This window comes from Drosophila pseudoobscura, chromosome X (genome assembly GCF_009870125.1).
Source record: "Drosophila pseudoobscura strain MV-25-SWS-2005 chromosome X, UCI_Dpse_MV25, whole genome shotgun sequence".
Classification (NCBI taxonomy): domain Eukaryota; kingdom Metazoa; phylum Arthropoda; class Insecta; order Diptera; family Drosophilidae; genus Drosophila; species Drosophila pseudoobscura.
This window is the reverse complement of record NC_046683.1, coordinates 63957773-64099406: the sequence shown is the minus strand read 5'-3', so window position 1 is coordinate 64099406 and position 141634 is coordinate 63957773. Positions and strand designations below refer to the sequence as shown.

Here is a 141634-nt window from a genome sequence, read left to right as displayed (position 1 = left end):
CTTTGATTTATGGCTACCGCGTTGCCAAAGGTTGGTTTTTTTTTTAGTTTTTTATTTCAGTTTTCAGTTCTCTTCGGCTCCAACGATTTCTTTTGCAAATATTTAAACATTTAATATTTTTTTTGTTTTTTTTTTGCCTCTGTTTGTATTGATTTTCTGGTGGTGTTGGTGCTGGCTGAGTGGCTTTTTGTTGAATACTTTTTCGGTAGTCAAATTGCTTCGAAAGCCAACAAAAACCATCTATAGATCCATTCGAATGCGTTTACAAAACATCAGATACTTCTTCGACCTCTCAAAAGTTACAGCTGAATCAATGGATATTTTTGGACCCATGATCCATCTGTCAGCTCATGTCTTATTGTTTTTTTTTTTGAACGTCTAGACAACCTGACGACAATAGTGATCAACGCTGGGAGGTCTATTCGGTTTTTATTTGGTTGCTTTTTTTTTGGCAAAAGATTTGCATCTAATCAAAGTATAACGACGTCTGGGCTGCAGCATAGAGATGCAAAGTAGGAGGAAAGGGAGGGGAGCACTCTCTTCTGGATCCAATAGCTATAGCTTTTCCACAAAATGTATGGAAATCAAGTACTTGAAGGGGAAATTCTATCCACAATTGAACACCAAACCGAAAGGCATACTTATCTCTTCTTTGCCGTGCGACACTCGCAAGTCCCATCCATTTAGGTCACATTATAAGTCTCCAATCCTAAAAAAACCACTTATTTTCCTTGGGAATACCTTCATTTATTCACTTAAAATTCTGCAACATTTTTCTCCTTCTCTTTTCTCTGAACAGCTGTGGAGGTCAGGCAGCAGCAGTGCATGGGGCAGCAGATGTAAACACTAGGAAACGTTCAAGCGGCGCCTACAAGCCCCACCTACCGCCCACCGCCCTAAGCAGCCACTGCGGCGGCGTCATCGTCATTCGCGTTGCATTGCAAATGCAAAAAATGCAGGGAAGCAGAAGGAAGGAGAAAAAAAATTAGAAATGCAAATGTATCTGGAGGTAGTATCGATGCAGCCATAGCCACAGCTTTGATGAGTCGGAGTCGGAGTCGGCGTCGCGGTCGGCGTCGGAGTTGGAGTCGGAGTCGTCGCCGTTGTTTGTCTTTTGATGATGCGCATGCGCAGCGCGAGTGGAAAAACGTGCGGCCACGGAAAACGCGAAGACTGAAGCGGAGACAGCGCCGCCGTGGCATCGGCATCAGCATCGACATCCACATCGACGTCGACATCGACATCTCTCCTCCTGCGTTTGCGCGCATTAAGGCAGCAAGCACGTGCGCGCATGCGCAGCAAATAACTCGGAACGGAGACTCGTACTCCTCCTGGGCCTGGGCCTGGACCTGGACCTGGATCTGGACTTGAACTTAGACTCGAGGCAGGAGAGCAGGAGCCTGGACTCCATGCCGACATGCCCCACAACTTTGTTTATTAATTCTTTTGCGCATTTTTTCGCGCTTCACTTGCGGGTATATTCTGTACGGTTTTTGTCCGTCGGCAAAAAGATTATTGCCGGTTTTCATTAAGAGATTTATGGCAGCAACGGCAGCATCAGCTGCTGCTGGTAGAAGCACTGGCAGTGGCAGTGGCGGCTCTCCATGCACTTGACCGTTGCATGCCGCTGGCATTCGTTCACGGCCTTTTTTTTTTTGCAGCGTACTCGTATAAAATTCAAATTTTGAAATTGTATGCTGCACCTGAGCCACACTGAGAGGAATGCATGGGTATTTGTGGTTCACCGAAAAGAGAGTCTGCACAAAAAAACCATAGTTTAGGAATCTTTTGGACAAGTAAATTTTGTATCTTTTAAGTGCATAGAAAGGCTTGGCAAACCCTCTCCAAGTGATGCCAGTCGAACAGGCATTTGCGGGCACTTTTTCGCAGGTTTTGAGTGCAGCCTTTGAGAATCCCATTCCCTATTAATTTCTCTCAGTGCATTTTGCCCACTATTTGCTTTGAGATAGCTATCTTGAGCGCTGGGCGACCTTGTTGTCGCTTTTTGGTCGGACAGACGTTTGCCAAAATGTCAAGCGACGACGACGACGACAACGACAACGTCGACGATGCCTGCGACTGTCTGCACAAAAATTGTGTGTGAGAAAAACACAATTTTTTGTTGTTGCTGGTATCGAAACCTGGGGCCAGGGTGGCCCACAGTTCTCCACACTAACTATTTCTCAGTGCCCCAGCCCCAGCCGCAGCCCCACCCCACACCCATAGCTGACTGCCTGCCCGCCTGCCTGCCTGCCTGCCTTTTTATTTATACGTTAAAAATGTGTGCAAACAACAGCGAAAAAAAAAGAGGCAGCGCAAAGTGGTTGGCTTTGACACTGCGCCGCTTGATCGCGGCGGTGGCGGTGGCGGCGGCGGTCTCGGACTCCGACTCCGACTTGGAATCGAACTCGGGCTTGGACCTGTCTCTCTTTCTCCCACTGTGGGCCGCCTTTTGGTTGCCAATTTGCTTGCCAAAGAGCCTCCCTAGCAGCAGTGGCAGCACCAGCTTATAAAGCCATTAATAATTCGCGCATTTTCAACAGCTAAAACCCGAGACTGCACACGAGACGTAAATGGAGAGCCACCCGGAGAGGAGACAATGTCATGGTTCAGACATCAATTGCGTTTGCTTATTAGAGGAGATGTTTGTTTGTTGCCTGTTCGTTTCAGAGCCGATTCTGTGTCTGTCGCTGTGCCTTGGGGTCTATGGATGGGTTATTGCCAGCGAGGGTATACGATGAAGTATTGGAAAGCAGGTGAATGATTTGGATTCAAAAATCACTGGAAAACCAAAGCTCTGAAATTAAGAAAGATCTAGTAGAACCATCTATGGTATAAGTCATTAATTTTCATAGAAAATGTCTCTGGAAAACCAAGGTAGATCCTAAAGATATCAATTTGGGCACTACTCTTCTACTTTCCATTGAAATTTCACTGTAAAATAGTTGGTAATCTTTCAAGCAAGCATAGTCCCATTAATATAGGAAAATTCCTAGACTTTTGCTCATACAATTTTTATGTTCTAGCGCTACGAAAGGGCAACAAATATGAATTTAGTTTGTTCTTCTTCAACAATCTATAAATTTCATAATATTTAATCATGTCATTATCGAACGAAAGGTGTTAATTAATTCGTTTTCCAAGAATAATATCTCTACTTGCTTGTCTCCCAATAATAATGGTATGGAATGGATAGGAAAACCATTCCACCAATTTCTAGGACTACAACATTCTTAAGGCTCTATTTTTGTAGTCAAGCCTTAATGTAATCCTTTCTTTACCTTCAAAACTCTTGACTCCCCTCTCTATCTCTCTCTCAATCCGCAGCAGAACGATGATCTGCCATATATGATCTACCATATATGGAATGCCCGCATTATTTGTGTCTAGGTGTCGTATCTGCTGATCAGCTCTCGGTAAGTGCCTGTGCAACAGTCGAAGGTGTCGTAGCCGGCAACCCCCGCACCACGAGACACTTTGCACCACCCGCAACCACTCTCACTCCCTCCCTCCCTCGCCCGTGTCTCTTCCCATTGCATTTTCCACACATCGCTTGTGGGAGGAGGCATACAGATACAGATACTGCGAACACTCGTACATTCGATCACTTTTTTTGTGGGTTGTTAAAAAAGATTTCCAACGCTTTTGACTTCGAGAGGCTGGCTACGTCAAAAGGTCATAAATTTTGTAATTAGTGCAGGGTTTTATAATGATTTTGCTCTCGGAACGAAATACACAACTTAAAGATACAAATATACTTATACGGGAGAATCGTAAGTATATAAATTTGTATACTTCCTATCGGGTGGGGGCGGAGGCGTTGTCGGGGTCTATCTTTTGTTTTTTTCTCCTTTCGGAACTGTCGCACACGAACGCACACGGTCGCCAGAACAGAAAAGAACAGAACAGAAAACAGAACAGAAATAAGAGCAGCAGCGAGCGGCGGTAAAAAGAAAATGAAAATTCCCAAAGGAAGCATAGATAATGAGCACAGGGTCCGGATCCCCGTCCCCCTCCCCATCCCCATGCCCATGCCCGACACTCCACTCCGAATGAATGGCAGTGAAAAAGTCGCCCAGCCGAAGCCAAACGCCCAAGCAAAGGCCTCCTCCAGCTGAAGAGACAGGTGCGGATTTGTACGCTTTAGGTTTGATTTGATTATGGGGCTCGGAAAATATCACTCGGCGAAGATTGTATTCCTTGCAGTAGAAAGATAGTATAAATACCCATGGATGCATCGATCTTTTTCTACCTAAGATAAGAAGAATATATAGCTTTAGAAGTGACTTTTTTCACAGTTTGCAACTCCCGAAGAGGCAAACGCCTCCCTTTTGCTACTACTCTCCTGCTTAATGATCAATCCTTACATAAAGAATCCTTATACACCCTGATAAGGCTAACATCCCTGTCTCGTATTCCTCTCCGAATTTAAATCAGAGAACACCTTCACTTGCCACAGTCCGCTCCTGATGGATGGCTGGCTGGTCAGCGGCGAGTCAGTCACCCAGTTCTCGTCAGGGGCCAGAGTTTTGGGTGACGTTCGTCTACTCGTAGTGTCAGCCATTTTGCCAGAGAGCCAGAGAAGTGGCTCAGAGGCACCGGCACCACAATGGCCATATGCCCCGACCCGCCCCCGTCCTCCGTCCCCCGTCCCCCGTCCCGGCCATTGTGCCACCGCCGACTGCGTCTCCGACTCCGTTACCATTACTCTGTCGCTGTCGCTGTGTCGCCGTGTCTCTGCCTCGGATTCAGCTTCTGCCTTCTGCTTTCAGCTTCTGCCTCCAGCTTTTGTTTTTAGCCATTGTTGCCACTGCTGCTGCTGCTGTTGCTGCTGCTGATGCCACCGCTGCTGTTGCTGCTGCTGTTGCTGCTTTTGCAACATTTGAATGATTCTCGTTGGTCGTGTCAGTCCCACGGGTAATTATTGACACGGTTGTATGCACGCAGCCCAAAAAGCACACCCGAGCAACAACAAAAGCAGGCGGCACGGTGGCAAGGCGGCAGTGCGGCGGTGCGACGGCGTGTTGCTTTGCCACGCGAAAAACAAAAAATACAACTCCACTCGAAAATAATAATGAAAATGTCGGTATTTTATGCCTCGAGGAGGGGTTTCTCTCTACAGAGTTAATAGACGATATAGGAGGGTGGGTAGGGGAGGGCATCGGAGGGTGTGCTGCGGTATAGGGGGTGTTTCCACTGTCGCACTTGGCACGCACACGGGGCCACGATTAAAACCAATGAAAACTACAATTTGCCCTCGTATATTAGTGGTAATATTATATGTGGAATGTGCTTTTTTAACAGCAAAGGTAGGTGCTCTATCTATAATGTGCGGTAAACTTTCGAGGAAAATAAAGACCAGGCCTATGGGGATGTAAACGGGAAATGTGTAGGTTAATCATTGGCATGCTATGGAGAAAGTTATTCCCTTAAATTCTCCCGAAAATATAAATATTTAAGTTGATATTTTAATCAAACCTAAAGCCCCACTAAAACATCGATTCAGAAAATTATATGAAAGCCAGAACGTTCTTTAGTAGAGCACTCTTTTTAAATGGGACTTCTCAGGTCAATTAAAGCCCTTAGACCCCCTTAAAGCGATGATTCATCCTCAGTAAGGTGTTTCTCTGATTTCCTATAGACAATCCCTGAGGCATTCAACCAAAAATTAGCCCTAGAGAATGCAAGGCATATGGAACTTTTCTAATGGAACATCTAGCACCCATTAAATACCCAAAAAATAACATTTAAATACTTATATTTCAGTTAGCATTAGCCCAAAATTAATCAGTGACTAATTAACCCCCAAATACTGGACAATCCCCTCAAACATTCCCCATAAATTCTCATAAAATTAAAGAGTATTTCCAGCGTGGAAATAAAAAACCTTTTCTTTCGCGCGTTTTCTATCTATAAACAAAAAAAAAAAACTTTATATAGCCCGAGGGGCAGGTTTTATCTATTGTAGGTGGGTGTGTGCATATGCGTTTCATGAGTGTATGCCCCATATGTGTGTGCGAGTGTTTCAACAACCCCAAAAATGGCAGGTGGCAATAGATAAACGTATGGAATAGTAGGAGGCTCTTGTGGGCAGGCAGCCATGTTGTTTCCCCATTAAATTTCCCATTTCGCTGTCTTTTTTTTTTTTTTGTTGTTTTTGTCTGTCTTTTTTCGTTTGTTAGAAAATAATTAAGAGAGCAAAGAGAGGGGGAGGAGAGAGAATATAATTATATACACGATATTTAATGGATATATAGGGGCAGGTATATCTTCCATAGATATTGTTCAAGTGCATGCAGCCGCATCGCGTGGGCGTTTGATATACACATATTTATGTACATATGTACATATGTATGTATGTATGTAATTTTCATTTATTTTTTCATGTAATTTCATTTCGTTTGTTGTTTATTTTAAACATTATAAACCACGCGCCAAGGGTTCAGACATTCGGAAAACATTCCTTGCCGTCGCATAAATAAAAATCATTGCACCTTGCGCTTCTGTATAAAATATGTGTATTATACATATTATTATTGGTATTATTTGTTGTTTCGGTTTTGTTCGATTGTTGTTTATATACTTAAGCCTAAAACTGGCTTTCAATTACGCGAATTTATTTCGAATTGTCAAGGGGGAAAGAGCAGGCAGGAGGATATATGTACATATATATTTACAGAGGCTGATGCAATTTTTATGCAGAATTACTAACCAATATTATTGCGAGCGCCTGGATGTACGAAATTGTTAATCAACATCAAAATGAAATATGCATTTAAATTATGAATTAAATGTTAAAAGCGTGCGGCACATTAGAAGCCAATGATGGAGACAATGCGACGCCTCTCGCATGCCACGGGGGCAATGTGCAGACGACAAAATGTGCGACCGTTTTAATGGTACTTTATGATTTTGTTTTCAGCTGATAGCATTACGAGAAGGAGAAGATATGATTATCGAAATATACAAGTAAATACTAAGAACTTTGAAGACATCAAATGATCGTTAAAAGTGCTTAATTCTTGGAAATGATACAATCGAAACCCCAATCCCAATACCCAATAAAATATATACTAAAATACCTGTCATCCAGAAGGAAAAAAGTATCTTTAAAGGTAACTTTAAAGTCCATCCTTGCTGATGGATAATCTCTATCCAAGTTATCAGTAAAGTCTACTAAATCTCAGAATCATTCAAATTGAACCCCGAAATTCAGTGCCCATTGATAATTACCAAAAAAATTAAAGCACCAGTGACCGTGTAAATCACTGGAATTGTCACATTTTACGAGTACTTATGGCCACACCAATTGACGTCAATCTTTTGTGATGATCCGTCACAGAGCTGATCCTACAGACCGGAGTCGCATCAGTTAAGGCCTTATAAAAATGTAATTTCCCCCAACTGGCACGCTTTTTATTGGCCCAACGATCTCTGAACAAAAGCGATTCCCAATTCCGATTTCCGATGTCCGTGAGGAGGGGCGTTCCTTTAGTTAATTGCCAATTGCATTCGCACTGACGGTAGGGGGGCAATCTCACATTATAATATCCGCCACTTAATTGTTTAATGGCTTTTCGAACACTTTAAGCAAACAAAAGGAAATTAATAATACGAGCAATTAACGCATATTCCATTGATACTATATAAACGCCCTATCGCGGAATCCTGAATCGCGAATCGTAAACGTAATATCTGCAAATGGAGGTGACTGTTAAGGTCCCTGTTAAGCGACTCGTAAACTGTTAACCAAATGTCAAAACTCAATTGCTAATTAAATCATAATAAAAGGATGTGGTTGTTTGTTTTTTTTCGAATAATATTCTTTTTTATTTTTAAGAGTTTTTTTTGTTGTGGTTTCTTTTTTCATTTTTTCTTCTTGGTTTTCTTGGTTTTTGTGGGGGGTGGAATGTGCACCGCTTTTTCTTTTTTTGTTTTTGTTGACTTGGTGCTTCTTCCGTTCGGTATAGCATATATATCTATCTGTACGATATATAATTTATAATTTAATATACAATTGAGGGCATGGCTTAAATCTTAGATATTCGGTTTTCTCTTCACAAAAATAGTTTTCAACATACCATTAAAAAAAAAAAAAACAGACAAATTAAGTTTCTAAAAAAAAGTTACACCCAAAAGAAGTAAAGGAAATTTTGCTTAAAGTTAAGAACAAAATTATGCATTAATTTTGTGGCATATATGTGTGTTTATGTTCTATAAAAAAAAATTGTAGTTTTTATTTTTATTTTTTTACACATTTATTCGTTTATTTTGTTGCTGCTCTTGAAATATTTTCCATGTGTGTTTATTTTCATTCGTTTAGCATTTAGGTTTCTTTTGTTTTTCTTTTTGGAATGTACATCAATTTATTATATATTACAATTTATATATTTAGCATTGTTTCATAGTCGATTATTCGATTATTCGATTATTTAGTTTTTAAGATTTAGCTATATTTCTGGGGGTTTCTTGCTTATAGAGAGAGAGTACTGTACTAAGTAACTAAAATTCACGTTAAAAATTACCGCCTAGAAATTACTCGTACAATTTGTATATTTTATAAATGTTTGTTGTATTTATTTCATATGGTTTTTCAAAGTTTTTTTTTGTTTATTAAAAAAAAAAATTCTACAATTGCATTTAAAGCTAAGAAATATGACTTAACTTTAAGTTGTTTTCCATTTTATTTACAGATGGTTGTTTTTTTAATTTTTTGGGGGATTCTTCGATTCGATTCGATTCATCGTTCGTTCTGTTTCGCCGCGCGTTAAATTCTACGTTTTTTATTCGATTATAAAGATGGTTGTTGTGGTTTTTGTTTTTGTTTTTAGAGTACAATCTACTGGCTATATATATATAATATATATAAACACGGGGCTTGCTTTTAAGAACCTTAAACCCTAGCTAGAACATTCGATCGTGTTTCGTGTTGTGTGGTGTTTCTTGTATCTTTAAACCGCGCCACAGTATATAGTAAAAAAAAAAAGTATCTGTGGACTGTGTTTGGATTTACCTTTTGTTGCTTTTGGAGAGCAGCTGAGGAATTTGATTTTTTCTTTTTTGGTTTTTTAACACTCGAGTCGCACTTTTAACTAGTTTTGTTTTTTTTCCTTCCATTCCGTTCTTCCGTCATTTAGTTTTTAATTTTTAGTTTTTAGTTTATTTAAATTTTAAAACAACATCACTTGGTTTCACGTTTGATTTGAATTGCGTGTAGTTTCATTACATATATGTACATATGTATGAAAAAATTTAGTTAATTTGATTTAATTCAAGTTTTTTAAACTTTAAAAAAAAAATTGTTTGTGGATGGCAGCTCCTTCTCTCCTCAAAAATGAATCCCTGCTTCCTGCTTTCTGCTTTCTGCTCCTCCTTTTAGCTGAAGTTTTAACACAGATTAATGCACTGGTAAAAAAAAAATATTGAGAATTTTTCCCCTAGATCCGTCTTCCTTCCTTCTACTAGATGTATTCTATATATATTTCCCGATTTCTATAGCTGATTCCTACGGCTGCGGCTCACGCTTGAAATGCGGCCACCCGTTCGACACCGAATCCTAGGAGGACTCGTAGCCAAACCAGGCGGCCGACGAATGCTATTCCCCACCGGCGCCGCCCGCACCGCCAAAGCTATTGAAGTGACGCACTGCACCGGGCGCTGCGGCGGCCCCAAACTGGAGGCTCAGCTCGAAGAGGCGGCGTGCGTGCAGCTGCTGCTGCTGCTGCTGGTGGTGGTGGTGCTGCTGGTGATGGTGGTGCTGGTAGTGGTGGTGCTGATGCAACGCCGCCGCCGAATGGGCATTCAGATTGAGATGCCCCCCTAGGACACTCGAGGCGGAGCCCGGCGATGCCGCACTCGGCGGCTGCAGCGGCAGGCCACTGTTGCTGCCGGCTCCGGGCGAGAGCTGGGAACTGCTGCCCCCCGAGGAGGCGACGCCTGCGGCCGCCTGTTGCAAGTGCTGGGCATGGGTATGCTGCAGCTGGTCGCTCGTATGGAACAGATGCGGATGGTGGGCGGGATTCAGGTGCGGATGCTGGTGCGGATGGGGATGATGCGGATGCTGGTAGCGCATGGGATCCATGTACATGGCGGCTGCTGCAGCGGCTGCTATGCTGGAGGCCTGTTGTTGCTGTTGCTGCTGCTGCTGTTGCTGCTGCTGCTGTTGTTGGTGGTGTTTCACCTGCTCCTCCGTGTTGTTGTTGTTGTTATTATTATTATTGTTGTTGGTGGTGCTGTTGTTGTTATTGTTGCTAGTCTGATTGCCAGCGGAGGAGCTGCCCAGCGGACTCTGCGGCGACATTACCTGGCTGGTCATCGTTGCCGATGATCCCACACTCGACGACGGTGTGTTCGGTGTATGCTGCTGCTGATGTTGCAACACTTGCTGCTGCTGCTGCTGTTGTTGCTGCTGCTGCTGTTGCTGCTGCTGTTGCTGCTGTTGCTGTTGTTGTTGCTGTTGGCTAAGACTATTGAGGGATGCAGGAGTGGACGCAGCTGCAGCTGAGTTCGACTCCTGGATTTCTGATTGCTAGTGAGCCGCCAACTGGTGAGCGGCTACCGACGCCGATTGCATATTCTGGGGACTGAGCATCGGGGGGCTGTGCGAGTGCGAATGGGTGCCCATGGGGCTGCCGTGCATATCGTGGTGTGGGTGGTAGCCCCCATGGTGCATGTGCCCCGGCGGCATTCCGTCCATCATATCCCCACCGAGGGTATTGGGCGGCGTCATCCGCTTCTCCTTTTGCCGGCGATTGCAGAACCACACGCGGACCACCTCCTTCTCCAGCTGCAGCGAGTCCGCCAGCGAGGAGATCTCCTGTGCCGATGGCTTCGGCTGCTTGTGGAAATGCTGCTCGAGGGCACCCTTCACGCTCACCTCGATGCTGGTGCGTTTCTTGCGCTTCCGCCCCTGGGCGGCGATCTTGTCAATGGATGTGGGCGATCCCGTTGTGGAGTCTGCCTCCTCCAGCCACTTCTGCAGCAGCGGCTTCAGCTTGCACATGTTCTTGAAGCTCAGCTGCAGCGCCTCGAAGCGGCAGATGGTCGTCTGGGAGAAGACGTTCCCGTAGAGGGTGCCCAGTGCCAGGCCCACGTCCGCCTGTGTGAACCCGAGCTTGATCCTTCGCTGCTTGAACTGCTTTGCGAATGCCTCCAAATCGTCGGATGTGGGGGTGTCCTCCTCGCCACCGCTGATGGCGTCCCGGTCGCCGCCGCCCATGTGATGTGCATGGATATGCAGCTGGGGGGACTCCCCCCTCAGTGCATGATGCAGTGGCGCCACACTCTGGTGGTGCGCGGCCGCCGCCGCATGTGCCGGATGGTGCAACATCCCATTCATTGCGTGGTGGTACTGCAACGGGGAGCCGCCAGTCGGGGCGTAGTGGCCGGCGTGTGGGGCATGCCAGGCGGCATGGGGCGAGGGCGAGGCCATGCCCTGCTGGATGCGTGTCTGCTGCGACAGATGCTGGGACATCTCCTGCTTGACGGTGTCCGCTGCCGAGGCCACAGCTGCGGCGGCGGGATGGTGGTGCGTGTGGTGTGTGGGCAGCGACCACGGATCGGGATGCAAGGCGCTCCACGAGCCCAGACCGGAACCGGGACCCAATCCGCCCAGGCCTCCGCCGCCGCCGTTTCCCTGGCCATTGGGCGACGGGGAGGAGGGCAACTGGTGATGGGCACTGGCTGCCGCTGCGGCTGCTGCATGATGATGATGATGGTGTTGCATGTACTTCATCTCGCCGGCATCGGCGGCCGAGCGGGGCGAAGATGTGTGATAGCCACCGCCTCCGCCGCCGCCACCGAGGGCCATGTCAAGATCACCGCTGGGCGGCGTCATATACGATGTTGCGGCCATCCCCACCGCTCTGGGGCTGTTCAGGCCCTCCACGCTGGCGGGGTAGGGCTCCAAGTTGGGGCTCAGTTTAACGACTTTGTACACCGATCGATCGAAAGGAAGACCAGTGTCCCTATGCTCATTCCACTCGAACCGTGAGGCAACCGTCTTGAAGTCTTTTACGGGGTACGTGGCAGGCGCAAAAATATTCCAATTGGCGACGAGGGGCGACGATGGCACCGACGGCGACGGCGACACTGGGCGATGGTGTGGCACCTCCAGTGGCAGTGGCAGCGGCGGCGACAGCGGCGACTCCTCTCCTCTCCAGCAGCGTCTGGCGCTCAACAAGTCTTCAATTTTCGCGGCCCTCGAAAATTCCGACGGCAACGTCAGCGGCAACGTCAACGCGGCGAATGGATCGATGATGGATCGTAAATCTTTGAATATTTTTTAATTCAAAATTTATCTACTCGATAGGATCTCTGGGATCTTTTTATTATTTATTTTATGTTTTGTTGTTGTTGTTGTTGTGGTTGTTGTGGTTGTGGTTGTAATATATTTTAATAGCACTTTTTAAACACTTGGCACTTTTCGTGGGCCAATAAAAAATAGTATTCGGTTTGCGGGGAAATTCGCTTTTTTTTCAGATCATAGCAAGGCTCTGGGACGATGTTGCTAATGAGTGCTGAATGCTATTGCTATTGCTGGTTGCTGGTTACTGGTTACTGGTTGCTGGTTGGTCTCAAGTCACAGATAAAAAAGTACTCTGATTGTCAGATTCCGATGATGTTCCCGTTTCCGATTCCGATTTGAGATTCTTTTGCTTTTGCTTTTGGCTGAGAGATTTGATTGAGAAATTTCAAAACACAGACATGACACACAGAATCGGACAAGAGAGACCAGGGAAAATTCACGTGCAGACTCGTAGAGCTATCGAAGTGAACTAACCGTCATGTCTCGCGCGGCAGCGCTACGTTGAGCGCGGCTCTCGACAAGATACAAAGATACACGCACACTCTCGCATCCGCACGGACACAGACACAGTCACAGACACAGTCACGGACACACGGGGGAACATTTGTGAGATACAGCGCTACGTTGAGCAGTTCGGCTCTCGACAAGACGTTGCCACACCGATACACACAGACACACCGACGACACATATATACTCACTCTCTCACACACAGGGAAACACTCCCCGTACGAGCGTACGAGCTACGAGCGTACGAGCGTACGAACCAGTTTTCAACCCAGCCTGGTCGAGGCATTCAGTGTGCGCGGGTTAGAGGAGCACAGCTAACAGAGCAGCCAAGGCACTAGAGAGAGATGGCCTGCACACGACTGGAAGAGCAACTCTGGCGCTCTATTGGATTCCACATATTCCAGTTTCCAGCGTTACGCCCACAAACGAAACGAGAGACGAAACGTAGCGAAACGAAACGAAACGAACGACAGAGCGGACGAGCGAGCGAGCGTTCTCTCGTGTGTGGTGTGTGTGGTGTGTGTGCATTCCCATGCAAAAGTGACATTTTTAATTGCCAAAGCGGCAAAAGGTGGCTGCCAGAGCGAGAGGACACGAAACGAACATCGGACATCGAACACAAACAACATCGCTCGCAGGGCTCCCGCGCCCCACACGGGCAGGGCGCGCAGCACAGAGCTCTCGATAGTCCGATAGGAGAGCTTTTTTGTGGGGAGCACGGAAGGATACGCGACGACGCCTCCTTTCCACAAGGAGAAGGAGCTTTGTTCAGTTCCCGGCTGCTGTTCTTTGGATAAAGAGACAACTTTTGGTTTCGTTTGTGCCTCTTTTTTTGCTGTGTGGTCGAAAGAACAGCACTGGCTGTCTGTAAAATAGTTTTTTGGAAATTCTAAGCAAAAGATCTAACCTTTTGCCATTCGAAATCACTCAAAGAATTCACATTTTGCATGGAAATCTCATTCAGAAATAACAGAAATGGAAATTTAATGCCAAAGCCAGACATCTTCATCATCAGAGCTGGACTTCTTTTCTATTGTTTTCTCCATAGAAAGCCCACATTGTCTGGCAAACAAAATACACAAATAGTATCTGTATCTTTCTCTGGCTCCTTTTGTGTATCTGTGTGTGTGCGTGAGTGTGTGTGTGTGTGTGTGTGTGTGTCTGAGTGTCGAGTGTTTTGATTGTTGCATTAGTTTACAGTTAAATTATAACCGATGGTTATTGATTTGCTTTATCTGTTGAAGTTTCTTCTGCCAAATTGATGCAGAAATTAACATAGCAAAAGGGTGTATCGGGTGTATCGGAACACTCTCTTAGTAACAGATACAGATACATTGTCTCCAGTCTTCAGTGTGCAGTTTTGTTGTTTTTTTTCTTCTTTTTTTTTGATTTAGTGGAGCGTTACGCCAACAAAAGAGAAGCAGAATCAAACGGAAAACATATCAAAAAGTTTATAGCAGGTTCCAAAAGGGAACAATGAATGAATGAAGGCGGAGAACAAAAAAAATGGTTTAAATAGACTAAGAAAAGATAGTTGGATAAATTAAACTGCGCCAAGAACTGATAGAAACATAGATACATATTAGATACAGACGCATAAAGATATAATGTAAGGGATAGAAATATGTACATATATTGATAAATCGATGCCAAAACTATTAAGAAAAAAAAGTCCACTCTCTTTCATTTGCTGACTAAGAATGTCTTTTTCTTTTACAGATATACCCAAGATATAGATCAGATATTATTAAGCAAACTTTTCCTCAATTTAGGAAAGGTAAATGCCATTTATATCCTTCAAGCCCACACCAAAGTTGAGGTTTTTAAGTCTCTGTGAAAACTGCTATCGATTTCACACCCTTTCTCTAAATGTACACCCTCTGCACCACCCCATTCATGCCACACTCATAGACAACACTCATTTTTGGGGCAGGTCAAGAGCTCAATCAAAAATAATTATGCAAACTAAGGTCATTCCGAACGAGACAGACAGAACGCCAGAGGGCGACAGGGAGACGGGGAGACACAAGTTCAACATTATATTTAGCATGAAATTTGTTCAGGCATTTTTTTTTGTTCCACATCTGCATATCCTTTCGGCCATGCCACACACAACACTTGGGCATAATTAATAAGCCAACACAGCACAAACCAGCGCATCGCATCGCATATATTTTCAGCCTCATTCCCATTCCCTCCCAATTCACAGACAGACAGACAGACAGCCAGCCAAAGAGTCACTGGGCATCATCATTGTTCATCAGTTTGTTGTCCTTAGACACTACAAAATTTACATGATAATTAGGTGGCGCGGCGGCGCTAACCAACAGAGGAAAAAAAACGCATTTAAATTTCAAATGTCGAAGGAGAAAAAATCCTGTTTTTCCCGCACTCCGATGAAGAGTAGAATGCGGCGGTGTGGTGTGGCATATGCTAAATGCGCACGCGCCGCGTTTTTTTTTTTTCTCTCTCTCTTTCAGGAAAGGACTTGTTGCATAATTATGCGCCGCATGCGAGTAAAAAAAAAAAAACAAAAAACAAAAAAATGGATAAAAAACCTAAGCGCTGCGTTTATGAATGGATTGGAAGAGGAGATCTCTTGCGGCCACGGCCACGGGCAACGGCAACGCCGCTGTTGATTTTTGGATGATAATGAGGCTCTCCGATTAGCATTTTGCCTGCATTTTTATACAGTCTTCTTTTTCGTTCACACTCCAGCACGGTGCTCTCGGTCCTCTCTCGCACTTCATTCAATGCCCCGCCGCACTTGTTTATAATTATTAGCATAATTTTCTTCTTATTTGCGCATTAATTTGTTGAGGAAACTTTTTTGGGGCGTCTGTTTTCGGTAATTAAAGTGCCATAATTTGCCCGAAAAAAGACATATAAACGGGGTCTGGTTTTGATCGCTTTGTTTATCGCACAATACAATTAATTCACAAGTGCTATACACATACATATATTTGTATCTGCGTATCTGTATCTGTATCTCTATATATGTAGCTGTCTGGGCTGGAATGAGGGTATTCCGGCGACTAATTTGTGGCAAATGCAAAGCAATTTCATTTGTTTAAGTGAATTTTAATGCACCTCAACACAAATTTTATTGAAAAAACACTTTATTTTATTTAAATTACTGAAAGGTTTCATATTTTCATCAATTGGCAGCAAACGAAGCCTTATATGCAACGACAACCTACCGTAACTTGGTGTTGACTTAACAGATTTTAATGAAACTGGTTATTTTTGGAGATCTGTATGAGATAATTGAAATTATTCATGTTTGCTTCATCAATTTTTAAAAAATATTCTATATTTCGTTTGGTCACTGATTATATTTATAAATAAAGTCATTTAGTAAAGATTTCTCTTCATTTTACAGCAAATAGAAGCAAAAGAAGCCTTAAATGAATTGGAAACCTATCGTAACTTGGGTTTGGATCAGCAGTTTTTGTTGAAACTGGTTGTATGGGTAGATCCTACAGGGATATGGATAAATACTCAAGTTCGAGATTTATTGGTTTCATAATTTCCTTTAAATACTAGTATATATTTCGTTCGGAGAGAGATTTGACTGCGATAATTTCCTCAACAAATATTTTCTACATACAGAATATATTTCAAAAAAGTAACGTCGAAAATAGGACAAGAAATGTCCATTACGCCAAAAGGTTATCCTAAGAAGTAACCCAAGCTAAATCGATTTAGCATTTCACATGCAATTAATCCCTTCTTCGGGGTCTTCTCTGTGTGTCTTACCTACATCATCTGCCTGGCAAAAGTTCATGCAAATAATCCTTACATCATCTTCATTTGTGCCCCTTCCCCGAGGTCCTGGCTGCCGCTGCCCCTGCCCAACAGACCCGCTGCCGCCACCCTACTCGCTCGTATCTCTGGCTCATTTGCAAACAAACGTTTCATTAAAAAGACACACACATCATCCTGCCATCATGCTCAGTTCTCATCCTGCAATCCATTTGCCTACCGAACTTCTTCGTCGGTCAACTCTTTTTACCATATGCCCAAAAACCAAATCCCAAATCAGTTTTTTGCGCGCCAAAAAGAAAAAAAGGAAGAAGCCCCGAAGAAGACAACCCCTTGAGGCGCAACCCTTTATCCTTTATCCTTTGGTTCTTTCTTCTGTTTGCGGCAAGGTCAACTATCATCAAAATATCTGGATGCTCACGTAGGCAAATTGCATATAGGCAAATGGAATGGAATCCCTCGAATCTCACGGAGAGATGCATGCAATCCATTTATCATTTTTGCAATTTCAATTTTTGCAATTTTGCATGCAACGGCCGTTAAAAAACCCAAAGCAGAGTGCGCTCTCTGTCTGTCTCTCTCTCTCGGTTGGTTATCCTTTGAATCCTTTCACTTTCGCTACCTACAGGGAGAGGAACCCATCATTGAGTTTTGCCAAATTCCAGCACACATCCTGCCACATCCTTTGCCGCTTCCTTTCTGTCATATGCAAATTAGTTTGAGGCCCAAAAAAATAGAAATAGAATTTCGGTGTCCCGCCAAAAATAAATTTGTAGAACGGTGCACAAAATGGCAATTGTTGTCGATACCGAAGGAGGAGGAGGGTTAACCGTTAACAGGAACGGGAACGGGTGTCGTGTCCCGCTTTTCGGTTTAAATGCATTTTCTGGTGCGCCTCATTGGCTTTCGGCGTTCGACGTTCGACGTTCGCCTTTCGCCTTTCGGGCGGCCTGTCAATGAGACCCCGCGTGTGCAAAGGGCAAATATGCAAATTAGTTGGCATTTTTTTGTCCCCCCCCCTTTTTTATTTTTTATTTATTAACTAATTTATCTCTGCGGCGCTGTGACACGTCCCATAGGCAGAGAGCCACAGAGCCAGAGAGCAGCAGACCATCAGCCCATCGGCCCCGTCAGGGTCGTGAATTATTGGCGAATGCCAGCCATAGAGGAGGTTTCGACAACAACAACAACAACAACAACAAAATAAAAGCATTGCAACACCTGGACACAATTTTTTTGTAGCATGTACATATGTATGTGTGTATGGATGTTTTTTGCTGACTTGTGGGGTAAGCGAGCGGCTCTTTCGACGGCCTCCATTAAGCAGTTAAGTAGGTGACGGCAGGAGGGGGGGTTTCCGAAGGGATTTTCACATTTAAAAGAGACCTAAAGTGATAACAAGGTAGGACATGTTGCGAACCACTTGAGAAGGGATTGTAGTAAAAGTCTTCCCGGAAGAATCATATTTTTCTAGGACTTTTGCATACCAGTATAGCTCTGAAAAAAGAGTCTTAAAAATCAAAAAAATTACTCCGTTGAAGCCCATTTTTAACATAAAACATTACACTGAAAGATTCACTTGAAACCTTTAAAGATAAGATGCATAATAAATAATATATTAACAAAGATGGAAAGCAATAGGTTCCAAGGGATCATTTATCAAAAGCCCTTCATGAGCTTATCTTTGAAAAATTTTCCCCTGAAAGCACTATAAGTTCCCTACCAATCCCTGAAAGAAGTATTATTTCGCAGAGAGATCATTCAATTAAGTATTTTCATCCCAACAAATAAAATCTTTCTTCTCAAAACTTCTTCCTTTGAAGAACTTGATAGCATATATAGATTTCCATACACTAAACCAGAATGATTCCTTTGAAAAAACCTTCCCTTTGAGCACTTTACAGCATATTTAGCTCTAAATCTTTAATAAACCTTCCAGAGTACATTTTATTGATCAAAAGTTGAGTAAAATCACTTTTTTTCTAAACATTCGAAAGCCCCCTCTCCAAATCATTCCAAAGATGATCCAATAACCGATAAAAATTCGCTTTTAAAGACACACCAATGATACATTTAATTATAGCCTGTCCCAATCATAAAACCCAAATCCGAACCACAAAATATACCATTTACCATCTGCATTTGCTTAACTCACTTTCATCAGATCTCAGAGTTTTCCTGCTTGTTTTTTTGAGGGGAAATAGAAAAATAAATAATTCATTAAGGCATTAAATCTCCATAAACTTCACTTTTTTACGGGTGTGGCTCTGGCGTGGCTCTCACTTTCAATCGCATTTCAAATGCATCCCAAAAACCAAATCCGATTCCAAAATCAGAGGGAAATATCGCCTGAAAAATTATAAACTCTGTTCACACCCACTAAAGTGGCGACAGGAAACCCAAACGAGAACTCCAGAGCTCCCGAACAAAAGGGGAAGTAAGAAACATACATATGTCAATAAAAATCTCTCAATGTTTTTCAAAGTCCATTTGCATAATGCAGTCAAAAGGGCAACGCGTTCGCGTTTGCGTTGGGATTCGGTCTCAGGCCCGGGCCCGGGACCGGGACCGGGCATGGGCTCTTCCTGTGCACCAGAGCCGGAGGCCCAGGTGAGGCCTTGGCGACCCAAGGAAAACTTCAAACAGTACAGAACTTTGCAAACTATGGCACTATATAGTACTCCTATCCCTCACTCGTACACGCATGTTGTTTGTTGTTTCCTTTGAAAACAAAAAAAAATATAAAATAAAAAGTAAAGGAAAAAACGTATGCGTCAAACGATATCCATCGCGGGTCGTGGCCTTTCGCCGGCGTCCGAGGGGTGCATATCATTAGCGACACACAAAATACACTCACACACACACACACACACACACACAAAAAACAGTGGCACACATTTTCCCCGACGACTGACACTTTTTTTTCCAGCTCTCCACTCTTCCGCTCTCCTGTGACATCCGACACATCAAAGGCCAATCAACTCTTCTTCCAATTGTGTTTTCCGTCGTGTGCCGCTCCGTTCCTCTCCGGCGTTTCAATGGGAGTTTGAGTCTCGATTTTCGTATAGGAAGCGGAAGTGGAAGCCCGCTTAACCCTTGCCTTAGCCTCGACACAAACCATCCTAGTGGAGGTCGCTTGGGGTGGATTTCTGCTCGGCACAAGCGTCGTGGTGGGTTTCCTTGACCTTGCCATAAAAAAGTGTTGCTTTCAAAGGTGAAAAACTAGGTAAAAAATATTGCAAAAAGGTGAAAATACACAAATTTTGCAAAGGGTGAAAAACTACCAGCAGAAAAGACGAATTTTCGCCTTCGGAACGTATTTTTTTCTCTCACGAACAAACTTTTCTTCTTAAAAAAAACATTTCTCTCAACAGTATTGGCCTTCTATGCCTGCACAAATTTGTATCCTTTCTTATTTATCAATATCTCCACAGATCTTTCTATATCCCAAGTTTCGCCATAATTTTCCGCACCATCTTCTACCGCAAATCGTATTTTTTTTGCCTTAAATTTCCTTAAAACTACATAAATTCCCTGCATAAATTCGTATTACTCGTATGTATTTTTGAGCAAATTTTAATTGAAACATAAACGCCATTTTGATGATTGCATAAGACGCACGCGCCAAGCGATTCGGATATTTATTTACCGTAAAAAAAAAAACACAACAAAGCAGCAACGAAAATTGTTGGCCGAAATTGCAAAGAAATTGCAAATGGCCCATAAGGCATAAATGAAATTTTTATAATCGAATCGAAACGGCGAAAAGCTGCGCATGCGCCGAATATTATTTTCTGCTGCTGTTATGGTTATTGTTATTAACTTTTGGACGAACAGAAGAAGATGTGACTGCAGGAGGAGCAGCAAGAGGAAAATCAGTGACTGAAGGAAGAGCACTGCAGGAGGGACCAGCAGAAGATGTGACTGGAGAGGCAGAGGATGTGACTGGAGAGGCAGAAGATGTGACTGGAGGGGCAGAAGATGTGACTGGAGGGGCAGGAGATGTGACTGGAGGGGCAGATGGACAGAAGAGCAGCAGAAGATGTGACTACGGAAGGAACCACAGGAGAAGTCCCCCCAAAAACGGCTTCATCCAAAGAACTTTTGCCGCATTTTAAAGAGGGTATTCCAGAGTGCAGTTTTCTTGTTTGATCTTGCAACCGTCCGCATCCTTGACTTTTGATGGGGGTGGTGTGTGTGTGGCACGTGTGTGATGTGCATCTGGCAGCACCGAACACCCCCCGCCCTGAGCTACCCTGCGCACGAAAGACTGAAGCAACAAACGCGTTTTGATTCGGGGAAACCGCTTTGAAAGTGCGCGATGCTTTACACCTGATAACCAGACGACCGACCGAAAACCATCCATCCGCCCGTCCAGCCATCCATTGAGGGACTGCTGCCGCCACAGGACTGTGATGTAATCAGACTCCTATATACACCCCGATCTGCCCCGATCTACACCGCGGACACCCCTCTCCGACGATTTGTTGTACGTGATATTGTTAAAAGCTTTTAATTGAAGTCATCTTCTTCTGTTGCTGTTGCTGTTGCTGCTGTTGCTGTTGCAAAAACAGGTAGCTGCTGGAGTTGTGTCTTCTGCTGCTTCGATGTCGAGCATTTTTATGATTAAACTAATTTTTCTTTTACCGCATAGCAGGTGATGGGGGTAACTCCCCCCCCTACCGCCCTCTCTCGGCTCTACCGCACTCCCTGCCACCCTCCCTCCCGTTCATTCCTGTGCGTCGTCCCTCTAGCCAAAGTTATTTTAATAAACTGCGCGACGTGATGGGAATTCTGAAATGCGATCAGTTTCAATTTTATTATTGCCCGTCGCTCGGTTGGCTGTGGCTTCTGTTGCTGTGTTGCTTTTGCTTTTGCTTCTGCTTTTTAGATTATGTGTATTGCCAGGCAGTCGGGCAGGCAGGCAGGCAGGCAGGCAGCACTTGTAAGTGTTGTTAGAAGGCAGCCCCCAAAAGAGGAGTGCCCCGGACACGGTGCTGCTGACCAGAGACAGATCCCCCCGGAGCCCGGACCCCCACCTCAACCTCAACAACGTGTAGGCTCATTTAACAGTAGCCCGCAAACGTTTGTCGCTCTTTGTATAATAATTTAAGAAATGCGGCATTAAAGAATATATTTTTATGATAAGATATAATGACGCAGGCGCTTGTTTCTTGGGTTTAACCGAAGAACACACTCGGAATATATTTGGAAAATTTCAAAAAAATATTCGGTGATAATAAAATAATGGGATTTTAACCATGATGGGATAATATGGGGTCTAATAAGCCCCCCCTTTAGAGTATTTATGGATAGATATGGATAGATAGATGTTGCTAATAATAGTACAAATATTTTCAAATATTTTTCAAAAATATGTTGCTCAAATTTGCTCCTTTTTTTGGGAATACAGGCCTAAAATATGAAAATAAATACCTGAATAAATCTTGTATCAAATTCTTCCTCTAATAAGCTCAAGACTGGACCTATTGACGAATGAAATCCGATTCCAAGATTTATGGAATGTTCAATTGTCAATTTTCGAGCTTCAATGAGTACTTTTTTTCCACCAAAAATCAGTAAATGCAAGTCCAAGATCCATTTTCCCCAGAAGCTACAAGGTTCCATGGCAGTCCCCGAACAATCCCTGCCACAAATATCAATGAAAAATGCAGTGAGACCTTCATTTATTCCACTTGCTTATCGCATGCATCGCTGCAACCCATTTTGGAGGCCAGTCCTCGTCCGTCTTTCGGTGGGGGGTTGGGGGGTTGGGGGGGGTGGCTTCCTCCACTTATAAGTTAATTTACAAAAGGCAGTAGGAGGAGTACCAGGTAGTACTCGTACCTACCAGATGCGTATGCGTAATGCATATAATTTGCAAAGGAAAATAAAACCAAAACCGAAACAAAAACCAAAAGAGACCCGAGAAACCGAGGGCTTCGAGGCATTCAAATAAAATAAAGTTGTGAAGTAGCGCATGGGAGATAAATAACAGACACTTGACTGAACTTGGGGGCACATGGGGGCATGTGGCATTCATTGGTGGTTCTATTGATTAAAATCAACAAAAACCACGAGCAAAAAATGCTGCAATTTATACATCTCCATGTGGCATGCAACGTACATGTATGCGCGAGTGCCACAAGGTAGAGAGATGCTGATACAGAGGACATAACTATGTGCCAGGCCATTTCATTTTTCAACAATTGGCCAAAACTACGCCTCAATACAACCCCGAAACGAAGCAAAACGAAGCGAAACGAAAGCGGAGGGGCGTGTGCTGCCACAAAAGTAATGAGCAGTTGGCCACGCGCGGCTCCAAGGGGGCAGATGGGGGAGGGGGGGCCAAGAGGACCTCTACCCCGAGGGCCAACAGCAGAGTTTCTGCCTCTACCAAGAAGTTCTCCTCCAGAGTTGGTCTGGGCCTGGGCCTGAGCCTGGGCCTGCACTCGAGCCTATAATTATAATTGAAATAAATTGATTTATTTGCTCGAATACTCTCGTACTCGACTCTCCCGACTCTCGGCTCCAACTCTATGCCAAAACGCATAAAACCATAAAGAAAAATGGCAACAATACAATTCCATGGCTCTCGTTCGTTCTCCTCTCCTCTCCCCTCCTCTCTTTAGTTGTTGTTGTTCTTGTTGCATGCTTAATTGTTGTTATTGCCTTTTGGTTGTGTGTGTGTGTATGCCTCTGGCCAAAAGTTGGCTCGGTTTTGGTCCCGTCCCAGGCCCCTACGATGACGATGACGACGTCGATAAGGTCATGAGCAAGTGTCATTGCAGCGCATAAATTATGGGGCGGCGCGTCGGGGGTAAGGATTGCACGATAAATAAATCGTTCGTGTACAGGTTGTCTATAATGAAAAATACTGACAAAATATTAGAGGGCGGGCAATGCCCAAGAGAGCGAGACTAAGGATCGAGTTAATAGCACAATTAATCTATGAATACTCTATGAATAATTTGCTAGAAATAAAATCAAATTCAAGTTCTAAATTCTTTAAAAAATAAATACAAATTCCAGTGGCTATTTTCAAATGTAAAAAATGCATCCCAAGCACAGAAAACTATCTGCTTTTTGTAGCCATCAACCCAAGCTCCCCCCATGCCCCTTAACCTTCCGCTGACATTCTGCCGCCCTTCGAAACAAATCTCGAAAAGACTGTACTGCACCTGCTATCCAGCCGCTGCCGTGTTGTGCCCACAAAAAACCAAACACACACACACACTTGTTTTTGTCAACGACAGTAGCTGTAGCAGCCCCCGCCCGAGTTTAGAAATAGTTGTTCCCAATGCCTGACAGAGGGTACGGGCAGATACAGATACAAAGATACAGATATAAAGATACTGTACTACCTGCTACGACGCTGCCTGGTGTCCGCCTGTCCGCTTGTCCGCGCGAACCTGTCTCACATTTCAAAATACATAATTAAGTATGCACAGCGAGTTTTGTTAGATAAAAATCTTAAAAACCCTTAAAAAGCTTTAAGCGCCTAAGACACACAGAGGAAAAAGACTCTACAGGGAGAGAGGGAGAGGAAGGTGGATAGGTACAATACTTGATGGATAACTTGATGAGTATCTGAGGAGAGGGCCCCCCTCCCCCTCTATAAAGCACAGACCAGAGCACAGATACATAAAAAAAAAAACAGAAACAGAAACAGAAAATAGTCAAAGAACAGCAACAAAAACAATCTCACGTATTGGATGTATGATACGAAAACACTTTGGCGACAATCATGGGAACACAGTTTTTTTTTTTTTGATTTTTTTTTGTCGATTGTGGATTGGTTTTCTGTGGGGGGGAGACCATTAAAATGACCAAACCCCAAAAGAAGAGGTCACAAACGAGCGATGATAACGAGCGAAAGCTAAAAAGGCAGTTAAGACGTCGGACAACGGACGACGGACGACGGGCACCTGATCGGTGGGATATTTAGACGATTTTTGTAACAGAAAACAGAGCTTTCACATGTCTGTGTGTCGCCAAAGAAAACCAAGAAACCCAAGAGCCAAAAAAAGCCAAAAAAAAAACAAAGCAAAACTGAAACTGAATCGAAAAAGTGTTTGACCAATCAAGCGACAGAAATCGATAAAGTTTCCCAATGCCAGAGCCAGAGCCAGAGCCAAAGCCAAAGCCAGCGCCAGGCAGACAGAAAAGACAGAAGAAACTTAATTAAAAGGTCTCTCCTCTGTTAATGTTGTTAATTTGAAAATATTGTCCAAGGAAACGGGCCGAAGCATAGAGAGGGAGAGATACAGATACACTCTATAAACAAGACAAAAGACTGTCCCGTAGAAGAAACGTAGACTATAAAAAACAGGCAGCCTCCGCCAACATCGACTAATTTTTATGGCCCCCGCATTTTGTGCGTCGTCTGCGTTGACAGACATCTCGGCGGGATCGGAATGGAGCTCCGAATGGGGTATCCAAAGAGGAGTGCGGGATGCGGAGTGCTGCTGGTGCTGTTGTGGATCCCCGCCAGGTGCTGGCGGTGCTGGTGGTGCTGGTGGAGTGGCCGCTAATCAAGACCCACAAAATGCAGTTGAACAAGTTCGTTGCTCAATTCACTTTTTTCGAGGGGGGAGGGGGGGCTCCGCTGCTCAGCTCAGCTGCTCCAAATATTTTTGTGTGTGCCACTAAATATTTGTATTTGTTGGTGTTTTTTTATCGACAAAACCTTTATTCGATAACAAGTTCGTTGCCTAAGTCTTTTGTTTTATTTCATGAAAAAGAATTCATTAAACATTCAAATGGAGTTTATGAAGTTCAAAGGGTAGCCCAAAGACATAGACATTATCTGCAGCAGATCCACCAATAAATATCTTTGGCAATCAAAGAAATACCCACATCACAGGCAGAAGTTGGGGAAAATCACTTGCAAGGATATCATAAAGTGTCCATAAAAATGCCCTCCTTCTCCTCCTTCCTCTGCTCTTCCCACAGGTATTTTCCCCATCGCGGGGAAACTCCCTCCCTCGCATACAAATGAAACGAACGCCCATTGGCCTTTAACTTTTTTCTTCTCTTTTTGAAATTTCACTGAATTTTCAAACGATTTCCTCAATCAAAACGAAGGCATTGAAAATGTACCTCTGCGTACAGTCGAGTACATAATATTAATACCAATAATAATAATAATGAGGTGCACAGATCGGCGGGAGGGGCGGCCACAAGGCAGATGCAGCAGGTGCGGGTTTGGGGCTGCGTGGCCTCCGTTTCATTTATTTTTTTTTTGTTGTACACAATACACATACATACATATATATATATAATTTTAGTTGGTACGCCCGAATGGCGTTGCACGCACACACACATACTGCCACACATTGTGGCGCGCACACACACACGCACCGCCAATGTAGCAATGTAACTTCAACCTTCAATTGTTGTTGGCGATTGTCACGAAACGGTATTCGTGCGGCGGCCATCGGAGTTCACTGACAGCCGCCTCCCAAGAGTCCGGCGGGTGTGTGTGCGGGTGGCGGGGGGGGCGGAGGGGGGGGGGTCTCTACCAAGTGTGCGCATGTGTGTGTGTGTGCGCTTTTGGTGCTTTTCACATACAGCGAAGATTCGAAAGTGCGGTCAGAGCTGGAAAGATGGCTACTCTGGCCATAGAAAAGGCCTAAAGCCAGCGATTTGGCTTAGAATATCATTTTTTTGTACTAATAATGTTTAATGTTCAATATTTAAACTCAAATCAGACAATTGTTGGCAAAAAACAACCTTTAAAAGTCCACAGAAAATTCTTAAAATTCTATTAAGTCAGAAAAAAAAAGATAATCTAAAACGATTGGGCTCTGAAAAACAACTTAAGGAACGAATGGATAAGTAGATTTCGATTCATTTAGATTTTTATTATTATTATTATTTATTTATTTATTCTTACTTAAGGAAATGATGAATATTTCGATAATAATTCTTCATTTTTTCTATTAAAATATACCATGGAATGTCTAGAATTATTTATAATTTTTGTACATTTCTTTAGTCCTTCTTGATTGGTCTCCACTGTACAACCCATACACAATGTATTGTATAATAATGTTGCTATCCATTTCGCTTTGTTTTTGGTGCCGCTCTTTTGCCGCATTCGTGGCAGCCACAAGGCACAAGCACACAACCGCAACTGCCGCCAGAGAGCCACAATAATCAGAGCCAACTACTCCTCACCCATTGGCGGCCATCTGTACACACATACGAGCATTAACATGGCCAAGAGCCACAGTACAGTACGGTACAGTACGGTACAGTAGAGTACAGTACAGTAGGGTACAGTTTCACCTGCAGCTACGACAAAACATTCAACGAAATAACATTAAATGCTTTAAAAGTTTAACGACTGAAAGGGAGAGACAGAGAGAGAGTGAGAGATCCCAACCATTTGCACGTGATTCACAATCGAACATGAAAAAAAAATATGGCTTTTGCTTGGTCTTTGTTTTTTTTTTTTTGGTAGGGGGGGGGGAGGGAAGGGAATTAGAGAATTAGAAAATCGAATCACGATCGAAAGCCATCGAAAAGAGAAGAGAACCACAACAATCCACCAAAACAATCCCACCAACGATCCATAGACGAGAGAGAGAGATCGCCGGCGAGGGACCCGAAGAGGGTGGAATATGGAATATGGTAAAAATTTCCTAGCTTTCGGGACAGCGCTAATTGTTTGTGTCAATAACAATAATAGCAATAATAATACTTTATTTTTGTTTGGCAATTTTGTGGGCAACAGCCGCGATACACAAACATTTTGTGATCTCCAATCACTTTTGGCTTTGAAAATACTTTGGATTCTCCTTAATTTGTTGCACATTTCGCATAAAATCTTTCAAATATAGTAATCAAGCGGTGGAAAAGCCTAGGAAAATCTAGGAAAAATCTGAGACTTTAATTGGTTTAAATCATGCAAGCAAACATTGTGGGAAAACTCATCAGAGGAGGAGGAGGTGGCATCAGACATGCAATTATTAAGTATATATACGATACGATATAGGGTGTGTGTGTGTGTGTGTGTGGGGGTGGGGGAGGGGGAGGGGGGATCTAACCAACGCTCACACAATAAATTCATTAGTTATTGTTTAATTGCTGCATATAACGAAGGCAATTTCAAGTGCTGTGCCGCTCAATGGGCATAAGATATGGAATGATGTGATGCGAGAGGGGACTATGGATAGGGGAGGGGAATTATGGCATTAGTTGTAGAAAGAAATCAAGAAATATATGGGGAAGGAATGCCACAAGGTGCTGTTTGAACTAAAGAAAATATACAGAAGGCACTTTTCGAACCGCACACAAAAATAACTCAAATTTTAGGGATACTTTTCCTGGGACAAAAAGCCATTGGATATCGCCATATTTTGCTTTCATTTCGGGTGGCCAGGGCAGAATTATGGAATCAGTTGTATAAAGACATCATAGGTCGAAATAAAAGACAGTTTTTCCTGTTTTTCTTTAGCTGAAAGCCTCATTGCATCTGAAATTTCGAGTACTGTCGCGGGTATTCAAAAGTCTAGTTTTTAATGGATAAAACGAAGCCATATTCCGTTTAGTGGATGCGTATATAAAATGGAAATCATACAATCCAGATATGATCTTTTGGGTGTAGAATTTTAGATCTAAAGACTCTAATCTGTACAACTTTTGGGGATACTTGTTCTTCTAGTTTGTTCCCTCTTCCACTCGCCCCCTTGTATAATTGATTCATGACTTCCTTTCGATCTGTTCCCTATGATGTTTTTCCTTCATTCACCGCACCGCATCAGAGCACAGCACAGCACAGCCCAGCCATTCATTAAAGAACCGACCATGTTGCCATTTTACGATCATCATCAAAACAAAAGTCGAGAAGAGAAGAGTAGAGGAGAGTAGAGGGGAGGAGAGGAGAGGAGAGTCGTGTAGAGGCTACCTCTTAAAGGGGATCTTTAACGATCAGCCATCAAGCGCAACAACATTTGACGCTGATTTATTGATTAGGCAGCAGATGAAGAGATCTTAAAGGAAGATCTCAAAAGATAGCGAACCCCCTTCTCTGCATACACACAGAGATATAAAGTTGGTATAATTCCCGTCTCCTAAAAGTGCTAATTCCTTTGGTTAATGTGCGAAAAAGTGTGCAAACATTGTTGGCTGGCAAATTAAATGAATTTTATTTTCAATTTTTAGACCCACCTTCCGTTTAATATTCATGAGTGGCCCACGAATGAAGAATTCTTTCAAAATTCTCTCCTCTTTAATGGGGTTCTCTCTTTTCTTTATGTGTGTGTGTGTGTGTGTTGGAAAAGGGCGTCACTCCGCTTAGAAGTCAATTAAAAAGCGGAAGAGAGTTCGGTACCACTAGAAGGAAGGAGTACAAGGCCTGGTGTCCACGCCCTTGACAGACATTCCTCTGGCATAAATCAGAGCTCCACTCTGCTGCAGCTCCACTCAGCCGCCACTCTGTTGCTCCACTAATAACAGCAATTGTTGTCAATTTGCCACAAAAGCAGGCGCGAAAAATGCAGACATAATTCGGTGTCGTTGTCGTTGTTGTTGCTGTTGTTTGAATGTTCGCTCCAACGAACACACCCTGACAATTGACTGAATTTAAATTGTTTATAAAAATAGAATTTGTCCCAAAACACGCGCTGAAACACACACCAGCACACACTTGAATGCAGCTTTTTTCTCTTAGGAGAGCCGCCTGCCCTGCACTTTGGGGTTTGGTCTGCAAAAATATATACTCGTAATATTAACAATTTCGAGCACATACTCTGCAAGAAATCAAGGCGGCAAAAACTGTTCCACAACAACAAAAAAATACAACAAAATTATCTACAAGAGTTTTTGAATTTATTTATGTCGGCAATTATTTTATTTATATTGTCATGGCTTTCAGTGTCGCCGAGACGCGGAATCGCGCTTTTGCATTGTCCATTTCGTCTGATTTCGTAGTCAAAATATGTATTTGCAACGCGTTATGATGTGTGCTACTCGTTTTGCTGCCACTGCCACTGTCACTGCCTCTTCTGCTGCTGCTGCTGCTGCGGCTGCGGCTACTGGTTTTCGTGGTTACCAGACCAGAGGCGGATTCATGCCACTAAAGGTAGAAGGAGGCACGTAGATCTCCCCCTCTTTGCAGGAGAGAATCGGTTCGGTTGTAGGAGAACTACAGGGACTCTACAGAAAGCAAGTCTTAAGGCCAAAGTAAGCAGATTTTAGAGGAGACTTTCCTTAAGAGTTGATTGATTTTAGGGCCTTCTTGGGGGCTTGACATTGTTCCTTCTTCATTTACCAACCGGAAGATCCAAATACTGGCTACCAGGGAGTCCTTCCCTACACTCTGCTCCCATTTCTTCCTTCTTTCTAACTGTTTCCATGCCTACGAAGAATTTCTAGCCCTTTTTGATACCTTTTCCATCTATAACCCAGACATTCTGCTCTCTCTGCCCATCAGTAGCTCTTCTGCAATGAAATTACAGCGTCTTCGAGGCTTTGTATAGGCCCAACATCTCTTCTGGCACACTGACGCCTCCACAAGAAGCCTACAGACAGCAGACAACATCAGCAGCGACGCGACAGCCTCGTCGCAAACTGTCACCGAATAATGCGAGGCAACACCACACACCACCCGGAGGCCCAGGGCCCAGGGCCCAGGCACCGCCTCCGCTTTGACCAGCGTCTCGATTCCTTGGGTTCATAAACCACAAACCACAAGCCGCAAACACAGTAGCCCCCCCCCAATACCAATACCAATGCCAATACCAATACCACTAGCAATCCCAATCTGAAGCACGGAGACCCAGACCCAGACCCAGTCGGAGAGCCCAGCAGTCGCAATCGTCCGTCAATCCGTCAGCGCACAAAATAACATTTTTGAAACGCACCAGCACACAAAAATCGCATTTCAAATTCAAAACGCGATTTTTCTGCCGAGGTTAAACTATTTTATCATTGTCACAAACGGAATTTTTTCACCAAACGGATCGAAGCGGAGTGGAGCGGATCGTTTCGAACGCCTCCAAGAGACCTCCCCCTCCTCCCCCTACCGCTCTCTTTACCCTTCCGCCACGCCCAGCAACCTCTTCTTTGTCCAATCTGCAGTGTCCCCCCTTTTTTGGCAGTGCGTGCGAAAAGGCAGCAACAACAGCAGAAGGGGCAGCAGCTGCAGGAGGAGGAACGGTGGATCGTTGATTGTAGTACGTTTTAGGGCGTTTTCTGGCCACGGTTTTTCTTTCTTGCATAGGGATACCCTTTCAAGAGGAGTACCATGACTATGACGAGGAGAAATTGAATGGTTTTTAAGCTCACAGCAAGTCGAAGAACGAGTTCCAGCCAGGCGGAAACAAGGAATCGACCGATGGGCACTGCTGCATGACGTGAACGTCTTGTCATCTATGTAAAGGATTCCTTTGGACTCGAAAATATCTAAATGAAAACTATACCTTTTGCACTAGGCCATAGATTTCCTAAGAATCATATTTTTCCGGGAATACTTCTTTGTGTTTTACGATAATATATCAGATAAGTCCCGTCTTCAAGTGTATCTCAAACTCCGGCTATCTGTTGGCCTTTCTTCATGGTTTTGCGTATGCAGCGAAGACGAAGACGCACTCTGGGGGTGGGGAGGAGAGGGCTGACTGGGGGCTGGGAGTCATGGTTTATATCTCTTCATTTGCCCCAACCGTCCAGTTATTTATTGTATTTTATGTTGTTGCTGTTTAATTGAAGGCCAAGAGCTGCCGCATTGCTGCATGCATGGCAAACATGTCCTGGTTGCTGGTTGCTGGCTGTTGCCACTGCCACTGCCACTGCTGTTGTCGCCCGACGATGGCCACTGGCCACCAGACATGCCCTTATTTGAGCCGCTGCCAGCCAATACGTCCAGTGCATAAATTATACACAGGCATATATACATATATTTCATGTATATAGATCGTAAGAAAAGGCAAAATAAACAAATTTTGCACTAAATACTCGTGTTATTTTGGACACACTGAAACTTTGGGAAATTGAGACGATTTGGAGATCTAAAGGATCCATAAATGTAGAAATTATTCAGTTAACAAAAAAAAAGGAAAACCTTCCACTTTTGTAGATCATAAATAAAGATCTTCATAAATAAATAAAATATAAAAAATAAATTAATTAAAATTGCATTTTTTAAAGGCGATCTTTGGGATTATTCACACTATATTTCCAAGGATTTTTCTTTGAAAAAATACTACATTTTGTTCCATCAAAGGATGTTTTTCTTCAACAGAAACCCAAGTACATTCCACATTTTGTGGCTCATAAATAAACAAATCTCAAGATCGCAACGAATTTTGGAATATTTTTTCCACCATTTCCGCTACCCTTAACCTTCGGCTAACCAAATCGAATCTTGAGTTTTCCATAAAAACCGTTTTGTTAAATGCAAAAATCAATCCACCGAACAGCCAAGGGCAGGCCATACATACATACATGCATACATACATCCATCGCATCCCTTGGATAACTTGATTTTCATTTTGGTATTGGATATTGTTTTTGCTTTTGTTTACCTTACAGATTTAGCCACCCACCCAATTGGATCGGACAGATACAGATACAGATACAATCTTTATTCCTGCATATGCCACCAGCAGCTGCTTGCGAAACTCTTTTGGGTACTCAAAATCGGAATCGGATTCGGAATCGGAATCGATTAGAATATCTGTAGCAATTGTATTTGACATCCATTAAACATGCGATCGATTGGCCTCTTTAGGCCGCACGGATCTCCCCGCAGATGATGCAAATTTGTTGCTCTGTTCGGTTCGGTTCAGTTCGTAGATCAATTATAAATGCAACAGTCAGCGCTGATAAACATAACTCTCGAACCGAGAAAGCCAGGGGTCTGCTGCTGCCTGGCGGTGCCAAATACAGTAGAGATCCCCAAAGAGAGACACCCCGAAAGGTGTCTGGAGTAGGGGGAATATGATAACAATCTTGGGGTCTGGTGTGGTGTGGCAGCAGCAGCGGCAGTTTATATAAGCATTCAGCATCCGTAGAACGCAACGCAACGGAACGCAGCCAGCGATCGAGACAGTGACAGACATCGATCAATGCGAGAGGCGACCGGGCGACCAGGCGACATTAACGCTGCATAAATTGTCATAAATTACACGTCAGAGACGACTCCCAGAGACGCGACTCTCGCGGCAGATAGAAACCGAAAACTCCCCATCCCGTGCCATGGATACGGATTGTATTGTATTTCGTGTGGGTATCGATTGTAACAAAAAGATATGCGCACTGTTTTCTGTCTCTTGTATTGTAAAATCCCCGAAAACGAAAACGAACAAAAAAACAACAACAACAAAAAACCGTCAGCATTTAAACCAAAAATAGTTTCTTTCAGAGATCCCCAGTGCGTACATATCCCACAGATACACAGATACGCATCATCGTTTGGCTAAATGTTTACCCAACATGGCAGACAGATCCCCATGGCAGATCTTTATGCTAAAAATCGCGATTAAATGCGTGACGGAAAGCAGTCTTTGATTGACAAGAGCCTCACAGAACTGAAACATGGACTTGTGGGAGTTCTATTGTAAAGAAAAGAAAGAAGAAAAGAAAAGGTTCTTCGAAGACACCCCTGGGTTAGCCATAGTTTAATGAACTTCAAAGATACTTCCGTTGGTAAAACATATCTGTATTTTATTTACATTTCCTAAACATTTGAATGCCAATGCAAATGTTAAATAAAATCCAAATCAAAACTCAAACAAACACAAACAAAAGCATACAAAAAAAAAACAACGAAAAAATCTCCAGGCCCAAAAGTCGTGAGACAAACAAATTTCATTAATGTACAACAGGCGGCGGCAACAAGTTGCAGTCGCAGTCGCAGTCACAGCCACGTTGCAGAGAGTCCTCCATCCTCCATCCTCCATCCTCCATCCTGCATCTTCCATCCTCAGAGTCGCAGACGATTCCATTCATAAAACGAAGCGCACTCTCTTCAAGAAAAGACAGACAACAAAACACTAAGCGCATTGCATGATTTTGCATAATTTTATGCAAATTTTGCAACAGACGAGAGTGCGCAGGCGCAACCACCACCACCACCACCGCCACAACCACGAGATACAGAGATACATTTTGGGGCGTGGCCATGTCTGCTGTGCATCTACTATACGCCTCGAACGACATGATATATGCCACATGATGTGTGTGCAACCACGACAACGATTCGGATGCGATGCGGCAAACAGTAGCAATTGCTTTTGTTGTACAAGGACACGATCACATCATCGGCAGCAGCAGGATCCTAAAGTATCCAAAGGCTGTGGCGGATGTGTGTGCTATATGGATGTCCCTCCACACACACACACACACACACACAATTTATGCAAAGTGCAAAACGTGGCCCACAATTTCTTTTGTCTTCCTTCCTTTACTTTTTTTTTTATAAATAATTTAAGGCTGAAACAAAAAACAAAAAACAGAAATCGAACGAAAAATATAGATGACAATGAAAATGTTGAGGGGCGGGTGGAGAGAGGGAATTTATGTGGCATACAAAATATGGTTTAGGGGGCAAGAGTTCTTCGGAAAAGGAAGCCAGAATAAACCATCAAAGATCCTTAAAATATACAAAATACAAGTACAGTGGAAAGTAGTTTTACTACAGCTTTAAAAAGGAAGAAATATATCTGAAAAAGATGCAAATATATATTCAAGGAGAGAGAAATATATCTCTTAGAAAAAAGAGGTAAATACCTTCCCAAGAAATATCAGTATATCACAAATATCACACTTTTATATCTATTAAGGCGTTCGTTTACAAGTGCCACGCGTCATTCAGCAGCTCCCCTCGGTCGAAGCTGATTCCTTACATCGATTGCTATATGTTTAGGCAAGAAATTCCTCTACTAAAATGTCTCTTTCACTGCCATTGAACCCCACTGTAGCACAGTGGATCCTCTCTCTCTCCCTGAAAAGCAGATCCCTCGTTGTCTGTTGTTCCTGTGAAATGCAGTGGAGGTGCCTCTCCCTTCTGGTGCTGCTTGTTGCTTGTGTGGAGCCACTGCCCGTCAGCCCCGAACGTCAATGTTGAGGCAGTGGACGGACGAGGACGAGGACGAGCTGGAGCTGGAGCTGAAAGTTGAAGTTGAAGTTCTGGAGGCCTGGGCCTCTAATCAGATTCAGATGTCGTCGAAAAATGCGCGACGCGCTGGCCATTTTAGCCTCCGTTCGCGTAACACAGAAGTTGCGCTGAGATCTCAGTGTGGTGGCATGCCACAAGCAGTAGGAGGGGGCCACAAGAGCAGCTGAAGCTGAAGCTGAAACAGAAGAATGACGAAGTCATAGCCGAGATGCGTCAATTTTAGATTCAACAAAAATGATTGCAATGCATGTTGCAAGGTCCAGGAGGCAACCAGTTTCTCGGCGACAGACAGACAGACAGACAGGCAGAAAGTCGAGGAGGCAGCCAGCCCAGCCAGCCATCCAGTCGTCTGTCTGTCAGAAGGCAACTTGTGAAATGCCAATTTATTCGTTAGCAAATATTGCATCTGATAGAACAACAGAAACGGGAGGGAGGATCCCTCGAAGAGCCTCGGATTCTGATTTCGATTTCGAGTGGCAGCACCAGTGGCAGTGGCAGTGGCAGTGGCAACAACATATGCAACAGACATGACTCTCTGTTGCTGCTGCTGCTGCTGGGGCTGCTGCAAGGATCGGCGGGGTCTCCTGCTACTGAATCATGTGTAAAAATCTTAAGTGCAAACAATTGTACGCGTTTATCGTGTCTCTGGGGCGACGACCACCATTGAAGCTTCCATCCTCGGAATCTCAACGGAGGCGACTCTCCACCACAGAACCCCAAAAGATCAGAGAGAGAGAGGGAGAGAGGCAGAGACAGAGACAGACTCTGACTGCCCCAAGAGTTGCGGTCTGCCAGGAAGAGATTCCGTTTAATTAAGCTTCGATTTTTGTTCTTATTTTTTTTTTTTTTTTCTTGTTTTGTTTTGTTTTGTTGTTGTGGAAATTGGTTTAAGCGAATTTTTGGAAAGCCCTTAAGGTAGGCCCTCGCCTCGATTGCTGGCTGGCCAAAAATATCCATCAAATTGATCAATGCTCATAAATCATCCATATGATGTTATAAAAGTTTTTGGCTTTGACTTTTGGCTGGAAATTGGCGGCAGGGCCAGCAAGGGCCTGAACCTGAACCTGAACCTGGACCAGGGCCCAGGCCTCTGCTTGGGCTTGGACTTGGGCTCTTTGAAAATTAGTTTTGGTTTTGCCTTTTGCGTCCGTTATGCGCGACGCACGCTGGACGCTGACCCAATAATTATGCCCCATACCTTAAGAGATCACCAGCTCCCCCCCTCCCCTCCGTCTAACCATCGGAGATGGAGCATCCATCCTCCCAAGAAATTGAGAGTGAAAGACAGACATTCTATACAAAATACAAGAGGAAGAGACATTGGAACCCGCGGGCGAGTTAACAAACATTTTTGCTTATCAGTCTTACCAGAAAGATAGAGCCTACAGTTTTTCCATGCCATGAAGAATACCCTAAGAAATGGCAGAAGAGTGGTATGTGGACTATTTGAAGGGATTGCACACTCGATGGGCGGCTCAGGGATGAATGATGAAGGAGGGGTTACTGGGGGATAGATTCGTTTATCCTTTTTGGAGTCACTTCTTTAACTCGAAACATGTCCAATAATACTACCAGAACCAAGAGGTTTTCCAGCTCCATTTCTATTAGAAAAATTCGGAAATTAAAGATTATTTCATTAGAGAAACGTTATGAATAGATATCATAGATAGATTTCCTTTTACTGAAGATCGAAGAATCCAATTATCCTTTGCGGAATTTTTCCCACAACTTCCTCTAAATATTGTGTGGAATTAATGAATATTTGTTCATATACAACATCTTTAAGTAGGTGCTAATTTTGCTTTATTTTTGGGGTTAAATATTTTGAAATATGTCCCAAAACCCTATTATATATTGATTACAAAGAGTTTACCTTCAAGTATACCAAATTCTATTAAAAAACAACTAAGGAATACCCTACGAATACCCCACACAAACAGATATTTCCCTGCGTTGCCTGCATTTATAGAGTATCAGAACTCTTAAGTATCACCCCACTTAATATTTCTCTCTTTTAACTAATGTACAAAATGATTGGATGAATTATAATTTTGTGATTGTTATTTTGTGGCATAGCACGCGACACACCAGAGCGAGAGGGAGAGAGAGAGAGAGAGAGAGAGAGGCAGGGACTTGGGAGAGCCGATCGGCGGGCCGGCGGGCAAATGTCACACCAAAACCACCGCCAGTGAGGGAGAGAGGGGGCCAGAGATTCATGCGTTTCGTTTTCGTCTAGACATCTTCTAAAGGGGGGCTTTGGGGCTTGGGCCTGGGCCTGGGCCTGGTCTTTGGCTTTCGGATTGACCGGGCTCTAATCAATTTTAAATGTGTTTTTGCGTGTCAATCGCTTGTTTGCGTGTGCGACTTTTATTGATATGCTTTTTGGGGTCTCTGGGTCTCTTTGGTATTTGGTATTTGGTTTTTGGTTTTTGATGGTTGCCAAGGCATTTTGTTGGCTAATAATTATTCCCCAGACTATTGCCTTGAAGTCACTCTAATGTCTCCCCTCGCTGCCGTCCCTCTGATAGTTTCTCGATTGTTTCTCTTCGAGTGAAATTCATTTGATTTATTGCACAAATTATGGACACAGAAACAGAGACACAGCAGCAGCAGCAGCACCAGCAGCAGAGCCTTTACTATGGACTATTGGCCATTATGCAAGACGAACGAGCAGCCAGCGACAAATCAGCGACAAAACAGCAGCGACAGCAGCAGTCTCAATCGCAGCAACAGTCGCTGTCACACATGAAAGGAGCACCGAGGCATTAGATACCCTTTAGAGTGGAGGAAACCTATGGGAGCTCTATGATATAGGGATCGGCTTTGGCTGAACTTTTGCTGGATTAAGGGGAAATAGATTTTCTGTGCTATTACCCATGATTCAGTGGAATATCTTAAGAAACCAAGACATGATCTTCCATACATTTTTGCTCGGTTTTTAAAAAAAGTTATGTTTTCGTTAAGATTTCCTTGGAACTACTTGGTTTAGAAGTTCTGTTGGTTTATCTGCAGAAACAAAGAAGTTATAATCGAAAAACTTCGATCTTGATGGTTCCTTCCTATGGAAAACTTTATTCATTTTGTTTCTCTTAAATTTTGTGGCATTATCCTTGGAAATAAACAAGTTCTTCCCTCAGAAACCTCTTAAAACCAACTTAAAATAGATCCAATCTTGAAAGTAGCAAATTATCTGACAAATTTTCATGGAAACCAAAGAAGAAACCCCATCTATCATACAGGTATCGCTGCTACCCACATCCCCTATTTTGTGCATTCGAAGCCCGCTCCAACCAGCATGCCCGCCCTGTTGTAGGGTATCAAAAGTCTGTTTTACACTTGTCTCTGGCGCATTTTTACAAATTTGGCACGCTTCACCATAAAAATGGGTATTCGCATAAAAAAGTGTGAAACTGCAAATGGCGTCGCCTTCGATAGACGACGACAGCGACGAGCAGCGGCTCTCCATCTGCGGCTCTCCATCTTCGAGCGAGTTCTTGACTCGTTTTGGTATCACCATCGATTAGCATAGTTTCAGATACAAATACAAATAGATATCTATATCTATATCTATGACAACTGCATTAGGACACACACCATATAGCAGAGATACGACACCATGGCGAAGAGAAAGGCAGTGGCGCGCGGCAACAGAGACATTTAGGCTAGGGGATGGGATGCAGAGGCAGAGGCAGGGTCAGAGGCGAGAGGCAAGAAGGCGTGGCTGAGTCGCACGCGTTGCAACGGAAGTCCAACTCATTTGGCCAGAAAGCGCAGTGGCTAGCGGAAGGGATTTCTCTTTTTAAAAGCATCCTGGACACACGTCCGTGTGTGCGTCCCCAGGACGACCCAGGCAGCGGCAGCAGCAGCGACAGCGACAACTTCATTGATATATTGTTTTGCGTTTGTTTTCCTCGATTTTTTTTTATAGATTTCCTGTGCGCCTTTTGGCTGGCCTTTTGTTTGCCAGCCAACAAATCCCCACACACACAAAAAAACATCCCATAAAATGTAATAAATTTTCTTGAATATTACACGAGTGTTTTCCCCCTGGAAGGGGGCTACATTTTATGGACTACCATCTTTTATTCGGGGGCAGGGGGTTGGGGGGAATATAAGAAGCATTTTTTCCATAATTAAAAACTCGTTCGATCAATAAAAATAAACCATCTACGGAAATATTCCATGTTTTCCAAACACACAACAAATAAATAAAAACAAAAGGAATAAGAAAAAGAAAAAGAAAACCCCACGCAGCGCCATCTCAAATAAAAAACCATAAAAATCTATAAAAATCCATTGATTGTTTAATTTCGTTCATAGTTTTCTTTTGGGGATTTTATGGGGCCACAAAAACTCTTCTTCTTGGCCTTCAATGACAATAAACCATCGATGGAAACGGAGTAAAGTGGATGACTCGATGACTGTTGAAAGTTTGATGAAGTGAAGATCGTTTCGCCCGATACGATATGATTATTCCTTATAGAGAGACGCAAGAGGGAGAGCATAGGGGAGTGATTGGCTATTAAATACCAATTTGTAGGCAATCGTCAAGTCGTAATAGGATTTAATCCCAGAGAGCCCTCCCCTTGATATGATTCGTTCCATGAATATATTTTATTTTATTTGATGATGATTTTCATGGAGAAAACTTTCGTCGAGGGAAAAGATATAAAGATGGAGAAAGGCTCGTAATTGGTATGAATATTTTTAATTTATAGACCTTTTAGTTTAGTAAGCGTCATACAGCAGCGCCCATCGGCCGGTAGAGCATCGATTTGGTGCCTCAAAATTCCAAAAAAGGCAAACAGAGAGTGAGAAATTATATATTCCTTGGGGGTTTCCGCTGATCATCTTCAACGCCTAACTGTTTTCACACGTCTTTCGAAATCCCTGGGCTACGTGACTGGAACTCCTTCTTTCCAGTCACGCGCATCCTTAACACTTGTTCCTTCTCTCCAGCCCATAAAAACAGTTCCAGCAGGAACAGGCAATTTCCACACGCTTTCCAGGGAAAACGGAAGTCCACAACTGTGGCCACAACATGGTTAGTGGATAGTGGATAGTGGATAATGGACAATCGAATGGAATCCCTCCCGCTAATAAACATCTCCACACGTAGTCCAATGGCCAGAGAAACCAGGAAAATCTTCAGCCTAATTGAGTTATGAGCCAAAACAAGGCACTAGCCCACAGGACCATAAAGATCGATTACGATCGAGTGCCCAAAACTCAACAGCAACAACAATAATTGTTTACAAGGTTTTTTCCAGGGAAACTCTCTCGAGAGAGAGCCGTCAGGTAATTTCCATGGAAAACTGTCTGGCGAGGCGACGAGGAGTGAAAGTGTGACACCAGCAGGGAGATGCTTATCCTGCGACCCTATCGCTGTTGTCCTTGCAACGGGATTGATACTGAGGCACCTGTACAGGTGGCGCCTAACGGTGCTGCGAGTCATAATAATCGTTCTTTATGTGTGGGAATTTAAGGGAAGAAGAAAGACAAGTCGGAAATTATAAAAAAAATATTGCGAATATTGTGGATAAAACATGTATCGATTAATCGATTAAAACGATAATTGTTAAATAATAAATCGATGATATACAAATAAATAAATATAAATAATAATAAAATAATTATTTATCGGCTAAGAATCGATTGTTTATGTTGGGATTCGAATGAATAAGTACAAAGCGTCTTAATTCTAATAAATTAAAAATAATAAAATATATTTATCGATTAAGGATCTCGATAAATTCCTAGCATCATTTCAATGGAGATTACAATGGAATCCCCCTGAGAGTCACATTTATTCAACTATGTTTCAGATATCAGATATTCCACTCGACTATTGGTAATTTGTTGCTAGTTGTGAGTATTTCCGGGATGTATATCCCTCTCAATGGCATATTTATGTACATTTTGGCACCAGCACCATTGCTGATCTACATATTGAATAGCTCCAGGGGAAGCCCCTCCACGGAGCAATCCACAGAGCAACTTCTCCTCAATATGTAATTGAAAAGCTGCGGCTTTCCCAACTGCATTTCATTACACTCTCGCACTCGGAGGAAGGCTGCAGGAGAAAAAATCTCAGCTTCAGCAAATGAACTTTTCGGGTTTTTTTTTTCATGGGTTGCAAGAGGCAGGGGCAGTGCCAGGAGGGCCAGGAGGGCCAGTCGATGCTGCAGATAGAAATGCGAGTGCGAGTGCGACTCAATTATGAGGAATGGTTTTTGGGTTTTGGGATTCTCTAAGCCCGAAACACTGGCCGCAAACATTCGCATCAATTATGCATGCGACAATGGGGGTCGGGGGATGCAGCAGCACCAGCAGCAGCAGCAGCACCAGCAAGGACTCTGGATCCTTGGACCCTTGTCGCTCCAAGACCATGGCCCTGGCAGCACAGTTTACCGCATGGCAAATTCGACGAATTTCCTGCGGTTTTCACAAGCATTTCACTTGCCTGCAACTTTGATTGCAACGAGCAGAGGATTCCGGAGCCCGACAGAGACAGGAACAGGGGCAGGGTCAGAAGGGTCAGCAGGGCGGATGCTCTGTTAACCACAAAACAGCATTGGTCCTTGGTCAAATTCAATTTATTGTAAATGCTGTGCAAAAAGGATTTGTTTCTGGGAGTGCAGCTGCTGTAGCGACTGCCGTACCGACCCCAAACGTCTCGTTAAACATGGCACATCCGCATGTCAAAAATGTCGCACAAAAATCAAACAGAAACACAAGTCCACAAAATGGAGGAGGGTCAGACGGTCAGACGGTGGCAGGAACCCGTCAACGGCAGCGGCAACGGCAACGGCCCTCGGTTCCAGACCCCAAAGATCGCGAGGGGCAACAACAGAACAGAGCAGACAACAGAAAACCGAACCGAACCCCCAGTCGCAGTCCCAGTCGCAGACCCAGTCGCAGTCCCAGTCGCTGTCCCAGGTTCCAGTTCCATCCAAAACTCAGGAACGAAACCCCTGACAGAAACCCCGAACCGAACAAAAATCGAATAAGAAATTAGCAATTCCGATGCGATTTTATATATTGTTCATTCTCATTGTTGCTTTTGCTTTTGCTGCTGTGGCGGTGCGCTGTCGCTTTTGACGATCAGACGATCGCGTTTTTATTTTTATTTCATTTTCTATTTTCCCGCCGCCCGCCGCCCCCCGCCCCTGCCGTGCCCTACCGTGCCCTGCCGTGCCCCACCGTGTGTTTCCCCTTTCTTTAAGTTATTCCACAATTGTAGTTCTAGGAGGAAGGCAATCGATCGACAAACGGACACCGAACACCGAACACCCGGCATGCAAATGACAGCCGCCACAAAAACCATCGACAAGGAGAGTCCCCGGCAATGTCTAATGTCTGACTAACACTCAAACATACTTAACCAGGGGTTAACTCACAGTTAAAGACCCACTTATCCATCCGTCCGCCCTGAATGTTGGCCATCAATAATACTCCGCCCGTGCTTTCCCGGGGTAATATTTCAGTCAGGCAAAAGTTTGCGTGCCTGGCATTTCTTATAGGATACATGGATGGGGCTTGTCATTAAGAGACGGAAAAATTGTTATACTTATTTTAATTTGCGTTTTGTTTATCTCCTATAAAACATGGAGGAGAGTCAGGAGGGTCTTCATTATCTACAGATTTAAGGAATTCACTCATCAAATTTATTTTCAAAGAGGATATGTTTCAAGTAAATTCTATATTTACCAAAGTGCAGGGGAATATTAAAATTAATTTCAAGATATTTAAAAAACAAATTCATAAAAATAATTATAAATTTTAACAAAAACACCAGAAAAATGTATACAATTTGCTTAAATGTGTCCGATAAATCAGATAAAAGAATGATTGCATTTAATAAATTAAATCAATAAAATAAATCAGATAAAAGACCAATCTCATTAAATAAATTCAAATAAAAATGCATTCGATTTGCCATTAAAATAAATTCAAAATCACATAAAAACTAAAGGCTTTTGTTTTGCTGGTTGCTGATTTTTCGTACATTTTTCCAACATTCTGTGAGATTTTCCATCATTTTCCTGTTGGCGCCACATAAATAACTCATAAAAAAAAAACCAATGCCCGCACAATTACGATTTCCACAATTTCTGTCTTTAAAATATTTTTTACGATCCCTGGGGCACCGTTACCCAGCGACCTTCAACCGCCGACCCATCCGTATCACTTTTTCCATTCTCGCAAGTCAATAAATTAATCAATTTTCTTGGGAAAAACTGCATCGAGGGCTCACACCTACTGGAAAACCAGTAGAGATCTGTGTAAAATGATTTGTTTGACATCGAGTCGCAGTGGGACACACACTTTCCCTTTCCCTTTCCTTTCCGTTCCTCTCCTTCCCCCGAGAGCCTTCGCAGAAAAGGCAGGGCTCGGACGCGGACTCGGCCTCGGACTCGGACTCCGGGTCTGTGTATCTGTGCAAATGATCGGGAAATTGCTCGGACAAGATCCTCATCGTCTCCAAGGGACAGGGGTCTCGCAGCCTCGTGTCGCCTCTCCGAGGGCCAGGGTGTGGGCATCGCCTGTGTGGCCCTCTGTTTGCCTCTGCCCCTCGAGTGGTGGCATCATTAACCTTTTCCCAAAAGATTCAAATGTCAAACGTCATGGCCACTTATTGATTGTTGTTGAATGTTGACTCAATGCCTCTGCCGCCTCTGTGATCTTATTAGAACAGAAGGGGCCCAAGAAGGGGGTATGCCACACAGGACAGGGACAGGGACAAAAGGGGACACAATTATCACCCCCGCGCATCAAGCATCAGAGACAGAGGCCATGGCATAAAGCAAAACGTCATCGCACGACAGTCGCACAGTCATTGTCCACTCTACATTACGGACAGGGGAACAGTCCCCCCTGTTCCAGGGCTAGAGGGGCAGGGTACAGCAGACAGGGGGCACGGGTCCATGGATTGCGTTAATGAATAGGCAAAAACAAAATACAAAAGGATGCAGCATGTAATTTCCCTTCCGATTGGATCGTATCGTTTAGAGCGGGATTAATGATAAATATTGGAAATCGGATGGAAGCAAAAGGAAAACCATGGGGGAAATCCCTGGGGAAAATGTAATTAAATGACACGTTTCCTTGAAATTGGATACAGGCAAGGGGCTGGGCTGGGCAGGGCTTTGATGGAAATTTAAGATTTCGATTGACTAATGCTTGAATGCTGGAAATTCCAAGTCAGGCGCTTAATTTTTCCAAGGAATTCAAAGGATTTTATCAGGCAAATCATAAACGATTTAGATTCATTATTTACACAATTATAACATTTTCATAATTGTGACGGAAATTAATTTAACGAGAAGACAACAAAAAATTAAAATTTGAAAAGCGTAAAAGTATTCATTAATTGTGAAAGAACGAGGGGGGACGCTGTGAGCCGCGGCTCTACTTTTATGCCCGATACTCAGTCAATATATATGTATGTATGTATGTACATATGTTCGTATATATGTGAGCTTATGATTTATATAATTTATACAATATATTTTATACATTGCTTGGTATAGCTCTCCGCCAAAGGGAGATTCGATTTGATATGTTTTTCCTTTCTCTTTACATTTTTGTTTACATCTGTCTCTCTCTCTCTCTCATTCATTTCTTACACCCCGCCAGAGGACGCACACTGCACGACGAAGAGTGTGTGTGAAAGAGAAGGAATGAGCCACTGCAATTTAATTTGTTCTTTCTGGCTATAATATTCATATTTATCCCATCCACATCCAGATCGGAAATCTACTATAAATTGTCAGTTTCTATAATTCTGCGTTGGTGCGAGAGAATCTTCGAAATTGTGGATTTTCGTCCCTTGTGGGGGCGTGGCCAAATTTTGCAACAATTTTCAAATCTAATATTAGGGTTATAGGTTATTAGGGTTAGGGTTATACTCTGCAAGTATCGTACTGTAAGATGGTTTATTATTATATTTTAGCTGTAATCTAGCTGTAAATAAATGAATAAATAAAAATATACTGAATCGAGCCACTGCTTTGAATTGCCTGCTTTGTCGTTAGCTACAAACAACAGCTGCTTACAAGCAGTTGCCAGCAGCTTAGTTGAACAACTGCTTGATAGCAGTGTCACTGCTTGTTTTTTCATGCTGCCACTTCGTTGAAAAAGTAACATCCAAACAGGGCTGCCACATTACTGAATAAACATCGCTATTCAAAAGAGCACACATCAAGCTTTAAGCTTAAAACATAGACAAAAGAGTGCTGCCACATTACCAAATAAACTTCGCAATTCAAATTCAAAACTTCCAAGGAAAGGAGCCTAGAGTTCAAGCTTTAAGCTAAGAAAAAGCTGAGAATTCCATTCCTTTGCGCTGTCCATGGAGTCCTATTTGATTGAGGGAGATATATAAATAGAAATCTCACACTAAAAGACAGACAGTACACAATCAATCCTTGAATAATTTATACTACAGCCAATAAATCGGGAGTGGAAAAACCAAAAAAGAGAATCAACATTTGGTGTCCCAAAAAAAAAACCCCACCAATTATTCATTCGATAAACATATCAGAGACGCAAATCGCAGATATATCGCACAGACAAAAACCCCCCCGCTTAATGGCGCATTGCAACAGGACGCAGGGAGCCCATCTTTAACGACTCCACTGCCCTGACTCCTCCTCCTCCACACCGGCAACAGTTTTTTAACAATGCCGCATATCCATTTCCATAGCAACTGACGGGAAATTCCGCCGTTGTTGTTTATTTTGGATACAAATCCAGGCAAACGTCGGTCCCAAAACAATACAAATTTCAAAATAATCATAAAATTTCCAAACCGAAAGAAAAACAAAAACAGTAAGCCCGTGGAAAATGCGTCATTTTGGGGCCATAGTTTTGTACACTTCATTCCGGTAGATCTCTGACCCGAGTGAGAGAGATACTTTTCGTAAATTTATTAACACACAAAAAAACGCACAAAAAGCCGCGAAGTGATGCCAACGATTCCGAAACGCGACTACAAGCCAAACGGCGGTGGCAGTGGCTACCGGGCAGGCGGTGATCGCCTGCGCGGGGGCGGCGGCGGTGGCCCCGGCGGTGGCAAGAATTTGGGCATGGATTTGCTCATCCGCACCGAGGTCACAGAGATGCAGATCAAGTGGCAGGACAACCCCTGCCCGGCGCCGCCCTGCAAGCAAGCCTTCTGGTGGTCCAGTCAGCCGAAGCCCGTCAAAATCAAAGGTTGCCCCAAGTAAGTAGATGCCACAGCCACATCCACATCCATTTCGGGGACACATCGGAGAGGGATGCGATCCCCCCCTAGCTGTTGGGGTCAATGGAATCCAGAGAAAGACCAGAAACCGAAAGTCATAAACTGCGTAAATAAATTATTAAACGCTTTCGCGGGGTATGGGGCTGGCCAGCACAATGGACGGACGGACACGCAATGAATCGAGACATTCGTGTGCCACAAAAGGTGGTAACAATAGAAGTGGCACGAATGATGATTACCGGGCAGATTGCGGGGCGAGGGGCGAAGGGGGGCGCCTTTTTTACGAACTGTGCAGCTTTCGTTGGGTGCTTAAAAACTGACGCACAATCATAAAAATACACCAGAAATGGAAGGACAATGACAGAAGAACGGGTGTTGGGGGGGGGCAGGGGGGAGGGTCGCGTCGGTCTTGGGTCGGCTTAAGGTCAAGTTAAGGAATACGGCAGGATTATCTGAAGAAAGTTGATAAAAGTTGGAAGGTTTTACGGAGTATATTCTAAGGAAATCGATTACACCATATAAAACCCATAGAGAACAAAACCCATGAATAGAACCCATGCATATCATTCTAGAACCCTTAAAGAAGAATATATTTTGCTAGGTATTATTTAATCCAGGAAAATGACAGGAAAATCCCTAAGATATTGTATAGAATCCATAGGGATCCAAGTAAACCATTTTCAAACCCACAAATGACAGATAAATCCTTCAATTATTGACTAATATCAGTAGAGAAGAAAATATCCATCAAACCCTAAGAAAACACAGTTCTCAATATACCAGAGACATTGTCCCATTCCTAACCAAAAAAACAAATACAGGGAGGGAAAATCTATACCTTAAACCACGTAGACTCAAACCTCCAAAGAAAACGTTGAAGTCCTCAAGAAATCGATGGTATTTCCTATCGTAAGACCGCAAATAGTAGGGAAAACCCCCAAATATTTGTACAAGAGTGATTTCTATCGCCCAAAAATCGATCAAGGAAGCCGAAAGCAATGCCAGATGTTCCCCGATTCTAGAACCCACTTTAATTATAGATCCTCCATCTTTATTTGCCTTCTGGCCTTTTCCTGGTAGACCGCTTTCTTATCGAGGAACATCCTTGTGTATCTCGGAATTGCGCCTTCGATTGCCGCGAATTCCACTTAATTATGCTTCAAGTGACTCTTTAATTTCCCGCCTTGTCGTTTATCGCGATTGACCTTGCCCATTGACATTAGTGGCCTCCAAAAGGAGGAGGAAAGTGGGAGGATTTCCTGGTAAGAAAACCACCCGAACCGGCCACATGCTTAATTCAATGTCACATTCAATGGAAATGCGTGGAGTCATCTGCAGCTCAAAGGAGGTGCCACTGCCAGTGCCACTGCCACTGCCACCCATCGAGGTGCCACGGGAAATGGTGCGACACTTGCGGATAACGAAATTCAAGGTCCAATAATGGAGAAAAAGGAGACCCAAACACACGACGCGACGATTCCTATGCAAAAATTCTTGGGATTCGGTGGCCTGTTAACAGTTTTCGCATTATTATTGCAACACCATCAAAAAAAGGCCCCAACACCACACCAGACCACACCGCACCGCACTCTGGGGCAGAGTCCGCTGACCAGAGGGGCATTGGAATGGGATGGGCATGCCACACACGAAAGTTTATCGTGTCCCCAGGCCGAGGCGTCAGTCCCAAGGCTCGGACCATCGCGAGGTCCTTTGGTCCCTTGGTCATTTGGCTTTCGCCACTCGAATCGTGCGGTACAACGCGTGTGGCACTCTCCGCAGAGGCGGGCGGAATAAATACTAGAAAATAGAACGAAACAAAGGCAAAATATTGATTAACTTTTTCCGGCGTGTGGAAAGGTCTGCTGTGTGGTGTGTCGGGCCCCAAGGGCCATTAGCCATTGGCTATAAATGGACGTTGCGGTGACCGGTAGCGCCCGTTCCTAAGCGGGAGGGGAGCGCCAGGAGCAGCAGTGGAGCAGCGTAGCAGGCAAAACTACCGGTAAACACACACAATTGTTGAACGATGCCAGAGACAGAGACGACCAGCAGCAGCAGCCCCAAGAATCAGCACGAAGATCACTTTCCCAAGCCACAGCCACAGCCACAGCAGCAGCAGCAGCAGAACTTTTCCTTCTCCAGCAGCTATCCCTATGCACCAGGACGCACCTCCAACTCCAATTCCAACTCCAACTCCAACTTGAACAATTCCTACAACGTGCAACGCTATCAGAGTCCCTACAATTTCCAGCACGTGGTGACGAACGCCTTCTCCGTGCTGCAGCCTCATCCCTCGGAGGATCTTGCTCTCAATCCGCGACCACAGCAGGCCATAGTGCGTCCCACACGGCGACAGGAGGTGCCGCTCGAACCGGAACCATCCGTGGACCATGTAGATCCCCCTCGATCCTTCTTCTCGAGGAGCAACCAGGAGGTGCGCAGCTTTGCGGATGAGTTGAGCCACAAGCTGCGTTTCCTGGCGCCGGAGGAGAACTACGGTGGCGGCATCAGCAGCATCGGCGGCATCACCGGCGCCTGGATGGCCGCCCGTCACTCCGGCGACATGACACAGCGTCCGCGCTTCGAGACGACTGTGCCCACCGGCATCTTTCTGCCGCCGCCCCACGAAGTGCAGATGCTCCCAGCCTCGATGCTGCGGCGCCATGTGTATGCCTACTCCTCGTACCCCATGATCCTGCAGAGCTACTACTCGAAGGACCCTCTCAAATCGCCCAATCCCGGGGAAAAGGAGCCCAAGGCGGTGACTGCCACACGATTGAATGGGTTTCGTGCCACCGCTGCCGTTGCAGCAGCCACTGCGGCAGTGGCAGTGGCAGCAGCTCCAGTGGCAGCGGCCCCCAAGGCCCCCTCCACCGATCAAACGCAATCCCTGGCCGGTGGTCTTCACATAACGAAGGCCCAGTTCCAGCAGCAACTGCAGCAGCGTCGCGGCACCAGCGACAAGAGGTAATAAAAGCAGAGGCACACGGGCCGCGACGTCAGGATATTCGGTTTCCACCCCTCAGGCGCAGAGAGAAACCCCCAAAGGCGGGGGCTTCCTTGCTGTATTGGCATTGGCGGTCATCCAATGGCAGTAAAGTGGGCCGGCCATACGAATATTACCATAAATTCAAATGAGAAACGGACTCTGGGGGGCTCCCTCCCTCGACCTCCTTCCTCGGATTCCTTCAATCGATTTCGTGGGTTTTAGCATTTCAATTAGAAAATGTTTTTGTTTTTCAATTCATTTGGTCATGTTTTGATTAATTTATTAGGTTAGAGAATGAGGGAAAACTACTGGGGAAAATGAAGTGGAAACTAGCGGAAAACGGGACGAAACCCTTGCATAAAAGAAGGACAGGCAAAGAGAAGGACACTCGTATGTTTTTCGTGTCGTTTGGCAGTCCCTTAAATAATTTAAATCTAGATTTCGTAAACAACGACAAAAAAAGGGCAAAGCAACGACAAAAAATAGTGCCACAAATTGGTGGGGAAATTAAGTTCAATTGCCACACCAGCCCCAGCACCCAAATGTGTGGCAGGAAGGACATGGGACCGACCCGACCCGACCCAACCCAGACCCCAGACCCCTGTGTCCTGGCTCCTGGCGCCGGTTGTTGTGTGTCTCTGTGTCTCCGGTAAATGGCGCAGCCACAAAAATGGGTCTCCACTTTCGTATGATGGTAAATATGTGAAATATATCACTCAACAATGCACACGAGAAGGTTAGGCAGGAAGTTGATTAAGTAAATATCATTTTTCTGGCCACTTTAGAGGAGGAATACAATACGGAAGATAATGGGCGGAATAAAGGGGGTTTACTGTAAGCAAATTGTGTATAAAAAAGGGCATTTCGTTTATGGGACATTTGTGCAATGAGGAAAGTGGAACAAAAGTATAAATACCAGAGAGATTGTATAATAAAAAAGGGTTTACAGACAGCAAGCAATGGAAAAACTCAAGGTATCCTTTCGTTTATGGGAACCTAGTTAAACGATTATTTGTCATTTGCCAAAATACAGAATACAGATCCCAAGAACAGAGCTAATCCCTTAAGTAATCCCCTTAAGTATACCATATTTCTGTATCATTTTGTCCTCCAACAGCTGTGTAACTCTAGAGAAAAACCCTCCTGTTATTTAGAGCCAAAGTTTTAGGAACATGAGGCCAGGCCAGGCCACAGCCAGACCCGACCCGACCCGAACCGACCAGACCAGACATTCGCCCGCGACGTTCAATGTCTGACTTCCGGCCAAAAAGTGGCTACAAAAATTTGCATAGGTCACGAGTTCACGATCCAAGTTCTTCCACACGTCTGACACAAGGAATGTTTGGCAAAGGAATAGTACATAGAAATTAGCAAGTCATAAATTACTCACCAGGGCGGCGAAAAAGGAGTTTTAAAGCTTTAAAACTCGAGGGAACTCCATTAATGGTCTTTCGTTTGACCCAAAAGTGTAGTGAACTTCGGTTGTGGTGGGAGGGGGGTGGGCCTTCGAAATTGATTCGAATCGGAGATGACTTGACAAGCAGCCAGCTGGTGGGCGTTGGGGCGTTGGGAAATGCACAAATTTGATGATTATCGCACGCCCGCGTTGGAGGCGGTGCATCAGATTTGGGGGCTCTAGAATAAAGAGAGAGGAACGCAAGGGAGCGTTGAACTGGGTCGAGGTTCTCCTTTAATTGATGGAATACGAATACTCACCGCCTTTCTCTCGCCTCCTCCGCAGAGCCGTTGTGCCGCCGCCAGAGCCCTACAAGAACGTCATGTACGACCGTCGTGTCATAAAAGGCAGCAACTTTGGCAACGCCTCCATGGTGGTAAGTGGTGTGCTGCTGTCCATCGGGCGGGCAGTCCTCCGCCAGCCGTGACCCGGGATTGATCCACTTTCTTGTGTTGTGTGTGTTTTTCAGGCGGATGTGGATCCCTTCGACAAGGCCGCGGAAATTAAGCGACGCAATATGCTACGAAAGCGTTCGATCCAATGCAGAAACCAGAGGAATGTCCTGGGCACACCACCGCCGGTGAAGGGCCGCAAACACGAGACTATTCAGACAGAGAAGTATTTGGAGAAACTGGGACAGCGTCCACCCGAATTCACGGTGGACACGCAAACGGATCTGTTTTTGGAGAAGCCGCCAACACCGCCATTCATCGCCGCGAAGGTGGGCGTCGATGTGGGCACCGAAATCGGCGAGGGCGAGCTCTTCCACTTCGATGCCGAGGCACAGCCCATTATTGATGTCCTGGTGGATGCCTGCATCGAGCAGAGCATGCTGGAGGTCGCACACGAGATGGAATTGGACAGTTTGCGCCGCAAGCAGGAGGAGTACGCCAACCAGAGATCCATTCGGAGATCATTTTTATACAGTTATTTCGTTCTCTTGCAGATTCCTCGCCCAACGCGAGGTGGAGCTTGCCGAACTGCGGCGCCTGGAGGCTGAGGAGATGCGTCTGCGTGCCGAGAAGGAGCGCCGCCTGCGGCAGGATGCCATTGCTAAGGAACTCGACGCCGAGATGCAGAAGAGCGTGACGGCAGCCAAGCTCTTGCAGGGCCACATTGCCAGTCTGGTGCCCGAGGTCCTGGAGAACATCGAGCCGGCCAGCGATGCCGTGAAGAAGGAGCAGCTCATGAAGAGCATCTGTCCCTGGCTCTCGGCGGAGGTGGCCGAGGAGGTGGGCCACATTGTGGACTCACGCGAGATCCTCACGGCCATCATACAGGAGATCATCAAGCAGCGCGCGGAGGTGTATGCCGGCTATCGCGAAGACTTGTCCGAGGCCACCACACTCACGACGGATGTTTGCGAGGAAGAGGGTTGCATGGTCGACGAGATGGAGGCGTGTCCGTGCGAGACCGGAACCGAGGAAGAGTGTCCCACACCGCCGCCGGAGCCTCCGCATTTGTGAGCACTTCGCAAAATGCTGCAAAATGATTTTTTTTGTTTAGATTTAGTTAAGATTTTAAGTTGAACAAAAAGCGGCCCCTCCCAGACACACATACACACAAGACAAAAAGACACACATCCATACATATATACAATACCCAAAATAACCGCTATGATGGACATGATCGAACATGCACCGCCGTTTTGCGGTTGTGTCTGGCGGTTGTGCTGCCTCTGGTATCGCGGCAGCCGGCTGCCAAACACAATTGCAGTGCAGCGGTGAAATTTCAAATTGTAACAAATATTGTTAAAGGTTTTTATGTTATTGAAAATTCAACGAAATAAAGCTCAAGAAACCACAAAAAAACACTTTTACGCGCGAATCGAATTTACCGGAATTTATGGTTGGGAAGAAATCGATAGTGCTATCGATACTATTGGTGGTTGAAAAATGAGCCGCTCGAGTGGAAAAATTGAACCGTAATTACCATATGACTCGGAACATCGATGACAAAATACCATATCGATATATCGATGGTGAACTTTCGCCGAACTGCCAACTGTCTTGTGCAGCCACAGGTTGGCATGCCTGTGACGTCACTGACATTTGTTTTTCCCTAATTTATGAATCACCAAAAAACGTAGTTCACAGTTTTCATTAGTTAACGGCTGCCCAGAGCAAAGTACCTGCTCAAATCACAATGTTCTCCAGCGGACCCAACTACAACAAGCTGAAGACCAACCTGCGGTTGGCCCTCAATCGCTTGAAGCTCCTGGAGAAGAAGAAGGCGGAGCTGACGCAAAAGTCCAGGAAGGAGATAGCCGATTATCTGGCCACGGGGAAAACGGAGCGTGCCCGCATCCGGGTGGAACATATAATACGGTAGGACACGCGATAAATGGTCCTCCACCACTACAGACATCTACCCTCTGTCCCACAGTGAGGATTACCTGGTGGAGGCGATGGAAATGGTGGAAATGTACTGCGACCTGTTGCTCGCTCGCTTCGGTCTCATCACCCAAATGAAGGAGCTGGACTCGGGCATAGCCGAGCCGGTGGCCAGCCTTGTGTGGGTCTGCCCCCGCCTGCAGAGCGACATTGCGGAGCTCAAGATCATCTCGGACATCTTCATCACGAAGTACGGGCCGCAGTTTGCGGAGCACAACCGCACCGCTACCGGGGATCATTATGTGTCCGAGAAGCTGATGCACAAGCTCACCCTACAGGCGCCGCCCAAGCTGCTGGTGGAGAAGTATCTGCTTGCCATCGCCAAGAACTACAACATCGAGTACGAGCCGGATCCGCAGGTGATGCAGGAGGAACAGAAGCCGGAACAGCACCATCTTATCGATCTCTCCGATCGCAACAATCTCAGTGGTGGTGGCATGCCTCCGCCACAGATGGGTTTCATTGGGTATCCGGCCGTGCCGCCGCTTCCCAATATGCCGGTGCCACCCACAAGCAAACCGTTTAATTATCCGCCATTTGGCGGCGGCGGCGGCGGTGGCGGTGGCGGTGGAGGAGGCGCTGGTGCTTGTGCAGGAGGCCCACAGCCGCCTCCACCGTTTGCCTACAACATACCGCCCAATCAGCCACCGCCGTCGCAGCCATCGATGCCATCGGTGGTGCCTGGCAAATGCTCGGAGGAGAAGGATCTGAATACCAATTTCATAAATGTAACTAGATCTTTTTGTATATTTCCTCACACTTTTTCGCATGTCTTTGCATGATTTTATGGGTTATTGCAGCGGGAAACTAACAATACGGATGATTCGGGCAGCCCAGATGAGAATATTCTGGTAGGTTTTTCCTTTAGTTTGGCGTTGCCTCTTTAATCTACTAACATTGATCGTGCTTATCGTTCTTTCATCACTTAACTGGTTGTATCTTCTCCTCCGCCCTTGTATCTCTATCTCACTCTATATGACGTCAATGCGTGTAAGTCTTATCATCCCAGAAAATGATTCATACCCTGCCTGCTGCCTGCTATCACTCCCACCGTTTTTGTTGATTTTGATTTGCTTTTTGATTTCCCTTTTTTTTGCTTGACAGCGCCCCAAACCCAACAATGATCCGCCGCCACGTTATACCTCCATTAATCCCGTCAACCTGCAGGTCAGGCCCCGAAACTAGGGATACTCAATCCCCAGCTAAAAACCTCCCTTTGTTCCTTTCGTTCACAGAATGCCAACAAACCGAAACCACAACCGCGCTCAAAGCTTCCTCCTGGTGGACCTCCGGGGCCCACACTTCCGAGTGCCCCGCCTGCCTTGGACCTTCCATCGCTGCCCAATGTACCCTTGGATCTGCCAGACATTCCGCCGGGACCTTCAGGCGGCAAGAAGGAGGATGAAGATGAGATCGATTTCGATGAGTTGTCGCGTCGCTTCGAGAATCTCAAGAAGCGCAAATGAATTTGTTATATCGTATATTCTCGATCCTGTATTCTGTTTAACATAAATAATCACATATATATGTCCAATTTAGAAGACTTCTTCATTCTCTACGACCTCTTTGAGTTCGAGGAGTTCCAGCAGACCCTTGCCCTTGGTTTCGTTGCGCACCAGCTCGTCAATCACGCGATATTGTCCAGGATCGATCAGCAGCGTCAAATGGAGCGTTGATTCCTCCCATTCCTCGTGCTCCACGGCGTTGGCCAGCTTCACCACAGATTCCTTGAGCTTGCCGCCGCCTTCTTTGCCCGCAAAGCTGACACGCAGCTTCATGCGTGACCGCTCGATGGGCAGATGCTCGCGCAGCATTTTGATGGCCTCCAGGGTGTTCTGCTTGGTGTTTTTGTTCATCTTCACCGAAAAGTGGGCATCCTTGAGGGACTTTTCGATGATCGAGGCCGAGTAGGGGCGACGCGTCTCGGGATTTACGCAGAGAGCGGCCACACTGTTGACGATGCTGTTCAGCTGCGTGTCGAGCACGCTTTGGCGCTCCTTCTCCGATACCTGAAGCTCGCCTTTGCTCAGGATTTCCTTGCAGATTTCTGTTTCATCTGTCTTGTTGAAGGCCTTCTGCAGTTCATCCTTCTTGGCCGCCTGGCCCTTGGACACATTTGTGAAAACTGTGTGGGTTTGCAGGACCTCATCGATGTCTTTTTCGCTGCGATGTCAATTGGGAGAAAAGTTTTGTCAAGCAACACGGACGAAATTCAGCCACTACTCACCTGTTGCTACGCCAGGACAAGACCTTGTTCTTGTAGCAGGCAATCTCGAAACGCTTGCCGCCCTTTTTTAGCCTCACAATGGCCACATTTGTGAGACGAATTTGATTTGTGGGTGTGAAAATTTTGGACATGATGAAATTATAATAAAATGTTTGAGATTAGCGATGAGAGTTTGCTGAAATCCAAGATTAATGGATATTTTCGATACATTTGAGGGGTAGCTTTTCCTCATCTATTAACCTGAATAACCGATTTATCTTTGCAAGGATATAAAATCACCCAGAAAACGCAATTTCCATAGTGGAATTTCGGTTATTTATCTCTGAAACGCACATTTTTAGCTAACGATTTGTATCAGCCAAAGCTATCGGTTTGGTATATCGCTGGCTTCACATCTCCCCTGTATTCTGTTTTTGTTGGGCTCTCTTCCTCTTCCATCCAATCTGCAAGAGCGCGCTGTCCGTTAGCTACAAACGGCCCTTAAATCGCGATATCAATTACCAAAAAATCGCGTTCAACAAAGTGCAGCTTATCAAGCTGATAATGGCGAATAAAATGACATCAAACACTCAAACGCGGGCTTCAGTGCTTAAATCAGTGAATATTAGTGCAACTCCAATGTCTCAAATATTTAGTGGTCCCAATAAAATGGCTACATGCGAAAGAGTGGTACCACTAAACATTAGACGAAAACGGCGAAAAGACAGACATCGATAAACGAGTGTAGCAAAACGCAACACTGAAAAATGTTTGTAAACAGCTGCGAAACTCCGCCAAGCCGCCAGGGGGCGTGCCAGCTTCGAGTAGGCATTGCCAGAAACGTTCAATTGTAATGCTGCCCTGTGCAACGCCATATTTGATTCGGCTGCTTGCATTATAATACAAGAAATTAAAAAATTTTCAAAGGAAAACGCTGCGCAAGGCTTGCCAATCACTTGTCCCACTTGTGTGTGAAAACGTTTTGTGAAAATGATTTAACACAGATTAAGTGATTCGCGGTCCTAGAATCACCAGTGGATTCCAGCAAGGCAAAACGGACGTATTCTCATCAACGCAGCAGAAGGTGTGTGTTTGTGTTTGCTTGTGTATGTGTGTGAAACGCATGAAAATGGTCTGAAGAAATGTCCCAGAAATTGTATAATAAACGTGGAATAAACGTTCCGCTTGCTAACTGATCTATGCGGTCTATTATCCTGCACCATTGATGTGGGGAAAAAGAGTTTTTTTTTGTGTGCGCTTGCCATGTGTTTGTGTGTGTGTGGAAGGCCATCTTGTAGATGAGACCATCATTATAAAATTGTGTCTACTCTCCGCTCTTTGTACTCTCTCGCAGTACACCACCACAGACCCCACACAAAATGGAGCAGTATCTAGTGCCGATAGAGGAGCCCGTCTACTCGGATTTGCAGGTGGTGCAAGTGCCCCAAGAGGAGGTTGGGGTGAGTATTTCGAGTGCTGTCGGCAGCAAACTTCGTGCAACTATAAACTGGAATGCCATTTACATATATCGCAGTCTCTGGTGCTCCAGGATGACCAGCAATTGGTGTTCAACGACCAGCAGCAGGTGGTGTATCAAACCACGGCGCCGGCCCAATACCAGCAGCCCCAACAGGCCACAGCTCCGGCCCACTATATCATCGGCGGGGACGATCTCGCGGTGCAGCAGCAGCAACAACAGCAGCAGCACCAGCAGCAGCAAGTCGTGATGCACCATCAGCAGCACCAAGTGCAGCAAGTGCATTACCAACAGCAGGATGCACAACAGCAACAGCAACAGATCCATTTGGAGCAGCAACAGCCGCAGCAATATGTGCAACATCAGCAGCAACAGCCCGCCATTCAGCACACCCAGCAGATATATTACACCTCCGAGCAGGTCCTACAGCCCAATACTATTGTGCAGCATGCATCCATGCAGCAATTGCAACAGCAACAGAAGAAACAGCAACAGCAGGTCCTCCAGCAACAGCAGCAGCAGTACCACGCACCCACCTACCAACAGCAAACGGCACAATTGGTACAGACGAGTCCCCAGCAGCAGCAACAACTGCTGCAGAGTCCCCAGCAGCAGCAGCATCAGCAGACTCAACAGCAGGCCCAGACCTTGCATCTACAGACATCGCCCGCTCAGCAGCAGCAACAACAGCAGCCGCAGGTCGTCTACCGCATGACCACCACACAGCAGCAGCAACGGCCGCTTACGGTAAGAATCAAGACAACAAATGAATAGAAATTGCAGTTTAGCTAATGTTTTTGGGGGTGTGTGTGGTTTAGTATTCAATTTAACGATTCTTCTCATTTGATATTTGATCCAGAACAATATGCATGTGATTGTCCAGCAGCAGCCGGTGCTTATCCAGGCGCAACAGCACCAGGAGCTCATCATGCGCCAGGCCACGGCCATTCATCCGTACAACAATCGCGTGGTTTATGCCACATCTCCACAACAGCAGCATGTCCTCCAGCAGCACGTGCAACAGCAGCAGCAGCAACAACAGCAGCAGCAGCAGCAACAAATGCAGCTGCAGGCCACAGCACAGACGGCACACCTCGTCCAGACGCGTGTGGTGCCACAGCAGACACAAAACGTGGTCTACCAGCAGTTGCAAGTGCAGAAGGTGCCCCAGCAGCAACAGACGCAACAGCAGCAGCAGGTGGTGCACACACAGCAGCCACAACTGGTGGCCACAGCTCCCGGAGGAGGAACCCTCGTGCGAGCCGCATTTCGCGGCAAGTCCGCAAGGGGAGGAACTGTTGTCGCGCGAACAATGATTGCCACAAGCGGAGGGGTACGACCCACGCTCAGTCCCACAATTGTGCGTCACGTGCGTCCCAGAGGAGCCGCAGGCACAGTCCAAGGCGGGATTGTAAGGAATATGCGTCCGGCGGGAGTTCGTCCAACGCGAGCCCAGCTAGTGGTGCAAACTAGCTCCCCGGAGGGCAGCCAGACAATGCAGATCGTGACCCAGACACAGATGACGAAGCATATAACCATTAGCGCGAATCTCGGCCAGCCGACGATCCCAGGGCAGCAGGTCTCGCAGCGGCCATTGTATCCGCAGCAGCATCCACAGCAGCATCAGCAGCAGCACCAACAGATGCTGATGATGCGACAGTCGTCGGTGCGATATCGGGCGCCCGTCTCCCTCACCTCGGCTGTGTCGGCGCCCGTCCCCACCGCTGTGACAGCCACACCGGCTGCAGCAACCACAACCAGCATGGGGATAGATATGGAGGAGCGTATCCAAGCGGCTGTCTTGAAGAAGGAGCAGCAGAAGCCGCCCCCTAATCAGATGCCCATACAGCTGGCGCAGGGCACTAGCCTGACGACCTACTATCCAGGCAACACCGCTCCACAGGCCACCACGGAAGAGGAGCAGCAGCAGCAGCAGCAGCAGCAACAGCAACAGTTGCAACAACAGCAGCAGCAGCAGCATCAACAACAACAACAGCAACAGCATTTGCAACAGCAACAAATGCAACAGCAGCAGCAGCAGGTCCAGGCGGTGCGCACTGCGAGTGGAGCCAGCATGTCGCTGGCGGAGTTCAAGAAGCGCCAGACGATGACAGTATCGCCGGCACCCACATCCGTGCCGACTAGTGGAGGCCTGACGCCCTTGAGACCCGTGACACCGGGAACTATGGTGCGTGCCGCACCGAAACTGTTGGCCACACAGCCGCCCACTGGAGGAGTTGTGCCGATAGGGACACGCATTATGCAGCCGCAAAGAGCCATAGCGCCCCCTCTACAGGCGGCGTCAGCAGCCGCACCGGCACCCCCACCGCCGGCAGCAGCAGCAATAGCACCACCCTCTGCCTCCGTGGTGGACCCCGGCGATTCGCAATCATCCTCGCAGTCGGGATCATCCGTGCAGCAGACGTCGCACAACAACTACGAGATTCACTCGCAGCATGTGCTCAACAATCGAGCGGGTCAGGCGATACCCGAGAGGGATCGGAACAGTGCCAAGATGCTGGTGATACTCGCATCGGGAGAACAGCGACTGATCACCTTCACCCTGCCCCGGGAGTCGTGCACTGTGCAGGATCTGCTGGAGCAGGTCTCTGTGCCGTTTGACAACACTACAACAATCCAGTGTGTCGAGCATCGAGGTGCCAATGTGGATTTTGTAGTTACTGTTGGCTTTTCTGTCAACGAATCTGCCAGTGAACTGATATCCAGAGCAGAGGAAAGTCTACAAATGAATCGACAGCAGGAAAGTGCTGCCGCCAGTGGGGCACAATCGCAGCCTGCGCCCACATCTACGACACCGTCGCCGGCGTACACGCAGGCCAATGCAGCGGCGGAGCAGGCCAAGAGAGAGGCGGCCAGTGCAGCGGCACCGAACGGTGGAACAACCAACGGCACAGCCGCGGGAGCAGGTGTCGCGTCGGTGGCCAATGAAGGACGAAAGCTGATCGACGGCTACTATGCGGTGTGCAAACAGTGCGGCTTCACGGGCATGGACCATGCCAAATGCGAGCGCTGCAAGCGCGTCTTCCTGGAGCCCCCCAAGCGCCAGTCATACCTCACCAAGTCGAATGCCACATCCTCGCCGGCATCATCCACCTCCATCGAGCCAGCCACGCCCACGGAGAAGCGCGAGCTGGCAGCAGCCGCACGTTACGGCAAACAGCTGAGTGGTGTGACCTTTCCATCGGGAGCCAGAGGCCGCGGTGGCCTGGCTGCTATGCGGGGACGAGCCCGTGGAGGCAGGCGAGCGCCAGAGGCGGATCCTGTGGTGCTGCTGAGCAGCGAGGATGAGGCGGACGGCGATGATACCACAGTCGATGGCGGTGCTAGTGTAAGTGTCACTCGGTCTTGTCTCGCATTTCCCTCAAATAACGCTCCTCTTCCGTATTTTCTTTCCTCTTCTTGCAGCAGCCATCCCAACACTCGAGCAACTACAACAATTTATTGAATGGAAAAGCCCCTCTGGCCGCCGTGGCCTTTGCCTGCGAGACCATGCTGCCCGAGGTAGACGAAGAACCGCTGTACAGAGGTATGACCCTAATATACATATATAGTTTTATAAGCAAATATTTAGCATTGGCAGCGCATATTCAGCTGTCACGCATTTGTATGGGTACATGCAGAGCAATGTTTGTTGTTGTTTGTATGTAGTGTGTGTCGCGCGAGTGTGTCGAAATTTTCGTGCTGGCAATGCCTATCGCACTATTTTTAGTTGTAAGATGTACCGCTAGAGGGCGCTGGGTGGAGCGACACGCCATTTTATGTGTCGGGTGCGAGAAAAAGATTGGAAGAAGAAGAAGCGAATGCGTGAAAACACATCGTTTTCCACAATTCTATTGCATCTATTGTGAAATTGTTGGAAAAGTGTGGGTCATTTTAAATAGATAATACTAAAAATTAAGTCAGTTATTAAGAAGCTGCACTTTGCGCTATCCGTACAACCATGAATGACGAAGGTAATAACCGGATTTGGGCGAAAACGTGTGCGCAGTGAGAATAGAAGAGAAAAAAATGTGACCTCACGATGGATGTTGTACGTGTATCAGCAGCACATGTAAAAAAAAACAATAAATTAATTCTCAAATTACCATTTTTTTCTGCAGATTTTGTGCGCGGCGATGTCATGGACTTGTCGGATGTACCAAAAAGTGAACAATTCTCAACAGCGATCACCTGCAGCTGTGTGCGTCTGATCCCCTATCGTTTCGAAACAATTGAGCCGGTATGTGCCTTGAACCCCTCACCCTACCGCGATGCATGCAATGTGTGTTCATACTTTCGTTTCTTCCCAGGTCACCTTCACCTCGAAGGGCATTCGAATAAATGGCATATTGAAGGACATGGACGAGAAGTTCACCCTAAACATTTACAAGCATGAGGTGATCAAAGTCATTGCACATTTCGGTAGCTCTGACCAGCCCCAGACCCTGCTAACGCTCTATTTGCTCAAGACATGCGCACTGTACGTGAAAACGCAGCTCTGTCTGCCCGATGATCAACCAAGCGAACGTAAGTTTAGGACTCTGAGCCCATCCCTGACTGGAATTCGTTTCTTACAGATATTAACCGATTACTTCTCCCCGCAGAGACTGGCTTCAAATCGCAAACCTCTTTCCACACACGACGGCTCGTTTTGCTGTTCGATAGCATACCCGCCGCCACGCGAGAGACCATCAAGACGATGTTCAGCTGCGTGGACGAGATCTCAGCCATAGATGCGGCTGATATATTCGATCGCATTGCCGACTCCGATCGCAAGGCAACAAGAACACAGCCGTCGGTGCGGCAGCTGCGTGCCGATGAGCAGATGAATCTTCTCATGTATCCGCCCAAAGGAACGGGCAGTCTTTCCGTCAGCATGGAGGACTTTGTGTGCCTGAGGAAAGAGTCCTACGTAAACGACATAATTATTGACTTTTACCTGTTGTGGCTCCGAAACACACTGATACCGGAGGCAACACGCGAACGTACGCACATATTTAGTACGTTCTTTTATAAGCGACTGACGACGCTGACACGTCCCACCGACATGCGGCAGACAGCGGCCCAGAAGCGGCATGCCAGGGTCCAAAAGTGGACCAAAGTGGTGGACATATTCGACAAGGACTTTATAATTGTGCCGATCAACGAGCAGTCGCATTGGTTCCTCGCCATCATCTGTTTCCCGAACCTCAAGGGACCCGTCACCTACGACACCAATCAGCCCGTGGAGCCGCAGCACCTGAAGCGTGCGCGCGGCAAGAAGGTTTCTATGCAGATAGGCAACACCACCATCACACCGCTGACGAAGAGGGGCGAGGGTGGAGCCCTGCCAGCGGCACTCAACTCGGAAATTTGCCGCCTAGGCGACGACGGGGAGAGTGAGCGAGACGAGGCCGAAGGCGATGACAGCGACATGGCCTCCGAGGACAGTTACAACTCGAATTCTGCAAAGGAACCAACTGCCACCGGAAAGGAACAAGCGGCAGCCACACCCACATCCACATCCACACCCACGCCACAGGTTAGCAGCGGCCCAGCAAGGAGCAGCGGTGCGGAAGAGGTGCCGGCGGTAAAGCAGCCCCTGATCCTCATCTTTGACTCGTTGGCCGGGGCATCGCGCAGTCGCGTGGTGGCCACGCTGCGGGATTACCTCACCTGCGAATACAGAGTAAAGAAGCCGGATGCGCAGGCGCACGTCTTCAACAAGGATAACATGCCCGGACACTGCGTCAAAGTGCCGCAGCAGAACAACTTCACCGACTGCGGCCTCTACCTGCTGCAGTACGTGGAGCAGTTCTTTGCTGAACCCATCAGAGACTACAGACTGCCCATCAAGCAGCTGACGAACTGGTTCGACTTCATCACCGTCACCAAGAAGCGCGAGGACATTTCCAATCTCATCCAGAAGCTGATGGACGAGACCAACACCCAGCAGCGCCTGATCCTGCCGGTCATAGAGTTTCCCACCCTCAATGGGCAGCTGGTGGAGTATCCCGAGGAGGCTGAGAGTGCAGAGTTTGAGGAGGAGGAGGGTCACGAGGACGATGAGCTCAATAGCGAAAGTGTAAGTAACAGAAATGATCCTCAGATATGAGAAATCTAAATCTAATCTTTCATTATTCTGCCCCTCTATTAGTATGAGGAAAACAATGCTGTCGCTGAAATGGAAGTGGATCCCGTGGGCGATGATCTGCCTGTGGCCAAAACCCCAACAGCAGTGGTCGTTAGCACCACCGCAACGACCGTGAACAGTGGAGCGGCGACGGTGACTTCGAAGACCAAGCGGTTCGTGCTGAAGCGTTCGCTGCAGAACGGCCTGGGGACCACTATGACGAGCAATGGGTCTGTAATGCTGCCACAGCTGGTGAGCACAACGACGGCGAGCGGCGCGCTTGGCGGGGCAGGGACACATCTGGGGCAACGTGCCAATAGCGGCAGCCTCAAGATACGCAAGATCGAGCCTTAGCATCGGGAGGACGTAGAACAACGCATCGACATGCCGCCCGCCCCCCCGCGCATGCTGCGGCTGATGTTGCCACATCCACATCTGCAGCAGCAGCACCACCATCACCACCTGTAAATACATTTTAACATCGTAAAACTATTGTAATTCTCTTCATTTTTACCAGCATAATTTTTTTTTACACCAACATTACAGTCGCCACTGAGTGAAAGTAAAATTTCATAAATCGTTAAATAAATAAAAATTCGTATGTATAAAATACACCCAGAAACAGCTGTCTGTCGTTTGTCCGTTGATTTATTTATTTGCCAGAGGCAGCAGACAGCAGGAAGGGGAGGCTTTCTAATGCATCCACCGATACGCGTCGCACCCACCGCATACGCATCCGCATCTGCACCCACACCGCCCTTGCCCAAACCAGTTTCGCGGCGGCGGCATGCCATGTAGCCTAGAATCATCATGTAGTTTGTGGGGGGAGGGGAATATACATGACGGATACATGGTGAGACTCCCCGAGGCAGGGCGGTGGATCTGATTAAATGAGTGATAAATGTGGCCTAAAGCCGATCCTCGGCAATCGGTGGAGTTTTATCTACACTCCAACATCCATTGCTCATTCTTGTTGCTGGAGTTTTTTTGATTAATGTGTAATTGAGGGCCCTTCACCGCGCCCCGCGATACTTACCATGTAGCTACTCTAGAATACATGGCAGGCTACATGGCACGCATACACACACAAACGCATGCCGACACGAACGTGCATCCACACACATACAGGCATATAGATGATACATGATGCCATGTAGCTGAACAGGCTGAAAAGTAAGGTTATATTCACAGCTGGTTGCGATGGAGGAGGAATGGCAAGAGGGTGAAATTTGGGGTGAAGAGGAAGCGAAGAAGTGAGTGAGGGCGAACGGAATGGCAAACGAAAAGGAAATTGGAGATAAGCGTATCGATGTATCGATTAGAGATGATTGTATGGAATGGCGCGGACTGGATATTAATTATTTAAATTGTAAAAAACTAAAAAAAAAACAACACTTTCAACAAAATGTTGCTAAAATTACCCAAATGCATATATAATAATCGTGTATATTTCAGCTGGAATATCTTGATTTTGTCAATTGTCTTGTCAATTTAATGGTAATTCAAAATAATGTTATGTTTATAAAGGTTAAGCATGAGCAATAATACATTTTACTATATATATTGTAAAAATCATATTTATTTGTTTGATTTATTCCGTTCATAAACGCGTCGGCCATCTCTATGCAAACGATATATGACATGCTATCGATCGGCATTCGATAAGTTTACAACTCTACGCCGCGTTTGCTGCTTCGTAGTGTCCACGAAAATTGTAGCAGCGAAGGAAAGCGCAAAAGAGGAAAATAGAAAATATTTGCGCCGCCTTTGGCCTACTGCAAATCGAATCAACGGGATTGAAAAATGTTAGCAAAACTACTTTACTCTTCTAGTGCGTGTGTGTGTGCGATGTGTGTGCAGGTGCAGCTGTTGTTTGGCAAATAATTAATAATTTAATGCAGATGGAGCACCTCTCTTAGCCTGTGTGTGCCTGCGAGTGTGTGTGTTTGAAAAAAGAAATTGGTGGAATTCAGCAGAGGGAACAGAGTGAGAGAGAGAGGAGCGCCTGCGATTGGGCGTCTCTAAAGTTAAATGACATTTTCGCACGTAACCTGCAGCGTTTGTGAAAAATATATATACATGTATTAATAAAAATAAATACACACTGGCCAGCATGCAAAACGCAGAAAAAGGCGCACCAGGCGCCGTCGTCGTCAGCCCCCGCGCGCATGCTCCGGAAAACGAATCGAAGCTAGGAAATCCCTGCTCGTGGCAAAACCTCCGAGGGCTTCGTGAAATTAACGGGGTTTAAAAACTGCGTGCAGCCATGTAAATTACATATTAATTAAAATAAAAAGAGTGCAGGCGGCAGGAGGAACAGCAGGCGGAATAGTGACGATAGGAAGAGAGACGGCATACAAACGTGAAAAAGTGAGCGGCGCGGCTATTCGAGTGAAGCACATTCGCCATCCTACTCTGGCCTACGCAATCGTCGCTTGTTGGCTGTCTGTTTTGATTTTCTCTTCTTGAAAATAAGCGCGCGAAAGGGGTGCTCGTGTACTTTCTTTTGACCTACCACCCGCCCGCTCTCCCATATTTCGCGAGTGTGTGCGTGTAGGCGCGTGTGTGTGGGTGTATCGCAATGCATGATAAGTGATAAAGCCAGATGTTTGTGCATATATCTTGTAACTGTAACAGCCGCAGCAGCAGCAGCAGCAGGCGCCGCAGCAAACAACGGCGCACGCACACACATGTTGCACACATTTATGTATATGTATACCCTGTGCAGAGATAGTATGATGTGTTTGTAAAGATGTTTGTAACATCATTGAACCAGAAGAAAATAAATATCTTTGACGCTATATAGTAAATATTGCATACCTATTCTTGATTAGTATTCAAAGTCTAGTGGATATATCTAATACAAAAATCGATGACAATAAACTATTGCTTCCATAACAGACGCGGCTCGGCAAGGGTATCAACTCTTCGGCACCCGAAGTTGTGTTTCCCTTTTCGTTGCTTTTGCTCCTTTGTTGCAACCTGAAACTAATTTTTTAACGCATCGATACGTTTGCTTTTTTTCGTTTTATCCATTCCCGGTAAATAAATCCATAGCCTGCCCGAATCGAGTAACCAAAGAGCTTCATACCGGAGGCCCTCGAGGGATTTATTTTAGTTATTTAAACATCTCCTGCAGCGAAGCAACGTTTCTAATAAGCAAGCATATATAAATGGTTTCTACTTTCATCGGCCTATTGGGTGAGTCCTACAGATGATGCATGCCCACATATATGGATTGGAACACACTTCGATATCTCTTATTCTTCTGTAGACATTCAATCATGGTGGGAGATACCGTGTATTTCGCATTTCTGTTCATTGTTTAGTTCCGCCTTCGAATTACCCGATATAGACATCGAGGTAAGTGCTTGGATACACCCATCTTGGCCTTTAAACGAGTTTTAAACGTACCTATGTATATAGGACCTCGAATCGGCGCTGCTCTCCGATGGTACCAGCGATGAGGATCAGGTCGCCCTAGTGCCCGAACTGATTGTGCGCCTCCTCAAGGGCTGCGATGCGCTCCAATCGGTAGCCAAGGAGATCACACACAGCAACTATCAAATGTTCTTGCGCCGCCTGTTGCGCCAACAGTGTCGTCTGCATCAAACAGAGAATCCCTTCGACACGGACATTGACTTTCAATCGCTGCCACCGCGCAAGCGCCTCCACATTCTGCACGATCTGTGCCACTTTCGCCTGGAATCGGCCGATGTGCAGGTCATACTCAGCAATCTAGAGGCGGACAGCCTGCGCGTAGAGCCACTCGGCCACGACGCCAAAAATTCCGGATATTGGTATTTCTACGGCACCCGTCTATACCGCGAGGACAAGGCCGTTGGTGGGGCCGCTGCAGCAGCCGCAGCATCTGCTGGCGGTGCAGGCAACAACTGCAATACCGTGTGGCAGGTCATCTGCTTCACCGAGGAGGACTGGCAGAACTTGGCGGCCAAATTCAAGACCTCTAAGAATGCCAAAGAGCGTGATCTCTTCCAAATACTCAACAAGAACTTTCTGCCCAAGTTGCCGCAGCTATTCCGCGAGCGTGAACGTCTAAGGAGGAGAAAGTGAGTGCCAAATTCCATCCAAAATCCTAAAGCAATTGATGCTAAATCTTGTATTTTTTATTTTTTATCCAGACTCCTGCAAGTGCGAAACTCAAGTCGCATTCGCAGCATCGCTGAACTGAAGGCGCGCCAGGAGGAGGAGCGTCAGGAGCGGGAGCGCGAAAACGAGAGGGAACGCCAGCGAAACGAGCGCGAGCAGCTCTACAGAGAGCGCCAGAACGCACACTGGGTGGCGCCGCCGTCCCAGAACCAGAACCAGCGCACACGCAGACGGTTAGAACGCCCAGTATTATAAAGAAAACAGAACAGAAGAACCTGGAGGACACGCACCAGAAACAGAAAACATGCAATACATTACTCTCTCATCCTTGATTTCGTTAATTCGTTAATTGATCGTTGAGTTGCCTTTAATTTTCATTTTGTTAAGAAAATTATACGTTTTGCAATCAGAATTCATTCAAAATCCATCTACATCAACGCGCTAGCCATCGGAAGACGACCCCGCAGCGGATGCCCAGAGCAAGGATCAGCACTTAATTTGATTTTTGCCCATCATTTAGTTTTGTGTATGGGATAATTAATTGGAATTCCATTTCAAAATACACTCTGTAAGCATGCTTTTTGATCTAATTATGATTTAAGTTAAGTTTCAGACCCATTTTCAAACAGCCATTGCGCCATAGCACCATAATCCATAATCCATAATCATAAGAGCAAAAGCTAATCACAGAATATTTGAGAGCCAAACTCTTTCCAAACAGCTAATAAATTGTGTTGTTTTCCCTCTTTTTTTTTTGTCTTTCCCCCCTGCCACATTTAGATCTCAATCAACATCAACGGCCAGCGGTATTTCCACATACGCAAGCTCCTTCCGACGTACCACAACCACTAATTCGAGCGAATTTCTGTGTCACAGGGAAACCTTTTGCCTATCGCCAGAAAGTGAAGAAGACACCGACACCGAGGAGGACGAAGACGACAGCAAGACCAACGACGCGGAACAGTCTTCGTCGCCGACAGAGCAGCAAGACCAAGAGAACCAATTAATAGCTGCATCAGCAGCTACACGAGTAGCACCAGACACAGATTTTCGTACGCCTCAAACACCGCCGCCATCAGAATCGCAAACGCCAGCGGAATCAAAGAGCAAGAGCCATCATCATCACCACCATCACCATCATCATCACCACAAAAAGAAAAAGTCGGGGAAGAAGCAGAAGAAACGCTCGCGAGAGCACCGTCACCATCGGAGGCGTCACAAGCATGCCTCAGAGGGAGAGGCAGACCAAGAAGACGACAACAACAACCAGCAGCTGCAGCTGCAGCAGCAGCAACAGCAACAGCAGAGCGAGAACAGCAGCAGCAGCAATAGTGTGTCGCATAAGCGACGCCGTCGTCAGCAGCAAAACCAGCAACAGCAGCAACAACAGCAGCTGGAACAGCGTACAGACGCTTCAGAAGAGCGACCGCATGCCCCATCTCTGAGTCCCGAGGACAAGGAGAACTTTTGTCGGCAGCTCCAGCTTTTGGATTCGAATTCGGCGGCCATTGCAGTGGCCACAAACATTGCAGACCTGAGCATACCCTCGCCAGTGGCACATGAGAGCGACGCGGAGCAGCAGGAGGCGCAACAGCAGCAGCAGCAGCAGCAACCAGCAGAGTCCCCAGCTCGACCACGACAGTCGACGGCCGCCGCAAAGCGCGCGCAACGGCAAATGGCGCCGGCGGCGAATGTAAAGCTGCCAGGCCGGCAAACCAACAATTCGCTCAGTTCGCTGACGGGCAACATTTTCATACCAGGCAGCGGTGGCACACAACAGCAGCAGCAGCAGCAGCAGCAGCAATCGCAGCCGCCCCAACATCAGCAATCGCAGCAGCCACAACATCAGCAATCACAGAGCAGCAGCAGCAACAGCAACAGCAGTGGGTCCGGGGCCTCGGGATCTGCCAGCACAGTGCGCTCGAAGAAGCAAAAGGCCGTGCTGAATAGCTCGACGGACAAAGAGGCGACGACGGGCAACAAGAGCAAGAAGTCAATACCATCATCGGCCTCATCATCGTCCAGCAAGGCGGAGCGGCACAGCGGTGCCTTCTCAGACAAGAGTGGCGATGAGTAAGTGATGAGCCCCAGGCAGGGGAGTGGAGTGAAGTGGAGTCCCCACCATACGCCCCACACACAAATATCCTACTAATTTTAGAGCCTAAGCATATCATTTAATCCAAGCTTAATGCAGTTACTAAATGCTAGAAATGGGGATTATGTAGAGGGTCTCTGGCCCCCTCCATAGTACTGCTATTATTATATTTGTTTAATTTTGGTTATGGATTGTGCAATTCTTAAGTATTTAGTAATTATTTAGTTATTTAGTTCCATTGGCAGCACATTCGAATACGCTCACACGTGAATGGTAATATAACATCCTACGTTCACGTGTGACTGGCAATCCATTCACTGCTCATTCACGTGCTGTATCCATTCGCTTATGGGAATGTTCGGCTAATGGAACAGTGGCTCTAAAACCATTTGCATGTTGTATTATTTGTTTTTTTTTTTTTTCATCATATAATAAAATACTCACCCATCAAATTGTATATAATGTGATCTCAATTGATTAACATATATTTATCATTCGTTTGTTGTAAACTTTTGTACCTACCTCAACCACTGAACCACCACCACCACCAACAACAACAACAACAACATTCCGACTGTTCATCACAAAACCAACAACCAACAAACAACAACAAAAAATGTACGATAAATGTAGCCATGTAAATAGTAGCAAACGTAGCACCACCACCAAAACCACCATCACAGCCACCACCAACAACAACAGCAACAGCAACAACAATAATAATAATAGCAGCAGCCTTAACAACAACAACAATCATAAGCAGCAGCACCACCACAATCATAATGGAAAGAATAACCACTCAATGGCGGCTGGAGGAGGAGTAGGCCTAGGAGTAGCAGTAGGAGTAGGCGTAGGAGGAGCATCGTATGGATCCCATAATAACCACCACCAGAATAACAACCACACAAACACAACCTCCTCTGTTATATCCCACTACCAGTATCCGTACCATCATAATACAACCACTAATCATAGTAATAAACATAAATCCAAGACGCACCATCACAACCACAACCACCACAACCACTCCCTAACAACACATCCTCCATTCTCAATCACAAACCACACCACCACAACAAAATCAAACAACAATTCAACAACGTACAACTCCTCCAATCATGCGAATATTCTTAGCTTCACCGAAACGGAGGAAGTGCTACAAATCGGAATGCATAAGGTGCTTGTCTATGTCAAGAATCACCGGGATGCGTGGCCATTTATGGATCCCGTGGAGGAGGACATAGCCCCGCGATACTACTCGATTATTAGGAGGTGAATAAACATTCGATATATATATACTTTTGGGCCCCCATTAATGCCTTTTTTGCAGACCTATGGATCTCTTGAAAATGGAGGATAAACTGGACAGCGGAGAGTATCACAAATTTGGTGAATTTCGTAATGATTTTCGCCTGATTGTCAACAATTGTCGGCTGTACAATGGGCACAATAATGGTAGAGATCCCGTCCCTCCATAATATATACATATTTCATTGCTAATTGTGATACTCCTTTTTAGAATACACGGAAATGGTGAACAATCTGCAGGATGCCTTTGAGAAGGCCACCAAAAAGTACTTTGATAATCTCTCGGACGACGAGGACGATGATCCGAATTTGAGCTATCCAGCTGCCGATTCCAAAATGAATGTCTTCCGCGAAAAGTACTTTAGCAAGAAGGCCAAGGAGGAGGAGGGCAGGGATGCGGCTGGGAATGCTTCACGTGTGGATACCAGCGCCGAGGAGGAGGAGCCGCCGAGTGCGATCGAAGAACCATTGGCGGAGGCATCAGCGACGGCAGCGGCCACTGCACAGAGGCCGCAAAAGCGCAAGCGCAAGGAGAAGGATAAGCGGCGCAAAAAGAAGACCAAAACCAAGGCGGATCGCAGCGGAGGAGCACATCCGGACGAGATGGACACGGACGAAGAGGAGTTTGAGCCCGAAAGAGAACCAACGCCGCCACCATCGCCGCACCCACCAGCACCACCTCCAGCCACCACCAAAAAGAGCAAAGCTGGCAAAATAATCAAAGAAAAGGAGAAGGAGATGAACAAAGAAAAGGAAAAAGAAAAGGAGAAAGAGAAAGAAAAGGAAAAAGAGAAGGAGAAAGATACTCCGGCTGCCGTCAAACGCGGTCGAAAGGGCAAAAGCGAAAAGGCCACAGCGAAGGCGAGCTGCGGCAAAACACAGCAAAAGACCAAAAAGGGAGGTAAGAAGTCTGCGCCCGAAACGGAGTCGGACCTAAGCGATTCTCGCGAGGACGAAAACTCCAGCGATGACGGGCAGTTGGCTTTGGCCAAGGCCAAGTCCCTGATCAAGCCCTCCGCCCGCACGATAGCGGCCCAAAAGAAGAAGTCCGTGCCGGCCGAATCGAAGGTCAAGACACCGACGCCTGTGAAGCGTCAGGTGAAGGGTAAGAAGGGCGGCAGAAAGGCGGCCAAGGCGGAAGAGGAGACGACGGAGTTGGAGGACAGCGATCATTCGGATGTAGATGCTAAGAAGCAACTCCTGCCACCCACTGCAGCCGCAGCTCTCGCAGAGTCCGCCGCAGAGCTGGAGGAGGATGAAGATGATGACGACGACGACGATGACGCCGATGAGGATGAGGATGGATCACGATCGCGTAGTATGTCACCCTTCAAGGTTGATCTTCACAAGAAATACTCGAAAAGTGCACTTAACGATGATCTCTCCGAGCTGCTGACGACGGTGAAAAAGGTACCCACCGCAGAGACAACAAAACTCAGTGCGAAGCACGAGGACGAGAACGAGGAGGAGGAGGAGGACCAGGAGCAGGAGCAAGACCAGGACCAGGGGAAAGCCCGACACGGATCCCTAAGCAGCAGTCGTTCCAGCTCCACAGAACGTCGTCCCTCGCCAGTGGCTACGAAGAGAGGGAAGAAGGCAGCGGGAGAGAGCTCCTCTCCAACCAAAAAGGAGAAGGAAAAGGAGAAAAAGATCAAGGAGAAGGACAAAGACAAGGACAAGGAAAAGGATAAAGATAAAGGACGAAGTGGGAAACACAAGAAGGCAAGCAAAGAAGAGGCGGCTGCTGCTGCTGCCGCCGCTGCAGATCAGGCGGAACTGGAGATGCTCCTCCCTTTTATGGACAAGTACGATGTGATCAAGTACCGACGCAGTCGCGCGGCTCAAAGTGGCTCCTCCGCCTCCAATTCGATTGCTCCCTCCGAGGACTCCAAATCGGCCAGCACCAAGGGGAGTCGCGAGAGCAAGAAGTCCGCCTCCAAGCGAGACAAGTCACCAGAGCCGCCAGTGGAGCACAAACGTGGAAGAAAAAGCAAAGAACAGAAGCGTTCGAAGGACGCCGATAAGCTGGAGAAAACCGAGAAAACAGAGAAACCCTCGTCGAAGCCTGCCAAGGTCGAGGCGGAGAAGCATCAGGAAAAGTCAAAGAAAGCGGAGATACCAAAAACCACAGTGGAGAAACCCCCCAAAGAGAAGTCCCCAGCTCCTGCAAAAGCCTCCACAGCTGCTGTGAAGTCTTCAAGCTCCAAAGCGTCGTCTTCAAAGGCGCCGCCTCCAAAGGCTGCAGCTTCAAAAGCATCCCCTCCCAAAGTAACAGCCACGACGACCAAACCTGAGACAACAAAGGAACCTCTTGTCTCCAGCACTGCTACCGCTTCCGTTTCTGCTGTTGCTTCTGCTTCTGCCACTGCTGCTGCTCCGAGTTCCAAAGTGAAGGAAACGACAGCCAAAGCAGCGGCCAAGAAGCGTGCGGCCAAGGAAATGCCGCCACCGCCAAAGCCTGCAGAGAAATCAGGAGAGAAAGGAGCCAACAAGAAGGGTGCCAGCAAGAAGGGGGCCCAGAAGGGCGCCGGACCGACGACAAACAGCACCACGAACCTCGAAGCCCTCGATGTGGAGACAGAACAGACCCTTAAGGACATCAATCGATGGCTGGAGCACACGCCGCGCTTCACCGAGTTCAGTTCCGCCAGCAATTCCCCCAACTCGCGATACAATCTCCTCGACGACTTTGACTCCGCTCTGGGTTCCAGCAAACTGGAAGCAGCGGACTTTCGGCGGCCGGTGGCCCTAGCTGCTCCGAAAGTGGAACTGGTGCCCACCAAATTGTCGGAGGCGTTGAACGAACTGGTGGCCGATGGTCCGCCCAAGGAGGGACCCAAATCCGAATCCGAATCGGCAGCCCCCACGGCCAGCAGCGTGAGCAGCAGCTGTGGGACACCCCCGCATTCGATGCACTCGAGCAACTCCATTGGCAGCACCTCAGCGACGGCTGCCTCCAGTTCCAATTGCTCGAACACCTCTATGCCCACGCCCATGCCGGTGGCAGTGACGCCCACACCGACGACTGCCACTCCACCACCAGTACTGCCCGTTCCGAAGCCCAAGGAGCCTTCGACCACGCAACTGCTGTTGAACCCGCCACCGCCGCCACACGTGAAGCAGCAGCTGGCCAAGGAGGCCAAGAGGAAGAGCCTGAAGGAGAAGCAGGCGGCCTCGGCACAGGCGCAGCAGGTTAAGGCCAAGGCGAATGTGATGCGGACGATTGAGCGCCTGCAGCCGGGCAAGGCGAAGGGTAATCTCATCCAGAATGTGGCTGCAGGGAAGACAGAGGAGAGCGCAGACACTACACTCAACCAGGTGGCCACCAAAAACAAGGAACTGAAGAATGCCCTCATCACAGAGACCAGCGATGGGGCACCGAAGCTGAGTCTGGGCACTGTAATCAAAACTCAAGATTTTGCGCTGGGCAAGACGTTCGATGAGCTGGCGGGGGCGGGGACGGGGCCGGGAACGGGGACGGGGACTGTCAAGAAGCCAACGGATGAGGATGACAGCAGCCCCACCGAGGAGAGCAAATCGGATGAGTCGTCGGTGAGCCCAAAGACCACCAGCAAGGATCTGGCGCCCAAGCCCTTTGAGGCTCGCCTGGAGCTGAGCAAACATGGGAAGGGATCCTCAGAGGCGGCAGAAGCGGCTGGGCAGAAGGAGAAGCCGAATCTGGATGCCTGGCTAAAGGCCTTCGGCGGTCCAAAGGTCAGCAAAAAGTCCGACGAAGAAGAGAAGCAGCAGACGCTAGGATTGGTTGGAGATCTGCCTGGGGAATCCAGCAAAGTGGCGCCACCAGAACACTCGCCCGCGGGGGATAACTTCTCGCTGCCCACGGTGATGCGTCAGCGGAAGCCCAGTACCGGGAGCACCAACTCCGAGAGGAGTTCCTTTAGCCAGGATCCCGACTCGCCGCGGATAGCCATCGATGAGCGCTACGGAGCGTATGCTGCGGGATCCTACACTTCGCCGATCGGCGCCTCCCCGATCGGGGCCTCTCCGATTATGGTGTCTCCAAAGCCCAACGATGACATGGGCAAGCCGGCGTCGCCTTATCCCCTGAATGGAGCGATCAAGGTCGGCTTCTACCAGGACACCACCACCAAGAGCAGTCCCGACAAGAGCTGCAGTCCGCGGGAGATGAACTCCCCATATCCGCAGTACTCGCAGCACATCTACTCATCCGCCTCGTCACCGAATGTGTCGACTCCGGATCTGAGCGGGACATCGCCGTATGGCGGGGGGAACAGCTATAATCCCTCTGGATCGGAGGCCTCCAAGACCCCGGCGTACTCGTCCACCTCTCCGCTGCCGATCTATGACCAGTACAAGCAGCCGCGCTCCCAGGAATCGGACTACAATTCGTCAATGAGTCCGAGTACCCCCAATCCCCACTCGCCCTACCAGCAGCCCCAGAGTTCGCCCTACACGACGCCCCAGCAGACGCACCCATCGCCGTATCACGGCCAATCGCCGTACCACCACCAGCAGCACTCACCATATCATCCGCAGGCGGGACAACAGCAGCAGGGGGGCTCCCAATCCTCGCACAGTCCGGCGGCGCACCAGCAGGCGCACAGTCCGATGCAAGGCAGCGTGGGATCGCCCGCCTCCTCGGCAGCCACTCAACCGCCAACGCCGCTGGCACAATCCCCAGCAGAGCAGCAGCATTCGCCGTATCAGCAGCCCGTGCTATCGCCCTACCAGCAGCAGCAACAGCAACAGGTGGTGCAACCTCCTGTGATTGGTGCCGCACCTGCGGTACAGCCAACGACAAGTGCAGTGGCACCAACAGGTGAGTGTTTGAAAGGAGTTCTTTACGGGAAAGTGGATTAATATTTTACTTTTCTTCCTTCAGCTCTGGGAAACAATGCGTATGGCTCCACCCTCGATGGCTACCAGCAGCAGCAGCAACGATCGCTGTATAATCCAGCAACATTGATCAACCCCCTGCCCACTGCAGCGGCAGCTGTGTCCGCGGCGGCTTCCATAACGAAACCGAATAATGAATGGAGTTTGAATCGGAGTCTGTTGCCTCCGAGTATTACAAACAACGTGAATCAGCAGGCAACGCAACAGCAACCACAATTGCAGGGAGCGGCACAGCATCAGCAGCAACAATTGCAGACGACCGCGCAACAGCAAGTCCTGGGGCACCAACATCAAATGAAACCCAAGTATCCAACCTACGCGCAATATCAATCCACCAATGCGGCAGCCAGTGCTGCAGCAGCTGCCGATGCAGTAGACACGCAACAGCAGCAGCAGCAGCAGCAACAACAGCAGAAGATTGTGCCCCCAACTTATGGCAGTGACATGGCAACATTTATGCAACAAATTCAGCAGCCGCCAAAGACGGAGACGCTGATCAATCCGCTAAAGAGACCCGGGGAGGAGATGGGAATGGATTTCAGTGGAAATGCAACAAATAAAATGCCGAAAATAGATGACGCTGCGTCACAGCAGCAACAACCATCGCCGGCACAGATGCAACAGCAACAACAGACGCCGCCACAGATGCAGCAGCAGACTCCAGCACAAATGCAACAGCCGTCGCCAGCACAGATGCAGCAGCAACAGCAGACTCCGCCACAGATGCAGCAGCAGCAAACGCCGCCACAGATGCAACAGCAGGTCCAGAACCCCACGCAATCTCTCCTGGCCAAGCAGCAGCAAATGTTCAATAGTTTCCTGGGCACCATGACGTTTGGCAAACCATTGGGCAACATTGCGCCGGACAAGGCCTTTGAGATGTACAATCGAGCGGCAGCCATGGGATTCCCCAAGGATTTTGGCAAGGACAACAGTTGCCAGCTGCAGCAGCAGCAGCAACAAGCAACGCAACAGGCGAGCGGGAACAAGCCGCAGTCGAATCAGCAACAAACGCAGCAGCCACATTTGACGCAGCTGCAAACGCCGCATAGTCAAAGCTACCAGCAACAACAGCAGCAGCAGCAGGCTCAAAAGTTGCCACTGCAACAGCAGCAGCAGCAGCACAACTACCAGCAGCAGCAGCAGCAATCCCAATTGAATCACAATTACCCGTCACAGCACCAGCAGCAGGCGACTGCGGATAAACCACCAGTCACGCAGGCCGCTGGGGCAGCCGTCAGCGATGCGAGCAATATGATGCACCTCCCCTCGACCGCGCACCAGCATCATCTTAGCCAGACGCACCATTTGGCGGCGTACAACAAGCCCACGCCGCCGCCACCGCAGACCTACAACAATCCCCTGATGCACAGCCTCCCAGAGTCGATGCTGGGCTATCCTGGAAACTACTTTGACAAGGCGAGGCCGCCGGCGGCTCACATGTTCAGTGCCTCGAGTGCGGCGGCCACAGCGTACGGTAATCCCGCACAGCAGTTGCCAGGCAACTATGTGCCCGGCAGCAACAATCCCGCGCAGCAGCAGCAACAGCAGCATCAGGCTCCTGTCGCAGCGGCACCCGCGGAGGTCAAGGCACCGGCAAAGCGTGGCAGGAAGAAGAAGGCAGCCACCATTGCTGCGGAGGCAGCGGCTGCGGCAGCCAAACAGCAGCAGCAGCAACAGGTGCAACAGCAACAAGTGCAGCAGCAGCAACAGGCGGCTGCCGCGCAGCAGCAAGCGCAACAACAGGCGGCGCAGCAACACCAGCAGACAATGGCGCAATACAACATGCCACAGGCGACAGCAGCAGTCGCCTCGTCGGCAACCAACAGCCAGCTGCAAGCGCACGCGCAGGTGCTGCACCAGGGATTCCAGCTCTATGCAGGACTCAAATCAGGAGGCGTTTCCTCGCCGGCAGCCAGCGCAGCGGCCACTCCCACAGCCGGAGGAGCGAATGGAAGCAATCAAACGGCGGCAGATGCTGCGGCTATTTCCCTCAAGACTTCCACAGGCGGCATGGTGCCGGGCAGTGCCTTCAACTTTGCGCCCACACCGGGAGCCCTCGGCCTCTACGGCGACCAGTCGGCGGCTGCGGCTGCCAGCAGCTACTTGGATCAATTCCGAGATGCCCCCAATCCCTACTACATGCCACCGGCACCAGCGCACAGCGGAGCGGGAGCGAATGCGGCAGGGAATGGTGCGGATAAGACGCAGAATCCACTGAACACGGCTGCCGGCTCGTATCCCTTCCTGGCGGCCGCACATCCATCCACACGAGCGGCAGCCGCAGCATATCCCTTCGCGGATCCAAATTCTCAGCTGTATCAACAGTATCTGCGGCGAGATGACTTCCACACGCGGATGATCTTCAACCAGAGTCTGCTCGGGGGACCAGCGGCGGCGGCAGCGGCTGCCGGCTATGGCCAACCGCCTCCACCGCCGTCCGCCTATCGATCCGCGACGCTGGGCATGCCCAAGCCGTATGACATAAACAGGCAGTCATGGTTTTAGCAGTACGCCAGTGCCGCCAACGTGGATCTCCAAGGGGACGACATAACGGGGGCGGCAACTGGATCAGCAACAGCGGCAGCAACGGCCACAGGAGCTGCCACATCAGCGGCAGCAGGAGCCACACAGCTATGAGATTGCGATGAGATTCGACAGCATAGTAGAACGGTTTCAAACAGGCAGAGATTTCATTGTGTGGTGCGAAAGAAGTCTGGGGCGTGATTGTTTCTAAATGATATTGTTTGATATTTAAGACTCGAATTCCACTGCCCAAACTGATCCCCACTCCCTAGACCCCATCCTTTGTGCAATTTTTCCTTTAGTTTTGACTGCAGTTGCGCCCTGGACCGAATCGAACCGAATCCTTGGCGAACCACGCCCCCCAATTAGCCAGTTAGTTGGTCTTTTAGTTAGTATTTAGTACTCGTCCTAAGCCTTTTCTTTATGACAATTAACTCGTACTAGGCTTAGCTCTAATTAGGCCTCTAATTTTATTTAATTGAACTTAATTTGTTTTAACTGCTTAACAAAAAAACAAACAAGCAAAGAAGAACCAAGCGGAGGAGGAGGATAGAAATTCAAAGAATACCCCGACTATAATTAGTTTTTAGTTTATTTCCACAGAATTTACGATTAAACGTGTAAATTATGAATATTATTATTGATTACGTACTGTACTACTATTACAATGACTATTATCGAAGCAGAAGAAGGATGATCGTGCAGCGGGCAATTTGTTGAAATATTTATTAATCGTAAAACTAAGCAAAAACTAAAAAGAGAACCGCAAAAGCAGCAGCCGCAGCCGCAGCCGCAGGCACACAACAGAACTATCTACCGTAAAGGACACATAATTTTAGTTTGTAGAAAGCCAAGCAAAAAATGTATAAACTTTTGTTAAATATGCTAAGTAAGCCGTACACCCTAAAGCCCCCACAAATAAACCAATTCAAAACAGAGCTCCGCTCCTCCCATCTCAAATCTTGTGCAACATTCCGCCACAAAAAAGGAAAACCCTCAGCACTTATCCACCACAACCACCCAAAACAAAAGCAACATCCAATACTCTCGACCATTTTTGCTGTACATAAAAACAGGTAAAAACTCTACTCGTTTTTACCACATCTCAAAATTGTAGCTTTAAACGGTGTAAAAACAAACATTGATTGATTCGAAATTAGATGAAAATTTAATGGGAAATTAATGAAATATTGAAAAGTGTCTTAGTCGCTATTAAAAATTATTACGAAAACCGAGAGGAAATTCACAAGAAAAGTGAGAGAACATGAAACCGAGAGAGCCCTTAATTATATAAATATAAAATATATATAGAACCCCCCTCCCTGTAATCGATTAAGTTGTTAAAGCTTTCGTTTTTCAAAGTTAAATTTTAAATTTTCATTATGGATAAAAACAAATAGTTTATAAAAGAACAACAAATCGAAGATTATAGGAGAAGTGAAGAAGAAGAAGGAGAAGCAAAAGCGGTACCTAGAGCATAAAAGAGCAGAAACAAACATATTTAAAGAACCACATGCTAAACAAATATTATATTAATAATGAATAAATATATACATACATTATATATATATATATATATATTATATATTATATGCCGTACGTGATGCATTGTGTGGCACAGTAAAATGCGAGTACATAAATTTATATGTATAAACAAAAAATACACACAGCAAACACACAACAACAAAAAATAAATTACAATAAAGAATTCTATTGCATATTGTACGATGAAAAGGCGAAGAAACTTTTTAGAGACAAGTGAAGGCACGGCACGCGTTCATTTGCATACAATTGTCGGGGAGTTCGGAGTCCGGCGATTGCCCTTCACCAGCTCTCTCTCTCTGGTAATTTTTTTTTTTTTAATTCCCAGACACAGATTGCAGACAGACAACCGCTGCCAGCTGTGCTGCAAGTGTATCCCCAAGTATTTATTATACGATATACATCTATCATCTGGTCAGGTCTTCTAGAACGAAGCACGATCTTGAAAACGAAACATGTGGCTAATGCTTGGTGCCATTTGCTAGAGGTCAGTCTCCGAGTGCTTTCGAATCGCTGAAAGTAATTGATCAGCCTTAATTATCATCTGCTACTAAAGTACTTGCCTTGGCTTTCGCTTGATATTCACTTGGAGATATTTAAAGAATCTCTGGCATGGAGTGGACTTGGTGAAGGCAAAAATACCTTGCTGACAGAAAGATACCTTGATGACGTGTCCCAGAGCATGTTCCAGGGCTAAGGAAAAACACCCCAATTAATTGTATTGAACATGGTGCTAATTAAATATAAAAATTATAAAACCAAAAACGCTGTGCGTGACTAACGCTCGCCTGAGGACTGGTTCTGTTCAGAACCTCTTCTTCGGGTAAGATTGGGGTTTCCAGCAATTAATGGAGCCACTGTTACATTGGGTTTTCAACACCTATGCGATCGTGTTAGTAGCAATCTATATTAAAGATAGTCTTTGAGTCATGGCTCCAAGTGATTAATGACCTGACATATGGCTGGCTGGCTGGTGGTACGCGAGTGAACGAAATTTCCATCCGGTTCTGACTGCCAGCGATTGAGGGTTTTTATTTATAACAATTATTGTGCATGTTAATTGGTTTATTCACCAGCAGCAAGATCAAATCGAAGGAAGGAGCTTTAAAAAATAAAATGTATGGAAATTAAAGCAAACACAGCGCCCACCAAAAAAAACCGGCACAAACATTTAAATTTAAATTTTAAATACGCATAATAAATTCTTTAAAAAAATTTGAATTTAAAATCCGCTAATTAAATGCCGGCAGTTGCGTAACGATTGTTATATTTTGAGAAATTCTTTCAATGTTATTGACATGCAATCGAATTTGATTGGGAATTTCGGTATTACTTGTATTCTAATTGCTTATAGGCGTGGCATTTAGCCTATCATTTTCTATACCCGTACTCTACGGAGCAACTAGTCACGCAGCGATTTTCACCTGCTGTTCAGTGGCATGTGGCAGTGGCAGTGGCAGTGGCAGCATTCTAAAATAGCCTCCGGCTGTAGATTTATGTGTGGCAGTATTGCATAATTTACGAGCTCATTGCAAAAAAAGGCTAAATACAAATAAAACAACAACGAATAATAGTAATACATAATAATCATAACCAAAAAAAAAAAAAAAAAAAAAACGAACAAAATTAAAACAATATTGTGCGTCGTCGTTACGTTGCTGACCAAAAAGGTCATACAATTTATGCAGTTTAACTCGTAATTGTTGCTATGGCGTTAAGCCACTTCTATATTCCATGCCACTACGAGTACTCGTGTATATACTATATACGTAGTATAAGTTCTCCGAGCTCTACAGTTTTTGCCACAAATATTGGTGCACACCACTACCAACGCCAGCACCACTCCAATGGGTGGGAATATTACTTTTAATTGGGTATATCAGCTGGCTGCAGGTGCTTGCTTGAATGGAAATTTCAATGATTATAATGCGATGGTTGGCTATAAAAATCTTGTATCGATAAATCCGCTTCACCGAATGATTCTTTAGCTGGCAAAATCAATAACTAGAAATCTAACTAGAAATAAATTCAGGAAACATAGGCTGGTCGTTTCAGCAGGATATTTAATAGTAATTCCACACTTTTCAACGTGCCCAATATTAAATTCGAAACCTCGCATCACCAATGGATATGCTGGAAAATATTAAAGAATTGAGTAAGGACTATTGTAGAACATGAAATGTGGACTTTTCTTTCTTTTTGTAAGCAGAAATCATCAACAAAATAATATATATATGTATTTGTATGCTTGGAGGCATTTTGGTTAATGTTTCTTAGAGGAACAATTTCTCCTAGAGCAGCTATAAAAATTTGAAGTAATTATTTTTGATGGTTTCATATTTATCTAAATTTAATAGACTTTAATTCCCCAGGGAATAACAATAAACTCCCCCGTAATAAGGCGATTATAAGGCAATCAATTTTTCGCCTCTTCAGGAGTGCATTGTGCAATCGCCATGCCGTATGGGGTTCTTATGGGTGGCAATGTGTGTAATTATTGTATTACATTGGTGTAATGGGCACGCTAAAATTGACTTTTATTGATTTCGTGTGTAGTTAGCGGCGGTTGTAAATCAAGGAGAATGTGCAAATAACATGCAATCATACATACATCAGATTAGTCAGCCAGTCAGGCAGTCAGCATTTGCTTATCCCAGACAGAGAGCATACATATACAGCCTTTTACTTTCTAAATTTAAATTATAAGCCTTGCACCGGCTGACTGCCTCTGCCACTGCCACTGGCGCTGACGCTGCCACTGCCTCGTGAATCCGCCTCGCGGTGCAGTTGAGACAATTTACAAGAACTTCTTTAGTCAGCAACTTGACTTAGACTTCCGTTTGTGAATCAGAAAAGAAAGAAGTTATCCGGCCAATTAATGCAAACAAATCAAATTAAATCGAGCTTAAAAATAGCGCTCCCTTGGACCTGCCGCTGCGTTCATTGAACCTTTGTGTGTGTGTGGGTTTTTTTCTCTTTCTTTTTTAATGAATTTTGCGGCCTTAGTTGTCAATATACACACAATATTATATGTTGGGTTTTGTGGTTGGGTTGCCATTAAGACAATGGCTTTTATGGCGGGTGCGGTTTGAACTTGGCCTTTGATTGAGCGATTATACAATATAGTAGATCTGATCCGATCTGTAGTGTATCGTAGATCTGTGCATGGCGCCCTGTCATCTGCAAACTCTATTAGATAATCCCCTCTTAAGAGCAAGATATTTGATTAATGGATCATTAGAAGAGGATTATGTATCAGCTCAGTTTTTTGTTGTGCTGTAAATTTACATTGTCGTAAACGTCGCATATTATTTTCATATTTAAGAGCAAAGCGCCTCTCGTTTCCGACAGATTCAAAAGACTTAAGCAACGAACTCCACTTCCTGCACAAACGCCTCAAAAGTTCAATGGAATTTTTCGTCGCGCACGCGCGTTGCAAAAGTAAAGTGAAAAATTTAAATTTAGAATGCAATGGCATTTGATGAAATATTGCATTACATAAATGAGAGCTCAACCCCCCACACGAAAGCACACACACAAGATCTCGATTCACATGACACTCGCCTCTAATTAGCCGCCGCCACTTTTCACCCTCGTTAAGCATTGAAAGTATCTTAACTCAAACGCTAAACATCATTCAGCCTGTGGGCCAGCCCGCCAGCCAGCCAGCCAGCTGGCCTAATGAAATTGTTACTAGTTTTTATGGCCAGCTGCTGCTGATCGACTGAATCGCAATTTATGTTAATGCTAAACACTAGAACTAACACGCAGCCAGATATTAGAACCCACAGCCTCTGGGCCTCTGACAAAAACACACACAAACCATAAACAGACCTTAGAAAGTACTCGACCTTCGTTCGGGGTCTAAGCCTAGCAATTGCCTTTGAATTAACACACAGTTTTGGGGACAATTCCCATAAGCACATCCATGAACGGTAGCTTATCAATGGTCTTCAAAAAACTGGACGTTAAGTGGAGCATATTAGCGCTTTATGCTAAATAGTCTGTGGAAACTGGTTTGCGCGAGAGAAACCCAAAGAAAAAATTTGTCAATTCATTCGCTCGACGCCCAAAAAAACTATTGTGAAAATATATAGAACGTTTCCTAGGAAATAGACCTGCACAGAATTATGCAAATCACACAGAGACGCCGAGCCATTGGTGATGTGTATCATCTCTTGTGGTTAAACCACCGCAGCATTTCCTATTTGCTGATTGACAATTCAAAAAGAACACATCGAGAATGCTGATGAAGGAAAAATCCCCATGGAATTTAGAAAACTGTACATGTTTCTCTGCAGAAAGTAGTCCTATGGATTAACAGAGAGATTGGGGGAATGAATAACAAGCAATGGGAATGTTCCATAGTCCCAAGTGTCAGTTAGAACACATTTGGAATGTTGGTCAAAGAAGAATCACCGAGTAACTTGGAAAAATACCTCCCAAGGTTTTTCTGCAGAAAATAGTTTCATCGATCCAGAACTATTTTGGGAGGCATATTTGAAGAATATTAAGCTACAGAAACATTTCGTAAATGAATCTTTAGATATTACCGTCTTTATTGCCTTAAAAAACAATTTCCTGTACCTGTATTCCCTTGAATACCATACCTTTGGCGCAATTAACCAACTTATCTCGGGATACATCCATCTCAAAACTCTTTTAAAAATGATTCCCCTTTCATTCCCATTGTATTGTACTTTTAAGATACTTCTCCATAACTCGTGAATAAGGAAATTCCCCAAAGACAAGCCCAAGCGCCAGAGCAATCTGTGACATCTACACATCTCATTTCAACCGCAGCATTTCCGATTCTGAAAATAACACAAAAAACAACACACTAAGAATGCTGATCAAACGAAAAATCCCCATGTAAGTGGGAAAAATAATCGCGTTTTTGTTACCTTTTAATTTTTTTTTGAAAGTATCTCTCAGCTGACACTCCGACCATGACTCAGTTAGCGATTGATCGTAGGCAGCAGCCACAACTCTCACACAGTCTTGACGCACATGTGCGTTGGGGAAGACCCAACTAACTTGATTTTGTGGCACAAACAGACGTTAATCTGCGAGGTGACTCCTTTGGCTTTAATTGCATGCCACGCCACAGTGGCACTACCAGCAATTTGCAGCATTTGTGCGGGACGGGACTTTACCTCTTTAATGAGAATTTTGTGTGATTTACATTTTGGCTGAAAGTTCGCTTCGATTTCACCACTGATCAAAAACAGAGACAGGCACTTGAAAAATGAAAAGCATGAGTGGAAGGCCTTCCGCTCTGTGTTTTTGTGACCCACCCACCACCAGCTGTACGGCTGTGGACCTGTGAACGTGTGTGACCTGTCAATGACAGATGTCTATTGATTTTCCCACAAAAACCCTCTGGCTATTGGCTAATCGGGTCAAGTGCTTCCAGAGGAGAGAAAAACATTATGAAGTGACTAAAAGGGTCCGTCATTCGCACCATTTAATAGGCTTATTAAATAATATATGTATATCTCTGAATCTTTAGCAGACAATCCAGTGCATTCTTCGACTTTGGGCTTAATTTTAACTTTCTTTGTAAAGTTAGTTGGCCCCTCCGGGTGCAAGGTGCAATAAACTGGTTTCCCTTGCTTTGTTGGCGTTTAACGACAATGTGATAATAATGATAATATACTCATACTCCTCGTACTCGGGCATATTTCTGGGCAGATATATATTTATGATTATTTTTGGGGGCTCGTTCGGGGCCCCACAACCGTTGCTGTTGGCTGTTTGCTGTTGGCTGTTGCTGGTGATTAAGCTGGTGTTTATTTTGGGGCCCCAGAGAGCCAGCGAGCGAACACGCCTCGGAAATGTTTTGGAACACATTCACAAATAAGTAAGGCAAAGTCGTTAACTCAACAATAAGCTAAATATAAAATTGTGATTGGCCTGCCGGAACGGACAAGAGAGTCCTGTGCAGAGGCTACCGAAAACCCCCCACCGAAACGGGGAACTTCCATGCCATCCATGCCATCGTCATCATCATCAGGAGATTGAGATTCTAAGCAGCACTTGCACGATCCATTTAAGTTAATTTGTAGTCGAGAAGCTATCTAATTATAGCTAATTATTTTCGATAATTATTTGGTTAAAACCCCCATATGACAACGCTTTTCTGTGGAATAGTTATAGTTCACACAAATTCCCAGATCGATAAACATCCATTTAATGAGCAATCTCTCGGTCTTTTGGCCCCGAAACCACGTCAACAGGCTGTGGTCCTTGCCTGGCCAACAAAATCCCCCTCTAGAAATGTTGACGCTGGTCTTTTTTGGTAGTTTTTTTTGTTTTGTTTTTATGTTTTGTTTGTCGCACGTGACGCAAAATCAAGAGAAAAAGAAAAACAAACAAAATGTGTGATAAAAAACCATAAACAGAAAACAAAACAAAATGCGAACGAGACGCGAGGCGCGAGGCGCACCGCGCGGCTATTTTGCATATTCAAATGAACAATTTTTATTGCTAAATGCGAGAGATACGAGATGTACGGAGAGATACAGATACAGATACAGATACAGTTGCAGATACCAGCCCAGCTATAGCCGGCGTCATCTTTGGCCCCCAGGTGAATCAGCCATAAACGAGTTCGATATGACTTAGAAAGCGCCATCCGCCGGTGAGGGGGCAGCGACGGGGGCGGTAGAGACGACGCGTCGTCCAGTCTCTAAGTGGCACGTGATTGATACATCAGCGTGTTGTGTGGTTTGGAGTGGAGTGGAGTCCCCCGCGATCGCACTCTGACAGCTCATCCACATGGACACTCCGCTCCGGTTGTGGCTCCGATTGTGGCTCCGATTGTGGCTCCGATTGGGGCATTTGGGAAAGCAAAACCTCAATATTATACAATAATTAGCAACAAAAACGATTGCCATTTGTAATTAATGCACATAATTGCCCGTAGATTGGTGTAGTAGCAGTAGAATGGAAAAAAAATTAAAAATTGAGAATTTTTGAAATGGATTCGTAATTGTATTATTAATTGCACTTAATTGAATTATGAATAATATTTAATTTGATTCATAGGAAGTGGAGTCCCTGCAACAGATTCACTATATTCTCGGAAGTTTTTGCAAGGGCACACGACGAGGGCTGGGAAATCATTGGAGCTGCAGTTGCTGTTGCAGCTGGAGCTGGTCCGAGGCAAGGCTGCAAGATTATGGGAAATGCGAGAAGGGAAAAAAGTAAACGTAGTCCGGGAAGGTTGGGAAAATTTCTGGTCTGGGGGCAGGAGAATCTGGGGTAAATCTATTCATGTGTTCTCTCTCTAGGAATTAGGTAAAATCTTCATCTTTCATTCCACATATAAATCAAAATAGACAGTCTCCATCTTTTCTCAAAAATATTCCTGCAAATCCGCTTGTATTTCTATGTTTCTTTTCATAAAAACTATTTCTCAATCTGCCCTCGAGAGCATATAATATTCACATTATTTCTTTCCTTCTACCTATCCAAATCCCAATTTACTTCACTTTTTTGTATCTTCAACATCTCTTAGACATCTCTTTCTACAATTCTGGCTATATCCATCCACACATCAGCCCATCTATGTATCTATACTTTTATCTAACTTTTCATGATATTTCTCTACGACTGACAGCTCTCCGGCTTTCTCAATTCTCAGACGAATCCAATGGCCAACAGGAACTGCTTTCGCCGATCCGTTTTTGGCATTTCATGCTGACAATTATGATCGATGGAATGGATACAAAAACAAATAAAACTGTGCTACGACTACATATGTCTCCCCCCTCAACAAAATGGACTACGTGACTGAATCAAACCTAAATATTATCTCTTTTTATTAGAACAAAGCCCTCTATCTGTTTGCGTGTGGCACAGTAAAAACCCAATAAAGTCCGCCAAAGGTTTTGGCCGCCTGTGAAATTTTAATTATAGAATCTAATTTGTTTGAACGCTCTTTTATCTATTATCGTTTTGTGTGTGTGTGTGTTTTTTTATTTGATGATTGATCATTAGGTCTAAGAAAAAACCGAAAAAAAGTTATCCGTCTTATGTAACAAAAGTAAAAATTGCAAAAGCTAAAAAGCATCGACCTTCAATCTCGAGCCAAATTCAAACTCAACTCAAATTCTCAAAGGAGCCATTTCGAAAATGTATTGTTCAAACAATTAAACATTGGATATACTACAAACAAAAAAGGGGCAGAGATAGATACTCGGATAGGTCGGGCGGGGGGCCGAGATCGGAGATCGGAGATCGCTTATATATGTAGTTTGATTCACTTATTATGGTTTGATCATGAGACTTCAATACAACAAACAAACTGCTTGACCAAACAACTCCAGGTATAGACGGGGGAATCTCGCCTAGAAACGGTGGCTAGTCAACCGTTAAAGGTTCACGGTCAAGGACAAGGAAATCCCAGTGAATGGTCGGGTATCTGTATCTGTACCTGCCTACGTGTCTAGAATGCCATGAATCACGATTCTCCAACTCCAACTTCAACTTCAACTCCAACTCCAACTTTTATGACTTCTGGAACCTTGGGCGTGTGTGTACTCTCGGATCTGTTTGCATGCACAATTAAATTTAAATATTTAATAAAAAAATACCAAATAAGAGACTTTAACAGCAACAATTATAGAGGCTGTGCCTCAATTATGCACCAGGCAGGCAGGCCAGGCCCAGGCCGAGGCGCAGGCACACAAAGAACAATCGCAGAAAACTACTAAAGTCGGAAGAAAAGCTCGCCCAAGGCGTGGAGGCATTCGAACGTGTGAGAGATTAAGATACTCGTGTATTTGTATATTTTTATTTTGCATGTTTTAGCAAAAACCTTAAGCTCAAACTAAACTCTTGATTGGCTTCCTAAAAAGAGTGCATGAAAATCGGAAGTAAATGTTCAGCTTAAATGTGAATGGAATGGGGGCAATGCCAATGTGGGAACCTAAACCTGAACATTAGCCAATGAGTAATGCGGGAAATGGGTAATAGCATGGATTGACCGCCCCTTTAGACTTTAAAGGGGCAAATGCAGGGGCAGGGAGGCTTAAAGCTGCTTCATCCAGGCCAATCCATTTCTGTAGCCATCTTTCGAGAGAAAGCAGCCCTGAAATTTGCATTAATTGGCAACCAAGAGTGGCAATATTAAAATGGATGCGTTTTCACTTGTAATTGATCAATTATATTTCATATTTAAAATAGATATTTTTTTATATATTTAAATTCAGCATATTATATTATTTTTTAAGTGTTTTATATTTAAACTAAATATGCGTCGACTTCATTTATATTTAAATATAGGAAAGTTGTATTTATGACAGTTTAACATTTTTCTGGCACTCCACAGAAGCTTTTAATGGTAATTCCCATATCTTTTCGACTTTGTACATACATTATCCATATTTTGTTCTGCTTTAATAAATGGATAATTTTCCTGCTTATACAACATCCATTACACTGAATCATGGCATCCAATCATGTGTACAATTCAATTTGTATAATGAATCTATCAGCGCGATGATTATGTTTTTTATGCCTTTTCCTCTCAGCTGGATAATCTATTATATTTAATAACTTAATGCCGCCGCTGCGTGATGGTCGGCTGATGTGTGTGTGTGTTGGCTCATTATCGGCTCGTTAGCACAATCATTTGCTTCGATCTACTAATTTGATCGGTTTGCATTAACATTAGACATTAGTTGGAGTTAGTTAGTTAGTCGCAGCTCTCGATGCACCTCGATGCAGGCTGCAAGGATGACCAGATTGTTGCAAGTACAAGTGCACGTATTCGCATGTACATATGTAGATCAATGGCAAACCGAGTTTGGTTAAGCCGCTGCCACTGCCACTGAAAATGTCATTCAGTCCCCGTCTCCGTCTCCGAGCCAAGACCAATTTGAGAAGCGGTCGGCCAGCCTTGCCAGCGGGAGCAGCGTTATCAGCCAGCTTACAGGAATATGTAATTGTACTCATTCCGCACCTCTGACTAGTGTTTTCTGTTTTTCGATCTGTCAGCTGCAAATATGCCTGCCTGCCGACCTGCCATATGCAAATTCCATTCGCCAGATGTTTTGACACGGATCGGCACTCACTTATTCTATCACATTATATAGATCGATCTAGTTATAGAATTGTTATGGCATCCAGAGGTTAGTTTAATGTGCTACACTTACACACACTTACGCATGCAAATTAGCTGCTAAATGTTGTGCTTTTAAAAAATTAATTGAAATGGCATGCGAGTGAGCCGCCTACTCAGCCGCACAAACATTGAGGCCCACTTCCTGTTTACTTCTACCATAACTTTGTTTTTCTGTTGACTTTCACTCTGTTCTGTCCCTAAATGATCCGCGTTTGTATCCGCCCCAGATGTGGTCGAAAACTTGCCTAGAACCCGTTGACTCATTCAGGATCTGGTGACATTTTCATTAGAAAGTGTTGAGTGTACTCATGGGGCATATACCTTAGACATTTCCTTAGTTTCTTGTAGCAGGATCTAGTCATAATTTCATTGAGAACTCTCGGCTTGTTTCTCTGTGCTGTGTCCGCCCCAGATGTGCTCGAAAACTTGTCTAGAACTGATCATATTTTCATCGTGACTTACCTTAGACTTTTCCTTGGTTTCTTGTAGGAGGATCTAGTGATCAGCGGCTTGTTTCTTTCTTCTGTGTGCTGTGTTCCTAAATGATTTGTGATTGTATCCGCCCCCGGAATGTGGTCTAGAACATGATCGATCCGCATTTGTATCCGCTCCAGATGTGATCTAGAAATCGTTGAGTCATTGAGGATTTTTCATTGAGAACTATTGACTGTACCCATTCGGCATTTAATCAAGTTTTTAAAGATTTTATTTTGGTCTATTTTGGTATTTCTTAGGGTAAATTCTGTATCAAGGACAGGATTTTCATTAATTTCTTGTTGTATTTGAAAAACTCATGAGTTAATCGGCAAACCCTTTGCTCCCTTTCGTAGGGGTGTTTCTAAACTCTCGGTCGAAAACTGTACCTCTACAGCATTGTGCTTTTGTTATCCTTGCTTTGTTTTGGTTCAGATTCTTTTGGTATTTCCCCCCTCGCAACCATTCAGAAGATTTTGCTTTCGTTTCTTCTGGTATTCCAATTCGTTTAGGCTTTTCTAATGACGCCTGAGACAATTCCAAATGTTTTGGTTATTTCAACGGGTGGACTGACGCGCGCACGCGCTAATGGTTTAACCCCGCTCCAGCAGCAGCAGCAGCAGCAGCAGTTAAGGCACCAACACCACTACACGTTCTAGCCTGTTGCCGCACTTGAACTTGGTCGAGTCAGGCCCCGCGATTCTCGACCCACTGCCAAATGCTCGAACCTGGTGAGAGGAAACCCCACGGCACGACAGCAGCAGAGGTAGCAGCAGCAGCAGCAGCAGCGGCAACCACAAGAGCAATAAACCAGATACAGCTGTGGCTGTGACTGTGACTGTGGGGTTGGCTGTCTCTCGGGGCAAATACGTCACAGCATGCGAAAACCAGTCATCGGATTCGACGTCGTTTCTGTCCCCATCTCTCGTCGGGGGCCCTCGTCGTTGCCGTTCGGCGATTCGGTTGCCGGACTCTGGGGGTATTTAAGCACTGGCAACACGACCTGGAGCATGCATTGATTCGCTATCATCCGCTCTAAAGACTTGTGCCCAGCCTCAAGTAGTTTGCTGACTCTGTTTGTTGTAATACAATTAGCTGAAAGGATATCCCAACCCAAAACAAGAACCGTCATATCAGTTTCGAAGTCGCGAAAGGATCCCGCAATATATCGACAAATATCCGCCGTGAATCGAGAGTTCTTGTTCATTCAGCTCAATTCTAGACGCAAACAGTTCAGTTCCAGGAGCATTTTCCCAGCCAACTTTTTTTCCAACTCCTCGCGCCAATAAGCAGTGAAAGTGTCAATACATTTCGAGTGCTTATTGCCAAATCAAATACGATAAACAAAAACCCAACAAGCAAATAGTATTCTAAGTGTTTTAGCCAACACTTTGCATAAATTTTTGTTATCCTCACTAATCACAAAACCCAACACAAAACAAAATGATGGCCGTTGCAGCAGCCCAAAAGAATCGCGAGATGTTCGCCATCAAGAAATCTTACAGTATTGAGGTGAGTCCCAGTTCCAGTCCCAGCCAACCCCCTCCCCCTCACCCCCCTCAAAGAAAATCCAAGAAAAACATACAGATACCAAAATAGAGAAACGTTGGTGGTCTACGTGACTAGTTAAAGGTTTATTTCGAAAAACCTGTCGACTGTGTGTCCGCCCATAACAAGGCGTTTTTTTCTTTCTTTTTTTATTTTTTTTTTTTTGCAAAATCCCAGTTGTTGCCCAAAGTTGGCCAATTCATTCACACCTCTAAGAACGGCGGCCTAAATCGAAACGGCAGCTTCCCTGCCAATCCCGTAAGCCGTCAACGAGTCGCCCAAGACGGCCTCTGATTAAACGAAGTTATTATTTAACAAATAAGTGAAAGTGGTTGCCCTGCCCCTGCACTTACCCACGGAGTCACACACAAGACAGAGCCACCGCGACAGAGGCACCTCATTGTTGACGACAACTTGGAGTCTCTCTGTCTGTCTGTCGGTCCCCTGTTTATGTTTATGTTGCGGCAACAGTCCCAACAAAACCGAAAAAAAAAAACAAAATATGAAATCAATAAAAATGATTCAATGGAAGGCACATCTTTCATCAGCCAAACCGATGGCGATGGCCCGAAAGAGGCCAATAAACAGGTGAAAACTGCAACTGGTGGAAACCTTTCCACAGCTGCATTTTTGGATTCCATTCACAGATAGAATCGTATTGGAGATTTTGTATATCTCTCCGCCATATATCATTTGTCTTTGGCACCTGCCATCCGTGGAGCTCTGTGCGAGCTCTAAAGCCGTGTGACATCGCATTAAATTAACATCACAATCAATAGGGTTTCATGAATAGAGTGGTCCCTCGGATAATAGCCAAAAGAAAAGATCTGAAGACGCTTTCACGCCACAGACACACTTTTTTTTATATAAGAGCCGTCCCAATTGCGCAATGGCAGCCCCGGCAGAGCCAAACACACACACACACACACACATACACACACAGCAAAGGTCAAGGCAATCATCCAATTTCCGTTGCATATCCTGTCTGTCTCTCATCGCTTTGCGAAGTGTCACTAAAATGTATTTCCCTTTCCATCTTCTATGTTTCAGAATGGGTATCCATCGCGCCGTCGCAGCCTGGTGGACGATGCCCGCTTCGAGACTCTGGTGGTCAAGCAGACCAAACAGACCGTCCTGGAGGAAGCGCGCAACAAGGCAAATGGTAAGCACTCGATAATCGTTGGCAACAAGTGCGGGGAAAGCACTCAACAAGTGCGGGGTATCACACTCTTAAAGTGGCCTAAATTTCAGTTTAAATTCACTTTTCCTTGAGTTTGTTTTTGTAGTTCTTTATTTTATTTCCCCATATTTTATTTTATTTTATTTTTTATTATTTCTAAAGACGCTTCTCTGGAGGAATGCATTCAGCAGGCCCAGGAGCACATCCCAGCCGAGCAGAATGTGGAGTTGCAGGACGAGCAGCCCAATCTCGAGAACCTCGAGCTGCCCATGGACAACGACTACGTTCCAGGTGCTTATTCGTTCATTTGATTCCCACCCACTTACTTTTCCCCCTTCATCTCTTTATGGTTTTATTGATTTTTGATTTTAATTTTATGGTTTTCGTTTTCGTTTTGATTTCGTTTTTAGTTGAAGATTTTGAGATTGAGAGCGCTGAGACGGAGCAGTCGCAGGAACCTGCGGGCCAGCCGCCCAAGAACGGTAAGTCTCCGACCCCGCATTCCCTCCCCCTACCCCCCCTAAGTAGTACTTAACTTCTGAGGAGCTTTTGAAAAGCGTGCGACATTGATTTAAGTGCTTAATATGATAAAGTACTAGAGAAAAGAGAGAAGAAAGAGCAAAGCACTCAGCACTCAACCGAACAATTGCGGGGGCCAGCCGTTGAGACAGCAGTGGAGTGGAGTGGAAATGTCGCATTTCCCTTTTTCATTTGTTACGCTCGACTTGATGGAAATATGAAATGCGTGCGCCTGGCAACCCTGCCTGCCACCGCCATCCCGCCAACCCGCCCACCCACTGGTCGTAGTCCTAGCCCGCCCACGTAGCCCGATTATCGTTTACGTGACCTTAAGCCGCTTGCCGCTTGCCTCATGATTGCATCTTTTCCGTTCTTTTCCCTGCTTTCAGATTATGGTCTTACCGAGGAAGAGATTTTATTGGCCAACTCCGCCTCCGAGTCCCCCGAGGCTGAGGCAGCCATGCAGAGCGCCGCATTGGTGGTGCGCCTCAAGGAGGGCATCTCATCGCTGGGCCGCATCCTGAAGGCCATCGAGACCTTCCACGGCACCGTCCAGCATGTGGAGTCGCGTCAGTCCCGCGTTGAGGGCGTCGATCATGATGTGCTCATCAAGCTGGACATGACGCGCGGCAATCTGCTGCAGTTGATCCGCTCGCTGCGCCAGTCGGGCTCCTTCAGCAGCATGAATCTGCTGGCCGAGAACAACATCAGCGTGAAGGCGCCCTGGTTCCCCAAGCACGCCTCCGAGCTGGACGACTGCAACCATCTGATGACCAAGTACGAGCCCGATCTCGACATGAACCATCCCGGATTCGCCGACAAGGTGTACCGCCAGCGCCGCAAGGAGATTGCCGAGATTGCTTTCGCCTACAAGTACGGAGATCCGATCCCATACATCGCCTACACCGATGTGGAGGTCAAGACCTGGCGCTCGGTCTTCAAGACCGTCCAGGATCTGGCCCCCAAGCATGCCTGTGCCGAGTACCGTGCCGCCTTCCAGATGCTCCAGGACGAGCAGATCTTCGTCGACCACCGTCTGCCCCAGCTCCAGGAGATGTCCGACTTCCTCCGCAAGAACACTGGCTTCTCTCTGCGTCCGGCCGCCGGTCTCCTGACCGCTCGCGACTTCCTCGCATCCCTGGCCTTCCGCATCTTCCAGAGCACCCAGTATGTGCGCCACGTCAACTCGCCCTACCACACCCCCGAGCCGTAAGTGTCGCCCGCCACCCCGCAACATGAAAGCATCAAAGGGGAAAAGCTCTTTGTGCGCCCCTAATTGCATTTCGTTGGCACTGAATGGGCGGTGGGTTTCCTGCTTCCTGCTTCCTGCTGGCGGCTAGCAACTTTTCTCTTGTTCGAGAGAAGCAAATTGGCTTCAGCTGCGGGAAGCAGCAGCAGCAGCAGGATACCCATCTTCTCATTTTGCCTGGCTAATTGCTTTATGTGCTGCGCATATATTTTTCACACATTTTCTAACCATTATTTCTCGCTCTTCCTCTTTCCTCATTGCAGGGACTCCATCCACGAGCTGTTGGGACACATGCCGCTGTTGGCCGATCCCAGCTTTGCCCAGTTCTCGCAGGAGATTGGCCTGGCCTCCCTGGGTGCCTCTGATGAAGAAATCGAGAAGCTGTCCACGGTGAGTTTCCACTTAATTGAATTGCCCCAGCCCAATAGCCAACCGGTTAATGGCATCCGGCGGATGCATGGCCTTATGGCAACAGTGACACTGCCGCTCTTTCATTGTTTAGTCATTAACTAACTTGTGTGCTATCCCTCCCTCTCTTTCTCCCTGATTGCAGGTCTACTGGTTCACTGTTGAGTTCGGTCTCTGCAAGGAACACGGTCAGATCAAGGCCTACGGTGCTGGTCTGTTGAGCTCCTATGGCGAGCTGTTGCACGCCATCAGCGACAAGTGCGAGCATCGCGCCTTCGAGCCAGCCTCCACGGCGGTGCAGCCGTACCAGGACCAGGAGTACCAGCCCATCTACTATGTGGCCGAGAGCTTCGAGGATGCCAAGGACAAGTTCCGTCGCTGGGTCAGCACAATGTCCCGCCCCTTCGAGGTGCGCTTCAACCCACACACCGAGCGCGTCGAGGTATTGGACTCTGTGGACAAACTGGAGACCCTGGTCCACCAGATGAACACGGAGATCTTGCACCTGACCAATGCCATCCACAAGCTGAAGCGTCCCTTCTAGAGTGGTGGTTTCTCTGTCCAAATCTGCACCCCCCCACAGCCCCACGGCCCCCCCTCTCACATACATACAGGTGCAACGGTCTCATCTTATACAAATTAATTTTAAATTGACATACCGCACAATCCCTCTCCCTCGTTAGCCTGAAACCTGAAACCCCACGACAATTCAGGGCATCGCATATATATTTTTTTTTTATGTTTTTGTTTGTTTTATTTTATTTTATTGTCATTTGAAGTTCTGTTTGTTTCTTCCAAGAAAAGCATATTTATTTTTTTGATCACCCAGAAAACCCAGTACCTTCCCCCTCCCATAATCCACACCCCCTGTATCACCGCAACTATTATTGGACCAAAAAATCGTTAGACTTTTAAGTGATGTGAAAACAAAGCCAAGCAAAGCGAATTTCAGTGAAGTGAAAGCAAAGTTCAGATCTATCACACGGAAAAGCGCTTATATACTCAGACACACACACACAATTGTTTTTTTTTTTTTTTGTATTATATTATACCTTTTTTCACTCTCTCTCTAAATATTTACCTAGACTATATATATACACACGATATAGTATTCCCGGTATTCGAAAGCAGCAACATTTCATTTTTACAGAGAGAATATCTTAAAGAAATCTTAACAATAGAACAGTATGGAAAACAACAAAAGAAACAGGAAAATGTTTAGAAGAACAAAAGAAAACGGAAAACGGAATAGAATTTCTTACATTGTACAATAACTGTAAACGACAATATCACTATTGTGTACTATTATTATTATTATCTATTATTATGCTTATGACTATTACGTATTGTATTGTAGGTATGTAGAGTTTAAATTCTATTATTTTATTTAAGTTTTGTGTATTAATAAAATATAAAATGCAATTGAAAAATAATTACTCTTTGGTTTTATCATTTTTTGATCCTTTGGTTACTAGATTTTGATGCTTTGGTTTCTAAATTGAATTCTTTGGTTTTCAGAAAATATCAAACTCTAAAGTCTGATTCTGTTTAGGGAACATTTTATGACATGAAAAGGGAATATTTAGTTGAAATTTGAAAAGATTGACTTTACAACAAGAAGATTATACATTTTTAGATCATTAACGAAAAGAAAACGATTAGAAACGTATGAATTTTATGGATGAGAATGTAGAAGAAATATAGGAATTGAAGTAAAATTTAAAGAAATAAAAGAAACTTAGAAGGGAGAATTTTTTGGATAGTGAAAGAAACTGGAGTAGTAATTGAATAAAAATATGTACTTCAAGATCATGAAGAATGGAAACTTTCAGAAAATAGAACTTAAAACTTAATCAAATATCAAAGCAAACAAAAATTACATACAAATCAAATGAATAATCAAAAACCCTTGGACCAATATATACTACAAATTAAAAACTAGTATAATCAAAACTTTCGGGTAGATTCAGCATTGGAATCCAATATATTACATACTCGTATTCGAAATTGAAATTTATGTAGCGTGTAGCATTTTATTGTTATTGTTCATTGTAGTTGCAATTTGATCGAAAGCCAAACAAGTGTTAACATTTCTGCAAGCAATTAACCAAACTATAGCTATTCATTTTCGCATATATCAGAATATACATAAATATATACTATATACGTAATCGTAGTGGCAATGCAGTTGGTCCCCCAAACAGGCGTACGCGATGGAGCTATATAAGAAAGAAAACGACAATTACAATTGGAGAATACAAAAGATTATTAATAGTTATTGTTGAACGTGCAGATTGGAATTATTATAGCCATATATCTATATACACCTATTTAATCGCTATTCTATAAAAATTTTTTCTGCATCAATAAAGTTGAAACCGTTTAAACTTGACTCTGCACATAGTTTGGCATACCGCATAACGAATGTGGCATGTTCATCGGATCTTACCAAGGTAAGCATTGTGGTGCTAAACATCTGCAATGGTACCTCCCAGAACACCATTTACGGCATCGTGGCCTTGCTGCCTATCAAGTACACGGTCGCTGTGGTCATTATTTCACGTTCTTCGAACCGAAGAGGACATTTTGCATCTATTAGCTGGATGTTTCCTACTGACAGTTCTTCAAGAAGGCCTTCCCCCAGCTGTTCAACATCCGTCTGACGTTCTTTCTGACACTCTTGGTCTTGGCTGGCCTTTCTAGGACTACATAACCTGTTTCCTGTGGCTCTATGGCTGGTGTTCATTACCCTGTTCATGTGCATCTATATACCGCCAGATATGACCAGGGCCCTCGAAGTGTAATTCCCTAATAAGTGGGGCATTGTCGTCCATATATCGGATTATTATTATAGCCAAAGGGAACTATAGGGGGAAGGGAACGATAGCGATCATCATCTCTCTTTCTCACACACACGCACTCTTCACCGTGCAGTGTGCGCCTACTGGCGGAGAGGAACCATACTGACTGAGTATCGGGTGTAAATGTAGAGTCGCGGGCCTAGCTGCAAGTTACAATGTTACCGCTCGTTTTTTATGGGGAGACACAGACACAGAGGGAGATCCTGTGGCCATGATTAGCCATGAATCGGAATGGGGCCTTTGATGGAATTGTTGTATTCTATTCTCAACTTCTCAATTTATGCCAATTTATTTTAATTATCCAGCTTTAATGCTTAATTAGCGCTTAATTACACACGAGCAATCTGTAATTAGTGGCATAGAACTTTACTTTTCTTTTTAGTTTCTTTTTTTTCGGACTTGAAGATTAGACTATTTAAATGTATATATTTTTGAGTAGATTATCAAAAGCGACAGCTGCTTGACAACATGACCTACCTCAGCCTATTTTAATTTAGAAAGAACACGATAAATAAAAATATCGTAACACCTGAGCGAATTTATCATATGCCAATTACAATACGAGTGCGAGTATGAGTACTCGTATATTTGTGATATAATAATTGGCTGCTGTGTGAATCGAATTTGAATGTGTTAATAGTTTGCGGGTAGAACAGCAGCTGGAGACAGAGACAGAACCGTGGACTTGGACTTGGCAACAATTAGCGGCAGCTGATCGGATGTAGGCGATATAGAATGGACTCGTGGGAACGCCCACGTTGCGGCTCAATTAAAATGAAATTAATATGAAATCAGAACGATAAGGGTTGATGAATCGAAACTTGAATGCCCTCGCAGGTGCGCTGCACTGCGCTGATCACTAAGATGATTTAAACTGATGCACTTATTCGAGTAAATTATAATCGTAAGTATACTAAGCCTGGCTGTCGTTTGATGAACTGAAACACGTGGAATTTTTATGGGAGGAAGTGTTTATGTGAGTATTTTTTGTGTAAGGGTTTTCACTGATGCGATTGAATGGGTTCTTACCCAAATCAACTAAACATAGCTAAAATGATTTTTTTTAGTCATGCTCTATAGTTCCTAAGGGGTAATCCTATATCATTCACAAGCTTCATGGATTAATGGCTATACCCTGCCTGACACTTGCTATAGTTAATGACATCTGCTGATATATCTCCATTATGGCATTTATTTTATAAGAAAATGAAACAAATGAGCTTCCAGCGGAGTTCAGCTTGGATCTAAGGTTAGTTGGCAGGCATTTATCAACTTTAGTTGGCTTTTGTTGGATTGGGGCTGCAATGACTGATTTGGGTCAGACTTCAAAGGCTGGCTGGCTACGGCACCAGGGCTACTTTGTACTGTATTTGATGGGTGTAAACATTTGCACTTGATTCAATTGCAAAGCAACTCGACTTGCGAGGCGCTGGAATGGCGTGGCGTGGCGTGGAATGGAGTGGTTTACGTGCCGTTTGGTAAGTCCGGCTGCCAGTCCGGCTCGAATACTCGTACGTTCATAAAGTTCTTTGGTCGTTTTGGTCTTCTGTCAAGGTCACTGAGCAAATGGGTTAGGGTTGCAGGAAACGCTCTGGGACAGAGTCAGCGTCGGGCAGAGGTTTGTTGAACCGGCGACGACGCTGCTGGCTTCAGGCTAATTGCCGGAAGCCCAATGCACTTTGCAATTAAACACTTTTCATTAATTGTTGAAGTTTTTTACACCTGCCAAGAAGAAAATAAAGACAAGAATTAAGCTGCCAGCAGTAGAAGCAGCAGCAGAAGCAGAAACACGTTTCATTTACAGCCAGATTTGGCTAATTAAAGCCGCATAAAACCGAAAACCGAAAAGAAAAAAAAAAACCCAAAATAAAAGCCAAGGTTAGCTTCGCGTTGGCTTTGACAGTAGCCAAAGGAATTAACTAGAACATGTCTACGGCGCCAGATTTGTGTGTGGTATTTGGCTTTGGCTAATCGAAAATCAAAGTCAATGACTTACAGCGTGCATGGCCAAATTCTGCTTTGGGTTTTGGTTTTGGCTTTGGCTTTGGGCTTGGGTTTTGGCATTCTGGCCGCCATTTTTTCGTGCCAATTAGTTGCAATTCAAACTTGAGTCTTGAACTTTTCAAAAGACACTAACATACTTAGCTGGCACTCGATGCTGGAACTGGTAGCAGCTACTGCCACAGCTACTGGCAACAGCTATCGGTAATCGTAATCTGAATGCCACGGGGAAACTGGAGGTGTGAATATCTTGCAGCCAAACCGTTAGCCAGCTCACTGCACACTACTCTGTGTGGCTCTGGTCCGAAGGCGCACCTGTTGGCCAATTCTAATTTAAATGATCGCTTCGCGCATTAATAATTGCAATAGATCTCGGTCTAATTAGAGTACGAACAGGTTTCCCTCACCCCTTTCCCTTTCCCCAGATGGGGGAAGGTGTTGGGGTGTGTGTTTACCCAGGGGTTGTCTGCAACGAATTTGCATGAGAGCTACAACAGCTGGTCTCATGAATATGGAAGAAATGTTTAGCATATGAATGGCGGGGTGGGCGTGAGACTATATTTAGACATAAATTAATCTTCATATTCGAATAGAGGCAGTCCCTAAAATGAGAGCACTTCTGACCCCCCAATTTCAATCAATGAAGATCCTCAACACCTTTCAGACCTTCATTTAACCCTACAATTGACCTTCAATGTAGTCGAATAGCATGCAAAGCTCCTTCCAGAACACTTAGTGTCGTACGATCCATAATTAAAAGCTATTACAGCACCAATTGGCCAGACAATTACGCCACCAGTACCAGCACCAGCCCAGCTGCACTAAACAGACTGCTAAACAGTTCAAACAACTCGACTCGGAATTCGAGACATGGAAACGACACCTGGCCCAGATAAGTGCCAGTAGCCAGCAGACCAGAGCCAGCTAAGGGCCAGCTTTAGCTTCAGCTATAGCATGATAGATAGACCACTTTCGATCATAAATTAAAATTAGAATTTTAAATGCAAGGCTAATTAAAAATAATGAAAATACTTGGGCGAAAACCTGTGAGATTTCATGCCCCGAGCTGTTGCCGTGGCCGTCATTTTGCTGTTAGACAATTGCAAGAAAATTGTGCATATAATTTCCCATTAGCAGAGTCGCCTCAAGCCGACCAGCCGGCGAGCCATCGGGTCTGCCCGATGACGTTGTTATCGCTGCCAGGTGGCTTGAGTTGACTTCGCCTGTCCACTAGGGCGTATGAGCGATAATGACTGAATAGTGCCTGCCGCGCGCGAGCAACAGCGGCCCGGTCCGGCACGGCACGCGATTCATTCGATTTAGAGTCAATTTGTTATGGATTTTGCGCATCATTATTCCATTCATGAGTATGTGGAGCGTCTGCCAATGTCAATATTTCGGTTTTAGTTGGTCAAATACGAGTACATCGGGATACAGAGTCGGAGACAAAAAGAGAGCTGACGCAATGTCAACAGAGTCCACTGTGAGATGATTGCGCTGTTTGTCACCGCTGTAGGTACATCCATATGATGATTGGAGGAGGAGAGCCTAGAGCCAAAAGTTTTAAGTAGATTTACACGCTTCACTGGCCCACTTGTTGACTCTGGCTAATTAAAAGTAAGTCGTGCACACGCGCCTTCGTGCCGGAAGTTTTCCCAGAGTTGGGGAAAGAGAGACAAAGGTCGGTCCGTCACTTGGACCGGGAATGAAGTTTCTGGGAATTTGTTGATCTGGCCAAGATTTTATGGAAATTTTTGTGTGCGTTATTAACAAATTATTGGGCGTTTATTTTAATGAGACACATGAGGGAATCTTAGATGCAAATATCTCCATACGCAAAGAAACTATGCGAATTGTTTACGTAGTGAGTTAGTGACTGTGATTTGTACGGAATAACAGTCATAAAATCTGAATCTTATTATAAATTAAATCATTTTTGCAACACAATTTTTTATTTATTTAGTTTATTTTATTAGATGGATCTCTTCTCGCGATGTCGCAACAATGTTGTCCGGGAATAATAATAACAAAATGTCTATAATTTCTTGATTAATTTACTCTGAGTGTAACGGAAATCCATTTGAATTGAGCTTTACCAGTGCTGCGAGGCGCCACTGTGTCGCCTCACATGTATCTTACATACCATCTACATATACACGCGCATACAAATTAGCTTTTCATGTGCTTCCACCACTAACCATACAGTATATACTGTATGGTGAGTGCTTCCACTGAGAGCGCTCTTTATCGCGCAGCTTTTACTGAGCTTTTTAGCTGATTGCAATGAAAGTATTCTACTTCCGTTAAACTCAAAACATAATCACTTACCAATTTTTTCATCTTTTTTTTCCCGACCCTCAAAGATGGAGGGTGATGTGTACAACACCCAGAATGAGGCGTTTCCGACCCCATAAAGTATATATATTCTTGATCAGCCGAGTCGATATTGCTGTCTGTCTGTCTGTCTCAGAGATTATAAGAGCTTGAGCAACCAAATTGTATATACAGAATCCTCTGATATCACACTGTCTTCGAAAATGGAGAATAGAAATTTATTAAGCCTACCCCAGATTGATAATAAAGAATGGATGGCTCCGCATCCCCTTCCAACCGCTTACTCATTCTCTATCTCTCTCCCACACACACTACCTCGTTCTCTGTGCGCCACCTGGCGGAGGTTAGAGAGATATAACGGTGTACGAAATGAAAAAGAGAGAGACAGAAGTAGCGCAGAAAAAACAGCCGAAAAAGGATTCTAAAATTCGTATCAATTGCGTGATTAGGGGGAATTAGGGATGAAGGAAGTGCAAGAATTATCATTAAAAGAGAACTACCAGTCGTGGTTCCCCTCTTGGGACCCCCGCCTCTTCGCATTGGCAAATTCAATTCGTCCTTTTTTTGGAACAGCGACACCAAAGGAAATAGAAAGAGAGAGAGAGAGCATGCGGCAGTCTTGGGTTCGGAGACCAATTCCAGCGCTTACGTAGAAGTACGTATAAAATATATTGTGTAGTTTATATAAATCATAAGCTCACGTATAAACTGACTGAGCATCGGGTATAAAGTGAGAGGTGCGGGCCTTGCCACGACTCACAAAGTTTCCGCTCGTCACACCCATATTCCCGAAGAAAAAACCATATTGCTTTAGAAAAAAATTGTACATTTATTTACATTTAGAATCCCACTCCACTGCTGTCAGTCTTTTGGCAAGTTGCTGTCGCTCTTCCCTCGGCTGTAGGGTCGGGCGCCGCCGAGCATGCGTTCCAGGAGACTCTGCTTGGACTTGCGCTTGGAGGCGAGCACCTCCTTGCACAGCTCGTTGAAGACCTCGGCCACCTGATCGACATGATCGGCGGCAGAGACCTCGCTGAACTTGCACTCGAAGTCCTTGGCCAAGATCTCGCCCTCGTCGCGACTCACTTGTCGCAGATGCACCATGTCCACCTTATTGGCGCACAGCTGGACGGGTGTGTCGGACTGGAGATCGGACTTAGCACGGCGTATATAGTTGAAGCTCTTGCGATCGGTGATGGAGTAGACAAGGAGCAGACCATCTGCCCACTGGACCAGCTCCGCGGCATTGGGAAACTCGTCATCGGCCTGGAAAATGGCGTAAAGTGAGTGGAACTCCCTTATTTAGAAGACAAAACTCACCTTGGGACATGTGTCGAGTATCTCGAAGAGCACCGGCTCACCGTCCACCATGGCCTCGTGCTTGTACCGATTTTCAGTCTGATGATCGTACTCGCCTATGTAGCGCTTCGTTAGGAAGCGCACGATTAAAGCTGCAATCAAATATAATAACCGAAACCATTTACGTAACATGAATTTAATTTGGAGTTCTTTATCATTCAGGCAGATCAGGTGTAAACCTGGGGAACGCCCTCCAGTCTCCTGTCTCACGTATCCTCGCCCCCGAGCAACCCTCGAGCCCTGGATTTGGGTCAGTACTTAAGCGAGCGTGAAGTAGAGCTACCAAATGGATTGCAGGGGACAACTGCAGGTGGAAAATGCGCCCTGTGGGGTTAATAAACCCGCCTCGGCTACACAACTACAGAGCGGCGACAAAACAACAACAAAGCGCCGAGCCCTAATGTTGCGTGTCTCGTGGCAACAAAAGCTGGACGTGAAGTCCCTCCTCGTCGTGCGAGTAGGCCTGCTTTGGAGGGGAGGGTGTTTGCCCCGTGCCGGGTGCCTGATGCCGGGTGCCTGGTGCCTGGTCTCTGGTCATTTCCTATGCAAGTGCTTTGAACTCGGAACTAAAACAAAAAAAAACCAAGTCGAGCGCCTGGGAACCGAAACCTCAGGCGCCACTTCCAGAAAGGACGACGCTGACGGTGGAGGACGTGTGTGTGTGTGTGTGTGTGTGTGTGTTTTGACGCCGGCACGGGGGTTGCCTTGGCTGCCTCGCGACTTTTTAACGACATTTTCATCATTTATTTTCCCAACACCGCATACACATTCGGCCAACGACTGTTTTAATTTATGTTTTCCGAATTTTCTTTTTTATTTTCGACGAGGTCAACGTTTAAATTTTTCGACACACGACGCAGAAATGGCAATGGTTGTGGCTCTGCTCTGCTCTGCTCTGGTCTGTCTTTGGCGTCTTCTGCGAGAGTATGCCTGCTGGGCACTGATCGTGTTTATGCGTGCACGGGGAATTTTTCGGGGCAATGGGCGTGCGGCGTGTGGGCGTTTTAATTGCCTCCCCCGACAAAGACTACCCATACATACTTCCATATACATTAAATATTTTTGAGATTGCGGCAGAATGACATTAAAATATGTGGCTATAAATTTATTAAGCATATATGCATTTGTCGCTATACTCTAACACTGCTTCGAACTGCTTTTGGGGTAATTTGATTTGTTAAAAGGTGTGTTCTCATTTATATGAGGAAATCTCAGGAGGAAAATTGGGCCTGATGGGTGCATAGCTGTTCAATCCAAAAGAGTAGCCTCTAAATCGTCTCGCAGTCAAAGTTTTCATTGTGAAATAGGAGCCCAGCACTTCAGAGTGTCAGCCTCATCCATAACCCAGGCAAACGCTGGCACGTAGCTCATTCATCTGTCATCTATGCCCCGCCCTGGCATCAACTTGCTGCATGCCACGCTGTCTCGTTTTCTGTCTTTTCCTTTTGCTTTTCCACATTATATTTATTAGTGAAGCATATTTTCTAGTCATATTTCATGCGGCTCCACTGTCCACGATCTGCTGCTGCTGCTGCTGCCAGTCTCTTTTTGCACTCGCTCTCTCTCTTTCTAGGGGGGACATATCGCACGCAGGTGTAACCCGAAGTTGACAGCCGGATTGCATGGCGGGGAATAAATTTACCCCCGGGATCAAGGGGGCCTAACAAAATGTAACAAATTAAAATTATTTCGGTGCTTTTCGGATGGAGGCCGGAAGGAGGCGAATGGCCATACGTGACGGCTGACAGGGAACATCAATTTAACGCTAAGTCGCCCGCATCGAAGAAATATGCAACTATGCAACGTTGCCTCGTTGCCAATGATCCCTGCCACGAGCATCATTCCGATCTGTTCGATGTGCTCATGGGGCCATCATGCCCATCATAAATTAGGGCATGGCCTGGTCAGAGCGGCAGTGGCAGTGGCACTGGCAGGGTGGCAGGGGCAAAGGCGCAGCGCTTGTCAAATCAAACGGTGGAAAAGCGATTAAAGCGGCAGGCAATGCCAAAGTGCCAGCCAGCTACATTTGTAGGGGCATCCACAAAAACACACACACACACACCAACACACATACAGGGAGCGAGAAAGAGAGGGACAGACACAGATTGGTCTGTGAGTGTCTTCATGTGCATGCGTATGTGTGCTGCCACTTTATAAACAAAACAAACAACAGTCTAAATATACACGATTCGGCGATTGCTCAACTAATTTGCTGTTGTTGCTCGGCATCCATGCCGCAAGTATCTATCGGATATGTCTGCTCTGTTGCTCCAATTATTGCTGAAGTACTTGCTACTGAATCTTACCGCTCTTTCCAACACTGGGTGCCCCAATCACGGCTATCTTCAACTCCGTCAGCGTCGACTTCTTACGGCGAATGCCACGCGTCGTCATCTTTCACTGCTTCCCGGAGCTCTTCCCTATAGATGAATATTCTTTTGGTGATCTCTCAGGTGTATCTCGTATCTGTATCCGTGTTGGCTATGGTTCTGGGTATCTTCTCCGTTTTAATTATACTATTTTAATGGTTATTTCATTTCAATGTCAAAACAAGCGCATAAAATGCGTTTAAAATTACAGCAGCACACCTATTCTCGCATCCGTCAGATACTTTCATTTGGTTTTTCTTCTTTCTTTTGCTTTCACTCTGACACGGTATTGGAAAATTAATGAGTCTTTTCTTCAGGTTATTTTCGAAATAATTTTGTGAATTTTTGTCTTATGTTTTTGGGCATTTTCATTATGGATACAGGAATCTGTTTGTGAATCTGAATCTGAATGTGAATCGGAATCTGAAACGCGCACTGCACTTTGCCATGTGTTGTGGTACGTTGCCACCGAAAATTCATTTATTTATTTATTTTAACCATCAATTTTTGCGTATTTTTTTCGGCCCCCAGCAGTCGGGACGGTCCGCCAGTGATCCGCATCTGATCTGATGGAGTGTGTCTTTCCTTTTCGCTGTCTGCCTTTCTTTTAATGGGGGATTCTCACTGTCTGATTTTCCACCGATTCACCGATTCACCGATCCACATGCGATTTGTGCGGCCAATGAATTTCTACTGAAAAGCCGAATTTGTGCTACGCCGGAGTGACGATCCGTCCGTACGCTACGCTGCTGCCTCTCTGCGCTACGGTGTCTTCTGCTTTTCGCGATCGAGAGCGAGCGTCTAACCAAAAATAGCACCCACGGAGAGACCACTGCCTCAGGAGGAGTCCCAACAGTCGCAACAGCAGCAGCAGTAGCAGTAGCAGCAGTCCCAAGAGCAACGCAACGAATCATCCATTCGTATTCCCATTCCCATGCCAATGCCCAGCCACGTGCCCAGCAATGGGTTAAACTTAAAGTTCCATTGGGGCATTAGGCTAATCGGCGGCATCTGAAATAGACATTTAGAGAGCATCATCAATATCAGCATATACTAGTGGCCAATGCCTGCAGAGCCCCAAATGCATCGGTGTATGCCTGTCGCCTTAAATTAAACTTAATTAAAGCAGCTGTGCGACAGCAACTGTTTCTGGACATACGTACGTGTATAGGCCGCACTCCTCCTGCCTTGGACTAGAGCTCTCGAAACCCCTTCTAAGAGGCAGCTGTTCTGTGGTAGCTGCACCTGCTGTTGGATTAAACCTATTAAGAGTTTTCCATTGGTCAGCCAAGCCAGACTCCATGACAATTAAAATCTTTCCCATGAAACTAATATTCACATTTAGTTAGTTTCCCTCCCCTACCCTCCCCTTGTGTAAACATTAAATTACAGACCTTTTAGTTATGCATATTAGGTCAATATTTTCGAGTTCATTAGGGAAATTGTATATTGCATCAATCAAATGCAATATGCATACGACAATAGCCAGACGAAACAGAAAACAGAGCCACCCTCCACAACAGTTGCACGTGTGTCGTGTCTATCCCTATTGTATCCCACTGGGGACATACATAGCTCCGTGGGGGTGTATAATGTGTCTGTGCAAATGTGTCCTGGTCTGTGTCTGTGCCTAAGGGTTGAAAATTCCAGACGGAAGCAAGTAAAAGCACTAGAGCCACGACACTTCGACTGCGAGATACCTTGCTATTTGGGTACTATTCAAAGAGTGCTCTTATCATAAGTGGAAAATGAATAGTGGAATAAGTGGAAAATGAATATTGCTGTTGAAATTACATATCTTTTCATTATGGTTATATTTTCAGAAGACCGAAATCTGTAGGAGTCTTATGAAAGCCATGGTTTTGTATGGATAGGTACTAGATGGATAGATATGCTTACATAAAATCTTGTTAAAGTGCAGATATGGAGAGGAAAGTTGTTCCTTTTTCGGTTACTCAAGATATTATAATGATCGTCCTATAAATGAAAGCCAAAAAAAAAGGACACAAACATACATATTTCAATTAAATACTTGTTTTTTAAACAGTCACATATTGAAATTAAATAGAATTCACATTGGATTAAATACAAAATGTATAAAAGTCTTTATAATAAAAAAAAGATCCAACAATTTTAAACAATCTTTTACATAAAAAAGTTTGTTTGGCCGTCATACAATATTTTACTCATTTCGGAGCGAGCGAGAAAAGCGAGTGAGCCGAGGGTTGGCGCATGAGCGAGGCGGGCTGACCCCCTAGTATTAATCTTCAAGGAAAAATAAATAAATAAATATATTTGATCAGAAATGTTTACATTTTAATATTTCCGCTCTCGTGGTAAATAGAATGGCATTTGTTAAATATTTAAATCTTAGTGTAACTATTCGGGGCTCAGGGATTATTTTCTATATCTTTTTTCTTTATCAATAATTCTTTCTGGCTGTGCTCTCGCACGTGTCTAACATACCCTTGGTGACCACAAATACCTTGTAAATAAAACAGACACACACGGAAAACGCTTGAAAGGCCGCTTTCCGGAAAATCTTGGCAAATACTACCAGACTACCAGAGAGTGGCTGCTCAAAAAACCGTAGCATAAGTAATACGCGACCATTTTGTGCCGGCCGCTAAAAGTATTCCATGATATACCGAAATGCCGCTGAAGTTATACTATAGCTGGCTGGCCCGGCAGTCGCTTCCGTGGACTTCAGCGTGGCGCGCGCTCTGCCCTCGTCGTTCGTTTCTAGTTTTCTTTCGACCGGCGACGTGTTTGGACGTGTCCGTGCGCCTTAGTACGAAACTTAAATCTTCGTTATTCGTTCGGAGTCGAAGTCACCCACGCCGAAGCAGCGTCTCTTTTGGCTTCTTGCTGCCGCCAAAAAAATAAATAAAATAAAAACCAAAATCGTTTTTATTTGAAGCAGCCGCGCGACGCGCGCTTTTCGGTGTGTGTTCCCTCTGACACTTTACATACATATGTATTTGTATATTGTTTTTTTGTGTGTGCGTTTCCCTATAGTTTTTCGATTCAAAAACTTATTTTCGTAGTCTTTAATTCTAGAATTAACGCCGCTGCTGCTGCTGCTGCGGTTGTTGTTAGTTTTTCTTTGCCCCATCAGCCAGTGTTGAATTTGAAATATTTTCCTTTAATTTGAAAATAAGAGAATTACATATAAATAAAATCCAACGACAGGAACAAAGTGCGATGTCTGTGTGTGTCTGGTTGAGTGGTGCGTCTTGCTTAATGGAAAAGAAGCTCGAATACTCGTATAAATAGCGAAGAAAGAACCCCATAACAAACGGAACGAAGAACGATTTTTTTATTGGTGATTAGCTGAATAATTAGCCTAAGAAATTGGCTACAATGCCGGAAAAGTGAATCAAATTAATGATATACTTGCAAACGTTTATGGGAAATTAGGATCCAAAAATATACTGTTGAAAAATATTCAAAATATTTAGCATATGTATTTATTTCGCACTTGTGAAGAATCGAATGGAACTGTTGTGAATAGAAATGAGTTTTCATACGCAATATTTCTTAATATTTATGGAATAATTAGCATTTATTATGATGATCTATAAAAGAGAGATTTTGGTTGATGGTTATGATTCGCATAGTCCTTATACGCTCCTTCTTTAGACCTACCTCAGGGCTAATCGCTCATCAATCATTTTACAAACAACCAATCAAAGCTACTCACACATAAGAAATCTCTTCAATTATTTGTACCTATATTAGCTTAACCCTGGGCTTAAATCCCCCATCTTTGTAACCCCAATTATCCTTTAAGCATTCTTCTTAAGGCTTACTCACCATCAATCATTGTATATGTATATGCAAGCACACACACACACACACAGATACAGAGCACACAATCAAACCCACTCACAGAAATTGTGATGTCATCTGGCTTGTCGGCTTCTGCGGTCATCGGTGGCAGCCAAGAAACGAAATTAAAAGCGAATATGATGTGACTTGCTGAACCAGCAAAGGTCTCTTCTCTCGCTCTATAGACGACTGCCTTACTTCCAACTTCGCATCGGATCCGACTTCCTCCTCGACCCTGCCTCCGACTCCGACTCCGACTCCGACTTGGACTCGTTTTCCCTTCGGTGGAACGAAGCGAGGCTCTGGCTCACATGTTGCATTTGCTTTGAAGGATATCCGTCACCAGGCGCTCAGAAAATGAAATCATCAACAGAAACGAAAACGAACGGAACAGAAAATCAATGAAATGCTAGGGACATGCTTCGTACTTGTACTTTTCGGTGCTCGGGGTCGCTGTCGCAATAAAAAACATGCAATTCTCGTGGCGACTCTGTGACGCTCAGACTCCCTGGCGACGCGGCCATGGCACATATATTATGGTGAAGAGAAAATTGCTTAATGCACTATACCCCCCTCTTCCGATTCCGTTTCCGCCTGCATTGTCGTCCTTTTGTTCCTCGGCCATCCCCCACACTCTGTCCACTCGGGTAATTTAATCAGCCAAACGCTCAATTGACGCCAGGACCCTGCCAGTCGTAGCCTTGGTAACTAAATTGCTTACAACCGCGAGGCCGAACCCCCGAGCACCGAACACCGAGCTCTGAGCACTGAGCACTGAGCCCTGCGTGTGGCCAGGTCCGCCCCCTAATAACACCACCGACATGGGAGGGAGCGGTGGCAATTACAATTTGTTGTAATTTTTATTGACAGTTTTATTTTCTGCCCATGACGTCGTTGTCGTTGTCGTCGTCGTTGGCGGTGCACTATGTTGCAACTGTTGCATGGGCTTCTGTGCACCGCGTACACTTTGTTGCCAATGCGTTTCCTTTTGCATTTGCATTCTTTTTGTTGTCATTTATGACCGTTTCGGAACGAGAGACGAGCCCCTTATGTGCTTGCCTTTTATGGGAATGACCCAATACTCGTAGTGGCTAAAATAGGTTTATGGGCTGCGAGACAATAAAGAGCAGAGTAATTGTATGATAAAAGGTTGGTAGAAAAGCCATATGGATTTGTCTTCTTTAATTAAAGGACTCCAAATGGTTTACAAAGGAAAATATCATTTAGAGATCTCATTCTTACGATCCCAAAATGAAGTATCGTATTGCAAGAAGCCTGAGAATTGTTATTTAAAATAATACTGAAATATGACCCGGAACTCAACCCTCCGCTGACCTAAAAACCTCCAAGATACCATTTTTCATGATCAATCCATCAATAAATTAAGCAATTTATCAGCACCCCAAAGGAAGCAGCCATAAGTATCCGAAAATATGAAGAAAATATGCAGAGCTGTCCCGTGTAAGATTTGTGCGGCATGCCGCATGGGGATGGGGTGGCAGCGAATGCCGCCACATGCCGAAACACGAACGAACAACTGTTAGCCACCCCTTTGCGGGATGAATGGGATAGCTTTACGGTACTGGGCTGTGCTGTGCAATAAAATGGGAAATCGGAATTAAAACACGCCAGGCGTTGCCATCAATCAAGCCCAAACGTGAAATCCACGCAAAAGAGGGCCAAGACGCACTAATAGCTGAAGGGGCAGAAAACCAACCCCAAAAGGTAGAGTGTGTCAGGAACCACCCTTACAATAGGGCTAGATAACGACGACAACCACCCCAAGTCAAAGCCAAGACAAAATAAAGGAACTTCAAGATATCTAGGTGGAATGAACGTTAGGAATTGTTTTCCTGTCTTACATTTTGTGTGTATTGTGGATTGTGTATTGTATCGTATATTTTTTGATATACACAAAAAACACCCGCAACGTCTGAGGCTGCTGCTTCTTGAACTTGAATTTCGCAGAAAGCGAAGCAGTCCGATCTGTGCAGACAGAAACCCGACAAACAACTTTAGAGCTTACCTTACCTTACCCGTAAAACCGGCAGACAAGACACATTCTAATGGCAAACAATGGAGCCCCACAAACACACTCAAACAAATCGATAGACGGGAGCGGAGCAGCGGCTACGCGGTGAGCGGAAGAAAGGCCCAACAAATGTATATAGTATATATAGGTACATATATATGTATTTGTATAATTTTGAAACACAAAACCCGAAACAAGCTTTAGATATGAGGCATTCGAGTGTGTCCGTCGGTCCTCATATATGACATCATTCGGCGTCATCAACAGATAACCTCATCATGATCTCTGTTGTTGTGGGTTCGGTTCGGTCCGGTTCGGCTCGGTCTGCTGTCTACTGTGTACTTTCTGCATGGCCCACAAGAGATCGCAGTCGCATCGGAATTATGTTAGCTAATTTCAATTTCTGTGCTGATTTTTCCAGAATTTCAAATTACATACATACATATGTATGTATGTATATTCTTGTGCTGTTTCCATACGAGAATTGTTGACATTTTGAGCTCATCTGTCCGCACATCTGCTGAGGATATATGTACATATATTTTTAATGTTGTGTGTTTTTTATTCAAACGAAACGTCTTGGCATGCGGGCAAATAAACATGGGACTGGCACCCCGAAAAATTCAGCACAGCATAAATAATAAATAAATTGTTAAGTAAATACAGAAAAAGGAAGGAAGGAAGGAAGGAAGGGTAATGCCCATGGTTTTCTTAGCTTTTAACGATTATGATTATGGTGCCACAAACGTATACAACAGATTTCTCTTTATATGTAGATCCAGTGGAACCTAAAAAGTGCTCCACTAACCCTTAACCTTCATTTCCGAATTGGAATGCTAAGATTTCGTCTAGCTTTCATCTGCATCTGTTGTAATACACACATCTTTTTCTATATTTTGTAAATACTTTTTCTATATGTGTGTCAAAGCTTTTGCAAGAATCGGATGAGTCAGAGTCGCCGACGCCCCTCACAGGCATAAATATGTACGTACAGATACAAAGATACTTTCAGGCTATTTCGGCAACTGTCATGGACCCCCAAGCTTATACAGTGGCTGCTTGCTCTCTTCTGTGTTTTATTTATGACGCACCACTAGGCGACTCGTATTTTGGCGGACCGACGAAACTAGGGCAAACTTTTCTGGGTTCTGTTTTGATTTTTTGGCGCCCAAGTCTTTGAGTTTCCGCGAGCCTATGGGCTTGCCAGCATTACCATTAAATAAGGCAGTTAAAGTGCAGAAAATTTCAATGTCAGGCTGTCAGACAAAGGCAAAGGCAATGGCAACGGCAACGGCGCCATTGTCAATCTAATGGGACATGGGCCGTCGAAAGCGCTGCCCACGCCACAAGAGATTTGCTCTCTGTCGGGGATACGAGTGCTCTTGGATTTGGCTTCAAGTATCTGGGAAGGGCTGGGAAGACGGGGAAAATCTTGTGAATTACTCGAGAACATGTTAAAGTTAATGTTGCATTCGAGGAAATGTTTTCCTGTTTTTACCAGCTTCGAGTACGAGTATCTGCCGGCTTGAATGACAGGGCAACGTCAAAGCCAGCTTGTAGCTACAAATGTATCCGTGTATCTCCTTTTGTGGCGTTCTTGCTGGCGCTGGCGCTGGCACTGGCACCGGCGCTCTTGGGGGCCGGTTTTGATGAGGGGGCAAACTAAGAATTGCATTTGTCGCACAACGCAGTTGCTGTGCTCTGCCGTGCTTTGCTGTCTGTCTTTGCCGCTCCGTTGCCATTGAATTGGAAATCAAGTTTTTGAGGAAATGATTGCAATGCGTGACTTGACTTCGTCTCTTGGTCGTGTCAGCGCCGTTTGGCTCCCATGACTCCTACCAGACTCTTCTGGCTCTGGCTCTGGCTCGGGCTCTGTCTCTGCCTTGACTGTGATTCCACGATGGCCCTGTCGTACGTAGGTTACCATACATTTATGGCGGCAGCCCACAGCACAGCACAGCACATCATCGCATCGATGTCTCAATTGTCGGCTTCCCCGACTCTAATGCTGTTTTTGGATAGCGGCAATTAACGCACTGACTAATTAATTGAAAAATGAAATGAACCCCTACAATTACAAATCAATTAAAGGCAGGCCAGCCAATTGTGTGCGTGCCTGTTGAAACCGAAGTTTGCCAAACATTTCCAAAGCATTCCAAGCAGCTTTGGTATTTGGAAAGTCCGGCTGGACTGGCGAGACTGGCGGGTCTGGCGGGACTCTATTGAAAACGCATTCCAAATGCATATAAAAAAATTACGAGGTCAGATGCTAATTTATGGAACATTGAGTCAGCCTGGGGTCTGGAGGTCTATGATATCATTATTACGGAATTGTGATTGAATATCTGAATCGTGCAAACAAACTGGTTAGAACTTCCCCCGAGCTGCCCCTCATTTACCATCGAAGATCACTCTCTGTCCCGCGGCAGACTGTCCGCTAAAATGTGTTTTAAATATAGATCTTTCACCCGAAAAATATTACGTCAAAATAACGAGATGATGTCACTGCTCCACATAGCTCTATAGAGATACATAGTCGTGATATCGTCGCTCTCGTTGTCGCTGCCACCGCCACCGCCACCGCTACCGCCACCGCAGTGGGGTCATGACACTAACAAATTGATGCTGAAATGGACAGTTTCGGACAGCTTAATGGCGCTTGCTTCACCGCTGACGGCAATGAAAATCTAAATGTAATATTTTTGCAATCCCTCATGCCGCCCCTCCCCCCTGCCCAACACCGTCTGGCAGATGGCTGCCCGAGCAGACACTTTGTGGGAACCAGAACAAGAACATTCTAATGTAAACTATGGGGAAAATGCAACAAGTTGCAAGCAGCCGGCCCCATTGCATCCAAGTGGTGGCTAGCCTCTGCCTCTCATAATGAAAACCCAAACAAAATGGAAATTTGTCTATTGATTTACCAATTATTCAAGGGTATCTGAAGGCATTTTCGACCCTGAAGAGTGAAAAGATCTGAGCATGGAGACCCCTCATGATGGGGATATAGTTCTTCCAGGGTATCACTAGCTTCGATACCGCATAGCTAACCTTTCGTTTATTCTCCATTTGCTCGGACACAGAATTTTCAACAGATTTCCACATATTGTGTGATCCAAAAATAAAAACATAATTGACTTGAACTTCTTTCCCCTGTGAAAAATTAAGGGAAAGGAAAATGAAAAGGGAAAGGGGGATGGGAATGGCTGCTTGTTTATTTTTCTTGCTTAAATAAAAAACAGGAAATCAAAGCAGAACATTCAGATAAAAGGGGAAATCCCTTAAGATATTTTTGAATAATTATAGAAAACGATCTGCTTTTGTTTCGAATTTTGCAATAAAATGGGGATCGACAGTTCATATGCCATTATGTGGCTGCCACATAGAGAGAAACTAAAAACTATTCAAATATTATGCTTTGGTAAATACATACATATGTATGAGTATTTATGAATCTGTTTTCCGACTGCCAGAGAAGACAAATTTTCTATTTTGGTCTCGCACTAATTGAGAGAATTTTCGCCATAAACTATGTGGAAATATTTCTCCACTGGATTTGTACATCTGCATAAACTAACCTCCGCTGTCTCTCCAACCACCCCCCTCCCCCCCATTTAATACTAGCCTTGTTCCCCCATTCCTAGTCGTATTCTTGGGGGGATTGTGACTTGCGTGCGGGGCCTCTATAAATTGCTCAATCATGGAATCTTTCTGGGTTTTACATTTGCACATAAATTTTTGTGGGTTTGTTAGAAAATTTTATGAATTTTCCCAATACAAATTCTCCTTATGAAGAGCACGGAGGGTCATGTTCTCCCCATTTCGCCCCATGCACTTTCCCTGCTGCCTACCGCTTGCCGCTGACCCAATTTCTTTGCCTTAATTAATTAGCCGGCAACAGGCACGAGCCAACATGTGAGGAGTACCCCGGGATGGGTCTTTGCGTGTGCCCACCCAAACAGGGGCGTGACCAGGCGGCTCCCCGGGGCTCCCCGGGGCGCGTTCTTGTTTAGTTGTTGTAAATGCGTTTCCGAGTGCATTAAATGGGGATAAAAGATGCTAAGTAGTCTTTAACTTTACCCGAAAGTGAGTGGGTGGCTTGCCTATGAATATACCCGCTTATAAATAGATACTTGTGCATAACAGCTAAGACCCTGCTAAGCGGGCAGCATTCCTAACAAGCTGTCAACACGTTTATGAGTCAGGAAAAAGCGGCTCAAATGAATTTCCATAACGTGTATAGCATTGTGGAATGGCATTGCAAATGCAAATCTAGCATACGAAGAGACCTCACACGGGAAACAATGAATTATTGCACAACACAACATCATTTACGAAAACTCTAGCGGAAATGGGCCTCATAAAGTGGCCAAGGTTTGGCTTTTGGGGCGTGCGATGTCGCCTCACCTTAAAACTCTCCTCCTCCCAAGCCGACACATCCATCAATAATTCACCTACTCAATAGATTTGCGTTACGGTACTCCGCCGGATCGGTCGTCTGTATGTCTGTTTGTGTAGGGGTCGCTTCAATGCAATTGTAATAAATAAAACGAAACCAGAATCACGCTACGTGCTGACAATTCCAAACAGTAAAAAAGGGAGAACTCGCCACGCCACCTGCTACCCCCCTCCCCCCCTAATTAAATGTACAAATTTATGAGGCAATCGAAGAAAAATGCCAAAAGTGTATGCAAGTGGAAAGGTTTACCTTTATCCGTAATTATGTATGAGTCGCCGGCTAAAGGCAGCTCCGAACAGAATCGAAATTGCGGATCGTATTCGGAAATTACATGCGGCATTATCCATAGGCTTGCTGTGGCTGTTTGCTCTGCCTTAGGGGCCCGGTAAATGTCAAAAGGTGCCTACGAAATTTGCAATAATTTCCATTTGGTTTAAAATTGAAATTAACGTTTTGTTTTTGTTTCGCTTGCGCGAATCTGAAATGAAAATTTTATGTAAATGTGTAATGTGGCGTTATGAGGCCATTAATGGGTACATTGACTTTATCCCCGGGCAGTGCTGCGGGAAGGTAGAAGGTGGCAGCCTCATCCTCATTGGAATTCCTTTTGCTTTCCAGTCAGTCTCTCACTTTCATTGGGCGACACTGCACCCTTCCATGCCTTGACGACACTTGCTTGGGCAGACAGCCCACGTAAGCCGTTGCCCGCCCATGTGCGGAGCCAAATTGCTGACACAGTTCGAACGGTCGCACAATTTATGCATTTTAAATGTTAATTAAGCCGCTCACAGAGAGCCAGCCAGAGCGGACAGAGCGAACAGAGTGGCCAGAGAGCAGTGGCAGTCATTCATGAGTTTAACCAAATGCAGGCAGCGGCCTTTGTTGCGGCTTTTCTATTTTTCCATTTTCCTATTGAATGCCGCGCGGTGCTGTCGTCGTGTTACGCATAATTAAGCGAGCGGCCTGTCATGCGCCGCGCTGTCTGATCGCAAACCCAAACCCAGGCCCCAGCCCCAGCCCATGGCCCCCCGCCGCCCGAAAATAAAAGCAATTGACCCACAATGAGAATCGGGGTCCAACCACATCGGTGCACAGGCGCAGCAAAGCGCAACAATCTCTAGAGATACTCGAAGAGAGAGGCTCCGGCTGCTACCTACAAAAAAATAAGGTGCTAAGAGATCTTTGGCAACATAGTGGCAGCAGGCAGGCCTTGGGCAAACACCGAACCGAGTGAATAAACAAACAAATGCAAAAGCTAACAAATAGAATTTGCACCAGGCATCGACAAGATACGAATATATTACCTCACACACAAACACGCTTTGATTTCGGCTTTGGCCTTATCACTAATTGACTTTTACAAAGTGATTTACAGAGGGACCTCTGATAAACAATCGCCATAGGTAGCCAGCCCACGGGTCACCCCAAAGGCAGAGCAGACCTCTTGCTGTTCGCGGCAGCAATTGTCGTTTGTTGTAATTAAATTTCTATTTTGGGGCTGCCTGGGCTGCCTCGCATACTCTTCATACACACATACCTAGGTACATACATAATTACCGCCACGGTGGCGACGCCATCAGCAGCCAGCAGAGTTCTCACAGTAGTGCCCCGCAGTAATTTTCATTCCCAAACATGCCACAGAGGCACAGAGAAAGAGTGGCACCCAAGCGGAAAAGTTGCAGGCGAGCGTGTGGCGAAAACTGAAAAGAAACGTCAGCTACATTAGTACAGGCGGCAAAGCGGTCGAGAATGATATCGGTTGGGGAACGTATATATATTTTTTCCACAGTTTTCAACAGTTGCGTGGGCGGTAGGGGCAGAACATAATCTTGTAAATTCTAGAATATAGTATATACAAAAGGGTGGGTATATAATGCCAAAATATTTTCAAATATATTTTTAGTTTCTTCGAGTTTTATTATAGCTTTTCTTCAAAATACTCTTGCTTAAGCCCACAACTTTTCTTAATTCCCTCTCGACATTTCCGTTTCCTTTTCAATCGCAAAAGCGAAATATGATGGCATTTCCTTAATTGCACTCGGCTGGGCTGTCTGTTCCCGTACATTTACTATTATACATACATCATAGTTAATTGTCAAACGTTGGAGGCCCCCGTTGGGGCTTGTTTTTGCCGGGTGGCAGTGCCATTTGGTCTCCAGGTCTCCCCCTTTATGTCCTATCGGTGGCACGCAATAGAAAATGTCAGCCATTTTGGTGGCTAGCGCCGGCAAAAGTTTACCTTAGGTCATAAATAAGCGCACTGTGTCATAGACAATGCCCATGTGGGGCAATCAGAGGCAGTCCATGGTGTGTGCGTCCAGGGTGTGTGTGTGTGTTCGTGTGTGTGTGTGTGGATTCCGGCTTGGATTTTGGTGGTTTGTTTTTCTTTCTATTGGATTTAACGCTTTTCGGGGTGTGTGCGTGCGAGGCGTTTTGTCATTAAGTTGAAACTGAAGCTCCATTTTTTTTGCTGTTCGCTGGTTACTAATTTGAATTTTGGTCTCAAGCCCAGCGACAGTTTTTATAGTCGCTCTCTTATTGTTGCTGTTATTGCCGGCTTACGTCATGCATTGCCGACAGTTTTTTGGCTTTTGTTCAGCGATCTGACCTTTTTGCTATATGTATAACCGTAGCTCTGGTCTGTCCAATTTCAATGCTGATGCCGATGCTGATGCTGATGGCGAGATAAGCCGCCAGCAGCCATAAACTTTACTATATTTTTGTTAGGCTCGTACCAGCAATTTGTTGCAGCCATCCCCACTGATAACACATTTGTTTGGGATCCGATCCCTACTCTACTATATGTATCCCCATCCCCACAGATTTGTATTCGTGGGGCGTCACATTTGTCAGTTTTTAGTTTATTGTGGAGATAAGACTATAGTGTTTCGAAATGAGTCATTGGTGTAGCCTCCGAGTGTTCTGTTTACTTGTCGATTTTTCGATTTTTATTTTGTTTAGTTTCGTGCTTGACCTTTGACAAGGCCGTTAGCAGACCCTATTGATGGGCTCCCAGTGGCAGAGTAACATTAAAACTTAAGCAGTGTATAAATTTTGGGCTAATCAGACCTTGAGGTTGATTCATTCATTCGCTGGCATGGACCAGCTGTAGGCAATTGCCTGGAAGAGCTGTTCAATTATCTGGTGGTGGTGTTGCTGTTGCTGTTGCTGCTGAGATCTTGCAGATGTCTGCCCATCTGCCTCATGGCCTGGCCTTGTCTATGGCGTTGTGTTGGGCTTGGGCTTGCGACTGGGGTTAGGGGGCGTAGATCACACGCAGAGTCGGTTAAATGTTGCGCTTTCTGCTCGGGGTGATGTAATTTGCTTTGGCTGACAACTTAAACAACCGGTTTGGCTAAAGCCGACAACAGCAAACAACAGCAAATACAACGAATACGAGTGCTAGGGTTTCTATTTCGACTAGAAGGTACCCTAAAATGAGCCGAAAACAGAGGGAAAAATTGTCGCAAAGGGTTTCAATTGAATATCCCACAATCTGTATCATGAATCATCGTAGATACATGGATAATAGCCCTATATAAGTACTATTAGAGACCTCAGGGGAAAACCTTGTGAGACACCTCCACCTCGATAACACACACTCAATATACCCTCTTGCACTTGTAGTACCCCTTAATAAAATACTTAAGATCTTGTTTCTTGTTTTCAATATGCCCTCTCTGCTGCGCAGCTGGAAAAGTGCCGCCGCAACAAGCAAAATATGGCCATGGTGGGCGCACTTTCATTTGCCCTTTCCTTTTCAGTATCATTGTCAAACTCGAGCACTTCTTTGGGCACCACTTTAGGCATCATCTTGCAAATTGCAACTCAGACAACGAACGGGGCAGCTTCATCTTCATTCTGCCTCGACACATGCATTTTAGTTATTATAAAGCAATTTACTTGTCGAGTGGGTTTAATGCACTGTCTAGTGGTTGCATTAAGCCCAAGTCTCCAAGTCCCCAAGTCTCCAAGTCTCCTCTTTTGCCTCTTCAACACACTCCCCACACAATTCTTATCATAATCGCCAGCCTATATAGTTAACTGATGATTAAAGCTACATGCGTTTCATTGACAATTTAATTTAAATTGATGTCTAGGGCAGTTGCTGTATGTATTTCATTATACGTGAATGTAATTGCTTGTTGTCCGTCTCTAGTAGTACCCTATAGAATGGGTATTACGATTGAATGCAGGTGTCTGCAACCATTAGAGAATGGAGGATCTATGGAGCATAGACACCTCTCGTGGCTTCCAGAAGACGGATCTCCCAAGATCGGATCACACTCTCTTACGAATAATAGAGTAGAGCTTAGGGTATTCAAATGTTCGACCCATGAACCTCTTCTCTGGCCCCTTGGTATTTCGTTCAATTATTGTGTTATTTTGGTGGAGCTCCGCGTGGCTGCCGTTTGTGTGTGCGGCCTATTGCCTATTGACACTTGTTTATTTTTGACACCCCATTGTGTGGAGCATACAAATAGTATACCCAATGCATACACACATGCATATATCCATCTATATTTATGAGGAGAGCTCTGGCACTCTCAAACGCTTTTCAACATGTTTTGTTTGCCTGTTTGGTTCATTGACAATGCCGATTATCATCAATGGGTGGCATCAAATGGTTTGATTGGTTTCTGTTATCCCCTAATTGGACATACAGTAGATTATAGGGTGCATAAGTAGTTTTAACCATCTCTCTGACAGCTCCATACGAACAGAAGTGGAGGGGAATGCTTGCGGCTGTGGTTGCACTTGGTATGGCTTACTGGGTGTGTGTCTGGTGGCTGTGACTTTTGTGGTTGCGTGTGGTGCTTGTGTTTCCAGTGTCTTGCCTCCGTTTTGCATCACAGAGATGATAACCATCTTTCTGGCTTGCCTTTCTTACAGAACCCATCGAGTCGTCGTCTAACATGAGCAGCGGACTGCGCGCCAACGAATAGAGAGAAGCGGATACGAAACGAAACGAAACCCTCCGAAAAGGTGGCTTAATTAGAGAGATTATACATAGATAGTTTGTAGGAACCCGAATCGAGGAAATGGGTTTCATTGCCGATCGCAAGCCGCGTGTCAACAAGACGTTGATTTCGCTCAAGTTTGTCGTATTCTTCGTGATCAGCGGTGAGTACCAGAAGACGACTTTGGTCTTGGACTTTTCTTGAGACTATGGATTTGTGCTCCACCTTTCAGGATTGACAGCATTGCATGTGCTGCATGCCACCAAGCCGCTGCTTCTGGGGCTGAACTTCTCCGAGTATCGCACCATCAGCATCATCGCACCCTTTGTGTCCATTTTGGGTCCATTGATTGCTGGTCCCTGGGCCGATCGTTTGGCTGCCCGGAATCCCAATACCTTTGGCCGCACTCTGCGAACGCTGACTGCCATCTTCCTGCTGATACCCGCTCTGATCTACGCCTTCCTGTTTGCCATTCCCGAGGTCAGCCGGTCGGATGCCCACCAGCCGCAGGTCAGCTTCGGCTGCGATGCCAGCGGCGCCTTTCTGTTCCAGGAGCGGTGTGGCGCCAATGCCAGCTGCAGCCAGTGGGACCAGAAGGAGGGCAGCATCAACCTGACGCGCTGCACCTACAGCTGCCAGAACCCCAAGCACTACGAGAACATGTACCAGGTGTGGCTGGCGGAGGTCCCCACCCTGGCCCCCTCCACGGAGCAGAGTTCAGAGTTCGAGTACGACGATGACGCGACCAGTGCCGTCACCGAGAGCCTGCGCTCCAAACGGGAAGTGGTGGACTCGGTGGACCCCGATCCCGCCGACAGTGCCGGCATTGAGTTGGTCAGTGCCGAGGCGGCCCGTCGATCGATTCGACAGACGAAGACACCACCCAAGAAGGTCTACGTCCAGCCGCCGCATCTCTGCATTACGCAGCGCAATTCTCTGGGCCAGAACGTGGTCAATCGCTGCCATGCGTACACCGAGGACACGACTAGCGTTGTGATGCAGGCCGTAATGGGCTCTGCGATCAGTCAGGAGGAGAAGAACGACGACTACGAGGGATGGTGTCAGTATCCATTGGGTGAGTCTTTGCTGATACGTTTGATTACAGTTCGTAATTGTAATACGAGTGTATCTCTCAATAATCCATCCCCAGAGGGCTTCCAGTGCCACATACCCGAAGAGCAGGTGAACTACATGAAGGACTTGAAGAACGGCACCAACTGCAAGCCCATGGTTGAGTGCCTGGTGGTGAATCCCTACCACGACGAGAGCGTACTCTCGAACAGTGAGTGTGTGAATGTAAGTCCGAGCCATACCACTCCCTCCCAGATCATATTTTTTAATTGGAATTTTCAATCTTTCGCCAGACCACTGGCAGTGTTCAGGATACCCTGGTGGGTTACACCATAATCCGCCTGCTGGGCGACATCTTCTGCATGGCTGCCCTCACCCTGCTGAACACCGCCATCGTGATTGCGGTGCGTGAGACCTCCGAGGGACGTGGAGAGGTCTGCCGCCAGTATGTGTGGGGTGCCATTGGCTATGTGCTGCTCTTCTCGCCGCTGGATCTGTTCTTCTTCCAGCAGGAGCCTAATCAGGATGCAGCTCTGGTTGCCCTGATCATATTCATCGTGTGCTTTGTCCTGGGCGCCGTTGTCCTGCTCTGTGCCTCGCAGATGCCGCTGAGTCCGCCCGAGTGGTGGTGGCACACCAAGACCGGCATGCTGGTGGTGCCCATGTCTGCCATTCGTCGCTACAGCCCCGAGATCGTGGTGCTCACCCTGGTGTCCATTCTGTTTGGTACTTTCTGGAGCAGCATCCACAGCTTCCTGCGCTGGACCTTCTCCGATGTGGATGCTGTGTGCTACTCCGGCCTGGTCCTCGTGCTGGTACTCTTCTTCAATGTGGACAAGTTCATCGAGTACTGCGGACACTCGAACATATTCATTGCTGGATTGGCCATCTATGTGATCCGTTTCACGGCCCTGAGCGATGCCCAGACCCAGTGGTTGACCGTTGTCATGGAGGCCATAGAACCGGCCGTCATTGGCCTCATTTGGATCACGATCATTCTGTATATGCGTCATGCCATGCCCAGGAAACTGACAGCCACTGGACAGGCCATCGCTGTGCTGGCATTCTTCGGATTGGGTGAGTTTTGGAGGAATTTGAATAATTCGAGAGTTTCTATTTTGTTATTTGGCTCTTGCAGGCAAGGGCTTTGGTGCTCTGATTGGATTGGCGCGCGATGAGAAGAATCCCAAGCTGGAGGCCTGGCAATGCACCTACCAATGGCTGGCCGTTGTCGCTTGCATCGTGGCTCTGATCTACTTTGTGATCTACAACCTGATACTCGCCCCGCGCTGCACCGCCAAGCCGCAGCACTCCGAGGAGCTCATCTCGGGCTCAGCCTCCCAGAATCTAGGCGCCACCTCTCCCGGGAATGGGGCCAGCAATGGCAATGGAGCGGGCAATGGGGCCGGCGCTGGTGCCTCCCTCAACGGCAATGGGAATGGCAGCTATTCTCCTCTGAGGGTCTACCACAACGAGAGGGGGAAGAAGGGACAGTTTAGGTACTAAAAGGGGAGACACAGAGATGGATGGGTGACATATTCCTTGGCTTTGTTTGGGATTACGAGCCCCTCCGCCTCGCATCTCGCTGCGAATTCGAATGATATTCTTAGTTTATAAATGTGTACACCACGCCTACTCGTCCTTCTGCACACCCGTCTCCCCCCGGCCCGCTTGAGGGCAACACTGCTAATAGTTTGTAATGCATATTTTTGCTAAGTGTATACACCCAGAGAAAAGAAGAACAACCCAGAAAACATAAACGAAAAACCACACAATGAAAGAATGAACTTTTTTATAAATCGCATGTAGAAATTTTTTTTTTTTATTTGTTATTTAATGCCAACTAAGCGAGTTCATAATTTTAATTAAATCAACATAAAAACAACAAAAAAAAAACAAATACAAAAACAAAAAAACAACAATTAACTGCCCAACTTTAATTGCAACAATAGCCGGCACAGAAAGAGATACATTTACCCCTAAAACCCCCGACATGATATGGCTCCCTGCCTCCCTCTCTTTATTATGAGGTTACAGAAGTAAAGGCATCAATTTTTAATGATACATTTTTGCGTGATTTTACTAAGCATAATGCATGATGCATACTATACAATATACAATACAATACAGTACGATATAAATGTAACAATAAAGCAGAAAATGTAATTATACAAAAATATAATTTATGGTAATTAAATGTTTTCAAATTAAGCGTAATAACTGCTGAAGAGGTTTTGTTTTATTCAGGAAGAGGAAATTGTCGGCGGGAAATGTAATAAAGGTAATCATAATTGAGAAAGAGATGGAGAAACATTAGAATATACATTTGTTTAGTTGCTTGGAGGAAATCCTTCAGGAAATCGTATTTTCAAGTTCTCGAAAGCTATCAAGCGCCATCTGTAGGGGGCTTCTGAATGAGCTTTCTTAGATTTTCTTTCTCGAACTTTGAACCATGACAATGAAAGCTGTGTAAGCTGGCGTAAGTTATAAAAAGCTCTGGTCTTTACAAAAACACAATATATCCTTTGCTTTTCTTAATTATTTGCAGTATTTTCCCGTAACGATTTGCAATTTATGAGTCCAATGAATTGCATTTACTCAGTCAATGACGTTGCGTAAATATTTTGCCAGCACTTGGCCGTCCAATATATGAGTCCTTGAGTGGAAGGACCAGCACGGAGACCAACGACTGGGACAATGGAGCGCTCCACTTGACACCGAAGGATATTCGACGAGTCTTTGGCTTGGATGCCCTGCCCTGGCTGCTAATAGCCAAAAACATAAGAGGATGCAACACTCAGAAAAAAATACAGATTTCACTTAGGTCTCATAGTTTTGCGATTTAAATATCCCATAAATGTTTCATGAGTGTTCGAAAAGAAAGTAAAATGAAGTATATGTATGTAACTGACATTGGGGAACTTAAGAAACTATAATAATAATCCCTTAATCATCCTTTTTTCTCGGTGCAGCCAGCGACACTGGGCACTCGGGCAAGCGTTAAATGAAAGTAAATAGCCACACACACACCAACACACACACCAACACACATATAGTTATATACACACTCATGGCTATTTACTTTTGTGTACATACTTATTTAGTTGCATAAAAGGAGTAATAAGTGCGGATTTTATGATGCGACGCGACACAAAGAGGGACACACAGCGCACACACAGCGGGCTATCCGCCTCGATTGCCTTCCTCTTGAACTCTCGACGTGCGTCTGCCCTTTGACATTACCCACACACAATCATGAAGATACTACACACACACACACACACACAGTCGTGCAAGTACTTTGTGTTTGGTGTGGGTGTGTGTCAAAGTGACAATAAGCCACTTAAGGCAGCGCGCACTTCATTAGTTTTCTTTATTGATATTTTCACAGCAACCCAAACAGTTATGAGTAGTTTGTATGAGAACGGTTTAAGCGTTCGACTTGTCCTTGTCGTGCGTCTGATTTTGATGATTCCATAAAAATACTCATACTGGTACTGGTACTGGTGCTGGTGTTGGTGATGGTTGGCCCCGTAGTTGAAGCTTTAATGTGATGTGTTCTTGCATTTAGTTGGGGTTCAACGATCTGTCTGGATAAGCAGGGGAAAATCGTATTCTTTCGTATAAACTGAAGTAGCTTAATGGTAGTTGATTTCCAATTGTTAACGATGGATTGCAGGGGTAATGGAAAGATCTAGCAGAGCTTATACTAATTTACGGTTACAGATTGTCCATGCATCTAATTTGAATTCCTGACGCCCTGCCACAGAGCGTATGTGTAATATATATGAAGTGCAGTTGCTCTTTAAGGCTGGGCTTGGGTTTTGGGGTTTGGGGTTTGGGTCTGGGGCTTCGAAGTTGAGCTGGGGTTATTCGGTCTACCAAGCAGAGCAAAATCTTGGCAATTAGGCAGTGACAGCGAAACAAAAGCCTCGACAGAGGACTGCCATGGGTCTGGCTTGTGTCGCTCAGCCGCTCTCCGGATGGAAAGACAAAATTATTGTCACTTGGCACCTCGCAGGGAGAACACCAGCGGGAGAGTGTAGCAGCGCTGGGAGGGTGGGAGTGATAGAGAAGGATCTGTAGTCTGGGTACTAAGGGGAGTTTTGCAAGCGCTTTGCCCTATGAAAAATTGCTGTCATTTGCACAGCATAAAAATAGGAATATGCTGGGTAAAGCGGGCCAGGGCGGGACTGAGCGGAGGACGGGGCCAACACACACACAGTGCTAACCATAAGTTAACGGAAATCCACACAACCACATGGCCACATCCACATGCAGGCGACAGTGCAATGGAAAAGAGGTGGTCGGAGTGTGGCAGTGTGGGAGTGTAGGACGGGTGCGATGGGTTCTGCTGGGAAGGCTGCAAAGCACTTGTGAAAAATAACTTTGCACATCGTTGAATTTGGTGTGCAATTTTCTCTCCTTCCTCCTTCCTTTTACTTTTAATTTTGTTTGTAAAGAAAACTCATTTTCATCATTTTGAAGTTGCAACTGCGCTTGTCTTTTGTGTGCGAGCGGAAAAAGGAAAAAAAAAACACGAGAAGACTGGAGAGGAGAGGAGAACGAGCGAAAAAAACGCTGCGCCACATGTAATTATTTTGATCATTTGCATGAGCAAAACCCACAAAACAGACGCCAAGCGCGCAAGCGGGAGATGGAGCTGCAAACGACTTCAGACCTTAAAGGCTTTAAGGGGTACGGAACCTATTCTCAGTCCCATTTCCAGTCCCATTTGTAGCATCCCCATCATCTGGGGCTGGGGCTGGGGCTGGAGCTGGGGCAATTTATGAGCTCGTCTGCACCTTTTGCAGCTTGCACGTGTATAAATTGTTTTGCCAGAGTTGGTTTTTAGCCTGCCATGGCAACTGGCAACGCATTCTGCGAGTCCACCGTTCCTATCCATATTTCTACCCTGCATACTGGCACTGTTCTGCACAGCTCTTGACTGTTCTTTGTCTGCCCTCAACATTTATTACAGCGTCGTCGCATATTGTGTCATAATTCCAGCGTACAAATATGCACGAATGCACAATTTAATTTTTATGAAATTTTTCTCTGCTCTGCTCAGCTCTGCTCTGGTCTGCTCTGGTCTGTTGGCCGCATGCATAAACATTCTCTCTGATTTGTGATGGTTGCCCTCTGATGGAGGGTCCTGTGGCAGGACACACCTGGACTCAAGTCTAGGGCGATAAAAACTTACCGATTGTATGAAAAATTCGTTGCCATTTCATTTTGGTATCCATTTCAATGCTAATTTGTTATATTCTGGCATTTTTTGTTGGCTTTTGTTGTGTTTGCAGGATCGTAGGCGTAAATAAATGAATTTCATTGCATACTTGTGTGGGCCAGGAGATTTTTTTGTGTGCCGTGTCCTTTTGTCGGCTGCTGAGCAATTTATTCATTCTGAAAGTTGTGGCTTTGAAGCGTAGCGGCGAAAGTGCGAGCTGCCTTATACATATAATTGAAATATTGCCAGAGGTGTCGCCTCACTGAATGAATAATACTTTTCAAGTGCTTCTGCCTTTGCCTCTGCCTTTGCCTCTGCCTCTGTCAGTACTCGTATTCGTATTCGCATTGGTACAATGGAATGAATTCATTTCCATCTAGGCAATCATTTTGACTGAGTGACTTTTGAAAAAAAATCATTTTGACTGAGTGACTTTCAGGGCGAAATATTGTAAAACTCTGAAATGGCTGTGATTATCCCACATACTCGTATACTTGCACGTATCCCTCTGAGCCACTCATATCAAAGCTATGCAAATATATCTCCCCCCAAAAGTTCTTTAGAATTAATTGGATTATGCTGCCGATGGTGTTGGTGATGGCTATGGCGATGTTGGGACCGGGACTGGGACTGGGACCCACTATACATATTTAGGCTATCATTTACTTGGGTGGAGGAGGGTCGTCTTTCATTAGAGCCCCCCACCAGACACATACAAAAAAAGAGCAGCGGATGTCCTTTGTTTTTAGGCGTAAAACTTTGCTAATTACTGTGAAAATTTTCACAGCGTGCTACTTTTTTGTTTCCTTGGAAAGGTGCCCCTCACGAAGGTGGTTCGCCCCCAAGCCATTAGCCCCTTTATATGTATGTGTGTGTGTTTGTGTGTATGTGTGTGAGTTCAATGTAAGGTGTTGACTTTTTAATTGTATGTGAAAAGCGAGAGAGCGAGAGCGAGAGAGAGAAGGGGATGCGGCCCGGAAGAAGGAGCCCGATGACAGCGAAAATAGGCTGAGAGGCCTTTAATTTGCCCACGGTTTGTGCTGTTAATGAGAAGGAATCTCCCCTTTTGTTGCATCATCGTACCCGTCAACGTCATCGTCATCGTCATCGCCATCATCGCCAACGCCATGGTACTGAATGCAATTAACACTTTCATAAATTACGAAATTTATTTTAAGGAGCGCACATCAGGGCAGGGATTTCATCTTTTGTTGGATCCGCCCGAAGTACTCTATATATAGTATATATATAAATTTACAATTTTTAATTGGCCATCTACGGGAGAGCCGCATGGACGCAGACCAAGACCTGGCCATGGACATGGACATGGACACGGACCTCGACCTGGACGACGTCCTTCATTGTCTGCATTCAGCTGGCTGTCTGCATAATTAAACTTGTAAAACTTTATGCCGACCACATGCTGAAAATATCAGAGTCCGAGCAGGCAAAAACTTCATTTACTTTCGAGTTCGTGGCACGGATTTTCTTCGAGTGCGCTTCACCCTGACCTTCAGGAGAAGATTGTAAGAAAAAATATCTGAGAGGCTTATATATTTGTATTTTATATACAAATCATACATAATCCACAGATTGAAATTCCGTTTCTTTTTATCAAATTAATACAAAATATCTATTCTATCTGGTTTATGTGAAATGTTTAAGCCACTTAAGCCATTAAACCAATCAAAAAAGGAAGGTATTTTCCCAACTAATTTAAATACCTTTCAATATTTATGGAAATTCAGTTCATATATCATTCGAAATAAAATCTACAGAAATGATTTGTCTATTTTTTGACAGGGATTTTTGGCCTTCTAAGCCAGTCAATAATTTTTGTTGGCTTTCAACAAATTCTTGTCTGGATTAAATTTTTATTACGAAATTTAAAATATTTCAATTGTGCTCGGTCAGCAGTCGGACAAAAAGAGAGGGGGATATGGCTTAGATTGCGGAGGAGAGAGACAGAGAGAGACAGAGAGAGAGTGAACGAGGGAAATCCAGCCACGCCTCTTTATTAGCTGCCGCCTTTAGGTTGCAAAGTTTTTCGCTTGCCAGCGCAGTTTTCATCATCAAAGGATAAGCGTCTCTGTGGGGAGTGGGGGCCGTGGCATGGGTGGGATCGGCTGGGACCGTGTGGCATGGCTGTACGTCTCTTGCATTCAAAAGCGCACAAATCGCATTTTCTTGAGAGAAAATGTTGCTTCATTTGTGCAGCGAGCGGTGGCTTTTGTATAGAAAAATTTTTGAAAGGATTTCTCTTTCAGTTTTCAGTTGTGTGCGTAGGTGAAGTCGACTATGCTCTGACTATCCCCCCGGGGAGGGTGTGGGGCTTGGACAGGGGCAAATTGCATGTGCAAAATTAAATAAAAGCGCAAAGCCATAAATGCAATTTAGCTGCAACTGCATTGATAAAATAGATATCAATTGATTTTTAGCTATTATTTAGATGGAGCGCTGACTCGGCATCAGATGAAGATGCAGGAGATTCAGAAGATGGAGGAGATTGTAAGAATAATTTAAGAACAGATTCAAGAGACAAGAAATGGAGTTTTCCATTCCCATTAAATCTATATCCTATATTATTGAAAGCTTTTGGATAAGCGATGAAGCAGATTTCTAGGACAATTTAATATACGTCTCAATGGGGGATCCAATGCGGATCCGCAAATTAATGTACACCTTTATTACGCATTGGGAAACCCATCCGCTGAAATTTATTGCCAAAATCCGGCAAAAACAATTAAATAAAATTACCTACAGGCAGGGAAAGTATTAAAAATCCATTAACATTGCATTGCCATTAGGCGCAAATTGTACGAACGGGATGGAATAAAAGTTAAGTAAGTTATTTTTATTTGTCGTCATTCCTTTTGCTTAATTTTTATGCGGCTGAAGCTGAAGCCGAAGCTGTAGCTGGTTCTGGTTCTCGGACTGGGGCTGGGCAATAAAAGATAGAAACTTATTTTATGGCGCTATTTATTTTGCCTGATTACAGTTTTTACGAGGCGATGGCGACAAGGCGACCACCGCCACAAAGCGGGCCGAAACTGCTGCATACCTTTTGGCGCAGTAACTGAAAACCTAACTCAATATTCAAAAGCCACAGAGAAAAAGAGAATATAGAGGAAGACAGAGAGGAATGGAGAGAGTGAAAAGTGTAGAGTGGAAGTGGAAGTGGGACTGGTAGTGGGAGAGTGGGAGAGACCAAAAAGCAGCGCAGCCAAAGCAATAAAAATGCATTTTTATGAGCAAAACTACCAACAAGCATAAATCTCTATCGAAAGCTGCTTTGCATTGCCAGAGTGCAGAGCAGGAGGTGGAGAAGCGCATCCACTTCCACTTCCACATCCACCTGCCCCGTGTGGTAGTTTGTAGGGGGGGGATGTAGGGGGGTACATATGTAGTAGCAGATATAAGATAATGCGGCGACTTCACTAAGACTCCTGCGACACTACGACACGGACACAGACACTGCCACAGTCAGAGGTAGATGGTGATGGTGGAGGGAGAGGGAGAGAGAGAGGTGGTGCAAGTGACAGAGGAACATGGAGACATGGAGCCACAGTCGGAGAACAATAACAAATGCATGGGAAAACAAATTACAATTCGTTTGCGGCAGTGGCAGTAGTGGAAAGGGGGGGCAGTAGTGAAAGCAGTCACTGGCAGTGGGTGGAAAGAGGGAAAAGGGACCTGGGAAAATAATCCCATTTGTAAAAATTGATTGCACTTTATCGATAAAAAACGTTGCAGCAGCAACCAGAGGCAGAACCAGATCCAGACCCAGAGCCATAGCTTCTATCAGGAGGAAAGACCAGCACAGGACCCGACTCGGAGGAGAGCCATAGACAGAGAGTCGAGAAAGATGAAACACGTCTGTTAAGTGGAACGTAGAGCGCAGTAGACGTTGACCAGGATGGGGGCGATGAGGGCTAGTGGAGGCGGAGACGGAGGTGGAGGTGGAGGCGGAGGGTATAGGATATCCAGTGGCATGGATAACGTAGATAGTTCATCTATAGGCCATACAACGGGGGTACATGTGTAAAGCACAGATCATTAGTGTGCTCTGACAGGCAGCTAGAATGGTGGTGCTGGTGCTAGTGCTAGTGCTAGTGCTGGTGCTGCTCGACATTAGAACGTGATTAATGGACAGATGACGACAATACGAGTAACTCCAGACTGTGGACAATCAGCTTTGGTGGTCTTGGCCAATTACCCAGACGGCATTCATCCTCTTTCTATTCTCTTTCATTTATTAGTCCGGGGAATATTTTTGTGCAGCCAGAGATTGGTCACAGGTTTCGCTTGAGTTGCGGTTTTCCATTGGCTTTGGCTTTGGATTTGCTTTTGGGTTTTTCGGTTTTGGCAAACTAAAACTTTTTGCTTACCTTATACAAAAATAGCCCTAAACGTGGGTAGGGCCCCCATCCTGGGGACTGCATTCAATGAAATTGTGGGAAAACTTTTCGTCTCTCTCTCGCTCTCTCGTTCTCTCACTCATATTTTTTTTTTGGATGTTGTGGGGTGCTACAAATGTTGCCAAACCATAAGACTCGTAGCTTGGAGAAGCTGGCGCTGCACTTGCGGCCGGAAATCTAAATTTACAGCATTACAACTTCCGGTAAGCTGCTTATTGGCATAGAAACTCCCGACTCGGACGCTCAACGGTCGTCCAACTGCAAATAAAATCCGACAATAAAATGATTTATAAATAAACGTTTGCCTTGCCATATACGTTTACACAGGGTGCGGGTGCGGGCGCCAGGTCCATGCCATGCCATGGCTACGAAGGAGGGAGGGCGCGATAGGTGGGTAGGTGGAAAGGTGGGAGGCAGTCCTGCTTCGAATCGAATGCCCGGAATGACTGCTCGATTTTTGCCATTTCAATTGGCCAGCTCTCGCCCCCGTTGTGGCAGAGCCAGTGGCTGGCGGCTGGCGGCTGGTGGCTGTGGCTGGTGGCTGGTGGCTGGTGGCTGTTATCGGTTGCGCATTATTAGCATTTGTGTGCAATTACACGTGAGTGGCGGCCATTTTGTGGTAGTTTCAAGTGCCCGGCAATCAGTAAAAGTAGCAAAAATTTAACTATTGTACGACGGAGAGTGGAGTTCGGAATGAGTTATTAATGCTTCAGGTCAAGAGGGCACTCGCTCACTGGCAAAAGTTACTTCATGTCAAGGGCCTGCCATAAAAAAGTATATTTCTATCTATATCTCTTGGCATTCAGACATTCAGTTATTCAGGTATTCAAGCTTTCATAAGGTATTCGTGCTCGTAATTTCCCTGGGCATTGTCAATCAACTCTGATGGAAGAAGAACCTCCTGGCTAAACATTCTTGGACTTAGTTTCCGCTCAATGACGAGTGCTACCTGCAGCTAAACCAGAAACCAAAACTTTGGTTTGACTTTTGCACTCCCTGCTCTGTTCTGAGCTAAGTTGGCAACAAACCAAACTAGCTGACAATGCCAGTCGTACTGGTAGTTTTAGTTCGACAAACTTACAGCCAGCCCTATTCCGGGCTATGTGTGTGGGATGAATGTCAATCATTTCCATCAAATAACTGAGGCACTTAGTGGAGCCAAAAACCGCTGCCCTGAGCCTGAGCCTGGGCCTGGGCCTGGGCGTCAACTTTTTAACAAACACTTCATGCAGAATGTTGTGCCAGTTCTCGGTTCTCGGTTCTCGGTTTTCGGCTCTCAGTCTCCATCCAGCTTCCCGCTTTCATTTAGCCCTTAGTTCCATTCCCCTCTGAGGAAGCAGAAAGCCTTGAAACAATGTCAAAAGAAACTTCCTACAAAGGGCGACTTGTCAGAAATTGCGCATACGCCGCGTTGTCAGCAACTCAACAAACTGAGACCATAAAACCAGAGTCAAGTCCTGCGGTAAATTTGCGCCATTGTTTCGCCTTCGACACATTTGATGAGCATTTCTTTCGGGCAGTGGCAGTGGCAGTGGCAGGGGTATGGGGCATGGGACAGGGACTGTAATTTGTATGGCTCGTGAAATTGAAAACTTTTACAAATTCAGGTCGGGTCACACTCAATACTCGTACTTATTGCAAATGCAAAATTGTTTTCCCACTGCTCCGGGAAAAACATTCCTCCAACATGAGGAATAGAAAGAGGAAGAGGCAGAGGAAAAGGAAGGAAAAGGAAAAGAAGAAACCAGAAGCGAGCCATAAAGTTAAATTGAACATAATTTAATTTGGCTGTGAACCGCAAAAGTTTTGCGTTTTTAATTAAACAAACAGCAACAGTGAAGGAATCAAAGAGCAAAAACTGTGGGAAGACCTTTCAATGCTTTTAGCCATTCCCGGGGATTCATTCTCCATTCTCCCCTGTCCCATTCTCCGCGATGCCATTCTCCCAGGCCCATTCCTTGCCATCCCTATCTGGGTTCCAGGCCAAGGCTTAAACATAAATCATGCTCGGCGTTGAAATTTTGAAAAATATTTTTGCAGCGATAACTTTGCATTGTTGCTATTGTTGCTGCTGTTGTTTTTGCTGATGCTGGCGTTGGTGTTGCTGTTGCTGTTGTCATTGCGATAATTAATCAACATGGCGGCATAGTCCTAGGCACTGCCATTATCAATTACAGGATGATAAATTGTACGGCAAAGAGTTCTTTCTTTCTTTAATAAAATTTATGATGCAATTGTTAAGAATCAGATAAATAATTTCAATGAATTTCATTGACAGCGAGTGCCCAAGAAAAAACAAATGGAAAGAATGAGTATTAAAACACCATTAATATGGGAATACTCGTAATTATTTATGCGCACATGAGCGAGAGAGGCTGTTAAGAGATGTAGACGTATGTATGTATACGAGTATATTGTACAACAGGCAGCTGTCAGCCATGGAGTTCAATATTCACCAGCCGTCTTCGGAGTTCAATATTCTCTTAAAGTTCGTGAACCAACCCATCAAGACGGACATTGTCTCGACCCTTTCATGTTCGACTCATTCCGTGCCACAGAAATCCAATTTATTATGACACAAAGCAAACCATAATCTCTCACTATATGTCAACGTGGTCCTTAATCAGTTATTATCACGTACGAGTGGACATACATATATGTATACTCACACATACAGAGTACACATTGCAATTATTTGTGGAGCATCGCCGAGTCTCTCTAATGTTGTAAAATTGTTTCTCATAAAAATAACAATTGAGAAATTAGTTGAAAGAGGAAAAGGAGGAAAAAGTGTAGAAGGAGAACACGAGAAGATGGGAGTTGGTTGATATCAAACAACATGCCTTTGTTTTACAGTCGAACTTAATTGCAGTGCGGCGGGGCGAGAGAAGGCCAAAAGAAAGAAGACAGATGAATGGGATGAGGAGAAGGGCCAACAGTAGGAAGGACATTGGCCAGAAGCAGCAGCTAGATGACGGCACAGGAGCTAGGTCCCGGACCCAGACCCAGACTCAGAGATAGACCCAGTGCGAGAGGAGCCAGATCGAGGCTCATGAGAAGCGACAGCAACAGCAGAAAATATAAATTGCATGCGAGCAAGGGCAGCCATTACCTGATGCACACACAGATACACAGACAAATACAAAGCGAAAGAAGGATGTCTATGTCTGCCTGTGTAGGTGTGTATCTGTGGCAGCCTAACATGGCACATCTATGTGTGCATCTCTCTCTCTCTCTCTCTCTCTCTCTCGCTCTCTCTCTCTCTGTCTCTCTGCTGTCTTTTGTGTGTAATTAAACAGTGCTGTTGGCATGAAATAAAATATAAGCAGAGGCAGTCAACAACCAGAGCCAAGAGAGGAGTGGGGTCGAAAAGGGTCGCAGGAGGGGTAGCAGAGGGAATGGACACTAAAGTGGGGGGAATGGGGTGTAAAGTGGGATGCGGTTGGGTAAGGAAGACCGATGCGGAAACGTACAAAGCATAGCATGAAATTTTCTTGTCTTGGCATCCTGTCGCCGGATATGTTGCCTCAATATGGCCGCCGGATGAATGATGCGTGCACATACAGAAACAGATACAAATACAGCACCAGCTACAGCGACAGCTACAGCTACAGCTACAGATACAGATTCAACTGCAGCACAGCTATAGATATTGTATGTAGTTACATCTACAAGAGACAGAGATACATCCTACAGCTGAGCACCGAGGACAATGGATATTTTATTGAATTGTGCCTTTGGAAATGCGTTTTATACGGATTTTATATTGTTTAAGATTTTAGCTATAAAGTATTTCTTAGGCCATTAGTTTGACACTTGAAAATTTAGTGGCCGAACAAGGTTTCGAATTCGATTCAGCAGTTGATTGTGTGGCAAATTCCTTTGGTGTAGTTTATTTTCCTTTACTTTTGGGGAAATGGCATGGCATCCTGCCCCAAAAAACCCAATGTATTGGAAATAAAAATGGACAAAGTGTTGTGTAATACACTTGAGCTCTGCCCTCCAACTCTCTGACCGACTTGTTGTGTGTGTTTTGTTGTGTTCCAAAGAGGGAGAGAGACAGAGAGAGAAATTCCTTGGGTGAATTAATTATAGAGTTTCATGAAATACTAATTAGGAGGCAGCAAACGGCGGGGCATGTTAACCGCAGCCAAACAACAGCTACAGGACCTGGAGAGCCGCTCATTATCAGGATGCAACATTTGAACGGGGGGGGATAAGTGAAATTTGAGAGTGCAGATCCTGTAAGTCCTCTTCCCGATTCTGTGCCTCTTCCGGGAGCCGCTTCTGTTTCTGTTCCTGTTGCACCTCTTGCTACATGCTGCATGGTATTTAATTACCTGCGGTTAAGCTATAACTTATGCCGTCCACCAAATGTGCTGTTGTATTTTCCACCCTTTGTATGCTCTCTGCTCTGTCTGCGGCAGGCGGGTAAGCGGTTTCTCTGCTGCTGGGGAAATTGCATGCAATTTTCTGCAGCTTGTGAGAAAATTGATAATAATATTAAAGTTGTTTCCACAGCAGGAAAGTAACAGCCATCTGCAGAGCATGCACTGCAATGTAGGTGCAGGAAGAAAGCGCGCCCAAGAAGGCCACGATAATACCCTGCCGACTAGAGAGGCTAATATTTTCTCACCAGTAAAGATATGTATATTCCACACATTTACTCGTACTCGTACGCGTACACGTACTGGCGTCTTTCGGTGTGTGTGTTCTCAATTATCACAAAGTCATTAACGAAACAGACATGCCCACACCACAATCGGAATCGGAGTGTAGCAGAAGCATCCTTTTTTGTTTTTACGCCGCTGTGGAAAATTGCTAAGAAACTTTTATTATTCTCGCATGTCGCGCCGGCAACGCGGAAGGCGCGGTGGAAAGCGGGAAGGGGCTGCAAGGGGTCGCCTGATTGCAAAATAAATGCAAAGGCAAATGCATTTAAAAAGTTTTCGAAAAACTTCTTGCAATGGCAGCAAAATTTTCAAAATCGCTCTACGCATTTAATATTGAGCGAGTCGAAGGGGCACGGAGCGAGAGGGAGGCAAGGCAAAACCAATCAACTTGCTTTTTGTTGCATATTAAAATAACTGGCAAAGTAGACGACGTAGGGACTAGGGGGTACCCTTTAAAGGGGGAGTCCCAACAAGAGGGAAATACCTCTGATGAGCATTTGTTTCATTGTGGCCCACAAAAGCATTTCACAAAGTCCTTTACTATGATGAACCCCACAATTTAAAAGGTATGAATGCAAAATATTTATATATTTAATATATTATCTATGTTAGAAAAAATTTTTAGATCTTATTATTAATCATAAAATCAGATCTGAAAATTACCAAAAAATATTTGTAGTATTTTGCTAATATTTTTATGATATTTTTCGGTTTTTTGTTAGTTTTGTATTTGTATTTTACTTGCCAGGAAATACTACATATAGAGCTTTAATCGAATTTACAGAAAAAATGGAATATGGTATAATCGAAAATAGTTTATTCCTTAATATTCTTTCTTGAAGTAAATTTGATGAAAGGTATTGTTGAATTATAGATGGAGAATATTTTTAATTTATAATTTTCTAATACACCACTTGATTGAAAAGATATTTAAATAAATTTGTAAATTACAAAAAAAAATATGAATAATTAATTTTTATTTTTGTTGAACAAATACAAAATAAATGGTATTTTCTAACTTTTAAATAAAAATTTTTCTTTAAATATTATTTTGCATTTTTAAAGTAAATAATAAATAAAGGTTTGAAAATAATTTTCAGATTGCATTTTGTAATTTTAAAATTTATGACAGTTACGGTGGCTGGCTTTGACATCCTTCTACCTGTTGCAAAAATTTTTGACACACACAACGACCTGTGTGCCCCGGATATACTCGGCTAAACCAACTACACTCCTACCTCTTATAATGAGTATTCTGTGCCTGTGTTTGCTTGTGCCTGAGTTAGTGTGTAAAATGTAATAAAATGCAGCAGCACTCGAACAACATCAATAACGTGGCACAAATTTTGTTGCTGGCACATTAAAATAAAACTATTTTTATGCGATCTCCAATGCCATTCTCCAGTCGAGTTTTATGCGTTTTTGTAGCCAAAAAATGCGCTTACTTTTTGCCGTACTGCTGATTGTTATGGCTGTAGTAGTTGTAGTAGTTGTACTGTACTATTGCTGTTTGTGTTGGTGCTGGTGTCGCTGTAGCCATTTTGTTTTAGTTGGCAATTAAAACCGATTTCCGAAAATCGCCGAGAGCTCCTCCTTGTACCTTCCGCAACACAACAGTCAGTTGTCGTAAAAGTCACGCGCCATAAAACTGACAGCTGTTAAAATGTTGTATGATTCGGGGCTGAAGTGTGAAACACACTCACGCACACACGTGCACAGTGGGGGTGCACAGAGGGGGTGCAAAAGGGGGCGTGAATCAGGGGCTGTGGGGAAATTGCGGTTGCTCTGATGAGTTAATGTGCTATTAAGCGCAAAACCTCTTAGAATCCGAGGAGCATACTCGAAATGCAATAGAAAAAGCCCTGGAAGATGTTTAAATAGGTCGTCGCCGGTATTGTGGAGGTGAATGGTTCTATTCACGTTAATTGCAGCATAAACTGTACTTTATGCGGCAGTATAAGTGGGAGGAACTATCAATTATAGTTGGTTGGCAGATGGATAGACGGCAGGCAGCATTTAAAGGCCAAGAGCCATCAAGCATTCCCGCATCCAATATCCGCCGTTATTCTCCCTCATGCGATGTGATATTTTGACAATGGCTTCAATCATTCCGCGCCGTCACATATGTAGCTGAAATCCGCTCAATATCCGCTGCAGTCGCAGTGACACTCCCCACACACACACACACAGAGAGGGAGATTCCAGCCATTATGTATGGCCATTTCCGCATCATTTTCATTTTCATTTTCATTTTGATTTTTGTTTCATATTGGGAAATATAGATGCTAGAGAGGGAAAACCCAAAAAAAGACGGGGAAAAACGACATGCATATTGATGTGTGGCATCATTTTACATTTCGGCAATGCATAATTTTAGGCATTGCGGTTGAGTTTTAATGTGGGGCCCAGCTCTGCCACAGGACGTGGAACATGGGAACACGGGACACAGCTGCGAGGACGCATGGTAAATGCTTTATGCAAATACCCGTAAAAATCGTAATTAAAATGAACAATGCCTGCAATGGTGAAGGCTGAATGGCGAATGGTTCTATCCATTCCAGTTAAATGCCATATCAAACGAGAGACGAGACAATAATCGTTAGCTCAATCGCAGCACCACGGGGCGTATGATTGACGTTGGAAAATAACTGCCTGGACTGCCTGGACTGCCGGGCAGTGCGAAAGCTTTCGAGAAGTTTGTCGTTTATTCAACGGTTTAGTTGTAAGCCCCAGAACAGGACTAATTTATTAGGGCCACGTGTAATGCTGGCAATTATTGAAAGCGTGAGACAAATAAAAATATATGGCAAAATCTATACGGGAAGATATATATATAAATGTACGTATATGCTATAGGAAAGGAGAGCTGCACGTTGTGTGTGTGTGTGTGTTTGTGCGAACAAATTGCAGTTGCCCGGGCACGTTCGTGGCCAACAAATCACAAGCAATTATAGAAATTTAAGAAGAAATAGCCTGTCCAGTGGCGCAAGGACCAACAGCTGCCGCTGACACAGGACACGGACATAAAACTTGAGACTTGCACGAGTATTTGTTTAGTCGCAGAGTCGCAAGTCGCTCTGGTCGCTCTGGTCGCTTGTCGCTGGAAAACAGCCGTCGACTAAATCGAAAATGTTTATAGATAAACGTTAAATATAACGTGACAGCGGACACCGGACACTGGACACTGGACACCCCACAGCGGACAGCGAACGGTGGAGGAAAATTGTATTTGCAAAGGACACTGCGATTAGTGGGCCTCTATCTCATTGTCTATCGCTGGGCCTGGACGACTGGACGCCTGGACCGGGAGCCTGGGGCCTGGGGCCTGGCTGGCATGTCTGCTGTCCGCTTCCTGTCCGGGGTTACACTCGTAAGCACTTTATTGTTAAATGTACATGAGCGATTATCGCCGTGTTCTACATATTTGTGTTCATTACAAGAGATTAGTGCCCTGAAATCGTTTTGTAATCCGTTATGGGGGGGCTGCTGCTGCCGCTCCCGCTCCCACTCCCGCTGCCGTGTCAGAGCCGTTGCGTCGGTGTCGGGGTTTCGCGTCGCGCCCTATAAACTCCATCAATTTGCATAATTGCACTCAAGCATGTTTAATTTGTATTTATTGCATTATTACGCATATCAACGGACCGCAAATTCCACGACAACCGCCAAAACGAAGCGAAAACAGTTGCGAATGCCGGATCCTGGCCGAAACCAGGATGATGCACATCCCCAGGATGATAATGACGGGGATAACGATAATGATGCACTGCGGTTCTGGCTCATCGGCGGTTCGCTTGGTGGCACTGGCAACAAACTATTCAGCGCAATATGTGGGAATTTCCACGATGTTTGGTTGGGGTTTTAGCCAAAAATGCAGTGGAATCGGCATGGGAAGGGCAGGGTAGGGTATAAGTATAAGCACAAGAGGTTCTCCAGATATTGGTAGTAATTCCATTTTCCACGAAAGACACTCTGGAAGCGTTGAGTGGAGTGGCGAGTGCATGTGGCTTTAAGCCTTCTCAGTTTAAGCCCATTTCAATTATAAGATAACCTATCGCTTTTGAATGAATAATTAAACTACGGCCCTGCCACACACAAGTTTGGGAGGGTCTACGACAATCTTTGGCTTCTATCTAATTGTTGGCTACCTTTTGTTGGCCTGGTCAAGAAGAGCAAACAATGTGTGGGTATTTATTTATGGCCCAGCGGCTATCATCCTCAGATTCCCCCTCTCCCAACCACTCTCCATTCTTCGGGCAACAAGTGGGCAATGCAGATGCATATATACGCAAAATACGTACGATTCCTGTTAATTATTTAATTAAAACTTTTATCTTCTCACGCACACGCACACCCACGCAGTGCGGGGGTTGGGGGGCCGGGGGGAGTGGGTTTGAAAAGCTTCGAACTTTTTGTTTCAAGTGGAGAGACGACCAGAGCTGCAGCCCGAGTCTGTTTGGGTTTAGTTTTCCTTTCCTTTGCTTTGCTTTCCTTTTCCCTAAGAGTTTCCATGCAAATACTTTCTTCAGCTGGATAAACTGCAAAGTTTTTATCAAGTTGCTGCAATGGAAATTGCAATTGTTGTGTTTATTTAGATTTCGCCCGCTTACACGTAGCTGCCTCCACCCTTCCACCCGTCGACCCTTCAACCACGATTTCCAGGGGGCCGTGTGACAGCAGGGTTCGGTAATTAACATCATGAAGAGCTTTGGATGGATGTACATGATTTATCTTTGCAGCCTTTTAAAACACACTCAAGAGGTTCATTAATTTTCGCTTCGTCTCGCATCCAGAGACACACGCAGATTACTCATACGCAACGTTGCCGGGACAGGAACGGAGGGAGCCGCATACACAACGCTGAAGTGAGCAATTAAAAGCCCATTAGCATTTAAAATGTTCACACGAAAAGCTGAAAAATTCATCCAAGCAAATCCCTGTGAGACTTGACTAGCTGCCTCCTAGAGTTCGCCCCCCTTTTTCCATAAATAAAGGGAGATGCGATCCCCGCCGGGATGCACACACCGCATGCTATCGCCGGGTCGAAGTTTTTATTAAATTTTTGTGCCGCCCCGAGTTGCAACAATCAATTACGCGGCCGACTTTTTATGCCCCGCCCGACATTTATGGTTATTGTTTGGCGGCCAAAGCTTCGCTTTTGCCTTTGCCTTTGCTTTTGTTTCCGACTTTGCCAACCGAGCCGCCGCGACGGGCGAAAAAGCAAAAGTTATTTTTATTATAATATTTTTCAAAGGTGGTCGGGCCGAAAAATGATTGCAAGAGTTAAAATTAAAAGCAAATGTAAAATCATATTTCTATGTGTAAACTTTCGCCCAGGCCTCAAGGTCCTTGCCTGCCAAGTGAAACAAAAGTTTTTTAATAAAATGTTTGCCTTTCCACAGTTCGAAAACTTTATTGAGTGCGGCGGAGGAGCACCTGCAGCTCTGGCACTCTGGCAGTCGGAAGGAAAAAAGACGAAGCGAATGC

At 45.4% G+C, this 141634-nt stretch overlaps 9 protein-coding genes and 2 long non-coding RNA genes across 22 annotated transcripts; 6 read left to right on the top strand and 5 right to left on the bottom strand.

The window, feature by feature from the left end:
* Positions 1 to 8419: 8419 nt before the first annotated feature.
* vvl (ventral veins lacking) lies at positions 8420 to 12823 on the bottom strand. Its single transcript, XM_001352804.4, is given in 1 exon segment — positions 8420 to 12823. A coding segment is annotated over 1 exon segment (2259 nt). The 5' UTR covers positions 11855 to 12823; the 3' UTR covers positions 8420 to 9595.
* Positions 12824 to 45535: 32712 nt separating this feature from the next.
* Rsph3 (Radial spoke head protein 3) lies at positions 45536 to 52205 on the top strand. 2 transcript variants are annotated; one of them, XM_015188412.2, is made up of 4 exons: positions 45536 to 45931; positions 50680 to 50770; positions 50864 to 51279; positions 51341 to 52205. In XM_015188412.2, exons 1-4 carry the CDS (start codon positions 45675 to 45677, stop codon positions 51858 to 51860), a joined length of 1284 nt encoding a protein of 427 aa, XP_015043898.1. In that variant the 5' UTR covers positions 45536 to 45674; the 3' UTR covers positions 51861 to 52205. The 2 variants fall into 2 exon arrangements, with proteins under 2 accessions (XP_015043898.1, XP_002135513.2); XM_002135477.3 differs by lacking the exon at positions 45536 to 45931 and adding an exon at positions 47961 to 48916.
* A 200-nt stretch (positions 52206 to 52405) lies between these two features.
* On the top strand, positions 52406 to 54325 carry Ist1 (IST1-like protein). Of its 5 annotated transcripts, XM_001352806.4 has the most exons (5): positions 52406 to 52721; positions 52780 to 53515; positions 53588 to 53638; positions 53892 to 53954; positions 54023 to 54325. In XM_001352806.4, exons 1-5 carry the CDS (start codon positions 52540 to 52542, stop codon positions 54251 to 54253), a joined length of 1263 nt encoding a protein of 420 aa, XP_001352842.2. In that variant the 5' UTR covers positions 52406 to 52539; the 3' UTR covers positions 54254 to 54325. The 5 variants fall into 5 exon arrangements, with proteins under 5 accessions (XP_001352842.2, XP_015043899.1, XP_015043901.1 ...); XM_015188413.2 differs by lacking the exon at positions 53588 to 53638; XM_015188415.2 differs by lacking the exon at positions 53892 to 53954.
* On the bottom strand, positions 54251 to 55373 carry Sbds (SBDS ribosome maturation factor). The gene is made up of 2 exons (XM_001352807.4): positions 55015 to 55373; positions 54251 to 54950 (listed from the first exon to the last, which is right to left on the bottom strand). The coding sequence occupies exons 1-2, from the start codon at positions 55143 to 55145 to the stop codon at positions 54323 to 54325; spliced, it is 759 nt and encodes a 252-aa protein (XP_001352843.1). The 5' UTR covers positions 55146 to 55373; the 3' UTR covers positions 54251 to 54322.
* A 40-nt stretch (positions 55374 to 55413) lies between these two features.
* Positions 55414 to 63206, top strand: velo (sentrin-specific protease 6 veloren). Of its 4 annotated transcripts, none has more exons than XM_001352808.5 (9): positions 55414 to 56077; positions 56348 to 56453; positions 56528 to 57217; positions 57330 to 59819; positions 59900 to 60017; positions 60592 to 60710; positions 60781 to 60997; positions 61075 to 62534; positions 62607 to 63206. In XM_001352808.5, exons 2-9 carry the CDS (start codon positions 56373 to 56375, stop codon positions 62934 to 62936), a joined length of 5505 nt encoding a protein of 1834 aa, XP_001352844.5. In that variant the 5' UTR covers positions 55414 to 56077; positions 56348 to 56372; the 3' UTR covers positions 62937 to 63206. The 4 variants fall into 4 exon arrangements, with proteins under 4 accessions (XP_001352844.5, XP_033238950.1, XP_033238951.1 ...); XM_033383059.1 differs by having other exon boundaries at positions 59897 to 60017; XM_033383060.1 differs by having other exon boundaries at positions 55414 to 56453; positions 59897 to 60017.
* Positions 63207 to 64217: 1011 nt separating this feature from the next.
* dikar (CECR2 histone acetyl-lysine reader dikar) lies at positions 64218 to 78437 on the top strand. Of its 3 annotated transcripts, XM_033383057.1 has the most exons (11): positions 64218 to 64387; positions 65640 to 65783; positions 65857 to 65945; positions 66009 to 66652; positions 66725 to 66925; positions 67473 to 68765; positions 69421 to 70059; positions 70118 to 70242; positions 70307 to 74896; positions 74960 to 75006; positions 75358 to 78437. In XM_033383057.1, exons 2-11 carry the CDS (start codon positions 65756 to 65758, stop codon positions 77479 to 77481), a joined length of 9780 nt encoding a protein of 3259 aa, XP_033238948.1. In that variant the 5' UTR covers positions 64218 to 64387; positions 65640 to 65755; the 3' UTR covers positions 77482 to 78437. The 3 variants fall into 3 exon arrangements, with proteins under 3 accessions (XP_033238948.1, XP_033238947.1, XP_033238949.1); XM_033383056.1 differs by having other exon boundaries at positions 74960 to 78437; XM_033383058.1 differs by having other exon boundaries at positions 64219 to 64387; positions 69922 to 70059; positions 74960 to 78437.
* Positions 78438 to 79174: 737 nt separating this feature from the next.
* On the bottom strand, positions 79175 to 90526 carry LOC26532100 (uncharacterized). The gene is made up of 3 exons (XR_004470023.1): positions 90037 to 90526; positions 89636 to 89794; positions 79175 to 79734 (listed from the first exon to the last, which is right to left on the bottom strand). It is a non-coding gene; the product is annotated as an uncharacterized lncRNA (long non-coding RNA).
* Positions 90527 to 90644: 118 nt separating this feature from the next.
* On the top strand, positions 90645 to 95789 carry ple (tyrosine hydroxylase ple). The gene is made up of 7 exons (XM_001352810.4): positions 90645 to 91159; positions 92246 to 92357; positions 92538 to 92666; positions 92786 to 92857; positions 93284 to 94103; positions 94407 to 94533; positions 94697 to 95789. The coding sequence occupies exons 1-7, from the start codon at positions 91091 to 91093 to the stop codon at positions 95093 to 95095; spliced, it is 1728 nt and encodes a 575-aa protein (XP_001352846.3). The 5' UTR covers positions 90645 to 91090; the 3' UTR covers positions 95096 to 95789.
* A 769-nt stretch (positions 95790 to 96558) lies between these two features.
* Positions 96559 to 99709, bottom strand: LOC26532795 (uncharacterized). Of its 2 annotated transcripts, none has more exons than XR_001453334.2 (2): positions 99550 to 99709; positions 96559 to 96770 (listed from the first exon to the last, which is right to left on the bottom strand). It is a non-coding gene; the product is annotated as an uncharacterized lncRNA (long non-coding RNA). The 2 variants fall into 2 exon arrangements; XR_001453335.2 differs by lacking the exon at positions 99550 to 99709 and adding an exon at positions 99409 to 99543.
* A 2843-nt stretch (positions 99710 to 102552) lies between these two features.
* Positions 102553 to 106236, bottom strand: LOC4812258 (ras-related and estrogen-regulated growth inhibitor). The gene is made up of 3 exons (XM_001352811.3): positions 105413 to 106236; positions 103068 to 103198; positions 102553 to 103013 (listed from the first exon to the last, which is right to left on the bottom strand). The coding sequence occupies exons 1-3, from the start codon at positions 105498 to 105500 to the stop codon at positions 102609 to 102611; spliced, it is 624 nt and encodes a 207-aa protein (XP_001352847.1). The 5' UTR covers positions 105501 to 106236; the 3' UTR covers positions 102553 to 102608.
* Positions 106237 to 108204: 1968 nt separating this feature from the next.
* SP1173 (major facilitator superfamily domain-containing protein SP1173) lies at positions 108205 to 124011 on the top strand. The gene is made up of 6 exons (XM_001352812.4): positions 108205 to 108419; positions 120691 to 120921; positions 120991 to 121833; positions 121909 to 122054; positions 122123 to 122906; positions 122968 to 124011. Exons 2-6 carry the CDS (start codon positions 120840 to 120842, stop codon positions 123333 to 123335), a joined length of 2223 nt encoding a protein of 740 aa, XP_001352848.2. The 5' UTR covers positions 108205 to 108419; positions 120691 to 120839; the 3' UTR covers positions 123336 to 124011.
* The last annotated feature ends 17623 nt before the right edge of the window (positions 124012 to 141634 follow it).

Excerpts from the sequence above, each read along its gene's own strand:
- Rsph3 (XM_002135477.3), top strand. The coding sequence starts at position 47,976 with ATGCCAGAGACAGAGACGACCAGCAGCAGCAGCCCCAAGAATCAGCAC. Across the intron at positions 48,917-50,679 it reads CGCGGCACCAGCGACAAGAG|AGCCGTTGTGCCGCCGCCAG; the intron begins GTAATAAAAGCA and ends CCTCCTCCGCAG. Across the intron at positions 51,280-51,340 it reads TTGCGCCGCAAGCAGGAGGA|ATTCCTCGCCCAACGCGAGG; the intron begins GTACGCCAACCA and ends GTTCTCTTGCAG.
- LOC4812258 (XM_001352811.3), bottom strand. The coding sequence starts at position 105,500 with ATGACGACGCGTGGCATTCGCCGTAAGAAGTCGACGCTGACGGAGTTG. Across the intron at positions 103,199-105,412 it reads ACCCAGTGTTGGAAAGAGCG|CTTTAATCGTGCGCTTCCTA; the intron begins GTAAGATTCAGT and ends ATTTGATTGCAG. Across the intron at positions 103,014-103,067 it reads TACTCGACACATGTCCCAAG|GCCGATGACGAGTTTCCCAA; the intron begins GTGAGTTTTGTC and ends GCCATTTTCCAG.
- velo (XM_033383059.1), top strand. The coding sequence starts at position 56,373 with ATGGAGCAGTATCTAGTGCCGATAGAGGAGCCCGTCTACTCGGATTTG. Across the intron at positions 56,454-56,527 it reads TGCCCCAAGAGGAGGTTGGG|TCTCTGGTGCTCCAGGATGA; the intron begins GTGAGTATTTCG and ends CATATATCGCAG. Across the intron at positions 57,218-57,329 it reads AGCAGCAACGGCCGCTTACG|AACAATATGCATGTGATTGT; the intron begins GTAAGAATCAAG and ends TATTTGATCCAG.
- Sbds (XM_001352807.4), bottom strand. The coding sequence starts at position 55,145 with ATGTCCAAAATTTTCACACCCACAAATCAAATTCGTCTCACAAATGTG. Across the intron at positions 54,951-55,014 it reads TTGTCCTGGCGTAGCAACAG|CGAAAAAGACATCGATGAGG; the intron begins GTGAGTAGTGGC and ends TTGACATCGCAG.
- SP1173 (XM_001352812.4), top strand. The coding sequence starts at position 120,840 with ATGGGTTTCATTGCCGATCGCAAGCCGCGTGTCAACAAGACGTTGATT. Across the intron at positions 120,922-120,990 it reads CGTATTCTTCGTGATCAGCG|GATTGACAGCATTGCATGTG; the intron begins GTGAGTACCAGA and ends TCCACCTTTCAG. Across the intron at positions 122,055-122,122 it reads CGAACAGTGAGTGTGTGAAT|ACCACTGGCAGTGTTCAGGA; the intron begins GTAAGTCCGAGC and ends ATCTTTCGCCAG.
- ple (XM_001352810.4), top strand. The coding sequence starts at position 91,091 with ATGATGGCCGTTGCAGCAGCCCAAAAGAATCGCGAGATGTTCGCCATC. Across the intron at positions 92,667-92,785 it reads GGACAACGACTACGTTCCAG|TTGAAGATTTTGAGATTGAG; the intron begins GTGCTTATTCGT and ends TTTCGTTTTTAG. Across the intron at positions 94,104-94,406 it reads CCCTACCACACCCCCGAGCC|GGACTCCATCCACGAGCTGT; the intron begins GTAAGTGTCGCC and ends TCCTCATTGCAG.
- dikar (XM_033383056.1), top strand. The coding sequence starts at position 65,756 with ATGGTTTCTACTTTCATCGGCCTATTGG. Across the intron at positions 65,784-65,856 it reads TACTTTCATCGGCCTATTGG|ACATTCAATCATGGTGGGAG; the intron begins GTGAGTCCTACA and ends ATTCTTCTGTAG. Across the intron at positions 66,926-67,472 it reads AACCAGCGCACACGCAGACG|ATCTCAATCAACATCAACGG; the intron begins GTTAGAACGCCC and ends TGCCACATTTAG.
- Ist1 (XM_001352806.4), top strand. The coding sequence starts at position 52,540 with ATGTTCTCCAGCGGACCCAACTACAACAAGCTGAAGACCAACCTGCGG. Across the intron at positions 53,639-53,891 it reads GCCCAGATGAGAATATTCTG|CGCCCCAAACCCAACAATGA; the intron begins GTAGGTTTTTCC and ends TTTGCTTGACAG. Across the intron at positions 53,955-54,022 it reads TTAATCCCGTCAACCTGCAG|AATGCCAACAAACCGAAACC; the intron begins GTCAGGCCCCGA and ends TTTCGTTCACAG.